The sequence below is a fragment of the Lagenorhynchus albirostris genome, chromosome 4 (genome assembly GCF_949774975.1).
Source record: "Lagenorhynchus albirostris chromosome 4, mLagAlb1.1, whole genome shotgun sequence".
In the NCBI taxonomy this organism is placed as follows: domain Eukaryota; kingdom Metazoa; phylum Chordata; class Mammalia; order Artiodactyla; family Delphinidae; genus Lagenorhynchus; species Lagenorhynchus albirostris.
In genome coordinates, this window is record NC_083098.1 from 58268127 (window position 1) to 58412305 (window position 144179).

Genomic DNA, 144179 nt, shown 5'->3' on the forward strand with positions numbered 1-144179 from the left:
TATTTCCCCTTATAGGTTATTGCAAAATATTGAGTGTAGTTCCCTGTGCTATACAGTAGTTCCTTGTTGATGATCTACTTTATACACAGCAGTGTGTATGTGTTAATTCCAAACTGTTAATTTATCCCTCCTCCCACCTTTCCCCTTTGATAATAATAAATTATAAGATTTTATACTTCTCAGAAATGGGGGAGCTGAAAGAGAGGTATCATTTTCAATGGAAAAGCATTTAAAACAAGATTGAAGCTTTAACCAAGATTATTAGATGTACATCCTTGGAAAGAAATCACTTCATTTCTCTAATATTGACCTGACAAATAAGACAAACCTTTTCACTGAACTTGCTTATGATAAAGTGATGGAAATATCAAATGGAAGTGTTAGAAACATCTTATTTTACCCGAGCCTTATAAACGGTTCTATGTTAACTACAGTTTGGCTCACACATCTGTTCATTGAAGTTACAATAGTCTCAATTTCTGTTACTGATCCTCCAGAGTGGACCCCAACAAGTGTCCCCCTGCCCAGTGTCATTGGGGCCAACAGATCGAGACTGAGTTTGGTTCCCAAGCAAAGGAAACTTTATATTTTGATCAGAGAATGGAGAGGTGAGAGCATGCACTACCCCGTGGGCTGTGGGCTGGGCTGCTGTGTAGAGATCCTGTCAGAGTCAGTGGGAGGGAGGGGGCGGTGCTCTCGAGGGCTGGGTTGGCTGCAGCTCAGGCTCTATATCTCGGAGTCTGCACTGGGCCCCAGGAGCTGAGGTGTCGACCCAGCCATTCTGCACTAGGAAATCTGGTCTGAAGTGCCGGGTGTGGAACCTCTGCATGCGGGACCCTAGGAGCACGTGAAATTAGACAAAGCACAAAGGATAAAAAAGGTCAGACTTGACTTTATTGCCCAGATTCTATTTTTATCTCCCAGGGATTTTTAATGGGCTTTGCTGGGGACAAACCCCTCCTCTGCCTTTTGTCCCGTTCCTCATTCTTGGAGTGCTGAGGGTGCAGACCCTTCTTCTGTAACTGCTGAGTGCTGAGTTGGGAGCCCTCATACCAGGGGACGAGGGTCAGAACTTCTCCCCAGCAGCCTCCAGGTGACGTTGATTGGCCCCAGGACCCCTGCCTCCCTGCTCGTCCGCCTGAGCACCAGCATTGGAAGTGTTATAGATTCTAATGACCTTTGAGGGTCCAGGAAAGAGATGTGCAGAGACGCTGTGGGGGCCGATTTCACCCCGCCCCACATTTGTTCGGCCACCTTAGGCTGACCGTTTCTGCCAGCCTAGATGCTCTGACCAGTAGTCTGCTCTTTCTTCAATTAGGCCCCTGAATTAACGTAAAAACAGCACCAGGTGTCAGAGCCTTGCCCGCTCAACTCCCAGACAGTCCAGGGTCAGTGGTGATCAAGGACCATGATGGCCACTGAGTCAACAGCCTTTTGAAGTAAACAGGAGTCCAGCCGGTCTTATTGGCCACCATCATCACGGTGTCTGTAGGCTTTTCTATGGTGACAGTGTGATATACGGTTCCCCCGCCAAGATTATTAGCTCCCCTCCGGGTGCAGTAAGTCCTGCAAGCAGTAGTCTACTCCTTCGGGACACACTATTGTTGTTTTTTGAGAGAAACTCCAGGTCAAGTGATGTTCACACGAGTCGTCATGGTGCCCTGTTGCCCCCGGTTATCTCTCTGGATGTTGGAGTTGGAGGGCCTCCTCACCCGAGGTCGGTGTGCCCACGGAGCGAACCCTGCAACTTCAGGGCATGGTTGGTGATTAGGATCACCACGTGGGGTCCTTTTCCCTTAGGAGGGAGGTGGCCTTTTGGGCTGCTGATTTCCAGGTTTTTAGATACCGCCAGTATCTTGGCCAGATGTGGCAGTGGGCCAAGCCCCTTGGTGACTGTAGTTTATCCTACCTGGATGGCATTCTTGCGTTGTTCCATTTCAAGTGGTCCCAGTTTTTGCACTAATTCTCCAATGGCGATTCACCTTTCACCGGGAATGGAAAGGTCAAAGGGTTTAGCTCAATTAGGGAGTTCCAGGGCAAGGGTCTGAATTGACTGCTCTTTCCATTCTTGAAAGGCCACTTCTGGATTCTGTTCAAAAGGATCATCATCTTTTCCTTTCAGTGTTTCATATAGAGGCCCAGCTAGTAGACTGTAGTTAGGGATCCAGAAGCAGCAAACCCCAAATCCAGAAGCAGCCTCCCCAGGAACCCCTAAGCTGTCTTCTAGTTTTAGAAAGGGGTAAGGCTGCAAATGGTTTCTTCCCTTTCCTGGGATGGGCTTCTCCGACCTTGTGTGAGAATGAAGCCCAGGCAGGTCACCGCAGTCTGTGATATTTGAGCTTTTTCTTGGACAACTTCTATCCTTTATTGGCTTGGTAGCTCAGAGGCCTCCTTAGTAGGGCTGGCGATCAGAATGTCATCTGCATATTGAAGGAGGGTTTCCTTTTCCAGAGGTAGAACTTTTCGGTCTTTAGCTAAGCTTTCCCCAAAGATGGTGTGGGAATTTTTGAACCCTTGGGGCAAGACGGCCCGGAAGTATTGTTTTAGTTGTATGTTGAGTCCTGCCACTCACAAGCCAAAATTTCTTGTGACTCTGGGACTAATGGAATACAAAAGAAGGCATCATTGAAGACTAATACAGAATACCATGTCCTGGTGGTTGGTAGAATGACCAGCATGGTGTAGGAATCAGGAGCAACTGGCGGTATATCCTCGGTGGCTTCACTGACTGTCCTGACATCCTTTACAAGGTCCCCAGCAGCCCATGGGGCTCTCGTGGTCAGGCCAATCCCAGGATATGGAGCTCTCCTGGGCAGGTACCCCACCCCCAACCCAGCCCACGGGGCTCTCATGGTCAGGCCCCTCCCAGGATACAGAGCTACCCTTGCAGGTACCGTGGCAGGGCTGGGCACACAGGAACCGTGCACATAGCCCTCATTGAAGAGCACCCCCAGCTCACCTGTCGCTCAGAGCTGACACAGAGCACCTCAGAGCAGGACTTGAACTAACAAACAGCAGCTCCGACAGGTCTGTGACCCTGGGCATCACTCTGTGTGGCCTCCCTCCACCTGGTCTTCCAGACACTTCCACTGCACCCAGGGCACCAGGCCTCTGTCTCCAACCACCACCCACCCCTCCTCTCCCTGACTCCTGGGTTCCTCTCATTAGGAGAGGGTTTTCTTGAAGTTGTCTCCTACTCATGGGCCAGATAAAATGATTAGAAAACAAGCCAAAGCTGCAGCCCCTTGTCTATCCTGACTCTCAGGAGCCCACACCTGTTCCTTGGACCTGGCCGGTTCAGCAAGTTCCATTTTCTTCAACTGTGAGCCCCTGAGGGGTGATGATTGGCTGACCTGGGCAGCCTTACCGTGCCGGCCCGCCCTCCCCAGGTGTGCCTGGGTTGAGATCAACATAAATACCACTCCAGGCAGCAAGAGCCCCTGCAGCTGTGCCTGACGCCATTTTCTCTGCCCTGTCAGCAGTCTCGGGGCTGGGCTGGTGGGAGAGAGTGAGAGGCCACGGCTTTGTGGGTGGCCCAGTGTGAGTGGGGCTCTGCTGGACTTTCTGCAGCAGTTGCCAGGCTGCCACCTGCTAAAGAAGAGGATGTGTCACCCATACCTGCTGCTGGAATTTCTCCCTGGGCAGAGGTGAGGAAGGAAAAAAGCAGTGGGGGCAGGGACAGGACGGGTATCTCAGGCAGGGAAATGGAAATCTTCCAGAAGAGCACCCAGGGCCAGGACCATCCTGGCTGGCCTGCAGGCACCAAGTCAGCTGGCATGCTGTCACTCGTGTGGCTCCATGGCCCTTCCTCTAGGCTTTCAAGTCCTTGTATATATTCAGGTGTTTTACCTGGGAAGGGTGGGAACAGTTCAGCAGCAACTGGCCTGGGGCTCAGCTCACGTTTACTCACAGATGCCTCGGCACGGTGCCCCAGCTTTGCAATGAGGACGCTTGTTGTGTGGGGGCTGCTGGCTGAATGGGAGACGATTCCCCACCACTGACCAACTTCAGAATTGTTTACAACTGGAGCAAGTGCCCTGATACAGTTTTCCTCTGTGTAACTGGTGGGTTCTGTTTTTTTTTTCTCTTTTTCATTTTTGGTTCAAGGTAGATTTTATTCCTCTTTTTTGTATTTACAGATATAAGCATGGAAATAATTTATTCATATAAATACATGTATGTGAAGGGAATAATTGTCTTTTCTGTTTTATTTTTTAAATTTTATTTCTTTTTAATTTTGAATTTTATTTTATATTTTTATACAGCAGGTTCTTATTGGTTATCTATTTTATACATATAAATGTTTACATGCCAATCCCAATCTCTCAACTCCTCCCACCACCACACCCTCAAGAGCTTTCCCCCCTTGTGTCCATACGATTGTTGTCTACATCTGTTGCTCTATTTATTCCTTGCAAAATGGTTAATCTGTACAGTTTTTCTAGGTTCCACATATATGCATGAATATACAAGATTTGTTTTTCTCTTTCTGACTTACTTCACTCTGTATGACAGTCTCTAGATCCATCGACGTCTCTACAAATGACCCAATTTCATTCCTTTCATGGCTTAGTAATATTCCACTTTATATATGTACCACATCTTTATGCATTCGTCTGTCTGAGGGCATTTAGGTTGCTTCCATTACCTCGATATTGTAAATAGAGATGTAATGAACATTGCGGTGAATGTCTCTTTTCGATTTACGGTTTTGTCTGGGTATATGTCCAGTACTGGGATTGCTGTATCATAGGGTAATTCTATTATTAGTTTCTTAAGAAACTCCATATTGTTCTCCATAGTGACTGTATCAATTTATATTCCCAACAACAGTGAAACAGGCTTCCTTTTCTCCACACCCTTTCCAGCATTTGTTGTTTGTAGATTTTCAGATGATGCCCATTCTAACAGGTGTGAGATGATACCTCATTGTTGAGTCCATTTCGTTGAGCAAGGGGTAGGTCTTGTCTATTACATATTTGGCTTATGGAACGGTATCTGTGCTAATTTCAAACTCTGGTTTTATGCAGCACCTCAACTCACCTTTCCCCTTAAGCAAGCATAAGTTGGTTTTCTAAACTTGAGACCATGTTCTGTTTTGTAATTCAGTTCATGTGTAGCCAAGTTTACATTCCGTGCATTAGTGATAGCTTATGATGTTTCTTTTTCTGTGTGACTTATTTCACTTAGAATCATCGTGCCTCAATCCACTCATTATGCTGGTACAGGCCTGGTGGCACAGATTTCATTGCTGAGTGGTATTCCGTTGTACGTAAGTACCGCAACTTCTTTATCAATTATTTGTTCTCTGGGATATTTAACTTGAACTGTAGAAGAGGTTCCTGTAAACACAGCCGTCCCGAATTTTGGGGTGGCTGTGTCTTTTTGATTTTAATTTCCCTAAGCTATAGGCCCATAAGTGGAAATGCCCTAGACTCTGTTGCTTTGTTTTCCAGATGTATCAGGAAACACCATACACTTCTCCAGAGTGGCTGTTGGCAATTTACATCCCGCCCATCAGCATAACAAGGCTCCCAGTTCTCCATGGCCTGTCCTGCCTTTCTGGATTTTACACTTTTTTCAGATGGCCCTTTTGACCAGGGGGCAGTGAGACTTCATTGTAGTGCAGATTTCCTTTGCAAGCTTGCTTGGTTGGCCAAAGAGGGCGTATGCGTTTTTTCCTGAATATATTCAGGAAAAAATGCATACGCCCTTTTTGTCCAAGTGCATCATTGTGGACGTTCTGCCTCTTTTCCTATGCTTTACATGCAATTCCAGTCTACCTCCTGAAATCGGTTTCCTGCAATTCTGCCCCGCTTTCAAGTCCTCTTGGCAGCCTTACTTCAATATATTTTTGGACGATAGCTGTCATTTATAACTCTGCAGGTTTGTGAATGACAGTGCCCCTGAGCTCCTTTCTTCAACTCGCTTTCTTGTGAGCTGGCCGCAACACCGCAGGATTGCTTCAGGCCCTAGTGTGGTTCTGGCATGGCACACTGAGCCTTTGGTTAATTCCTCTGCCTGGTGGGAAATGAGAGTTAAATTTGCCTGTCCAGACACCTCCAGCTAGTCTCTCGTAGGTTCTCCCAATTCCTGTTCATTTTCTGCAGAAATTGCAAACTGGGCCAAACAGGAGGTTAAAGGCACTGACTCTCCAAGTGGGGAGAGTGTTAGTAAAGCGTCTGGAATGTTGCACCCGAGTACCAGGGGACAAAAACTGAGACACATTTGAACACGTTTCCTGATCACACGGTGGATCATACTCTGGGTTCCACATGCATGTTTTAGCTGAAGGATGAATCCCTTCAACCTGGAGAGTTGAGACCCGTGGAATGGGTACCATGCAATATGACTTCAAAGGGTCTTCATTTGCTCACCGAACCTCTCCAATCCTATCACTGCTGCGTTTATGCCCCTGTACACACTCTTCATTCTCTTTTGGAGACATAGCAATCCATAGGTTTTAAGATACTTACTAGTCAGGTACATTATAGGCGTTTAATATGGGGTGTTGAGCCCATTTCGTTGAGCAAGGAGTAGCTCTTGTGTATTACATATTTGGCTTATGGAACTTTATCTGTGCTCATTTCAATCTCTGGTTTTATGCAGCACCCCAATTCACCTTTCCCCTTAAGCAAGTATAAGTTGGTTTTCTAAATTTGAGACCCTCTTCTGTTTTGTAATTCAGTTCCTGTGTAGCCAAGTTTACATTCCGTGTATTAGTGATAACTTATGATGTTTCTTTTTCTGTGTGACTTATTTCAGTTAGAATCATCATACCTGAATCCACTCATTATGCTGTTACGGGCCTGATGACATAGATTTCATTGCTGAGTGATATTGCATTGTACGTAAGTACCACAACTTCTTTATCCATTTTTCGCTTTCTGCGATATTGAACTTGCACCGTAAACGAGGTTCTTGTAAACAGAGCCGTCCCAAACTTTAGGGTGGCTGTGTCTTTTTGATTTTAATTTCCCTAAGCTATAGGACCATAAGTGGAAGTGCCCTAGGCTCTGTTGCTTTGTTTTTTAAATGTTTCAGGAAACACCATACACTTCTCCCGAGTGGCTGTTGGCAATTTACATCCCGCCCATCAGCATAACAAGGCTCCCAGTTCTCCATGGCCTGTCCTGCCTTTCTGGATTTTACACTTTTTTCAGATGGCCCTTTTGACCAGGGGGAAGTGAGACTTCATTGTAGTGCAGATTTCCTTTGCAAGCTTGCTTGGTTGGCCACAAAGGGCGTATGCGTTTTTTCCTGAATATATTCAGGAAAAAACGCATACGCACTTTTTGGCCAAGTGCATCATTGTCCACGTTCTGCCTCTTTTCCTATGCTTTAAATGCAATTCCAGTCTACCTCCTGAAATCGGTTTCCTGCAATTCTGCCCCGCTTTCAAGTCCTCTTGGCAGCCTTACTTCAGAATATTTTTGGACGATAGCTGTCATTTATAACTCTGCAGGTTTGTGAATTACAGTGCCCGTGAGCTCCATTCTTCAACTCGCTTTCTTGAGAGCTGGCCACAACACCGCAGGATTGCTTCAGGCCCTAATCTGTTTCCGGCACGGCACACTGAGCCTTTGGTTAATTCCTGTTCCTGGTGGGAAATGAGAGTTAAATTTGCCCGTCCAGACACCTCCAGCTAGTCTCTCATTGGTTCTCCCTATTCCTGTTCATCTTCCGCAGAAATTGCAAACTGGGCCAAACAGGAGGTTAAAGGCACTGACTCTCCAAGTCGGGAGAGTGTTAGTAAAGCATCTGGAATGTTGCACCCGAGTACCAGGGGTCGAAAACTGAAACATATTTGAACACGTGTCCTGATCACACGGTTGATCATACTCTGGGTTCCACATGCATGTTTTAGCTGAAGGAAGAATCCCTTCAACCTGGAGAGTTGAGACCCGTGGAATGGGTACCATGCAATATGACTTCAAAGGGTCTTCATATGCTCACCGAAGCTCTCCAATCCTATCACTGCTGCGTTTATGCCCCTGGACACACGCTTGATTCTCTTTCGGAGACATAGCAATCCATAGGTTTTAAGATACTTACTAGTCAGGTACATTCTTAGGCGTTTAATATGGGGTGTTGAGCCCATTTCGTTGAGCAAGGAGTAGCTCTTGTCTATTACATATTTGGCTTAAGGAACTTTATCTGTGCTCATTTCAATCTCTGGTTTTATGCAGCACCCCAACTCACCTTTCCCCTTAAGCAAGCATAAGTTGGTTTTCTACATTTGAGACCCTGTTCTGTTTTGTAATTCAGTTCCTGTGTAGCCAAGTTTTCATTCCATGTATTAGTGATATCTTATGATGTTTCTTTTTCTGTGTGACTTATTTCAGTTAGAATCATCGTACCTGAATCCACTCATTATGCTGCTACGGGTCTGATGACATAGATTTCGTTGCTGAGTGATATTGTATTGTACGTAAGTACCACAACTTCTTTATCCATTTTTCGCTTCGTGTGATATTGAACTTGTACCGTAAACCAGGTTCTTCTAAACAGAGCCGTCCCAAACTTTGGGGTGGCTGTGTCTTTTTGATTTTAATTTCCCTAAGCTATAGGACCATAAGTGGCAGTGCCCTAGGCTCTGTTGCTTTGTTTTTTAGATGTTTCAGGAAACACCATACACTTCTCCTGAGTGGCTGTTGGCAATTTACATCCCGCCCATCAGCATAACAAGGCTCCCAGTTCTCCATGGCCTGTCCTGCCTTTCTGGATTTTACACTTTTTTCAGATGGCCCTTTTGACCGGGGGGAAGTGAGACTTCATTGTAGTGCAGATTTCCTTTGCAAGCTTGCTTGGTTGGCCAAAAAGGGCGTATGCGTTTTTTCCTGAATATATTCAGGAAAAAACGCATACGCCCTTTTTGGCCAAGTGCATCATTGTGGACGTTCTGCCTCTTTTCCTATGCTTTAAATGCAATTCCAGTCTACCTCCTGAAATCGGTTTCCTGCAATTCTGCCCCGCTTTCAAGTCCTCTTGGCAGCCTTACTTCAGTATATTTTTGGACGATAGCTGTCATTTATAACTCTGCAGGTTTGTGAATTACAGTGCCCCTGAGCTCCATTCTTCAACTCGCTTTCTTGTGAGCTGGCCGCAACACCGCAGGATTGCTTCAGGCCCTAATCTGGTTCCGGCACGGCACGCTGAGCCTTTGGTTAATTCCTGTTCCTGGTGGGAAATGAGAGTAAAATTTGCCCGTCCAGACACCTCCAGCTAGTCTCTCATTGGTTCTCCCTATTCCTGTTCATCTTCCGCAGAAATTGCAAACTGGGCCAAACAGGAAGTTAAAGGCACTGACTCTCGAAGTCGGGAGAGTGTTAGTAAGCATCTGGAATGTTGCACCCGAGTACCAGGGGACTAAAACTGAGACATATTTGAACACGTGTCCCGATCACACGGTTGATCATACTCTGGGTTCCACATGCATGTTTTAGCTGAAGGAAGAATCCCTTAAACCTGGAGAGTTGAGACCCGTGGAATGGGTACCATGCAATATGACTTCAAAGGGTCTTCATTTGCTCACCGAACCTCTCCAATCCTATCACTGCTGCGTTTATGCCCCTGTACACATGCTTGATTCTCTTTCGGAGACATAGCAATCCATAGGTTTTAAGATACTTACTAGTCAGGTACATTCTTAGGCGTTTAATATGGGGTGTTGAGCCCATTTCGTTGAGCAAGGAGTAGCTCTTGTGTATTACATATTTGGCTTAAGGAACTTTATCTGTGCTCATTTCAATCTCTGGTTTTATGCAGCACCCCAACTCACCTTTCCCGTTAAGCAAGCATAAGTTGGCTTCCTAAATTTGAGACCCTGTTCTGTTTTGTAATCCAGTTCCTGTGTAGCCAAGTTTTCATTCCGTGTATTAGTGATATCTTATGATGTTTCTTTTACTGTGTGACTTATTTCAGTTAGAATCATCATACCTGAATCCACTCATTATGCTGCTACGGGCCTGATGACATAGATTTCATTGCTAAGTGATATTGTATTGTACGTAAGTACCACAACTTCTTTATCCATTTTTCGCTTTCTGCGATATTGAACTTGTACCGTAAACGAGGTTCTTGTAACCAGAGCCGTCCCAAACTTTGGGGTGGCTGTGTCTTTTTGATTTTAATTTCCCTAAGCTATAGGACCATAAGTGGCAGTGCCCTAGGCTCTGTTGCTTTGTTTTTTAGATGTTTCAGGAAACACCATACACTTCTCCCGAGTGGCTGTTGGCAATTTACATCCCGCCCATCAGCATAACAAGGCTCCCAGTTCTCCATGGCCTGTCCTGCCTTTCTGGATTTTACACTTTTTTCAGATGGCCCTTTTGACCGGGGGGAAGTGAGACTTCATTGTAGTGCAGATTTCCTTTGCAAGCTTGCTTGGTTGGCCAAAAAGGGCGTATGCGTTTTTTCCTGAATATATTCAAGAAAAAATGCATACGCCGTTTTTGGCCAAGTGCATCATTGTCCACGTTCTGCCTCTTTTCCTATGCTTTAAATGCAATTCCAGTCTACCTCCTGAAATTGGTTTCCTGCAATTCTGCCCCGCTTTCAAGTCCTCTTGGCAGCCTTACTTCAGTATATTTTTGGACGATAGCTGTCATTTATAACTCTGCAGGTTTGTGAATTACAGTGCCCCTGAGCTCCATTCTTCAATTCGCTTTCTTGTTAGCTGGCCACAACACCGCAGGATTGCTTCAGGCCCTAATCTGTTTCCGGCACGGCACGCTGAGCCTTTGGTGAATTCCTGTTCCTGGTGGGAAATGAGAGTAAAATTTGCCCGTCCAGACACCTCCAGCTAGTCTCTCATTGGTTCTCCCTATTCCTGTTCATCTTCTGCAGAAATTGCAAACTGGGCCAAACAGGAGGTTAAAGGCACTGACTCTCCAAGTCGGGAGAGTGTTAGTAAAGCGTCTGGAATGTTGCACCCGAGTACCAGGGGTCGAAAACTGAGACATATTTGAACACGTTTCCCGATCACATGGTTGATCATACTCTGGGTTCCACATGCATGTTTTAGCTGAAGGAAGAATCCCTTCAACCTGGAGAGTTGAGACCCGTGGAATGGGTACCATGCAATATGACTTCAAAGGGTCTTCATTTGCTCACCGAACCTCTCCAATCCTATCACTGCTGCGTTTATGCCCCTGTACACACGCTTGATTCTCTTTCGGAGACATAGCAATCAATAGGTTTTAAGATACTTACTAGTCAGGTACATTCTTAGGCGTTTAATATGGGGTGTTGAGCCCATTTCGTTGAGCAAGGAGTAGCTCTTGTCTATTACATATTTGGCTTAAGGAACTTTATCTGTGCTCATTTCAATCTCTGGTTTTATGCAGCACCCCAACTCACCTTTCCCGTTAAGCAAGCATAAGTTGGCTTTCTAAATTTGAGACCCTGTTCTGTTTTGTAATCCAGTTCCTGTGTAGCCAAGTTTTCATTCCGTGTATTAGTGATATCTTATGATGTTTCTTTTACTGTGTGACTTATTTCAGTTAGAATCATCATACCTGAATCCACTCATTATGCTGCTACGGGCCTGATGACATAGATTTCATTGCTGAGTGATATTGTATTGTACGTAAGTACCACAACTTCTTTATCCATTTTTCGCTTTCTGCGATATTGAACTTGTACCGTAAACGAGGTTCTTGTAAACAGAGCCGTCCCAAACGTTGGGGTGGCTGTGTCTTTTTGATTTTAATTTCCCTAAGCTATAGGACCATAAGTGGCAGTGCCCTAGGCTCTGTTGCTTTGTTTTTTAGATGTTTCAGGAAACACCATACACTTCTCCCGAGTGGCTGTTGGCAATTTACATCCCGCCCATCAGCATAACAAGGCTCCCAGTTCTCCATGGCCTGTCCTGCATTTCTGGATTTTACACTTTTTTCAGATGGCCCTTTTGACCGGGGGGAGGTGAGACTTCATTGTAGTGCAGATTTCCTTTGCAAGCTTGCTTGGTTGGCCAAAAAGGGCGTGTGCGTTTTTTCCTGAATATATTCAGGAAAAAACGCATACGCCCTTTTTGGCCAAGTGCATCATTGTGGACGTTCTGCCTCTTTTCCTATGCTTTAAATGCAATTCCAGTCTACCTCCTGAAATCGGTTTCCTGCAATTCTGCCCCGCTTTCAAGTCCTCTTGGCAGCCTTACTTCAGTATATTTTTGGACGATAGCTGTCATTTATAACTCTGCAGGTTTGTGAATTACAGTGCCCCTGAGCTCCTTTCTTCAACTCGCTTTCTTTTGAGCTGGCTGCAACACCGCAGGATTGCTTCAGGCCCTAATCTGGTTCCGGCACGGCACGCTGAGCCTTTGGTTAATTCCTGTTCCTGGTGGGAAATGAGAGTAAAATTTGCCCGTCCAGACACCTCCAGCTAGTCTCTCATTGGTTCTCCTATTCCTGTTCATCTTTCGCAGAAATTGCAAACTGGGCCAAACAGGAGGTTAAAGGCACTGACTCTCCATGTCGGGAGAGTGTTAGTTAAGCGTCTGGAATGTTGCACCCGAGTACCAGGGGTCGAAAAGTGAGACATATTTGAACGCGTCCCCCGATCACAAAGTTGATCATACTCTGGGTTCCACATGCATGTTTTAGCTGAAGGAAGAATCCCTTCAACCTGGAGAGTTGAGACCCGTGGAATGGGTACCATGCAATATGACTTCAAAGGGTCTTCATTTGCTCACCGAACCTCTCCAATCCTATCACTGCTGCGTTTATGCCCCTGGACACACGCTTGATTCTCTTTCGGAGACATAGCAATCCATAGGTTTTAAGATACTTACTAGTCAGGTACATTCTTAGGCGTTTAATATGGGGTGTTGAGCCCATTTCGTTGAGCAAGGAGTAGCTCTTGTCTATTACATATTTGGCTTAAGGAACTTTATCTGTGCTCATTTCAATCTCTGGTTTTATGCAGCACCCCAACTCACCTTTCCCGTTAAGCAAGCATAAGTTGGCTTTCTAAATTTGAGACCCTGTTCTGTTTTGTAATCCAGTTCCTGTGTAGCCAAGTTTTCATTCCGTGTATTAGTGATATCTTATGATGTTTCTTTTACTGTGTGACTTATTTCAGTTAGAATCATCATACCTGAATCCACTCATTATGCTGCTACGGGCCTGATGACATAGATTTCATTGCTGAGTGATATTGTATTGTACGTAAGTACCACAACTTCTTTATCCATTTTTCGCTTTCTGCGATATTGAACTTGTACCGTAAACGAGGTTCTTGTAACCAGATCCGTCCGAAACGTTGGGGTGGCTGTGTCTTTTTGATTTTAATTTCCCTAAGCTATAGGACCATAAGTGGCAGTGCCCTAGGCTCTGTTGCTTTGTTTTTTAGATGTTTCAGGAAACACCATACACTTCTCCCGAGTGGCTGTTGGCAATTTACATCCCGCCCATCAGCATAACAAGGCTCCCAGTTCTCCATGGCCTGTCCTGCATTTCTGGATTTTACACTTTTTTCAGATGGCCCTTTTGACCGGGGGGAGGTGAGACTTCATTGTAGTGCAGATTTCCTTTGCAAGCTTGCTTGGTTGGCCAAAAAGGGCGTGTGCGTTTTTTCCTGAATATATTCAGGAAAAAACGCATACGCCCTTTTTGGTCAAGTGCATCATTGTGGACGTTCTGCCTCTTTTCCTATGCTTTAAATGCAATTCCAGTCTACCTCCTGAAATCGGTTTCCTGCAATTCTGCCCCGCTTTCAAGTCCTCTTGGCAGCCTTACTTCAGTATATTTTTGGACGATAGCTGTCATTTATAACTCTGCAGGTTTGTGAATTACAGTGCCCCTGAGCTCCTTTCTTCAACTCGCTTTCTTGTGAGCTGGCTGCAACACCGCAGGATTGCTTCAGGCCCTAATCTGGTTCCGGCACGGCACGCTGAGCCTTTGGTTAATTCCTGTTCCTGGTGGGAAATGAGAGTAAAATTTGCCCGTCCAGACACCTCCAGCTAGTCTCTCATTGGTTCTCCTATTCCTGTTCATCTTTCGCAGAAATTGCAAACTGGGCCAAACAGGAGGTTAAAGGCACTGACTCTCCATGTCGGGAGAGTGTTAGTTAAGCGTCTGGAATGTTGCACCCGAGTACCAGGGGTCGAAAAGTGAGACATATTTGAACGCGTCTCCCGATCACACGGTTGATCATACTCTGGGTTCCACATGCATGTTTTAGCTGAAGGAAGAATCCCTTCAACCTGGAGAGTTGAGACCCGTGGAATGGGTACCATGCAATATGACTTCAAAGGGTCTTCATTTGCTCACCGAACCTCTCCAATCCTATCACTGCTGCGTTTATGCCCCTGTACACAAGCTTGATTCTCTTTCGGAGACATAGCAATCCATAGGTTTTAAGATACTTACTAGTCAGGTACATTCTTAGGCGTTTAATATGGGGTGTTGAGCCCATTTCGTTGAGCAAGGAGTAGCTCTTGTCTATTACATATTTGGCTTAAGGAACTTTATCTGTGCTCATTTCAATCTCTGGTTTTATGCAGCACCCCAACTCACCTTTCCCGTTAAGCAAGCATAAGTTGGCTTTCTAAATTTGAGACCCTGTTCTGTTTTGTAATCCAGTTCCTGTGTAGCCAAGTTTTCATTCCGTGTATTAGTGATATCTTATGATGTTTCTTTTTCTGTGTGACTTATTTCAGTTAGAATCATCATACCTGAATCCACTCATTAGGCTGCTACGGGCCTGATGACATAGATTTCATTGCTGAGTGATATTGTATTGTACGTAAGTACCACAACTTCTTTATCCATTTTTCGCTTTCTGCGATATTGAACTTGTACCATGAACGAGGTTCTTGTAAATAGAGCCGTCCCAAACTTTGGGGTGGCTGTGTCTTTTTGATCTTAATTTCCCTAAGCTATAGGACCATAAGTGGCAGTGCCCTAGGCTCTGTTGCTTTGTTTTTTAGATGTTTCAGGAAACACCATACACTTCTACCGAGTGGCTGTTGGCAATTTACATCCCGCCCATCAGCATAACAAGGCTCCCAGTTCTCCATGGCCTGTCCTGCATTTCTGGATTTTACACTTTTCTCAGATGGCCCTTTTGACAGGGGGGAGGTGAGACTTCATTGTAGTGCAGATTTCCTTTGCAAGCTTGCTTGGTTGGCCAAAAAGGGCGTGTGCGTTTTTTCCTGAATATATTCAGGAAAAAACGCATACGCCCTTTTTGGTCAAGTGCATCATTGTGGACGTTCTGCCTCTTTTCCTATGCTTTAAATGCAATTCCAGTCTACCTCCTGAAATCGGTTTCCTGCAATTCTGCCCCGCTTTCAAGTCCTCTTGGCAGCCTTACTTCAGTATATTTTTGGACGATAGCTGTCATTTATAACTCTGCAGGTTTGTGAATTACAGTGCCCCTGAGCTCCTTTCTTCAACTCGCTTTCTTGTGAGCTGGCTGCAACACCGCAGGATTGCTTCAGGCCCTAATCTGGTTCCGGCACGGCACGCTGAGCCTTTGGTTAATTCCTGTTCCTGGTGGGAAATGAGAGTAAAATTTGCCCGTCCAGACACCTCCAGCTAGTCTCTCATTGGTTCTCCTATTCCTGTTCATCTTTCGCAGAAATTGAAAACTGGGCCAAACAGGAGGTTAAAGGCACTGACTCTCCATGTTGGGAGAGTGTTAGTTAAGCGTCTGGAATGTTGCACCCGAGTACCAGGGGTCGAAAAGTGAGACATATTTGAACGCGTCTCCCGATCACACGGTTGATCATACTCTGGGTTCCACATGCATGTTTTAGCTGAAGGAAGAATCCCTTCAACCTGGAGAGTTGAGACCCGTGGAATGGGTACCATGCAATATGACTTCAAAGGGTCTTCATTTGCTCACCGAACCTCTCCAATCCTATCACTGCTGCGTTTATGCCCCTGGACACACGCTTGATTCTCTTTCGGAGACATAGCAATCCATAGGTTTTAAGATACTTACTAGTCAGGTACATTCTTAGGCGTTTAATATGGGGTGTTGAGCCCATTTCGTTGAGCAAGGAGTAGCTCTTGTCTATTACATATTTGGCTTAAGGAACTTTATCTGTGCTCATTTCAATCTCTGGTTTTATGCAGCACCCCAACTCACCTTTCCCGTTAAGCAAGCATAAGTTGGCTTTCTAAATTTGAGACCCTGTTCTGTTTTGTAATCCAGTTCCTGAGTAGCCAAGTTTTCATTCCGTGTATTAGTGATATCTTATGATGTTTCTTTTACTGTGTGACTTATTTCAGTTAGAATCATCATACCTGAATCCACTCATTATGCTGCTACGGGCCTGATGACATAGATTTCATTGCTGAGTGATATTGTATTGTACGTAAGTACCACAACTTCTTTATCCATTTTTCGCTTTCTGCAATATTGAACTTGTACTGTAAACGAGGTTCTTGTAACCAGAGCCGTTCCAAACGTTGGGGTGGCTGTGTCTTTTTTATTTTAATTTCCCTAAGCTATAGGACCATAAGTGGCAGTGCCCTAGGCTCTGTTGCTTTGTTTTTTAGATGTTTCAGGAAACACCATACACTTCTCCAGAGTGGCTGTTGGCAATTTACATCCCGCCCATCAGCATAACAAGGCTCCCAGTTCTCCATGGCCTGTCCTGCATTTCTGGATTTTACACTTTTTTTAGATCGCCCTTTTGACCGGGGGGAGGTGAGACTTCATTGTAGTGCAGATTTCCTTTGCAAGCTTGCTTGGTTGGCCAAAAAGGGCGTGTGCGTTTTTTCCTGAATATATTCAGGAAAAAACGCATACGCCCTTTTTGGTCAAGTGCATCATTGTGGACGTTCTGCCTCTTTTCCTATGCTTTAAATGCAATTCCAGTCTACCTCCTGAAATCGGTTTCCTTCAATTCTGCCCCACTTTCAAGTCCTCTTGGCAGCCTTACTTCAGTATATTTTTGGACGATAGCTGTCATTTATAACTCTGCAGGTTTGTGAATTACAGTGCCCCTGAGCTCCATTCTTCAACTCGCTTTCTTGTGAGCTGGCTGCAACACCGCAGGATTGCTTCAGGCCCTAATCTGGTTCCGGCACGGCACGCTGAGCCTTTGGTTAATTCCTGTTCCTGGTGGGAAATGAGAGTAAAATTTGCCCGTCCAGACACCTCCAGCTAGTCTCTCATTGGTTCTCCTATTCCTGTTCATCTTTCGCAGAAATTGCAAACTGGGCCAAACAGGAGGTTAAAGGCACTGACTCTCCATGTCGGGAGAGTGTTAGTTAAGCGTCTGGAATGTTGCACCCGAGTACCAGGGGTCGAAAAGTGAGACATATTTGAACGCGTCTCCCGATCACACGGTTGATCATACTCTGGGTTCCACATGCATGTTTTAGCTGAAGGAAGAATCCCTTCAACCTGGAGAGTTGAGACCCGTGGAATGGGTACCATGCAATATGACTTCAAAGGGTCTTCATTTGCTCACCGAACCTCTCCAATCCTATCACTGCTGCGTTTATGCCCCTGTACACAAGCTTGATTCTCTTTCGGAGACATAGCAATCCATAGGTTTTAAGATACTTACTAGTCAGGTACATTCTTAGGCGTTTAATATGGGGTGTTGAGCCCATTTCGTTGAGCAAGGAGTAGCTCTTGTCTATTACATATTTGGCTTAAGGAACTTTATCTGTGCTCATTTCAATCTCTGGTTTTATGCAGCACCCCAACTCACCTTTCCCGTTAAGCAAGCATAAGTTGGCTTTCTAAATTTGAGACCCTGTTCTGTTTTGTAATCCAGTTCCTGTGTAGCCAAGTTTTCATTCCGTGTATTAGTGATATCTTATGATGTTTCTTTTTCTGTGTGACTTATTTCAGTTAGAATCATCATACCTGAATCCACTCATTAGGCTGCTACGGGCCTGATGACATAGATTTCATTGCTGAGTGATATTGTATTGTACGTAAGTACCACAACTTCTTTATCCATTTTTCGCTTTCTGCGATATTGAACTTGTACCATGAACGAGGTTCTTGTAAATAGAGCCGTCCCAAACTTTGGGGTGGCTGTGTCTTTTTGATCTTAATTTCCCTAAGCTATAGGACCATAAGTGGCAGTGACCTAGGCTCTGTTGCTTTGTTTTTTAGATGTTTCAGGAAACACCATACACTTCTCCCGAGTGGCTGTTGGCAATTTACATCCCGCCCATCAGCATAACAAGGCTCCCAGTTCTCCATGGCCTGTCCTGCCTTTCTGGATTTTACACTTTTTTCAGATGGCCCTTTTGACCGGGGGGAAGTGAGACTTCATTGTAGTGCAGATTTCCTTTGCAAGGTTGCTTGGTTGGCCAAAAAGTGCGTATGCGTTTTTTCCTGAATATATTCAAGAAAAAATGCATACGCCCTTTTTGGCCAAGTGCATCATTGTCCACGTTCTGCCTCTTTTCCTATGCTTTAAATGCAATTCCAGTCTACCTCCTGAAATCGGTTTCCTGCAATTCTGCCCCGCTTTCAAGTCCTCTTGGCAGCCTTACTTCAGTATATTTTTGGACGATAGCTGTCATTTATAACTCTGCAGGTTTGTGAATTACAGTGCCCCTGAGCTCCATTCTTCAATTCGCTTTCTTGTGAGCTGGCCACAACACCGCAGGATTGCTTCAGGCCCTAATCTGTTTCCGGCACGGCACGCTGAGCCTTTGGTGAATTCCTGTTCCTGGTGGGAAATGAGAGTAAAATTTGCCCGTCCAGACACCTCCAGCTAGTCTCTCATTGGTTCTCCCTATTCCTGTTCATCTTCTGCAGAAATTGCAAACTGGGCCAAACAGGAGGTTAAAGGCACTGACTCTCCAAGTCGGGAGAGTGATAGTAAAGCGTCTGGAATGTTGCACCCGAGTACCAGGGGTCGAAAACTGAGACATATTTGAACACGTGTCCCGATCACATGGTTGATCATACTCTGGGTTCCACATGCATGTTTTAGCTGAAGGAAGAATCCCTTAAACCTGGAGAGTTGAGACCCGTGGAATGGGTACCATGCAATATGACTTCAAAGGGTCTTCATTTGCTCACCGAACCTCTCCAATCCTATCACTGCTGCGTTTATGCCCCTGGACACACGCTTGATTCTCTTTCGGAGACATAGCAATCCATAGGTTTTAAGATACTTACAAGTCAGGTACATTCTTAGGCGTTTAATATGGGGTGTTGAGCCCATTACGTTGAGCAAGGAGTAGCTCTTGTCTATTACATATTTGGCTTAAGGAAATTTATCTGTGCTCATTTCAATCTCTGGTTTTATGCAGCACCCCAACTCACCTTTCCCGTTAAGCAAGCATAAGTTGGCTTTCTAAATTTGAGACCCTGTTCTGTTTTGTAATCCAGTTCCTGTGTAGCCAAGTTTTCATTCCGTGTATTAGTGATATCTTATGATGTCTCTTTTACTGTGTGACTTATTTCAGTTAGAATCATCATACCTGAATCCACTCATTATGCTGCTACGGGCCTGATGACATAGATTTCATTGCTGAGTGATATTGTATTGTACGTAAGTACCACAACATCTTTCTCCATTTTTTGCTTTCTGCGATATTGAACTTGTACCGTAAACGAGGTTCTTGTAAACAGAGCCGTCCCAAACTTTGGGGTGGCTGTGTCTTTTTGATTTTAATTTCCCTAAGCTACAGGACCATAAGTGGCAGTGCCCTAGGCTCTGTTGCTTTGTTTTTTAGATGTTTCAGGAAACACCATACACTTCTCCCGAGTGGCTGTTGGCAATTTACATCCCGCCCATCAGCATAACAAGGCTCCCAGTTCTCCATGGCCTGTCCTGCCTTTCTGGATTTTACACTTTTTTCAGATGGCGTTTTGACCGCTGGGAAGTGAGACTTCATTGTAGTGCAGATTTCCTTTGCAAGCTTGCTTGGTTGGCCAGAAAGGGCGTATGCGTTTTTTCCTGAATATATTCAGGAAAAAACGCATACGCCCTTTTTGGCCAAGTGCATCATTGTCCACGTTCTGCCTCTTTTCCTATGCTTTACATGCAATTCCAGTCTACCTCCTGAAATCGGTTTCCTGCAATTCTGCCCCGCTATCAAGTCCTCTTGGCAGCATTACTTCCGTATATTTTTGGACGATAGCTGTCATTTATAACTCTGCAGGTTTGTGAATTACAGTGCCCCTGAGCTCCATTCTTCAACTCGCTTTCTTGTGAGCTGGCCACAACACCGCATGATTGCTTCAGGCCCTAATCTGGTTCGGGCACGGCACACTGAGCCTTTGGTTAATTCCTCTTCCTGGTGGGAAATGAGAGTAAAATTTGCCCGTCCAGACACCTCCAGCTAGTCTGTCATTGGTTCTCCCTATTCCTGTTCATCTTCCGCAGAAATTGCAAACTGGGCCAAACAGGAGGTTAAAGGCACTGACTCTCCAAGTCGGGAGAGTGTTAGTAAACCATCTGGAATGTTGCACCCGAGTACCAGGGGTCGAAAACTGAGACATATTTGAACACGTGTCCCGATCACACGGTTGATCATACTCTGCGTTCCACATGCATGTTTTAGCTGAAGAAAGAATCCCTTCAACCTGGAGAGTTGAGACCCGTGGAATGGGTACCATGCAATATGACTTCAAAGGGTCTTCATTTGCTCACCGAACCTCTCCAATCCTGTCACTGCCTAGTTTATGCCCCTGTACACACGCTTGATTCTCTTTCGGAGACATAGCAATCCATAGGTTTTAAGATACTTACTAGTCAGGTACATTCTTAGGCGTTTAATATGGGGTGTTGAGCCCACTTCGTTGAGCAAGGAGTAGCTCTTGTCTATTACATATTTGGCTTATGGAACGGTATCTGTGCTAAATTCCATCTCTGGTTTTATGCAGCACCCCAACTCACCTTTCCCCTTAAGCAAGCATAAGTTAGTTTTCTACATTTGAGACCCTGTTCTGTTTTGTAATTCAGTTCCTGTGTAGCGAAGTTTACATTCCGTGTATTAGTGATATCTGATGATGTTTCTTTTTCTGTGTGACTTATTTCACTTAGAATCATCGTACCTGAATCCACTCATTATGCTGCTATGGGCCTGATGACATAGATTTCATTGCTGAGTGATATTGTATTGTACGTAAGTACCACACTTCTTTATCCATTTTTCGCTTTCTGCGATATTGAACTTGTACCGTAAATGAGGTTCTTGTAAACAGAGCCGTCCCAAACTTTGGGGTGGCTGTGTCTTTTTGATTTTAATTTCCCTAAGCTATAGGACCATAAGTGGAAGTGCCCTAGGCTCTGTTGCTTTGTTTTTTAGATGTTTCAGGAAACACCATACACTTCTCCAGAGTGGTTGTTGGCAATTTACATCCCGCCCATCAGCATATCAAGGCTTCCAGTTGTTTATGGCATGTCCTGCCTTTCTGGATTTTACACTTTTTTCAGATGGCCCTTTTGACTCGGGGGCAGTGAGACATCATTGTAGTGCAGATTTCCTTTGCAAGCTTGCTTGGTTGGCCAAAATGGGCGTATGCGTTTTTTCCTGAATATATTCAGGAAAAAACGCATATGCACTTCTTGGCCAAGTGCATCATTGTGGACGTTCTGCCTCTTTTCCTATGCTTTACATGCAATTCCAGTCTACCTCCTGAACTCGGTTTCCTGCAATTCTGCCCCGCTTTCAAGTCCTCTTGGCAGCCTTACTTCAGTATATTTTTGGACGGTAGCTGTCATTTATAACTCTGCAGGTTTGTGAATTACAGTGCCCCTGAGCTCCATTCTTCAACTCGCTTTCTTGTGAGCTGGCCACAACACCACAGGATTGCTTCAGGCCCTAATCTGGTTCGGGTACGGCACGCTGAGCCTTTGGTTAATTCCTGTTCCTGGTGGGAAATGAGAGTAAAATTTGCCCGTCCAGACACCTCCAGCTAGTCTCTCATTGGTTCTCCCTTTTCCTGTTCATCTTCCGCAGAAATTGCAAACTGGGCCAAACAGGAGGTTAAAGGCACTGACTCTCCAAGTCGGGAGAGTGTTAGTAAAGCGTCTGGAATGTTGCACCCGAGTACCAGGGGTCGAAAACTGAGACATATTTGAACACGTGTCCCGATCACACGGTTGATCATACTCTGGGTTCCACATGCATGTTTTAGCTGAAGGAAGAATCCCTTCAACCTGGAGAGTGGAGACCCGTGGAATGGGTACCATGCAATATGACTTCAAAGGGTCTTCATTTGCTCACCGAACCTCTCCAATCCTATCACTGCTGCGTTTATGCCCCTGTACACACGCTTGATTCTCTTTCGGAGACATAGCAATCCATAGGTTTTAAGATACTTACTAGTCAGGTACATTCTTAGGCGTTTAATATGGGGTGTTGAGCCCATTTCGTTGAGCAAGGAGTAGCTCTTGTCTATTACATATTTGGCTTAAGGAACTTTATCTGTGCTCATTTCAATCTCTGGTTTTATGCAGCACCCCAACTCACCTTTCCCGTTAAGCAAGCATAAGTTGGCTTTCTAAATTTGAGACCCTGTTCTGTTTTGTAATCCAGTTCCTGTGTAGCCAAGTTTTCATTCCGTGTATTAGTGATATCTTATGATGTCTCTTTTACTGTGTGACTTATTTCAGTTAGAATCATCATACCTGAATCCACTCATTATGCTGCTACGGGCCTGATGACATAGATTTCATTGCTGAGTGATATTGTATTGTACGTAAGTACCACAACATCTTTCTCCATTTTTTGCTTTCTGCGATATTGAACTTGTACCGTAAACGAGGTTCTTGTAAACAGAGCCGTCCCAAACTTTGGGGTGGCTGTGTCTTTTTGATTTTAATTTCCCTAAGCTATAGGACCATAAGTGGCAGTGCCCTAGGCTCTGTTGCTTTGTTTTTTAGATGTTTCAGGAAACACCATACACTTCTCCCGAGTGGCTGTTGGCAATTTACATCCCGCCCATCAGCATAACAAGGCTCCCAGTTCTCCATGGCCTGTCCTGCCTTTCTGGATTTTACACTTTTTTCAGATGGCGTTTTGACCGCTGGGAAGTGAGACTTCATTGTAGTGCAGATTTCCTTTGCAAGCTTGCTTGGTTGGCCAGAAAGGGCGTATGCGTTTTTTCCTGAATATATTCAGGAAAAAACGCATACGCCCTTTTTGGCCAAGTGCATCATTGTCCACGTTCTGCCTCTTTTCCTATGCTTTACATGCAATTCCAGTCTACCTCCTGAAATCGGTTTCCTGCAATTCTGCCCCGCTATCAAGTCCTCTTGGCAGCATTACTTCCGTATATTTTTGGACGATAGCTGTCATTTATAACTCTGCAGGTTTGTGAATTACAGTGCCCCTGAGCTCCATTCTTCAACTCGCTTTCTTGTGAGCTGGCCACAACACCGCATGATTGCTTCAGGCCTTAATCTGGTTCGGGCACGGCACACTGAGCCTTTGGTTAATTCCTCTTCCTGGTGGGAAATGAGAGTAAAATTTGCCCGTCCAGACACCTCCAGCTAGTCTCTCATTGGTTCTCCCTATTCCTGTTCATCTTCCGCAGAAATTGCAAACTGGGCCAAACAGGAGGTTAAAGGCACTGACTCTCCAAGTCGGGAGAGTGTTAGTAAACCATCTGGAATGTTGCACCCGAGTACCAGGGGTCGAAAACTGAGACATATTTGAACACGTGTCCCGATCACACGGTTGATCATACTCTGCGTTCCACATGCATGTTTTAGCTGAAGAAAGAATCCCTTCAACCTGGAGAGTTGAGACCCGTGGAATGGGTACCATGCAATATGACTTCAAAGGGTCTTCATTTGCTCACCGAACCTCTCCAATCCTGTCACTGCCTAGTTTATGCCCCTGTACACACGCTTGATTCTCTTTCGGAGACATAGCAATCCATAGGTTTTAAGATACTTACTAGTCAGGTACATTCTTAGGCGTTTAATATGGGGTGTTGAGCCCACTTCGTTGAGCAAGGAGTAGCTCTTGTCTATTACATATTTGGCTTATGGAACGGTATCTGTGCTAAATTCCATCTCTGGTTTTATGCAGCACCCCAACTCACCTTTCCCCTTAAGCAAGCATAAGTTAGTTTTCTACATTTGAGACCCTGTTCTGTTTTGTAATTCAGTTCCTGTGTAGCGAAGTTTACATTCCGTGTATTAGTGATATCTGATGATGTTTCTTTTTCTGTGTGACTTATTTCACTTAGAATCATCGTACCTGAATCCACTCATTATGCTGCTACGGGCCTGATGACATAGATTTCATTGCTGAGTGATATTGTATTGTACGTAAGTACCACACTTCTTTATCCATTTTTCGCTTTCTGCGATATTGAACTTGTACCGTAAATGAGGTTCTTGTAAACAGAGCCGTCCCAAACTTTGGGGTGGCTGTGTCTTTTTGATTTTAATTTCCCTAAGCTATAGGACCATAAGTGGAAGTGCCCTAGGCTCTGTTGCTTTGTTTTTTAGATGTTTCAGGAAACACCATACACTTCTCCAGAGTGGTTGTTGGCAATTTACATCCCGCCCATCAGCATATCAAGGCTTCCAGTTGTTTATGGCATGTCCTGCCTTTCTGGATTTTACACTTTTTTCAGATGGCCCTTTTGACTCGGGGGCAGTGAGACATCATTGTAGTGCAGATTTCCTTTGCAAGCTTGCTTTGTTGGCCAAAATGGGCGTATGCGTTTTTTCCTGAATATATTCAGGAAAAAACGCATATGCACTTCTTGGCCAAGTGCATCATTGTGGACGTTCTGCCTCTTTTCCTATGCTTTACATGCAATTCCAGTCTACCTCCTGAACTCGGTTTCCTGCAATTCTGCCCCGCTTTCAAGTCCTCTTGGCAGCCTTACTTCAGTATATTTTTGGACGGTAGCTGTCATTTATAACTCTGCAGGTTTGTGAATTACAGTGCCCCTGAGCTCCATTCTTCAAACTCGCTTTCTTGTGAGCTGGCCACAACACCACAGGATTGCTTCAGGCCCTAATCTGGTTCGGGTACGGCACGCTGAGCCTTTGGTTAATTCCTGTTCCTGGTGGGAAATGAGAGTAAAATTTGCCCGTCCAGACACCTCCAGCTAGTCTCTCATTGGTTCTCCCTTTTCCTGTTCATCTTCCGCAGAAATTGCAAACTGGGCCAAACAGGAGGTTAAAGGCACTGACTCTCCAAGTCGGGAGAGTGTTAGTAAAGCGTCTGGAATGTTGCACCCGAGTACCAGGGGTCGAAAACTGAGACATATTTGAACACGTGTCCCGATCACACGGTTGATCATACTCTGGGTTCCACATGCATGTTTTAGCTGAAGGAAGAATCCCTTCAACCTGGAGAGTGGAGACCCGTGGAATGGGTACCATGCAATATGACTTCAAAGGGTCTTCATTTGCTCACCGAACCTCTCCAATCCTATCACTGCTGCGTTTATGCCCCTGTACACACGCTTGATTCTCTTTCGGAGACATAGCAATCCATAGGTTTTAAGATACTTACTAGTCAGGTACATTCTTAGGCGTTTAATATGGGGTGTTGAGCCCATTTCGTTGAGCAAGGAGTAGCTCTTGTCTATTACATATTTGGCTTAAGGAACTTTATCTGTGCTCATTTCAATCTCTGGTTTTATGCAGCACCCCAACTCACCTTTCCCGTTAAGCAAGCGTAAGTTGGCTTTCTAAATTTGAGACCCTGTTCTGTTTTGTAATCCAGTTCCTGTGTAGCCAAGTTTTCATTCCGTGTATTAGTGATATCTTATGATGTTTCTTTTTCTGTGTGACTTATTTCAGTTAGAATCATCATACCTGAATCCACTCATTAGGCTGCTACGGGCCTGATGACATAGATTTCATTGCTGAGTGATATTGTATTGTACGTAAGTACCACAACTTCTTTATCCATTTTTCGCTTTCTGCGATATTGAACTTGTACCGTAAACGAGGTTCTTGTAAACAGAGCCGTCCCAAACGTTGGGGTGGCTGTGTCTTTTTGATTTTAATTTCCCTAAGCTATAGGACCATAAGTGGCAGTGCCCTAGGCTCTGTTGCTTTGTTTTTTAGATGTTTCAGGAAACACCATACACTTCTCCCGAGTGGCTGTTGGCAATTTACATCCCGGCCATCAGCATAACAAGGCTCCCAGTTCTCCATGGCCTGTCCTGCCTTTCTGGATTTTACACTTTTTTTAGATGGCCCTTTTGACCGGGGGGAAGTGAGACTTCATTGTAGTGCAGATTTCCTTTGCAAGCTTGCTTGGTTGGCCAAAAAGGGCGTATGCGTTTTTTCCTGAATATATTCAGGAAAAAACGCATACGCTCTTTTTGGCCAAGTGCATCATTGTCCACGTTCTGCCTCTTTTCCTATGCTTTAAATGCAATTCCAGTCTACCTCCTGAAATCGGTTTCCTGCAATTCTGCCCCGCTATCAAGTCCTCTTGGCAGCATTACTTCCGTATATTTTTGGACGATAGCTGTCATTTATAACTCTGCAGATTTGTGAATTACAGTGCCCCTGAGCTCCATTCTTCAACTCGCTTTCTTGTGAGCTGGCCACAACACCGCATGATTGCTTCAGGCCCTAATCTGGTTCGGGCACGGCACACTGAGCCTTTGGTTAATTCCTCTTCCTGGTGGGAAATGAGAGTAAAATTTGCCCGTCCAGACACCTCCAGCTAGTCTCTCATTGGTTCTCCCTATTCCTGTTCATCTTCCGCAGAAATTGCAAACTGGGCCAAACAGGAGGTTAAAGGCACTGACTCTCCAAGTCGGGAGAGTGTTAGTAAACCATCTGGAATGTTGCACCCGAGTACCAGGGGTCGAAAACTGAGACATATTTGAACACGTGTCCCGATCACACGGTTGATCATACTCTGCGTTCCACATGCATGTTTTAGCTGAAGAAAGAATCCCTTCAACCTGGAGAGTTGAGACCCGTGGAATGGGTACCATGCAATATGACTTCAAAGGGTCTTCATTTGCTCACCGAACCTCTCCAATCCTGTCACTGCCTAGTTTATGCCCCTGTACACACGCTTGATTCTCTTTCGGAGACATAGCAATCCATAGGTTTTAAGATACTTACTAGTCAGGTACATTCTTAGGCGTTTAATATGGGGTGTTGAGCCCACTTCGTTGAGCAAGGAGTAGCTCTTGTCTATTACATATTTGGCTTATGGAACGGTATCTGTGCTAAATTCCATCTCTGGTTTTATGCAGCACCCCAACTCACCTTTCCCCTTAAGCAAGCATAAGTTAGTTTTCTACATTTGAGACCCTGTTCTGTTTTGTAATTCAGTTCCTGTGTAGCCAAGTTTACATTCCGTGTATTAGTGATATCTGATGATGTTTCTTTTTCTGTGTGACTTATTTCACTTAGAATCATCGTACCTGAATCCACTCATTATGCTGCTATGGGCCTGATGACATAGATTTCATTGCTGAGTGATATTGCATTGTATGTAAGTACCACAACTTCTTTATCCATTTTCGCTTTCTGTGATATTGAATTGTACATAAACGAGGTTCTTGTAAACAGAGCCGTCCCAACCATTGGGGTGGCTATGTCTTTTTGATTTTAATTTCCCTAAGCTATAGGACCATAAGTGGAAGTGCCCTAGGCTCTGTTGCTTTGTTTTTTAGATGTTTCAGGAAACACCATACACTTCTCCAGAGTGGCTGTTGGCAATTGACATCCCGCCCATCAGCATATCAAGGCTTCCAGTTGTTTATGGCATGTCCTGCCTTTCTGGATTTTACACTTTTTTCAGATGGCCCTTTTGACTCGGGGGCAGTGAGACATCATTGTAGTGCAGATTTCCTTTGCAAGCTTGCTTGGTTGGCCAAAATGGGCGTATGCGTTTTTTCCTGAATATATTCAGGAAAAAACGCATATGCACTTCTTGGCCAAGTGCATCATTGTGGACGTTCTGCCTCGTTTCCTATGCTTTACATGCAATTCCAGTCTACCTCCTGAAATCGGTTTCCTGCAATTCTGCCCCGCTTTCAAGTCCTCTTGGCAGCCTTACTTCAGTATATTTTTGGACGGTAGCTGTCATTTATAACTCTGCAGGTTTGTGAATTACAGTGCCCCTGAGCTCCATTCTTCAACTCGCTTTCTTGTGAGCTGGCCACAACACCACAGGATTGCTTCAGGCCCTAATCTGGTTCGGGTACGGCACGCTGAGCCTTTGGTTAATTCCTGTTCCTGGTGGGAAATGAGAGTAAAATTTGCCCGTCCAGACACCTCCAGCTAGTCTCTCATTGGTTCTCCCTTTTCCTGTTCATCTTCTGCAGAAATTGCAAACTGGGCCAAACAGGAGGTTAAAGGCACTGACTCTGCAAGTCGGGAGAGTGTTAGTAAAGCGTCTGGAATGTTGCACCCGAGTACCAGGGGTCGAAAACTGAGACATATTTGAACACGTGTCCCGATCACACGGTTGATCATACTCTGGGTTCCACATGCATGTTTTAGCTGAAGGAAGAATCCCTTCAACCTGGAGAGTGGAGACCCGTGGAATGGGTACCATGCAATATGACTTCAAAGGGTCTTCATTTGCTCACCGAACCTCTCCAATCCTATCACTGCTGCGTTTATGCCCCTGTACACACGCTTGATTCTCTTTCGGAGACATAGCAATCCATAGGTTTTAAGATACTTACTAGTCAGGTACATTCTTAGGCGTTTAATATGGGGTGTTGAGCCCATTTCGTTGAGCAAGGAGTAGCTCTTGTCTATTACATATTTGGCTTAAGGAACTTTATCTGTGCTCATTTCAATCTCTGGTTTTATGCAGCACCCCAACTCACCTTTCCCGTTAAGCAAGCATAAGTTGGCTTTCTAAATTTGAGACCCTGTTCTGTTTTGTAATCCAGTTCCTGTGTAGCCAAGTTTTCATTCCGTGTATTAGTGATATCTTATGATGTTTCTTTTTCTGTGTGACTTATTTCAGTTAGAATCATCATACCTGAATCCACTCATTAGGCTGCTACGGGCCTGATGACATAGATTTCATTGCTGAGTGATATTGTATTGTACGTAAGTACCACAACTTCTTTATCCATTTTTCGCTTTCTGCGATATTGAACTTGTACCGTAAACGAGGTTCTTGTAAACAGAGCCGTCCCAAACTTTGGGGTGGCTGTGTCTTTTTGATTTTAATTTCCCTAAGCTATAGGACCATAAGTGGCAGTGCCCTAGGCTCTGTTGCTTTGTTTTTTAGATGTTTCAGGAAACACCATACATTTCTCCCGAGTGGCTGTTGGCAATTTACATCCCGCCCATCAGCATAACAAGGCTCCCAGTTCTCCATGGCCTGTCCTGCCTTTCTGGATTTTACACTTTTTTTAGATGGCCCTTTTGACCGGGGGGAAGTGAGACTTCATTGTAGTGCAGATTTCCTTTGCAAGCTTGCTTGGTTGGCCAAAAAGGGCGTATGCGTTTTTTCCTGAATATATTCAGGAAAAAACGCATACGCTCTTTTTGGCCAAGTGCATCATTGTCCACGTTCTGCCTCTTTTCCTATGCTTTAAATGCAATTCCAGTCTACCTCCTGAAATCGGTTTCCTGCAATTCTGCCCCGCTATCAAGTCCTCTTGGCAGCATTACTTCCGTATATTTTTGGACGATAGCTGTCATTTATAACTCTGCAGGTTTGTGAATTACAGTGCCCCTGAGCTCCATTCTTCAACTCGCATTCTTGTGAGCTGGCCGCAACACCGCAGGATTGCTTCAGGCCCTAATCTGGTTCCGGCACGGCACGCTGAGCCTTTCGTTAATTCCTGTTCCTGGTGGGAAATGAGAGTAAAATTTGCCCGTCCAGACACCTCCAGCTAGTCTCTCATTGGTTCTCCCTATTCCTGTTCATCTTCCGCAGAAATTGCAAACTGGGCCAAACAGGAGGTTAAAGGCACTGACTCTCCAAATCGGGAGAGTGTTAGTAAAGCATCTGGAATGTTGCACCCGAGTACCAGGGGTCGAAAACTGAGACATATTTGAACACGTGTCCCGATCACACGGTTGATCATACTCTGGGTTTCACATGCATGTTTTAGCTGAAGGAAGAATCCCTTCAACCTGCAGAGTTGAGACCCGTGGAATGGGTACCATGCAATATGACTTCAAAGGGTCTGCATTTGCTCACCGAACCTCTCCAATCCTATCACTGCTGCGTTTATGCCCCTGTACACACGCTTGATTCTCTTTCGGAGACATAGCAATCCATAGGTTTTAAGATACTTACTAGTCAGGTACATTCTTAGGAGTTTAATATGGGGTGTTGAGCCCATTTCGTTGAGCAAGGAGTAGCTCTTGTCTATTAAATATTTGGCTTAAGGAACTTTATCTGTGCTCATTTCAAAATCTGGTTTTATGCAGCACCCCAACTCACCTTTCCCGTTAAGCAAGCATAAATTGGCTTTCTAAATTTGAGACCCTGTTCTGTTTTGTAATCCAGTTCCTGTCTAGCCAAGGTTACATACCGTGTATTAGTGATATCTTATGATGTTTCTTTTTCTGTGTGACTTATTTCAGTTAGAATCATCATACCTGAATCCACTCATTAGGCTGCTACGGGCCTGATGACATAGATTTCATTGCTGAGTGATATTGTATTGTACGTAAGTACCACAACTTCTTTATCCATTTTCCGCTTTCTGCGATATTGAACTTGTACCGTAAATGAGGTTCTTGTAAACAGAGCCGTCCCAAACTTTGGGGTGGCTGTGTCTTTTTGATTTTAATTTCCCTAAGCTATAGGACCATAAGTGGCAGTGCCCTAGGCTCTGTTGCTTTGTTTTTTAGATGTTTCAGAAAACACCATACACTTCTCCCCAGTGGCTGTTGGCAATTTACATCCCGCCCATCAGCATAACAAGGCTCCCAGTTCTCCATGGCCTGTCCTGCCTTTCTGGATTTTACACTTTTTTCAGATGGCGTTTTGACCGGGGGGAAGTGAGACTTCATTGTAGTGCAGATTTCCTTTGAAAGCTTGCTTGCTTGGCCAAAAAGGGCGTATGCGATTTTTCCTGAATATATTCAGGAAAAAACGCATACGCCCTTTTTGGCCAAGTGCATCATTGTGGACGTTCTGCCTCTTTTCCTATGCTTTAAATGCAATTCCAGTCTACCTCCTGAAATCGGTTTCCTCCAATTCTGCCCCGCTTTCAAGTCCTGTTGGCAGCGTTACTTCAGTATATTTTTGGACGATAGCTGTCATTTCTAACTCTGCATGTTTGTGAATTACAGTGCCCCTGAGCTCCATTCTTCAACTCGCTTTCTTGCGAGCTGGCCACAACACCGCAGGATTGCTTCAGGCCCTAATCTGGTTCGGGCACGGCACACTGAGCCTTTGGTTAATTCCTCTTCCTGGTGGGAAATGAGAGTAAAATTTGCCCGTCCAGACACCTCCAGCTAGTCTCTCATTGGTTCTCCCTATTCCTGTTCATCTTCCGCAGAAATTGCAAACTGGGCCAAACAGGAGGTTAAAGGCACTGACTCTCCAAGTCGGGAGAGTGTTAGTAAACCATCTGGAATGTTGCACCCGAGTACCAGGGGTCGAAAACTGAGACATATTTGAACACGTGTCCCGATCACACGGTTGATCATACTCTGCGTTCCACATGCATGTTTTAGCTGAAGAAAGAATCCCTTCAACCTGGAGAGTTGAGACCCGTGGAATGGGTACCATGCAATATGACTTCAAAGGGTCTTCATTTGCTCACCGAACCTCTCCAATCCTGTCACTGCCTAGTTTATGCCCCTGTACACACGCTTGATTCTCTTTCGGAGACATAGCAATCCATAGGTTTTAAGATACTTACTAGTCAGGTACATTCTTAGGCGTTTAATATGGGGTGTTGAGCCCACTTCGTTGAGCAAGGAGTAGCTCTTGTCTATTACATATTTGGCTTATGGAACGGTATCTGTGCTAAATTCCATCTCTGGTTTTATGCAGCACCCCAACTCACCTTTCCCCTTAAGCAAGCATAAGTTAGTTTTCTACATTTGAGACCCTGTTCTGTTTTGTAATTCAGTTCCTGTGTAGCCAAGTTTACATTCCGTGTATTAGTGATATCTGATGATGTTTCTTTTTCTGTGTGACTTATTTCACTTAGAATCATCGTACCTGAATCCACTCATTATGCTGCTATGGGCCTGATGACATAGATTTCATTGCTGAGTGATATTGCATTGTATGTAAGTACCACAACTTCTTTATCCATTTTCGCTTTCTGTGATATTGAATTGTACATAAACGAGGTTCTTGTAAACAGAGCCGTCCCAACCATTGGGGTGGCTATGTCTTTTTGATTTTAATTTCCCTAAGCTATAGGACCATAAGTGGAAGTGCCCTAGGCTCTGTTGCTTTGTTTTTTAGATGTTTCAGGAAACACCATACACTTCTCCAGAGTGGCTGTTGGCAATTGACATCCCGCCCATCAGCATATCAAGGCTTCCAGTTGTTTATGGCATGTCCTGCCTTTCTGGATTTTACACTTTTTTCAGATGGCCCTTTTGACTCGGGGGCAGTGAGACATCATTGTAGTGCAGATTTCCTTTGCAAGCTTGCTTGGTTGGCCAAAATGGGCGTATGCGTTTTTTCCTGAATATATTCAGGAAAAAACGCATATGCACTTCTTGGCCAAGTGCATCATTGTGGACGTTCTGCCTCGTTTCCTATGCTTTACATGCAATTCCAGTCTACCTCCTGAAATCGGTTTCCTGCAATTCTGCCCCGCTTTCAAGTCCTCTTGGCAGCCTTACTTCAGTATATTTTTGGACGGTAGCTGTCATTTATAACTCTGCAGGTTTGTGAATTACAGTGCCCCTGAGCTCCATTCTTCAACTCGCTTTCTTGTGAGCTGGCCACAACACCACAGGATTGCTTCAGGCCCTAATCTGGTTCGGGTACGGCACGCTGAGCCTTTGGTTAATTCCTGTTCCTGGTGGGAAATGAGAGTAAAATTTGCCCGTCCAGACACCTCCAGCTAGTCTCTCATTGGTTCTCCCTTTTCCTGTTCATCTTCTGCAGAAATTGCAAACTGGGCCAAACAGGAGGTTAAAGGCACTGACTCTGCAAGTCGGGAGAGTGTTAGTAAAGCGTCTGGAATGTTGCACCCGAGTACCAGGGGTCGAAAACTGAGACATATTTGAACACGTGTCCCGATCACACGGTTGATCATACTCTGGGTTCCACATGCATGTTTTAGCTGAAGGAAGAATCCCTTCAACCTGGAGAGTGGAGACCCGTGGAATGGGTACCATGCAATATGACTTCAAAGGGTCTTCATTTGCTCACCGAACCTCTCCAATCCTATCACTGCTGCGTTTATGCCCCTGTACACACGCTTGATTCTCTTTCGGAGACATAGCAATCCATAGGTTTTAAGATACTTACTAGTCAGGTACATTCTTAGGCGTTTAATATGGGGTGTTGAGCCCATTTCGTTGAGCAAGGAGTAGCTCTTGTCTATTACATATTTGGCTTAAGGAACTTTATCTGTGCTCATTTCAATCTCTGGTTTCATGCAGCACCCCAACTCACCTTTCCCGTTAAGCAAGCATAAGTTGGCTTTCTAAATTTGAGACCCTGTTCTGTTTTGTAATCCAGTTCCTGTGTAGCCAAGTTTTCATTCCGTGTATTAGTGATATCTTATGATGTTTCTTTTTCTGTGTGACTTATTTCAGTTAGAATCATCATACCTGAATCCACTCATTAGGCTGCTACGGGCCTGATGACATAGATTTCATTGCTGAGTGATATTGTATTGTACGTAAGTACCACAACTTCTTTATCCATTTTTCGCTTTCTGCGATATTGAACTTGTACCGTAAACGAGGTTCTTGTAAACAGAGCCGTCCCAAACTTTGGGGTGGCTGTGTCTTTTTGATTTTAATTTCCCTAAGCTATAGGACCATAAGTGGCAGTGCCCTAGGCTCTGTTGCTTTGTTTTTTAGATGTTTCAGGAAACACCATACACTTCTCCCGAGTGGCTGTTGGCAATTTACATCCCGCCCATCAGCATAACAAGGCTCCCAGTTCTCCATGGCCTGTCCTGCCTTTCTGGATTTTACACTTTTTTTAGATGGCCCTTTTGACCGGGGGGAAGTGAGACTTCATTGTAGTGCAGATTTCCTTTGCAAGCTTGCTTGGTTGGCCAAAAAGGGCGTATGCGTTTTTTCCTGAATATATTCAGGAAAAAACGCATACGCTCTTTTTGGCCAAGTGCATCATTGTCCACGTTCTGCCTCTTTTCCTATGCTTTAAATGCAATTCCAGTCTACCTCCTGAAATCGGTTTCCTGCAATTCTGCCCCGCTATCAAGTCCTCTTGGCAGCATTACTTCCGTATATTTTTGGACGATAGCTGTCATTTATAACTCTGCAGGTTTGTGAATTACAGTGCCCCTGAGCTCCATTCTTCAACTCGCTTTCTTGTGAGCTGGCCGCAACACCGCAGGATTGCTTCAGGCCCTAATCTGGTTCCGGCACGGCACGCTGAGCCTTTCGTTAATTCCTGTTCCTGGTGGGAAATGAGAGTAAAATTTGCCCGTCCAGACACCTCCAGCTAGTCTCTCATTGGTTCTCCCTATTCCTGTTCATCTTCCGCAGAAATTGCAAACTGGGCCAAACAGGAGGTTAAAGGCACTGACTCTCCAAATTGGGAGAGTGTTAGTAAAGCATCTGGAATGTTGCACCCGAGTACCAGGGGTCGAAAACTGAGACATATTTGAACACGTTTCCCGATCACACGGTTGATCATACTCTGGGTTCCACATGCATGTTTTAGCTGAAGGAAGAATCCCTTCAACCTGGAGAGTGGAGACCCGTGGAATGGGTACCATGCAATATGACTTCAAAGGGTCTTCATTTGCTCACCGAACCTCTCCAATCCTATCACAGCTGCGTTTATGCCCCTGTACACATGCTTGATTCTCTTTCGGAGACATAGCAATCCATAGGTTTTAAGATACTTACTAGTCAGGTACATTCTTAGGAGTTTAATATGGGGTGTTGAGCCCATTTCGTTGAGCAAGGAGTAGCTCTTGTCTATTACATATTTGGCTTAAGGAACTTTATCTGTGCTCTTTTCAATCTCTGGTTTTATGCAGCACCCCAACTCACCTTTCCCGTTAAGCAAGCATAAGTTGGCTTTCTAAATTTGAGACCCTGTTCTGTTTTGTAATCCAGTTCCTGTGTAGCCAAGTTTTCATTCCGTGTATTAGTGATATCTTATGATGTTTCTTTTACTGTGTTACTTATTTCAGTTAGAATCATCATACCTGAATCCACTCATTAGGCTGCTACGGGCCTGATGACATAGATTTCCTTGCTGAGTGATATTGCATTGTACGTAAGTACCACAACTTCTTTATCCATTTTTCGCTTTCTGTGATATTGAACTTGTACCGTAAACGAGGTTCTTCTAAACAGAGCCGTCCCAACTTTTGGGGTGGCTGTGTCTTTTTGATTTTAATTTCCCTAAGCTATAGGACCATAAGTGGAAGTGCCCTAGGCTCTGTTGCTTTGTTTTTTAGATGTTTCAGGAAACACCATACACTTCTCCCGAGTGGCTGTTGGCAATTTACATCCCGCCCATCAGCATAACAAGGCTCCCAGTTCTCCATGGCCTGTCCTGCCTTTCTGGATTTTACACTTTTTTTAGATGGCCCTTTTGACAGGGGGGAAGTGAGACTTCATTGTAGTGCAGATTTCCTTTGCAAGCTTGCTTGGTTGGCCAAAAAGGGCGTGTGCGTTTTTTCCTGAATATATTCAGGAAAAAACGCATACGCCCTTTTTGGCCAAGTGCATCATTGTCCACGTTCTGCCTCTTTTCCTATGCTTTAAATGCAATTCCAGTCTACCTCCTGAAATCGGTTTCCTGCAATTCTGCCCCGCTTTCAAGTCCTCTTGGCAGCCTTACTTCAGTATATTTTTGGACGGTAGCTGTCATTTATAACTCTGTAGGTTTGTGAATTACAGTGCCCCTGAGCTCCATTCTTCAACTCGCTTTCTTGTGAGCTGGCCACAACACCGCAGGATTGCTTCAGGCCCTATCTGGTTCGGGCAGGGCACACTGAGCCTTTGGTTAATTCCTGTTCCTGGTGGGAAATGAGAGTAAAATTTGCCCGTCCAGACACCTCCAGCTAGTCTCTCATTGGTTCTCCCTATTCCTGTTCATCTTCCGCAGAAATTGCAAACTGGGCCAAACAGGAGGTTAAAGGCACTGACTCTCCAAATCGGGAGAGTGTTAGTAAAGCATCTGGAATGTTGCACCCGAGTACCAGGGGTCGAAAACTGAGACATATTTGAACACGTGTCCCGATCACACGGTTGATCATACTCTGGGTTTCACATGCATGTTTTAGCTGAAGGAAGAATCCCTTCAACCTGCAGAGTTGAGACCCGTGGAATGGGTACCATGCAATATGACTTCAAAGGGTCTGCATTTGCTCACCGAACCTCTCCAATCCTATCACTGCTGCGTTTATGCCCCTGTACACACGCTTGATTCTCTTTCGGAGACAGAGCAATCCATAGGTTTTAAGATACTTACTAGTCAGGTACATTCTTAGGAGTTTAATATGGGGTGTTGAGCCCATTTCGTTGAGCAAGGAGTAGCTCTTGTCTATTAAATATTTGGCTTAAGGAACTTTATCTGTGCTCATTTCAAAATCTGGTTTTATGCAGCACCCCAACTCACCTTTCCCGTTAAGCAAGCATAAATTGGCTTTCTAAATTTGAGACCCTGTTCTGTTTTGTAATCCAGTTCCTGTCTAGCCAAGGTTACATACCGTGTATTAGTGATATCTTATGATGTTTCTTTTTCTGTGTGACTTATTTCAGTTAGAATCATCATACCTGAATCCACTCATTAGGCTGCTACGGGCCTGATGACATAGATTTCATTGCTGAGTGATATTGTATTGTACGTAAGTACCACAACTTCTTTATCCATTTTCCGCTTTCTGCGATATTGAACTTGTACCGTAAATGAGGTTCTTGTAAACAGAGCCGTCCCAAACTTTGGGGTGGCTGTGTCTTTTTGATTTTAATTTCCCTAAGCTATAGGACCATAAGTGGCAGTGCCCTAGGCTCTGTTGCTTTGTTTTTTAGATGTTTCAGAAAACACCATACACTTCTCCCCAGTGGCTGTTGGCAATTTACATCCCGCCCATCAGCATAACAAGGCTCCCAGTTCTCCATGGCCTGTCCTGCCTTTCTGGATTTTACACTTTTTTCAGATGGCGTTTTGACCGGGGGGAAGTGAGACTTCATTGTAGTGCAGATTTCCTTTGAAAGCTTGCTTGCTTGGCCAAAAAGGGCGTATGCGATTTTTCCTGAATATATTCAGGAAAAAACGCATACGCCCTTTTTGGCCAAGTGCATCATTGTGGACGTTCTGCCTCTTTTCCTATGCTTTAAATGCAATTCCAGTCTACCTCCTGAAATCGGTTTCCTCCAATTCTGCCCCGCTTTCAAGTCCTGTTGGCAGCGTTACTTCAGTATATTTTTGGACGATAGCTGTCATTTCTAACTCTGCATGTTTGTGAATTACAGTGCCCCTGAGCTCCATTCTTCAACTCGCTTTCTTGCGAGCTGGCCACAACACCGCAGGATTGCTTCAGGCCCTAATCTGGTTCGGGCACGGCACACTGAGCCTTTGGTTAATTCCTCTTCCTGGTGGGAAATGAGAGTAAAATTTGCCCGTCCAGACACCTCCAGCTAGTCTCTCATTGGTTCTCCCTATTCCTGTTCATTTTCCGCAGAAATTGCAAACTGGGCCAAACAGGAGGTTAAAGGCACTGACTCTCCAAGTCGGGAGAGTGTTAGTAAAGCGTCTGGAATGTTGCACCCGAGTACCAGGGGTCGAAAACTGAGACATATTTGAACACGTGTCCCGATCACACGGTTGATCATACTCTGGGTTCCACATGCATGTTTTAGCTGAAGGAAGAATCCCTTCAACCTGGAGAGTTGAGACCCGTGGAATGGGTACCATGCAATATGACTTCAAAGGGTCTTCATTTGCTCACCGAACCTCTCCAATCCTGTCACTGCTGCGTTTATGCCCCTGTACACACGCTTGATTCTCTTTCGGAGACATAGCAATCCATAGGTTTTAAGATACTTACTAGTCAGGTACATTCTTAGGCGTTTAATATGGGGTGTTGAGCCCACTTCGTTGAGCAAGGAGTAGCTCTTGTCTATTACATATTTGGCTTATGGTAGGGTATCTGTGCTAAATTCCATCTCTGGTTTTATGCAGCACCCCAACTCACCTTTCCCCTTAAGCAAGCATAAGTTGGTTTTCTACATTTGAGACCCTGTTCTGTTTTGTAATTCAGTTCCTGTGTAGCCAAGTTTACATTCCGTGTATTAGTGATATCTGATGATGTTTCTTTTTCTGTGTGACTTATTTCACTTAGAATCATCGTACCTGAATCCACTCATTATGCTGCTATGGGCCTGATGACATAGATTTCATTGCTGAGTGATATTGCATTGTATGTAAGTACCACAACTTCTTTATCCATTTTCGCTTTCTGTGATATTGAATTGTACATAAATGAGGTTCTTGTAAACAGAGCCATCCCAACCATTGGGGTGGCTATGTCTTTTTGATTTTAATTTCCCTAAGCTATAGGACCATAAGTGGAAGTGCCCTAGGCTCTGTTGCTTTGTTTTTTAGATGTTTCAGGAAACACCATACACTTCTCCAGAGTGGCTGTTGGCAATTTACATCCCGCCCATAAGCATATCAAGGCTTCCAGTTGTTTATGGCATGTCCTGCCTTTCTGGATATTACACTTTTTTCAGATGGCCCTTTTGACTGGGGGGCAGTGAGACTTCATTGTAGTGCAGTTTTCCTTTGCAGGCTTGCTTGGTTGGCCAAAAAGGGCGTATGCGTTTTTTACTGAATATATTCAGGAAAAAACGCATATGCACTTCTTGGCCAAGTGCATCATTGTGGACGTTCTGCCTCTTTTCCTATGCTTTAAATGCAATTCCAGTCTACCTCCTGAAATCGGTTTCCTGCAATTCTGCCCCGCTTTCAAGTCCTCTTGGCAGCCTTACTTCAATATATTTTTGGACGATAGCTGTCATTTATAACTCTGCAGGTTTGTGAATGACAGTGCCCCTGAGCTCCTTTCTTCAACTCGCTTTCTTGTGAGCTGGCCGCAACACCGCAGGATTGCTTCAGGCCCTAGTGTGGTTCCGGCATGGCACCCTGAGCCTTTGGTTAATTCCTCTTCCTAGTGGGAAATGAGAGTGAAATTTGCCCGCCCTGACACCTCCAGCTAGGCTCTCATTGTTTTTCCCTATTCCTGTTCATTTTCCACAGAAATGGCAAACTGGGCCAAACAGTAGCTTAAAGGCACTGACTCTCCAAGTGGGGAGAGTGTTAGTAAAGCGTCTGGAATGTTGCACCCGAGTACCAGGGGACGAAAACTGAGACACATTTGAACACGTTTCCCGATCACACGGTGGATCATACTCTGGGTTCCACATGCATGTTTTAGCTGAAGGATGAATCCCTTAAACCTGGAGAGTTGATACCCATGGATGGGTACCATGCAATATGACTTCAAAGGGTCTGCATTTGCTCACCGAACCTCACCAATCCTATCACTGCTGCGTTTATGCCGCTGTACATATGCTTGATTCTCTTTCGGAGACATATAAATCCATAGGTTTTAAGATTCTTACTAGTCAGATATATTCTTAGGCGTTTAATATGGGGTGTTGAGTCCACTTGGTTGAGCAACGAGTAGCTCTTGTCTATTACAAATTTGGCTTATGGAACGGTATCTGTGCTAATTTCAATCTCTGGTTTTATGCAGCACCCCAACTCACCTTTCCCCTTAAGCAAGCATAAGTTGGTTTTCTACATTTGAGACCCTGTTCTGTTTTGTAATTCAGTTCCTGTGTAGCCAAGTTTACATTCCGTGTATTAGTGATATCTTAAGATATTTCTTTTTCTGTGTGACTTATTTCACTTAGAATCATCGTACCTGAATCCACTCATTATACTGCTACGGGCCTGATGACATAGATTACATTGCTGAGTGATATTGCATTGTACGTAAGTACCACAACTTCTATATCCATTTTTCGCTTTCTGTGATATTGAACTTGTACCGTAAACGAGGTTGTTGTAAACAGAGCCGTCCCAAAGTTTGGGGTGGCTGTGTCTTTTTGATTTTAATTTCCCTAAGCTATAAGACCATAAGTGGCAGTGCCCTAGGCTCTGTTGCTTTGTTTTTTAGATGTTTCAGGAAACACCATACACTTCTCCCGAGTGGCAGTTGGCAATTTACATCCCTCTCATCAGCATAACAAGGCTCCCAGTTCACCATGGCCTGTTCTGCCTTTCTGGATTTCACACTTTTTTCAGATGGCCTTTTTGACTAGGGTGCATTGAGACTTCATTGTAGTGCAGATTTCCTTTGCAAGCTTGCTTGGTTGGCCAAAAAGGGCGTATGCGTTTTTTCCTGAATATATTCAGGAAAAAACGCATACGCACTTCTTGGCCAAGTGCATCATTGTGGACGTTCTGCCTCTTTTCCTATGCTTTACATGCAATTCCAGTCTACCTCCTGAAATCGGTTTCCTGCAATTCTGCCCCGCATTCAAGTCCTCTTGGCAGCCTTACTTCAATTTATTTTTGGAAGATAGCTGTCATTTATAACTCTGCAAGTTTGTGAATGACAGTGTCCCTGAACTCCTTTCTTCAACTCGCTTTCTTGTGAGATGGCCGCAACACCCCAGGATTGCTTCAGGCCCTAGTGTGGTTCCGGCATGGCACCCTGAGCCTTTGGTTAATTCCTCTTCCTGGTGGGAAATGAGAGTGAAATTTGCCGGTCCAGACACCTCCAGCTAGTCTCTCATTGGTTCTCCCTATTCCTGTTCATTTTCCGCAGAAATTGCAAACTGGGCCAAACAGGAGGTTAAAGGCACTGACTCTCCAAGTGGGGAGAGTGTTAGTAAAGCTTCTGGAATGTTGCACCTGAGTACCATTGGACGAAAACTGAGACACAATTGAACACGTTTCCCGAACACACGGTGGATCATACTCTGGGTTCCACATGCATGTTTTAGCTGAAGGAAGAATCCCTTAAACCTGGAGAGTTGAGACCCATGGAATGGGTACCATGCAATATGACTTCAAAGGGTCTGCATTTGCTCACCGAACCTCACCAATCCTATCACTGCTGTGTTTATGTCGCTGTACACACGCTTGATTCTCTTTCGGAGACATATAAATCCATAGGTTTTTAGATGATTACTAGTCAGGTATATTCTTAGGCGTTTAATATGGGGTGTTGAGTGCACTTCGTTGAGCAAGGAGTAGCTCTTGTCTATTACATATTTGGCTTAGGAATGGTATCTGTGCTAATTTCCATCTCTGGTTTTATTCAGCACCCCAACTCACCTTTCCCCTTAAGCAAGCATAAGTTGGTTTTCTACATTTGAGACCCTGTTCTGTTTTGTAATTCAGTTCCTGTGTAGCCAAGTTTACATTCCGTGTATTAGTGATATTTAATGATGTTTCTTTTTCTGTGTGACTTATTTCAGTTAGAATCATCGTACCTGAATCCACTCATTATGCTGCTACGGGCCTGATGACATAGATTTCATTGCTGAGTGATATTGCATTGTACGTGAGTACCACAACTTCTATATCCATTTTTCGCTTTCTGTGATATAGAACTTGTACCGTAAATGAGGTTCTTGTAAACAGAGCCATCCCAACCATTGGGGTGGCTGTGTCTTTTTGATTTTAATTTCCCTAAGCTATAGGACCATAAGTGGAAGTGCCCTAGGCTCTGTTGCTTGTTTTTTAGATGTTTCAGGAAACACCATACACTACTCCAGAGTGGCTGTTGGCAATTTACATCCCGCCCATCATCATAACAAGGCTCCCAGTTCTCCATGGCCTGTCCTGCCTTTCTGGATTTTACACATTTTTCAGATGGCCCTTTTGTCCCAGGGGCAGTGAGACTTCATTCTGGTGCAGATTTCCTTTGCAAGCTTGCTTGGTTGGCCAAAAAGGGCGTTTGCGTTTTTCCCTGAATATATTCAGGAAAAAACGCATACGCCCTTTTTGGCCAAGTGCATCATTGTGGACGTTCTGCCTCTTTTTCTGTGCTTTACATGCAATTCCAGTCTACCTCCTGAAATCGGTTTCCTGCAATTCTGCCCCGCTTTCAAGTCCTCTTGGCAGCCTTACTTCAATATATTTTTGGACGATAGCTGTCATTTATAACTCTGCAGGTTTGTGAATGACAGTGCCCCTGAGCTCCTTTCTTCAACTCGCTTTCTTGTGAGCTGGCCGCAACACCGCAGGATTGCTTCAGGCTCTAGTGTGGTTTTGGCATGGCACACTGAGCCTTTGGTCAATTCCTCTTCCTGGTGGGAAATGAGAGTTAATTTTCCCCGCCCAGACACCTCCAGCTAGTCTCTCATTGGTTCTCCCTATTCCTGTTCATTTTCCGCAGAATTTGCAAACTGAGCCAAACAGGAGGTTTAAGGCACTGACTCTCCAAGTGGGGAGAGTGTTAGTAAAGCGTCTGGAATGTTGCACCTGAGTACCAGGGGACGAAAACTCAGACACATTTGAACACGTTTCCCGATCACACGGTGGATCATACTCTGGGTTCTACATGCATGTTTTAGCTGAAGGAAGAATCCCTTAAACCTGGAGAGTTGAGACCCATGGAATGGGTACCATGAAATATGACTTCAAAGGGTCTGCATTTGCTCACCGAACCTCAACAATCCTATCACTGCTGCATCTATGCTGCTGTACACATGCTTGATCCTCTTTCAGAGACATATAAATCCAAAGGTTTTAAGATTCTTATTAGTCAGGTATATTATTAGGCGTTTAATATGGGGTGTTGAGTGCACTTCGTTAAGCAAGGAGTAGCCCTTGTCTATTACATATTTGGCTTATGGAACGGTATCTGTGCTAATTTCAATCTCTGGTTTTATGCAGCACCCCAACTCACCTTTCCCCTTAAGCAAGCATAAGTTGGTTTTCTACATTTGAGACCCTGTTCTGTTTTGTAATTCAGTTCCTGTGTAGCCAATTTTACATTCCGTGTATTAGTGATATCTTATGATATTTCTTTTTCTGTGTGCCTTATTTCACTTAGAATCATCATACCTGAATCCACTCATTATGCTGCTATGGGCCTGATGACATAGATTTCATTGCTGAGTGATATTGCATTGTACGTAAGTACCACAAATTCTTTATCCATTTTTCGCTTCTGTGATATTGAACTTGTACCATAAAGAAGGTTCTTGTAAACAGAGCCATCCCAAATTTTGGGGTGGCTGTGTCTTTTTGATTTTAATTTCCCTAAGCTATAGGACCATAAGTGGAAGTGCCCTAGGCTCTGTTGCTTTGTTTTTTAGATGTTTCAGGAAACACCATACACTACTCCAGAGTGGCTGTTGGCAATTTACATCACGCCCATTAGCATAACAAGGCTCCCAGTTATCTATGGCCTGTCCTGCCTTTCCTGATTTTACAGTTTTTTCAGCTGGCCCTTTTGTCCCAGGGGCAGTGAGACTTCATTGTAGTGCAGATTTCCTTTGCAAGCTTGCTTGGTTGGCCAAAAAGGGCGTATGCGTTTTATCCTGAATATATTCAGGAAAAAACGCATACGCCCTTTTTGGCCAAGTGCATCATTGTGGACGTTCTGCCTCTTTTCCTATGCTTTACATGCAATTTCAGTCTACCTCCTGAAATCGGTTATCTGCAATTCTGCCCCGCATTCAAGTCCTCTTGGCAGCCTTACTTCAATATATTTTTGGATGATAGCTGTCATTTACAACTCTGCAGGTTTATGAATGACAGTGCCCCTGAGATCCTTTCTTCAGCTCGCTTTCTTGTGAGCTGGCCGCAACACCGCAGGATTGCTTCAGACACTAGTACGGTTCCGGCACGGCACGCTGAGCCTTTGGTTAATTCCAATTCCTGGTGGGAAATGAGAGTTAAATTTGCCCGTCCAGACACCTCCAGCTAGTCTCTCATTGGTTCTCCCTATTCCTGTTCATTTTCCGCAGAAATTGCAAACTGGGCCAAACAGGAGGTTAAAGGCACTGACTCTCAAAGTGGGGAGAGTGTTAGTAAAGCTTCTGGAATGTTGCACCCGAGTACCATTGGACAAAAACTGAGACACAATTGAACACGTTTCCCGAACACACGGTGGATCATACTCTGGGTTCCACATGCATGTTTTAGCTGAAGGAAGAATCCCTTAAACCTGGAGAGTTGAGACCCATGGAATGGGTACCATGCAATATGACTTCAAAGGGTCTGCATTTGCTCACCGAACCTCACCAATCCTATCACTGCTGTGTTTATGTCGCTGTACACACGCTTGATTCTCTTTCAGAGACATATAAATCCATAGGTTTTTAGATGATTACTAGTCAGGTATATTCTTAGGCGTTATATATGGGGTGTTGAGTGCACTTCGTTGAGCAAGGACTAGCTCTTGTCTATTACATATTTGGCTTATGGAATGGTATCTGTGCTAATTTCCATCTCTGGTTTTATTCAGCACCCCAACTCACCTTTCCCCTTAAGCAAGCATAAGTTGGTTTTCTACATTTGAGACCCTGTTCTGTTTTGTAATTCAGTTCCTGTGTAGCCAAGTTTACATTCCGTGTATTAGTGATATCTTATGATGTTTCTTTTTCTGTGTGACTTATTTCACTTAGAATCATCGTACCTGAATCCACTCATTATGCTGCTACGGGCCTGATGACATAGATTTCATTGCTGAGTGATATTGCATTGTACGTGAGTACCACAACTTCTATATCCATTTTTCGCTTTCTGTGATATTGAACTTGTACCGTAAATGAGGTTCTTGTAAACAGAGCCATCCCAACCATTGAGGTGGCTGTGTCTATTTGATTTTAATTTCCCTAAGCTATAGGACCATAAGTGGAAGTGCCCTAGGCTCTGTTGCTTGTTTCTTAGATGTTTCAGGAAACACCATACACTACTCCAGAGTGGCTGTTGGCAATTTACATCCCGCCCATAAGCATAACAAGGCTCCCAGTTCTCCATGGCCTGTCCTGCCTTTCTGGATTGTACACTTTTTTCAGATGGCCCTTTTGACCGGGGGGAAGTGAGACTTCATTGTAGTGCAGATTTCCTTTGCAAGCTTGCTTGGTTGGCCAAAAAGGGCGTTTGCGTTTTTCCCTGAATATATTCAGGAAAAAACGCATACGCCCTTTTTGGCCAAGTGCATCATTGTGGACGTTCTGCCTCTTTTCCTGTGCTTTACATGCAATTCCAGTCTACCTCCTGAAATCGGTTTCCTGCAATTCTGCCCCGCTTTCAAGTCCTCTTGGCAGCCTTACTTCAATATATTTTTGGATGATAGCTGTCATTTATACCTCTGCAGGTTTATGAATTAGAGTGTCCCTGAGCTCCTTTCTTCAACTCACTTTCTTGTGAGCTGGCCACAACACCGCAGGATTGCTTCAGGCCCTTGTGTGTTTCTGGCACGGCACGCTGAGCCTTTGGATAATTCCTCTTCCTGGTGGGAAATGAGAGTTAAATTTGGCCGTCCAGGCACCTCCAGCTAGTCTCTCTTGTGTTCTCCCTATTCCTGTTCATTTTCCACAGAAATTGAAAACTGGGCCAAACAGGTGGTTAGAGGCACTAACTCTCCAAGATGGGAGAGTATTAGTAAAGCGTCTGGAATGTTGCACCCGAGTACCAGTGGACGAAAACTGAGACACAATTGAACACGTTTCCCGAACACACGGTGGATCATACTCTGGATTCCACATGCATGTTTTAGCTGAAGGAAGAATCCCTTAAACCTGGAGAGTTTAGACCCATGGAATGGGTACCATGCAATATGACTTCAAAGGGTCTGCATTTGCTCACCGAACCTCACCATCCTATCACTGCTGCGTTTATGCCGCTGTACACATGCTTGACTCTTTCGGAGACTTATAAATCCATAGGTTTTAAGATTCTTACTAGTCAGGTATATTCTTAGGCGTTTAATATGGGGTGTTGAGTCCACTTCGTTGAGCAAGGAGTACCTCTTGTCTATTACATATTTGGCTTATTGAACGGTATCTGTGCTAATTTCAATCTCTGGTTTTATTCAGCACCCCAACTCACCTTTCCCCTTAAGCAAGCATAAGTTGGTTTTCTACATTTGAGACCCTGTTCTGTTTTGTAATTCAGTTCCTGTGTAGCCAAGTTTACATTCCGTGTATTAGTGATACCTTATGATATTTCTATTTCTGTGTGCCTTATTTCACTTAGAATCATCATACCTGAATCCACTCATTATGCTGCTACGGGCCTGATGACATAGATTTCATTGCTGAGTGATATTGCATTGTACATAAGTACCACAAATTCTTTATCCATTTTTCGCTTTCTGTGATATTGAACTTGTACCATAAATGAGGTTCTTGTAAACAGAGCCGTCCCAAAGTTTGGGGTGGCTGTGTTTTTTTGATTTTAATTTCCCTAAGCTATAGGACCATAAGTGGAAGTGCCCTAGGCTCTGTTGCTTTGCTTTTTGGTTGTTTCAGGAAACACCATACACTTTTCCAGAGTGGCTGTTGGCAAATTACATCCCGCCCATCAGCATAACAAGGCTCCCAGTTCTCCATGGCCTGTCCTGCCCTTCTGGATTTTAAACATTTTTCAGATGTCCCTTTTGACTGGAGGGCAGTGAGACTTCATTGTAGTGCAGATTTCCTTTGCAAGCTTGCTTGGTTGGCCAAAAAGGGCGTATGCGTTTTTTCCTGAATATATTCAGGAAAAAACGCATACGCCCTTTTTGGGCAAGTGCATCATTGTGGACGTTCTGCCTCTTTTCCTATGCTTTACATGCAATTCCAGTCTTCCTCCTGAAATCGGTTTCCTGCAATTCTGCCCCGCTTTCAAGTCCACTTGGCAGCCTTACTTCAATATATTTTTGGACATAGCTGTCATTTATAACTCTGCAGGTTTGTGAGTTACAGTGTCCCTGAGCTCCTTTCTTCAACTCGCTTTCTTGTGAGCTGGCCGCAACACCGCAGGATTGTTTCAGGGCCTAGTGTGGTTTGGCACGGCACGCTGAGCCTTTGGTTAATTCCTCTTCCTGGTGGGAAATGAGAGTTAAATTTGCCCGTCCAGACACCTCCAGCTAGTCTCTCATTGGTTCTCCCTATTTCTGTTCATTTTCCGCAGAAATTGCAAACTAGGCCAAACAGGAGGTTAAAGGCACTGACTCTCCAAGTGGGGAGAGTGTTAGTAAAGCGTCTGGAATGTTGCACCCGAGTACCAGGGCACGAAAACTGAGACACATTTGAACACGTTTCCCGAACACACGGTGGATCATACTCTGGGTTCCACATGCATGTTTTAGCTGAAGGAAGAATCCCTTCAACCTGGAGAGTTGAGACCCATGGAATGGGTACCATGCAATATGACTTCAAAGGGTCTGCATTTGCTCACCGAACCTCACCAATCCTATCACTGCTGCGTTTATGCCGCTGTACACATGCTTGATCTTCTTTCAGAGACATATAAATCCAAAGGTTATAAGATTATTACTAGTCAGGTATATTCTTAGGCGTTTAATATGGGGTGTTGAGAGCACTTTGTTAAGCAAGGAGTAGCTCTTGTCTATTACATATTTGGCTTATGGAACGGTATCTGTGCTAATTTCAATCTCTGGTTTTATGCAGCACCCCAACTCACCTTTCCCATTAAGCAAGCATAAGATGGTTTTCTACATTTGAGACCCTGTTCTGTTTTGTAATACAGCTCCTGAGTAGCTTAGTTTACATTCCGTGTAGTAGTGATATCTTATGATGTTTCTTTTTCTGTGTGACTTATTTCACTTAGAATCATCGTACCTGAATCCACTCATTATGCTGCTACGGGCCTGATGACATAGATTTCATTGCTGAGTGATATTGCATTGTATGTAAGTACCACAAATTCTTTATCTATTTTTCACTTTCTGTGATATTGAACTTGTACCGTAAACGAGGTTCTTGTAAACAGAGCCGTCCCAAACTTTGGGGTGGCTGTGTCTTTTTGATTTTAATTTCCCTAACCTATAGGACCATAAGTGGAAGTGCCCTAGGCTCTGTTGCTTTGTGTTTTAGGTGTTTCAGGAAACACCATACACTTCTCCAGAGTGGCTGTTGGCAAATTACATCCCGCCCATCAGCATAACAAGGCTCCCAGTTCTCCATGGCCTGTCCTGCCTTTCTGGATTTTACACTTTTTTCAGATGGCCCTTTTGAGCGTGGGGCAGTGAGTCTTCATTGTAGTGCAGATTTCCTTTGCAAGCTTACTTGGTTGGCCAAAAAGGGCGTATGCGTGCTTTCCTGAATATATTCAGGAAAAAACGCATACGCCCTTTTTGGCCAAGTGCATCATTGTGGACGTTCTGCCTCTTTTCCTATGCTTTACATGCAATTCCAGTCTACCTCCTGAAATCAGTTTCCTTCAATTCTGCCCCGCTTTCAAGTGCTCTTGGCAGCCTTACTTCAATATATTTTTGGACGATAGCTGTCATTTATAACTCTGCACGTTTGTGAATTAGAGTGCCCCTGAGCTCCTTTTTTCAACTCGCTTTCTTGTGAGCTGGCCGCAACACCGCAGGATTGCTTCAGGCCCTAGTGTGGTTCCGGCATGGCACGCTGAGCCTTTGGTTAATTCCTCTTCCTGGTGGGAAATGAGAGTTAAATTTGCCCGTCCAGACACCTCCAGCTAGTCTGTCATTGTTTTTCCCTATTCCTGTTCATTTTCCGCAGAAATTGCAAACTGGGCCAAACAGGAGGTTAAAGGCACTGACTCTCCAAGTGGGGAGAGTGTTAGTAAAGTGTCTGGAATGTTGCACCCGAGTACCAGGGGACGAAAACTGAGACACATTTGAACATGTTTGCCGATCACATGGTGGATCATACTCTGGGTTCCACATGCATGTTTTAGCTGAAGGATGAATCCCTTAAACCCGAAGAGTTGAGACCCATGGAATGGGTACCATGCAATATGACTTCAAAGGGTCTGCATTTGCTCACCGAACCTCACCAATCCTATCACTGCTGAGTTTATGCTGCTGTACACATGCTTGATTCTCTTTCGGAGACTTATAAATCCATAGGTTTTAAGATTCTTACTAGTCAGATATATTCTTAGGCGTTTAATATGGGGTGTTGAGTCCACTTCGTTGAGAAACGAGTAGCTCTTGTCTATTACAATTTTGGCTTATGGAACAGTATCTGTGCTAATTTCAATCTCTGGTTTTATGCAGCACCCCAACTCACCTTTCCCCTTAAGCAAGCATAAGTTGGTTTTCTACATTTGAGACCCTGTTCTGTTTTGTAATTCAGTTCCTGTGTAGCCAAGTTTACATTCCGTGTATTAGTGATATCTTATGATGTTTCTTTTTCTGTGTGACTTATTTCACTTAGAATCAACGTACCTGAATCCACTCATTATGCTGCTAAGGGCCTGATGACATAGATTTCATTGCTGAGTGATATTGCATTGTATGTAAGTACCACAACTTCTTTATCCATTTTTCGCTCTCTGTGATATTGAACTTGTACCGTAACCGAGGTTCTTGTAAACAGAGCCGTCCCAAAGTTTGGGGTGGCTGTGTCTTTTTGATTTTAATTTCCCTAAGCTATAGGACCATAAGTGGAAGTGCCCTAGGCTCTGTTGCTTTGTTTTGTAGATGATTCAGGAAACACCATACACTTCTCCAGAGTGGCTGTTGGCAATTTACATTCCGTCCATCAGCATAACAAGGCTCCCAGTTCTCCATGGCCTGTCCTGCCTTTCTGGATTTTACACTTTTTTCAGATGGCCCTTTTGACCGGGGGGCTGTGAGACTTCATTTTAGTGCAGATTTCCTTTGCAAGCTTGCTTGCTTGGCCAAAAATGGCGTATGCGTTTTTTCCTGTATATATTCAGGAAAAAACACAAACGCCCTTTTTGGCCAAGTGCATCATTGTGGACGTTCTGCCCCTTTTCCTATGCTTTACATGCAATTCCTGTCTACCTCCTGAAATCGGTTTCCTGCAATTCTGCCCCGCTTTCAAGTCCTCTTGGCAGCCTTACTTCAATATATTTTTGGACGATAGCTGTCATTTATAACTCTGCAGTTTTGTGAATGACAGTGCCCCTGAGCTCCTTTCTTCAACTCGCTTACTTGTGAGCTGGCCGCAACACCGCAGGATTGCTTCAGGCTCTAGTGTGGTTCCGGCATGGCACACTGAGCCTTTGGTTAATTCCTCTGCCTGGTGGGAAATGAGAGTTAAATATGCCCGTGCAGACACCTCCAGCTAGTCTCTCATTGGTTCTCCCTATTCCTGTTCATTTTCCACAGAAATTGCAAACTGGGCCAAACAGGAGGTTAAAGGCACTGACACTCCAAGTGGGGAGAGTGTTAGTAAAGCGTCTGGAATGTTGCACCCGAGTACCAGGGCACGAAAACTGAGACACATTTGAACACGTTTCCCGATCACACGGTGGATCATACTCTGGGTTTCGCATGCATGTTTTAGCTGAAGGAAGAATCCCTTAAACTTGGAGAGTTGAGACCCATGGAATGGGTACCATGCAATATGACTTCAAAGGGTCTGCATTTGCTCACCGAACCTCAGTAATCCTATCACTGCTGCGTTTATGCCACTGTACACATGCTTGATTCTCTTTTGGAGACATATAAATCCATAGGTTTTAAGATTCTTACTAGTCAGGTATATTCTTAGGCATTTAATATGCGGTGTTGAGTCCACTACGTTGAGCAAGGAGTAGCTCTTGTCTATTACATATTTGGCTTATGGAAGGGTATCTGTGCTAATTTCCATCTCTGGTTTTATGCAGCACCCCAACTCACCTTTCCCCTTAAGCAAGCATAAGTTGGTTTTCTACATTTGAGACCCTGTTCTGTTTTGTAATTCAGTTCCTGTGTAGCCAAGTTTACATTCCTTGTATTAGTGATATCTTATGATGTTTCTTTTTCTGTGTGACTTATTTCACTTAGAATCATCGTACCTGAATCCACTCATTATGCTGCTACGGGCCTGATGACATGGATTTCATTGCTGAGTGATATTGCATTGTACGTAAGTACCACAACTTCTTTATCCATTTTTCGCTTTCTACTATATTGAACTTGTACCATAAATGAGGTCCTTTTAAACAGAGCCGTCCCAAAATTTCGGGTGGCTGTGTCTTTTTGAGTTTAATTTCCCTAAGCTATTGTACCATAAGTGGAAGTGCCCTAGGCTCTGTTGCTTTGTTTTGTAGATGATTCAGGAAATACCATACACTTCTCCAGAGTGTCTGTTGGCAATTTACATTCCGCCCATCAGCATAACAAGGCTCCCAGTTCTCCATGGCCTGTCCTGCCTTTCTGGATTTTACACTTTTTTCAGATGGCCCTTTTGACCAGGGGGCAGTGAGACTTCATTGTAGTGCAGATTTCCTTTGCAAGCTTGCTTGGTTGGCCAAAAAGGGCGTATGCGTTTTTTCCTGAATATATTCAGGAAAAAACGCATACGCCCTTTTTGGCCAAGTGCATCATTGTGGACGTTCTGCCTCTTTTCCTATGCTTTACATGCAATTCCAGTCTACCTCCTGAACTCGGTTTCCTGCAATTCTGCCCCGCTTTCAACTCCTCTTGGCAGCCTTACTTCAATATATTTTTGGACGATAGCTGTCATTTATAACTCTGCAGGTTTGTGAATTACAGTGCCCCTGAGTTACCTTCTTCAACTCGCTTTCTTGTGAGCTGGCCGTAACACCGCAGGATTGCTTCAGGGCCTAGTGTTGTTCCGGCTCGGCACGCTGAGCCTTTGGTTAATTCCTGTTCCTGGTGGGACATGAGAGTTAAATTTGCCCGTCCAGACACCTCCAGCTAGTCTCTCATTGTTTCTCCCTATTCCTGTTCATTTTCCGCAGAAATTGCAAACTGGGCCAAACAGGAGGTTAAAGACACTGACTCTCCAAGTGGGGAGAGTGTTAGTAAAGTTTCTGGAATGTTGCACCCGAGTACCATTGGACGAAAACTGAGACACAATTGAACACGTTTCCCGAACACACGGTGGATCATACTCTGGGTTCCACATGCATGTTTTAGCTGAAGGAAGAATCCCTTAAACCTGGAGAGTTGAGACCCATGGAATGGGAACCATGCAATATGACTTCAAAGGGTCTGCATTTGCTCACCGAACCTCACCAATCCTATCACTGCTGCGTTTATGCCGCTGTACACACGCTTGAATCTCTTTCAGAGACATGTAAATCCATAGGTTTTAAGATTCTTACTAGTCAGGTATATTCTTAGGCGTTTAGTATGGGGTGTCGAGTCCACTTCTTTGAGCAAGGAATAGCTCTTGTCTACTATATATATTTGGCTTATGGAACGGTATCTGTGCTAATTTCAATCTCTGGTTTTATGCAGCACCCCAACTCACCTTTCCCCTTAAGCAAGCATAAGTTAGTTTTCTACATTTGAGACCCTGTTCTGTTTTGTAATTCAGTTCCTGTGTAGACAAGTTTACATTCCGTGTATTAGTGTTACCTTATGATGTTTCTTTTTCTGTGTGAGTTATTTCACTTAGAATCATCGTACCTGAATCCAGTCATTATGCTGCTATGGGCCTGATGACATAGATTTCATTGCTGAGTGATATTGCATTGTACGTAAGTACCACAACTTCTTTATCCATTCTTCGCTTTCTGTGATATTGAACTTGTACCGTAAACGAGGTTCTTGTAAACAGAGCCGTCGCAAACTTTGGGGTGGCTGTGTCTTTTTGATTTTAATTTCCCTAAGCTATAGGACCATAAGTGGAAGTGCCCTAGGTTCTGTTGCTTTGTTTTTTGGATGTTTTAGGAAACACCATACACTTCTCCAGAGTGGCTGTTGGCAATTTACATTCCGCCCATCAGCATAACAAAGCTCCCAGTTCTCCATGGCCTGTCCTGCCTTTCTGGATTTTACACTTTTTTCAGATGGCCCTTTTGACTGGGGGCAGTGAGACTTCATTGTAGTGCAGATTTCCTTTGCAAGCTTGCTTGGTTGGCCAAAAAGGGCGTATGCGTTTTTTCCTGAATATATTCAGGAAAAAACGCATACGCCCTTTTTGGCCAAGTGCATCATTGTGGACGTTCTGCCTCTTTTCCTATGCTTTACATGCAATTCCAGTCTACCTCCTGAACTCGGTTTCCTGCAATTCTGCCCCGCTTTCAACTCCTCTTGGCAGCCTTACTTCAATATATTTTTGGACGATAGCTGTCATTTATAACTCTGCAGGTTTGTGAATTACAGTGCCCCTGAGTTACCTTCTTCAACTCGCTTTCTTGTGAGCTGGCCGCAACACCGCAGGATTGCTTCAGGGCCTAGTGTGGTTCCGGCTCGGCACGCTGAGCCTTTGGTTAATTCCTGTTCCTGGTGGGACATGAGAGTTAAATTTGCCCGTCCAGACACCTCCAGCTAGTCTCTCATTGGTTCTCCCTATTCCTGTTCATTTTCCGCAGAAATTGCAAACTGGGCCAAACAGGAGGTTAAAGGCACTGACTCTCCAAGTGGGGAGAGTGTTAGTAAAGCTTCTGGAATGTTGCACCCGAGTACCATTGGAAGAAAACTGAGACACAATTGAACACGTTTCCCGAACACACGGTGGATCATACTCTGGGTTCCACATGCATGTTTTAGCTGAAGGAAGAATCCCTTAAACCTGGAGAGTTGAGACCCATGGAATGGGAACCATGCAATATGACTTCAAAGGGTCTGCATTTGCTCACCGAACCTCACCAATCCTATCACTGCTGCGTTTATGCCGCTGTACACACGCTTGAATCTCTTTCAGAGACATGTAAATGCATAGGTTTTAAGATTCTTACTAGTCAGGTATATTCTTAGGCGTTTAGTATGGGGTGTCGAGTCCACTTCTTTGAGCAAGGAATAGCTCTTGTCTACTATATATATTTGGCTTATGGAACGGTATCTGTGCTAATTTCAATCTCTGGTTTTAGGCAGCACCCCAACTCACCTTTCCCCTTAAGCAAGCATAAGTTGGTTTTCTACATTTGACACCCTATTCTGTTTTGTAATTCAGTTCCTTTGTAGCCAAGTTTACATTCCGTGTAGTAGTGATATCTTATGAAGTTTCTTTTTCTGTGTGACTTATTTCACTTAGAATCATCGTACCTGAATCCACTCATTATGCTGCTACGGGCCTGATGACAAAGATTTCATTGCTGAGTGATATTGCATTGTACGTAAGTACCACAACTTCTTTATCCATTTTTCGCTTTCTGTGATATTGAACTTGTACTGTAAATGAGATTCTTGTAAACAGAGCCATCCCAAACTTTGGGGTGGCTGTGTCTTTTTGATTTTAATTTCCCTAAGCTTTAGGAACATAAGTGGATGTGCCCTACGCTCTGTTGCTTTGTTTTGTAGATGATTCAGGAAACACCATACACTTCTCCAGAGTGGCTGTTGGCAATTTACAACCCTCCCATCAGCATAACAAGGCTCCCAGTTCTCCATGGCCTGTCCTGCCTTTCTGGATTTTACACTTTTTTCAGCTGGCCCTTTTGACCGGGGGGCAGTAGACTTCATTGTAGTGCAGATTTCTTTTGCAAGCTTGCTTGGTTGGCCAAAAAGGTCGTATGCGTTTTTTCCTGAATATATTCAGGAAAAAACGCATACGCCCTTTTTGGCCAAGTGCATCATTGTGGACGTTCTGCCTCTTTTCCTATGCTTTACATGCAATTCCAGTCTACCTCCTGAAATCGGTTTCCTGCAATTCTGCCCCGCTTTCAAGTCCTCTTGGCAGCCTTACTTCAATATATTTTTGGACGATACCTGTCATTTATAACTCTGCAGGTTTGTGAGTTACAGTGTCCCTGAGCTCCTTTCTTCAACTCGCTTTCTTGTGAGCTGGCCGCAACACCGCAGGATTGCTTCAGGCCCTAGTATGGTTCTGGCATGGCACACTGAGCCTTTGGTTAATTCCTGTTCCTGGTGGGAAATGAGAGTTAAATTTGCCCGTCCAGACACCTCCAGCTAGTCTCTCATAGGTTCTCCTAATTCCTGTTCATTTTCCGCAGAAATTGCAAACTGGGCCAAACAGGAGGTTAAAGACATTGACTCTCCATGTGGGGAGAGTGTTAGTAAAGCTTCTGGAATGTTGCACCCGAGTACCACGGGACAAAACTGAGACACATTTGGACACGTTTCCCGAACACACGGTGGATCATACTCTGGGTTCCACATGCATGTTTTAGCTGAAGGATGAATCCCTTAAACCTGGAGAGTTGAGACCCATGGAATGGGTACCATGCAATATGACTTCAAAGGGTCTGCATTTGCTCACCGAACCTCACCAATCCTATCACTGCTGCGTTTATGCTGCTGTACACATGCTTGATTCTCTTTCGGAGAGATATAAATCCATAGGTTTTAAGATTCTTACTAGTCAGATATATTCTTAGGCGTTTAATATGGGGTGTTGAGTCCACTTCGTTGAGCAAGGAGTAGCTCTTGTCTATTACAAATTTGGCTAATGGAACGGTATCTGTGTTAATTTCAATCTCTGGTTTTATGCCGCACCCCAACTCACCTTTCCCCTTAAGCAAGCATAAGTCGGTTTTCTACATTTGAGACCCTGTTCTGTTTTGTAATTCAGTTCCTTTGTAGCCAAGTTTACATTCCGTGTAGTAGTGATATCTTATGAAGTTTCTTTTTCTGTGTGACTTATTTCACTTAGAATCATCATACCTGAATCCACTCATTATGCTGCTACGGGCCTGATGACATAGATTTCATTGCTGAGTGATATTGCATTGTACGTAAGTACCACAACTTCTTTATCCATTTTTCTCTTTCTGTGATATTGAACTTGTACCGAAAACGAGGTTCTTGTAAACAGAGCCGTCCCAAACTTTGGGGTGGCTGTGTCTTTTTGATTTTAATTTCCCTAAGCTTTAGGACCATAAGTGGAAGTGCCCTACGCTCTGTTGCTTTGTTTTGTAGATGATTCAGGAAACACCATACACTTCTCCAGAGTGGCTGTTGGCAATTTACATCCCGCCCATAAGCATAACAAGGCTCCCAGTTCTCAATGGCCTGTCCTGCCTTTCTGGATTTTACAATTTTTTCAGCTGGCCCTTTTGACCGGGGGGCAGTGAGACTTCATTGTAGTGCAGATTTCCTTTGCAAGCTTGCTTGGTTGGCCAAAAAGGGCGTATGCGTTTTTTCCTGAATATATTCAGGAAAAAACGCATACGCCCTTTTTGGCCAAGTGCATCATTGTGGACGTTCTGACTCTTTTTCTATACTTTACATGCAATTCCAGTCTACCTCCTGAAATCGGTTTCCTGCAATTCTGCCCCGCTTTCAAGTCCTCTTGGCAGCCTTACTTCAATATATTTTTGGACGATAGCTGTCATTTATAACTCTGCAGGTTTGTGAATGACAGTGCCCCTGAGCTCCTTTCTTCAACTCGCTTTCTTGTGAGCTGGCCGCAACACGGCAGGATTGCTTCAGGCCCTAGTGTGGTTCTGGCATGGCACACTGAGCCTTTGGTTAATTCCTCTGCCTGGTGGGAAATGAGAGTTAAATTTGCCCGTCCAGACACCTCCAGCTAGTCTCTCATAGGTTCTCCCAATTCCTGTTCATTTTCCGCAGAAATTGCAAACTGGGCCAAACAGGAGGTTAAAGACATTGACTCTCCAAGTGGGGAGAGTGTTAATAAAGCTTCTGGAATGTTGCACCCGAGTACCAGGGGACAAAACTGAGACACATTTGAACACATTTCCCGATCACACGGTGGATCATACTCTGGGTTCCACATGCATGTTTTAGCTGAAGGATGAATCCCTTAAACCTGGAGAGTTGAGACCCATGGAATGGGTACCATGCAATATGACTTCAAAGGGTCTGCATTTGCTCACCGAACCTCACCAATCCTATCACTGCTGCATTTATGCCGCTGTACACATGCTTGATTCTCTTTCGGAGACATGTAAATCCATAGGTTTTAAGATTCTTACTAGTCAGATATATTCTTAGGCGTTTAATATGGGGTGTTGAGTCCACTTCGTTGAGCAAGGAGTAGCTCTTGTCTATTACAAATTTGGCTTATGGAACGGTATCTGTGCTAATTTCAATCTCTGGTTTTAGGCAGCACCCCAACTCACCTTTCCCCTTAAGCAAGCATAAGTTGGTTTTCTACATTTGACACCCTATTCTGTTTTGTAATTCAGTTCCTGTGTAGCCAAGTTTACATTCCGTGTAGTAGTGATATCTTATGAAGTTTCTTTTTCTGTGTGACTTATTTCACTTAGAATCATCGTACCTGAATCCACTCATTATGCTGCTACGGGCCTGATGACATAGATTTCATTGCTAAGTGATATTGCATTGTACGTAAGTACCACAACTTCTTTATCCATTTTTCACTTTCTGTGATATTGAACTTGTACCGTAAATGAGGTTCTTGTAAACAGAGCCATCCCAAACTTTGGGGTGGCTGTGTCTTTTTGATTTTAATTTCCCTAAGCTTTAGGACCATAAGTGGAAGTGCCCTACGCTCTGTTGCTTTGTTTTGTAGATGATTCAGGAAACACCCTACACTTCTCCAGAGTGGCTGTTGGCAATTTACATCCCGCACATCAGCATAACAAGGCTCCCAGTTCTCCATGGCCTGTCCTGCCTTTGTGGATATTACACTTTTTTCAGATGTCCCTTCTGACCAGGGGGCAGTGAGACTTCATTGTAGTGCAGATTTCCTTTGCAAGCTTGCTTGGTTGGCCAAAAAGTGCATATGCGTTTTTTCCTGAATATATTCAGGAAAAAAATTCATATGCCCTTTTTGGCAAAGTGCATCATTGTGGACGTTCTGCCTCTTTTCCTATGCTTTACATGCAATTCCAGTCTACCTCCTGAAATCGGTTTCCTGCAATTCTGCCCCACTTTCAAGTCCTCTTGGCAGCCTTACTTCAATATATTTTTGGACGATAGCTGTCATTTATAACTCTGCAGGTTTGTGAATGACAGTGCCCCTGAGCTCCTTTCTTCAACTCGCTTTCTTGTGAGCTGGCCGCAACACCGCAGGATTGCTTCAGGCCCTAGTGTGGTTCTGGCACGGCACACTGATCCTTTGGTTAATTCCTCTGCCTGGTGGGAAATGAGAGTTAAATTTGCCCGTCCAGACACCTCCAGCTAGTCTCTCATTGGTTCTCCCTATTCCTGTTCATTTTCCACAGAAATTGCAAACTGGGCCAAACAGGAGGTTAAAGGCATTGACTCTCCAAGTGGGTAGAGTGTTAGTAAAGCTTCTGGAATGTTGCACCCGAGTACCAGGGGACGAAAACTGAGACACATTTGAACACGTTTCCCGATCACACGGTGGATCATACTCTGGGTTCCACATGCATGTTTTAGCTGAAGGATGAATCCCTTAAACCTGGAGATTTGAGACCCATGGAATGGGTACCATGCAATATGACTTCAAAGGGTCTGCATTTGCTCACCGAACCTCACCAATCCTATCACTGCTGCGTTTATGCCACTGTACACATGCTTGATTCTCTTTCAGAGACATATAAATCCATAGGTTTTAAGATTCTTACTAGTCAGATATATTCTTAGGCGTTTAATATGGGGTGTTGAGTCCACTTCGTTGAGCAAGGAGTAGCACTTGTCTATTACAAATTTGGCTGATGGAACGGTATCTGTGCTAATTTCAATCTCTGGTTTTATGCAGCACCCCAACTCACCTTTCCCCTTAAGCAAGCATAACTTGGTTTTCTATATTTGAGACCCTGTTCTGTTTTGTAATTCAGTTCCTGTGTAGCCAAGTTTACATTCTGTGTATTAGTGATATCTTATAATGTTTCTTATTCTGTGTGACTTATTTCACTTAGAATCATCGTACCTGAATCCACTCATTATGCTGCTATGGGCCTCATGACATAGATTTCATTGCTGAGTGATATTGCATTGTACGTAAGTACCACAACATCTTTATCCATTTTTCGCTTTCTGTGATATTGAACTTGTACCATAAACGAGGTTCTTGTAAACAGAGCCGTCCCAAACTTTGGGGTGGCTGTGTCTTTTTGATTTTAATTTCCCTAAGCTATAGGACCAAAAGTTGAAGTGCCCTAGGCTCTGTTGCTTTATTTATTAGATGTTTCAGGAAACACAATACACTTCTCCAGAGTGGATGTTGGCAGTTTACATCCCAGTCATCAGCATAACAAGGCTCCCAGTTCTCCATGGCCTGTTCTGCCTTTCTGTATTTTACACTTTTTTCAGATGGCCTTTTTGACCGGGGGGCAGTGAGACTTCATTGTAGTGCAGATTTCCTTTGCAAGCTTGCTTGGTTGGCCAAAAAGGGCGTATGCGTTTTTTCCTGAATATATTCAGGAAAAAACGCATACGCACTTCTTGGCCAAGTGCATCATTGTGGACGTTCTGCCTCTTTTCCTATGCTTTACATGCAATTCCAGTCTACCTCCTGAAATCGGTTTCCTGCAATTCTGCCCCGCTTTCAAGTCCTCTTGGCAGCCTTACTTCAATATATTTTTGGACGATAGCTGTCATTTATAACTCTGCAGGTTTGTGAGTTACAGTGTCCCTGAACTCCTTTCTTCAACTCGCTTTCTTGTGAGCTGGCCACAACACCGCAGGATTGCTTCAGGCCCTAGTGTGGTTCCGGCACGACACGCTGAGCCTTTGGTTAATTCCTCTTCCTGGTGGGGAATGAGAGTTAAATTTGCCCGTCCAGACACCTCCAGCTAGTCTCTCATTGGTTCTCCCTATTCCTGTTCATTTTCCGCAGAAATTGCAAACTGGGCCAAACAGGAGGTTAAAGGCAGTAACTCTCCAAGTGGGGAGAGTGTTAGTAAAGCGTCTGGAATGTTGCACCTGAGTACCAGGGGACGAAAACTGAGACACATTTGAACACGTTTCCTGATCACACGGTGGATCATACTCTGGGTTCCACATGCATGTTTTAGCTGAAGGAAGAATCCCTTAAACCTGGAGAGTTGAGACCCATGGAATGGGTACCATGCAATATGACTTCAAAGGGTCTGCATTTGCTCACCGAACCTCACCAATCCTATCACTGCTGTGTTTATGCCACTGTACACACGCTTGTTTCTCTTTTGGAGACATATAAATCCATAGGTTTTAAGATTCTTACTAGTCAGGTTTATTCTTAGGCGTTTAATATGGGGTGTTGAGTCCACTTCGTTGAGCAAGGAGTAGCTCTTGTCTATTACATATTTGGCTGATGGAACGGTATCTGTGCAAATTTCACTATCTGGTTTTATCCAGCACCCCAACTCAGCTTTCCCCTTAAGCAAGCATCAGTTGGCTTTCTACATTTGAGACCCTGTTCTGTTTTGGAATTCAGTTCCTGTGTAGCCAAGTTTACACTCCGTATATTAGTGATATCTTATGATGTTTCTTTTTCTGTGTGACTTATTCCACTTAGAATCATCGTACCTTAATCCACTCATGATGCTGCTATGGGCCTGATGACACAGATTTCGTTTCTGAATGATATTTCACTGTACGTAAGTACCACAACTTCTTTATCTATTTTTCGCTTTCTGCGATATTGAACTTGTACCTTAAACGAGGTTTTGTAAACAGAGCCGGCCCAAACTTTGGGGTGGCTGTGTCTTTTTTATTTTAATTTCCCTAAACTATAGGACCATAAGTGGAAGTGCCCTAGGCTCTGTTGCTTTGCTTTTTGGATGTTTCAGGAAACACCACACACTTCTCCAGAGTGGCTGTTGGCAATTTACATCCCGGCCATCAGCATAACAAGGCTCCCAGTTCTCCATGGCCTGTCCTGCCCTTCTGGATTTTACACTTTTTTCAGATGACCCTTTTGACCGGGGGGCAGTGAGACTTCATTGTAGTGCAGATTTCCTTTGCAAGCTTGCTTGGTTGGCCAAAAAGGGCGTATGCGTTTTTTTCCTGAATATATTCAGGAAAAAACGCATACGCCCTTTTTGGCCAAGTGCGTCATTGTGGACGTTCTGCCTCTTTTCCTATGCTTTACATGCAATTCCAGTCTACCTCCTGAACTCGGTTTCCTGCAATTCTGCCCCGCTTTCAAGTCCTCTTGGCAGCCTTACTTCAATATATTTTTGGATGATAGCTGTCATTTATAACTCTGCAGGTTTATGAATGACAGTGCCCCTGAGCTCCTTTCTTCAACTCGCTTTCTTGTGAGCTGGCCGCAACACCGCAGGATTGCTTCAGACACTAGTACGGTTCCGGCACAGCACACTGAGCCTTTGGTTAATTCCAATTCCTGGTGGGAAATGAGAGTTAAATTTGCCCGTCCAGACACCTCCAGCTAGTCTCTCATTGGTTCTCCCTATTCCTGTTCATTTTCCGCAGAAATTGGAAACTGGGCCAAACAGGAGGTTAAAGGCACTGACTCTCCAAGTGGGGAGAGTGTTAGTAAAGCTTCTGGAATGTTTCACCCGAGTACCATTGGACGAAAACTGAGACACAATTGAACACGTGTCCCGAACACACGGTGGATCATACTCTGGGTTCCACATGCATGTTTTAGCTGAAGGAAGAATCCCTTAAACCTGGAGAGTTGAGACCCATGGAATGGGTACCATGCAATATGACTTCAAAGGGTCTGCATTTGCTCACCGAACCTCACCAATCCTATCACTGCTGCGTTTATGCCGCTGTACACATGCTTGACTCTTTCGGAGACTTATAAATCCATAGGTTTTAAGATTCTTACTAGTCAGGTATATTCTTAGGCGTTTAATATGGGGTGTTGAGTCCACTTCGTTGAGCAAGGAGTAGCTATTGACTATTATATATTACGCTTATGGAACGGTATCTGTGCTAATTTCAATCTCTGGTTTTATGCAGCACCCCAACTCACCTTTCCCCTTAAGCAAGCATAAGTTGTTTTTCTACATTTGAGACCCTGTTCTGTTTTGTAATTCAGTTCCTGTGTAGCCAAGTTTACATTCCGTGTATTAGTGTTACCTTATGATGTTTCTTTTTCTGTGTGAGTTATTTCACTTAGAATCATCGTACCTGAATCCACTCATTATGCTGCTACGGGCCTGATGACATAGATTTCATTGCTGAGTGATATTGCATTGTACGTGAGTACCACAACTTCTTTATCCATTCTTCGCTTTCTGTGATATTGAACTTGTACCATAAAGGAGGTTCTTGTAAACAGAGCCGTCCCAAACTTTGGGGTGGCTGTGTCTTTTTGATTTTAATTTCCCTAAGCTATAGGACCATAAGTGGAATTGCCCTAGGCTCTGTTGCTTTGTTTTTTGGATGTTTCAGGAAACACCATACACTTCTCCAGAGTGGCTGTTGGCAATTTACATTCCACCCATCAGCATAACAAGGCTCCCAGTTCTCCATGGGCTGTCCTGCCTTTCTGGATTTTACACATTTTTCAGATGGCCTTTTTGACCGTGGGGCAATGAGACTACATTGTAGTGCAGATTTCCTTTGCAAGCTTGCTTGGTTGGCCAAAAATGGCGTATGCGTTTTTTCCTGTATATATTCAGGAAAAAACACAAACGCCCTTTTTGGCCAAGTGCATCATTTTGGACGTTCTGCCTCTTTTCCTATGCTTTACATGCAATTCCAGTCTACCTCCTGAAATCGGTTTCCTGCAATTCTGCCCCGCTTTCAAGTCCTCTTGGCAGCCTTACTTCAATATATTTTTGGACGATAGCTGTCATTTATAACTCTGCAGGTTTGTGAATGACAGTGCCCCTGAGCTCCTTTCTTCAACTCGCTTTCTTGTGAGCTGGCCGCAACACCGCAGGATTGCTTCAGGCTCTAGTGTGGTTCCGGCATGGCACACTGAGCCTTTGGTTAATTCCTCTGCCTGGTGGGAAATGAGAGTTAAATATGCCCGTGCAGACACCTCCAGCTAGTCTCTCATTGGTTCTCCCTATTCCTGTTCATTTTCCGCAGGAATTGCAAACTGGGCCAAACAGGAGTTTAAAGGCACTGACTCTCCAAGTGGGGAGAGGGTTAGTAAAGCGTCTGGAATGTTGCACCCGAGTACCAGGGGACTAAAACTGAGACACATTTGAACACGTTTCCCGAACACATGGTGGATCATACTCTGGGTTCCACATGCATGTTTTAGCTGAAGGAAGAATCCCTTAAACCTGGAGAGTTGAGACCCATGGAATGGGTACCATGCAATATGACTTCAAAGGGTCTGCATTTGCTCACCGATCCTCATCAATTCTTTGACTGCTGCGTTTATGCCGCTGTACACACGCTTGATTCTCTTTCGGAGACATATAAATCCATAGGTTTTAAGATTCTTACTAGTCAGGTATATTCTTAGGCGTTTAATATGGGGTGTTGAGTCCACTTCGTTGAACAAGGAGTAGCTCTTGTTTATTACATATTTGGCTTATGGAATGGTATCTGTGCTAATTTCCATCTCTGGTTTTATCTAGCACCCCAACTCACCTTTCCCCTTAAGCAAGCATAAGTTGGTTTTCTACATTTGAGACCCTGTGCTGTTTTGTAATTCCATTCCCGTGCAGCCAAGTTTACATTCAGTTTAGTAGTGATATCTTATGATGTTTCTTTTTCTGTTTGACTTATTTCACTTAGAATCATCGTACCTGAATCCACTCATTATGCTGCTACGGGCCTGATGACATAGATTTCCTTGCTGAGTGATATTGCCTTGTACGTAAGTACCACAAGTTCTTTATCCATTTTTCGCTTTCTGTGATATTGAACTTGTACCGTAAACGAGGTTCTTGTAAACAGAGCCGTCCCAAACTTTGGGGTGGCTGTGTCTTTTTGATTTTAATTTCCCTAAGCTATAGGACCATAAGTGGAAGTGCCCTAGGCTCTGTTGCTTTGTTTTGTAGATGATTCAGGAAACACCATACACTTCTCCAGAGTGGCTGTTGGCAATTTACATCCGCCCATCAGCATAACGAGGCTCCCAGTTCTCCATGGCCTGACCTGCCTTTCTGGATTTTACAATTTTTTCAGATGGCCCTTTTGACCGGGGGGCAGTGAGACTTCATTGTAGTGCAGATTTCATTTGCAAGCTTGCTTGGTTGGCCAAAACGTGCGTATGCATTTTTTCCTGAATATATTCAGGAAAAAACGCATACGCCCTTTTTGGCCAAGTGCATCATTGTGGACGTTCTGCCTCTTTTCCTATGCTTTACATGCAATTCCAGTCTACCTCCTGAAATCGGTTTCCTGCAATTCTGCCTTGCTGTCAGTGCCTCTTCATAGCCTTACCTCAATATAGTTTTGGAAAATAGTTGGCCTTTATAACTCTGCAGGTTTTTGAATTGCAGTTGCCCTTAGTTCCATTTTTCAGCTCTTATTTTTGTGATCTTGCCTCATATCCACAGGATTTCTTCAGGCCCTATTTTTCTTCTGGGGCACCTTGTTGTGCCTTTGGTTAATTCTTCTTCCTGTGTGAAATTAGAGTGACATGTGGGCATTGAAACCGCTGCAGCTATTTTCTCACTGGTTCCCCCTATTCCCATTCATCCTCCGCACTAACTGCAGACTGTGCGATACCGGAACTTAAAGTCATTGACTCTCCATGTGGGGATGTTGTTAGTAAAGTGGCTGGAATGTTGATCCGGAGCCCCAGGAGAGGAAAATGAGGTGCGTTTTAGAAACCTTTCCTGATCATATGGTATACCATCTGCTGGATTTCCCATGCATGTTTTAGCTGTAGGAAGATTCCCTTCAACCTGCAGTGTTGGGACCCTTGGAATGAGTAGCATGAAGTATTGCATTAAACTTTCGGCAGTTGCTCAGCAAAGCTCACCAATCCTCTCAGCCCCAAGTGTCCAGCCTTATGTCTTATCCAGCTGTGGGTTTATATGTGGTCATTCCAGGTTGCATCACAGCCCCTGAGCGAATTTTGTAAGAAGTTTTCTCTCTTTCATTGTTTCTGCGTTTTGGTTTTAAAATTTATTTCTATAATGGGGTTTAGCTCATTTTCACTGCTGTGTTTGTGCCGCTCTACACACACTTGATTCCCTTATGGAGATATATCAATACATGGGTTTTAAGATTCTTATTACTCAGATATATTTCTCTGCGGTGTATAGGGTGTATTGAGGCCAGTTCATTGAGCAAGGTGTAGATCTTGTCTAATACCTATTTGGTTTATTGAACGGTATCTGTGCTTATTTCAAACTCTGGTTTTATGCATCACCCCACCTCTCCTTTCCCCTTAAGCTGACATAAGTGTGTTTTCTAAATGTGAGACACTGTTCTGTTTTGTAATTCATTTTTTGTGCAGCCATATTTATCCTCCCTCTATAAGTGATATCTTATGATATGTTTCTTTTTCTGTTTGACTTATTTCAAGTAGTATTATCGGACCTAAATCCACTCTTTATCCTTCTACTAGCCTTATTACATTGATTTCATGGTGAAGAGATATTCCATTGTACATAAGTACCACATTTTCTTTATCCATTTTTCTCTTTCCTGGGATATTTAAGGTGTACTGAAGTTGAGGTTCTTGTAAACAGAGTAGCCCTAAAATGTGGTGTGCTTGTGTCTTGTTGATTTTTAGACTTCCCTAGATATACTCCCGTGATTGGAAGTGCCCTATACTCTGTAGCTCTGTTTTTTAGATGATTTAGGAACCACCATACACTTCTCCAGAGTGGCTCTCGGCAGTTCACACACTGTCCATCAGTGTATAAAGGCTCCCTGTTCTCCATGGCCTGTCCTGCATTTCTGGTTTTTACAATTTTTTCGGATGGCCCTTTTGACCGGTGGGAAATGAGACTTCTTTGTTGTGCACATTTGCATTGCTTGCTTGCTTGGTTGCCCATAAAGGGCGTATGCGTTTTTTCCTGGATATATTCGGGAAAAAACGCATACTCCCTTTTGGGCCAACTGCATCATTGTCGAAATTCTGCCGCTTTTCATGTGCTTTAAAGATGAGTCCAATCTATCTCTTGAAATCTGTTTCTTGCAATTCTGTCTTGCATTCAGATCCTCTTCTTTGCCTTACCTCAACATATTTTTGGACGTTAGTTTTCATTTATAACTCTGCAGGTTTGTGAATTGCAGTGACCCTGAGCTCCATTTTTTAAGTTGCTCTTTTGTGAGCTGGCCTCAAAGCCGCAGGATTGCTTCAGGCCCTATTTTGGCTCCGGCGAGGCGGGCTGAGCCTTTTTTTAATTCTTATTCTTAATGGGAAATTAGAGTGACATGTGCCCGTCCAAACCCCTACAACTATTCTCTCATTGGTTCCCCCTCTTCCCGTTCATCCTCCTCACAATTTGCAAAATGTGTGAAACAGACGTTTAAATGTGCTGATTCTCTAACTGGGGAGATTCTAAGTAACATGGCTGGAATGATGAACAGGAGCACCAGGAGAGGATAAATGAGGTGCATTTTAGACACATCTCCCGATCACATGGTGTACAGTCCTCTGGGTTTTCCATGCATGTTTTAGCTGTAGGAAGATTCCTTGAACCTGCAGATTTGGGACCCATTGAATGGGTACCAGGTAGTATTACTTTAAAGGGTGTGCATTTCCTCACCCAACCTCACATTTCTCTTAGCGCGAACAGTTTCCAGCCTTATGTCTCATCCTGCTGTGGGTCTAGATGTGTTCAATCCATGTTGCATCACCGTCCCTGAGGAAAAGTTGTAAGAGGTTTTCTCTGTCTCTCTGTCGTTTATTTTTTGCAATTTATCACTATATTGGTTACAGCTGATTTTCAAAGCTCTGTTTCTTGCTGCTGTACATCCACTTGATTCACGTACAGAGAGACATCAATAAATTCTTTTTCAGATTCTTACCAGTCATAGATATTCTTTTCCGGTGACTTGAGTGTGCTGAGTGCAGTTCTTTTAGCTACCGTGTAGGCCTTGTTGATTATCAGTTTGGTATTTGGAATGGTATCTTTGCTAATTTCAACCTCCTGGATGATGCCTCACCCCCCCCACCTTTCCCGTTCAGCAGCCTTACGCGTGCTTTCTACATATTTGACTATGTTTTTGTTTTGTAATTTATTTCATGTGTAGCCATTTTGGATTCCACCTTTAAGTGATATCTTATGATATGTGTCTTTTTCTTTTTGAATTCTGTCACTTAGAATGATCATACGTAACTCCTCCGGAGTTGTTACAACTGGCCATATCTCATTGATTTCCAGGCTGAGTAATATTCCACTCTACATAAGTACCACATCTCTATCCATTTTTTCCCTCCAGAGACATTTAAGTTCTATCCTAGTCGAGGATCTTTTAAACAGAGAGGCAGTAAACATTGGGGTGCCTGTGTCCTCTCGATTTTTGTTTTTCCCAAGATATACGCCCATGAGTGCAAGTGCCTTATGCTCTGTAGCTCATTTTTTAGATGCTTTAGTAAACACAATACACTTCTCCAGAATGGCCGTTGGCAATATACATTTCCACTATAAGCCTCACAGGGCTCCCTCTTCTCCTTGCCCTGTCCTGCATTTCTGGTGTTTACACTTTATGAGGATGGCTCTTCTGACTGATGCGAAGTGATATCTTTTGTAGTATTGATTTCCAGTGCCCACCTGTTTGGTTGGCTAGAAAAGTGTATGCCCTTTTCTTGAATATATACAGAAAAAAACGCATACAGCCTTTTTGGCCAACTGCAATGTTGGCAATGTTCAGCCCCTTTTCTTGTGCTTAATGGCGAGTCCTTTCTACCTCCTCAAATCCCTTTCCTGCCATTCTCCCTTGCTTACCAATCCTTTTCTCTGACTTTCCTCAAGACATTTTTCAGTGATAGATATTTTCAACTCTGCAGTTTCGTGAATTTTACTGCCCCTGAGTTCCATTGTTCAACTTGTGTTTATGGGAACTGGCCACAAAGCAGTGGGATTTCCTCAAGCCCTATACTGTTTCCATGGGCAACCCTAGCCTTTGGTCAATTCGTCTTCCTGATTGGAAATTAGAGTGACATGTGCCTGTCTGAACACTTGTCTCTCATTGTTCCTCATCCTTCCGCTTCATCCTCTGGACAAATTCCAAACTGTACGCAACAGGATGTTGACAGTGCTGACATCTCCAAGTGGGGAGACTGTTAGTAAAGACGCTGGAGGGGTAAACCCGAGCACCAGGAGATGAGGAGATGAGATGCCTTTTCCAAACTCTTCCCGATCAGACGGTATACCATCCTCTGGATGTGACAGACATGTTTTAGCAGTAGGAAGAGTCCCATTCATGTAAGGAGAACGCCAGGGCTTTTTCAAAATCAGTGTCTCCCCGAAACCCAAACTGGGGAGTTTTTTAAGCTACGGCTACACATATGTTCATTAAGGGCCTTGGGAAGTAGGCAGAGTCCAAACTTTAGATGATTGAAGTCTTCAGGGTCAGAAGCACTCACCACCGGCTTCCCTTAGGTTACACTTTAACTGTCATTGATAGATGATATCAATAAAAATATCTATTCTTTTTCCGATTATTTCCCCTTATAGGTTATTGCAAAATATTGAGTGTAGTTCCCTGTGCTATACAGTAGTTCCTTGTTGATGATCTACTTTATACATAGCAGTGTGTATGTGTTAATTCCAAACTGTTAATTTATCCCTCCTCCCACCTTTCCCCTTTGATAATAATAAATTATAAGATTTTATACTTCTCAGAAATGGGGGAGCTGAAAGAGAGGTATCATTTTCAATGGAAAAGCATTTAAAACAAGATTGAAGCTTTAACCAAGATTATTAGATGTACATCCTTGGAAAGAAATCACTTCATTTCTCTAATATTGACCTGACAAATAAGACAAACCTTTTCACTGAACTTGCTTATGATAAAGTGATGGAAATATCAAATGGAAGTGTTAGAAACATCTTATTTTACCCGAGCCTTCTAAACTGTTCTATGTTAACTACAGTGTGGCTCACACCTCTGTTCATTGAAGTTACAATAGTCTCAATTTCTGTTACTGATCCTCCAGAGTGGACCCCAACAAGTGTCCCCCTGCCCAGTGTCATTGGGGCCAACAGATCGAGACTGAGTTTGGGTCCCAAGCAAAGGAAACTTTATATTTTGATCAGAGAATGGAGAGGTGAGAGCATGCACTACCCCGTGGGCTGTGGGCTGGGCTGCTGTGTAGAGATCCTGTCAGAGTCAGTGGGAGGGAGGGGGCGGAGCTCTCGAGGGCCGGGTTGGCTGCAGCTCAGGCTCTATATCTCGGAGTCTGCACTGGGCCCCAGGAGCTGAGGTGTCGACCCAGCCATTCTGCACTAGGAAATCTGGTCTGAAGTGCCGGGTGTGGAACCTCTGCATGCGGGACCCTAGGAGCACGTGAAATTAGACAAAGCACAAAGGATAAAAAAGGTCAGACTTGACTTTATTGCCCAGATTCTATTTTTATCTCCCAGGGATTTTTAATGGGCTTTGCTGGGGACAAACCCCTCCTCTGCCTTTTGTCCCGTTCCTCATTCTTGGAGTGCTGAGGGTGCAGACCCTTCTTCTGTAACTGCTGAGTGCTGAGTTGGGAGCCCTCATACCAGGGGACGAGGGTCAGAACTTCTCCCCAGCAGCCTCCAGGTGACGTTGATTGGCCCCAGGACCCCTGCCTCCCTGCTCGTCCGCCTGAGCACCAGCATTGGAAGTGTTATAGATTCTAATGACCTTTGAGGGTCCAGGAAAGAGATGTGCAGAGACGCTGTGGGGGCCGATTTCACCCCGCCCCACATTTGTTCGGCCACCTTAGGCTGACCGTTTCTGCCAGCCTAGATGCTCTGACCAGTAGTCTGCTCTTTCTTCAATTAGGCCCCTGAATTAACATAAAAACAGCACCAGGTGTCAGAGCCTTGCCCGCTCAACTCCCAGACAGTCCAGGGTCAGTGGTGATCAAGGACCATGATGGCCACTGAGTCAACAGCCTTTTGAAGTAAACAGGAGCCCAGCCGGTCTTATTGGCCACCATCATCATGGTGTCTGTAGGCTTTTCTATGGTGACAGTGTGATATACGGTTCCCCCGCCAAGATTATTAGCTCCCCTCCGGGTGCAGTAAGTCCTGCAAGCAGTAGTCTACTCCTTCGGGACACACTATTGTTGTTTTATGAGAGAAACTCCAGGTCAAGTGATGTTCACACGAGTCGTCATGGTGCCCTGTTGCCCCCGGTTATCTCTCTGGATGTTGGAGTTGGAGGGCCTCCTCACCCGAGGTCGGTGTGCCCACGGAGCGAACCCTGCAACTTCAGGGCATGGTTGGTGATTAGGATCACCACGTGGGGTCCTTTTCCCTTAGGAGGGAGGTGGCCTTTTGGGCTGCTGATTTCCAGGTTTTTAGATACCGCCAGTATCTTGGCCAGATGTGGCAGTGGGCCAAGCCCCTTGGTGACTGTAGTTTATCCTACCTGGATGGCATTCTTGCGTTGTTCCATTTCAAGTGGTCCCAGTTTTTGCACTAATTCTCCAATGGCGATTCACCTTTCACCGGGAATGGAAAGGTCAAAGGGTTTAGCTCAATTAGGGAGTTCCAGGGCAAGGGTCTGAATTGACTGCTCTTTCCATTCTTGAAAGGCCACTTCTGGATTCTGTTCAAAAGGATCATCATCTTTTCCTTTCAGTGTTTCATATAGAGGCCCAGCTAGTAGACTGTAGTTAGGGATCCAGAAGCAGCAAACCCTGGCCTCCCCAGGAACCCCTAAGCTGTCTTCTAGTTTTAGAAAGGGGTAAGGCTGCTAATGGTTTCTTCCCTTTCCTGGGATGGGCTTCTCCGACCTTGTGTGAGAATGAAGCCCAGGCAGGTCACCGCAGTCTGTGATATTTGAGCTTTTTCTTGGACAACTTCTATCCTTTATTGGCTTGGTAGTTCAGAGGCCTCCTTAGTAGGGCTGGCGATCAGAATGTCATCTGCATATTGAAGGAGGGTTTCCTTTTCCAGAGGTAGAACTTTTCGGTCTTTAGCTAAGCTTTCCCCAAAGATGGTGTGGGAATTTTTGAACCCTTGGGGCAAGACGGCCCGGAAGTATTGTTTTAGTTGTATGTTGAGTCCTGCCACTCACAAGCCAAAATTTCTTGTGACTCTGGGACTAATGGAATACAAAAGAAGGCATCATTGAAGACTAATACAGAATACCATGTCCTGGTGGTTGGTAGAATGACCAGCAGGGTGTAGGAATCAGGAGCAACTGGAGGTATATCCTCGGTGGCTTCACTGACTGTCCTGACATCCTTTACAAGGTCCCCAGCAGCCCATGGGGCTCTCGTGGTCAGGCCAATCCCAGGCTATGGAGCTCTCCTGGGCAGGTACCCCACCCCCAACCCAGCCCACGGGGCTCTCGTGGTCAGGCCCCTCCCAGGATACAGAGCTACCCTTGCAGGTACCGTGGCAGGGCTGGGCACACAGGAACCGTGCACATAGCCCTCATTGAAGAGCACCCCCAGCTCACCTGTCGCTCAGAGCTGACACAGAGCACCTCAGAGCAGGACTTGAACTAACAAACAGCAGCTCCGACAGGTCTGTGACCCTGGGCATCACTCTGTGTGGCCTCCCTCCACCTGGTCTTCCAGACACTTCCACTGCACCCAGGGCACCAGGCCTCTATCTCCAACCACCACCCACCCCTCGTCTCCCTGACTCCTGGGTTCCTCTCATTAGGAGAGGGTTTTCTTGAAGTTGTCTCCCACTCATGGGCCAGATAAAATGATTAGAAAACAAGCCAAAGCTGCAGCCCCTTGTCTATCCTGACTCTCAGGAGCCCACACCTGTTCCTTGGACCTGGCCGGTTCAGCAAGTTCCATTTTCTTCAACTGTGAGCCCCTGAGGGGTGATGATTGGCTGACCTGGGCAGCCTTACCGTGCCGGCCTGTCCTCCCCAGGTGTGCCTGGGTTGAGATCAACATAAATACCACTCCAGGCAGCAAGAGCCCCTGCAGCTGTGCCTGACGCCATTTTCTCTGCCCTGTCAGCAGTCTCGGGGCTGGGCTGGTGGGAGGGAGTGAGAGGCCACGGCTTTGTGGGTGGCCCAGTGTGAGTGGGGCTCTGCTGGACTTTCTGCAGCAGTTGCCAGGCTGCCACCTGCTAAAGAAGAGGATGTGTCACCCATACCTGCTGCTGGAATTTCTCCCTGGGCAGAGGTGAGGAAGGAAAAAAGCAGTGGGGGCAGGGACAGGACGGGTATCTCAGGCAGGGAAATGGAAATCTTCCAGAAGAGCACCCAGGGCCAGGACCATCCTGGCTGGCCTGCAGGCACCAAGTCAGCTGGCATGCTGTCACTCGTGTGGCTCCATGGCCCTTCCTCTAGGCTTTCAAGTCCTTGTATATATTCAGGTGTTTTACCTGGGAAGGGTGGGAACAGTTCAGCAGCAACTGGCCTGGGGCTCAGCTCACGTTTACTCACAGATGCCTCGGCACGGTGCCCCAGCTTTGCAATGAGGACGCTTGTTGTGTGGGGGCTGCTGGCTGAATGGGAGACGATTCCCCACCACTGACCAACTTCAGAATTGTTTACAACTGGAGCAAGTGCCCTGATACAGTTTTCCTCTGTGTAACTGGTGGGTTCTGTTTTTTTTTTCTCTTTTTCATTTTTGGTTCAAGGTAGATTTTATTCCTCTTTTTTGTATTTACAGATATAAGCATGGAAATAATTTGTTCATATAAATACATGTATGTGAAGGGAATAATTGTTTTTTCTGTTTTATTTTTTAAATTTTATTTCTTTTTAATTTTGAATTTTATTTTATATTTTTATACAGCAGGTTCTTATTGGTTATCTATTTTATACATATAAATGTTTACATGCCAATCCCAATCTCTCAACTCCTCCCACCACCACACCCTCAAGAGCTTTCCCCCCTTGTGTCCATACGATTGTTGTCTACATCTGTTGCTCTATTTATTCCTTGCAAAATGGTTAATCTGTACAGTTTTTCTAGGTTCCACATATATGCATGAATATACAAGATTTGTTTTTCTCTTTCTGACTTACTTCACTCTGTATGACAGTCTCTAGATCCATCGACGTCTCTACAAATGACCCAATTTCATTCCTTTCATGGCTTAGTAATATTCCACTTTATATATGTACCACATCTTTATGCATTCGTCTGTCTGTGGGCATTTAGGTTGCTTCCATTACCTCGATATTGTAAATAGAGATGCAATGAACATTGCGGTGAATGTCTCTTTTTGATTTATGGTTTTGTCTGGGTATATGTCCAGTACTGGGATTGCTGTATCATAGGGTAATTCTATTATTAGTTTCTTAAGAAACTCCATATTGTTCTCCATAGTGACTGTATCAATTTATATTCCCAACAATAGTGAAAGAGGCTTCCTTTTCTCCACACACTTTCAGCATTTGTTGTTTGTAGATTTTCAGATGATGCCCATTCTAACAGGTGTGAGGTGATACCTCATTGTTGAGTCCATTTCGTTGAACAAGGGGTAGGTCTTGTCTATTACATATTTGGCTTATGGAAGGGTATCTGTGCTAATTTCCATCTCTGGTTTTATGCAGCACCCCAACTCACCTTTCCCCTTAAGCAAGCATAAGTTGGTTTTCTAAACTTGAGACCCTGTTCTGTTTTGTAATTCAGTTCATGTGTAGCCAAGTTTACATTCCGTGCATTAGTGATACCTTATGATGTTTCTTTTTCTGTGTGACTTATTTCACTTAGAATCATCGTGCCTCAATCCACTCATTATGCTGGTACAGGCCTGGTGACACAGATTTCATTGCTGAGTGGTATTCTGTTGTACGTAAGTACCGCAACTTCTTTATCAATTATTTGTTCTCTGGGATATTTAACTTGAACTGTAGAAGAGGTTCCTGTAAACACAGCCGTCCCGAATTTTGGGGTGGCTGTGTCTTTTTGATTTTAATTTCCCTAAGCTATAGGCCCATAAGTGGAAATGCCCTAGACTCTGTTGCTTTGTTTTCCAGATGTATCAGGAAACACCATACACTTCTCCAGAGTGGCTGTTGGCAATTTACATCCAGCCCATCAGCATAACAAGGCTCCTTTTTCCTCATGGCCTGTCTTGCCTTTCTGGATTTTACACTTTTTTCAGATGGCCCTTTAGACCGGGGGGAAGTGACACTTCATAGTAGTTCGGATTTCCATTGCAAGCTTGCTTGGTTTGCCAAAAAGGGCGTATGTGTTTTTTCCTGAATATATTCAGGAACAAACTCATACGCCCTTTTTTGCCAAGTGCATCATTGTCGATGTTCTGCCTCTTTTCCTATGCTTTAAATGCAAATCCAGTCTACCTCCTGAAATCGGTTTCCTGAAATTCTGCCCTGCTTTCAAGTCCTCTTCGCAGCCTTACTTCAATATATTTTTGGACGTTATCTGTCATTTATAACTCTGCAGGTTTGTGAATGACAGTGCCCCTGAGCTCCTTTCTTCAACTCGCTTTCTTGTGAGCTGGCCGCAAACCTGCAAGACTGCTTCAGGCCCTAATCTGCTTCTGGCAGGGCACGCTGAGCCTTTGGTTAATTCCTCTTCCTGGTGGGAAATGAGTGTTAAATATGCCCGTCCAGACACCTACCTCACTCTCAACCTCTTGGTGATGTGGGTCCTCTGGTTTGTGGCCACCTTTGCTGGGTTCCTCACCTTTCGATGATGTGGCCCCACTAGTGTGAGGACACTCCTGCCTGGTTCTCATCCACGTGGTTATGTGGACCCCCTGGTGAGAGTCTGTTCCTGGCTGTGTTCCTCACCCTTCTGTGAGGGAGACCTTCTGCTGATAGGTCACTCCTGCATGGCTGGCACACATTGCCTTGGTGAAGTCAGCCGTGTGGTGGCAGTTGGAGCGTGCTGGGAATCTCCTCCCCCCAGTGTTGAGGGCCCTCTTGCGTCAGGCCCTAACTGCTGGGCTCACCAACTTTTCTTAGTGAGCCCAGTGATGCTTTGGCACTCCTCTTAGGATCCCATCTCCATGGGGATGTGGGCCTTCTGCTCTGAGGTCCCAACGGCTGGGTTGTTCACATTTTCATGATGTGGGCTCTCTGGTGTTAGTTCACAGAGGCCTGGATCCCATAGCCTCTGTGCACTTGGCCGCCTGCTGGGAGGTTCCAACTGCTGGATTCCTCACTTTTTTAATTTTTTGGGCCCTCTGTTGTGAGGATCCTCCTGCCTGCCTCACTCCCAGCCCCTTCGTGATGTGTGTCGTCTGGTTTGAGGCCACATGTGCTGGGTTCCTCACCTTTCGATGATGTGGGACCAATGGTCTTAGGAGACTCCTGCCTGGTTCACATCCCCTTGGTGATGTGGGCCCTCTGTTGAGAGTCTGATCCTGGCTGGGTTCCTCACCCATCTGTGAGGTGGGCCATCCGCTGTGAGGTCACTCCTGCCTGGCTTGCTCACCTCGCCTTGTGGACATGAGCCCTCTGGTGGCACTTGGAGCCTGCTGGGGGCCTCCTCCCCTTGGTGATGAGGGCCCTCTAGCGTCAGGCCCTAACTGCTGGGCTCCCACATTTTGTGATGTGCGCCCAGTGGTGCGAGGACACTCCAGCCAGGTTCACATCCCCATTGGGATGTGGGCCTTCTGCTCTGAGATCCCAACGCCTGGGTTGCTCACAGTTTCATGATGTGGGCTCTCTGCTGTTAGTTCACTCCTGCCTGCATCCCATAGCTTCTGTGCTCTCGGCCGCCTGCTGGGAGGTTCCAACTGCTGGATTCCTCACCTTTTTTATTCTTTGGGCCCTCTGTTTTTAGGCTACTCCTGCCTGCCTCACTCCCATTCCCTTTGTGATATGTGTCCTCTGATTTGAGGCCACATGTGCTGGGTTCCGCACCTTTTGATGATGTGGCCCCACTGGAGGGAAGACTGTCCTGACTGGTTCCCATCCCCTTGCTGATGTGGTCCCTCAGGTGAGAATCTGATCCTGGCTGGGTTCCTCACCCTTCTGTGAGGTGGGCCGTCTGCTGTGATGTCAATCATGCCTGACTTGCACACGTCACCTTGGTGACATGGGCCCTCTGGTGGCAGTTGGAGTGTGCTGGGATCCTCCTCCCCTCGGTGATGAGGGCCCTCTTGCCTTAGGCCATAACTGCTGGGCTCCCCACATTTTCTGATGTGCGCCAAGTGAGTGAGGACACTCTTGCCATGTTCCCTTCCCCATGGGGATATGGGCCTTCTGCTCTGAGGTCAAAACGGCTGGCTTGCTCACAGTACCATGATGTGGGCCCTCTGCTGTGAGTTCACTCCGGCAAGGATCCCTTATCATCGGTGCTCTGAGCCGCCTGCTGGGAGGTTCCAACTGCTGGATTCCTCAACTTTTTTATTCTATGTGCCCTCTGTTGTGAGGCTCCTCCTGCCTGCCTCACTGCCAGCCCCTTGGTGATGACTGCCCTATGGCTTGAGGCCACATGTGCTGCGTTCCTCACCTTACGATGATGTGGCCCCACTCGTGTGAGGACACTCCTGCCGGGTTCCCATCCCCTTGGTGAGGTGGGCCATCTGGCGAGAGTCTAATCCTGGCTGGGTTCCTCAACGTTCTGTGAGGTAGGCCCTCTGCTGTGAGGTCACTCCTGCCTGGCTGGCACACGTCACCTTGGAGACGTGAGCCCTCTGGTGGCAGTTGGAGCATGCAGGGTGCCTCCTCCTCTCGGTGATGACGGCCCTCTGGCATCAGGCCCTAAATGGTGGGCTCCTAACATTTTCTGATGTGCGCCCAGTGGTGCGAGGACACTCCAGCCAGGTTCCCATTCCCATGGGGATGTGGGCCTTCTGTTCTGAGGTCCCAACGGCTGGGCTGCTCACAGGTTCATGATGTGGGCCCTCTGCTGTGAGTTCACTGCGGCCTGGATCCCATAGCCTCGGTGCTCTGGGCCGCTTGCTGGGAGGTTCCAACTGCTGGATTCCTCAACTTTTATATTCTATGGACCCTGTGTTGTGAGGCCGGTCCTGCCAGCCTCATTCCGAACCCCTTGGTGATGTGGTTCCTCTGGTTTGAGGACACATGTGCTGGGATCCTCACCTTTCGATGATGATGTCCCACTGGTGTGGGGACACTCCTGCCTGGTTCCCATCCCCTTGGTGATGTGGGCCCTCTGGTGAGAGTCTGATCCTGGCTGTGTTCCTCACCCTTCTGTGAGGTGGGCCCTCTGCTGTGAGGTCACTCCTGCCGGGCTGGCACACATCGCCTTGGCGACGTTGGCCCTCTGGTGGCAGCTGGAGCCTGCTGGGAGCCTCCTCCTCTTGGTGATGAGTGCCCTCTAGCGTCAGGCCCAAACTTCTGAGCACCCCACGTTTTCTGATGTGAGCCCAGTGATGCCAGGACACTCCTGTCATGTTCCCATCACTATGGGGATGTGGGCCTTCTGCTCTGAGGTCCCAATGTCTGGGTTGCTCACAGTTTCATGATGTGGGCTGTCTGGTGTTAGTTCACTCCGGCCTGGATCCCCTAGCCTCTGTGCTCTGGGCCGCCTGCTGGGAGGTTCCAAATGCTGGATTCCTCACCTTTCTTATTTTTGGGTGCTCTGTTATGAGGCTCCTCCTGCCTGCCTCACTCCCAGCCCCTTGGTGATGGGTGTCCTATGGTTTGAAGCCAGATGTTCTGGGTTCCTCACCTTTAGATGATGTGGCCCTACTCATGTGAGGACACTCCTGCCTGGTTCCAATCCATTTGGTGATGTGGGCCCACTGGTGCGAGTCTGATCCTGACTGGGTTCGTCACACTTCTCTGAGGTGGGCCCTCTGCTGTGAGGTCATTCGTGCCTGGTTGGCACACATCGCCTTGGTGACGTCAGCCCTCTGGTGGCAGTTGGAGCCTGCTGGGAAACTCCTTCCCTTGGTGATGAGGGTCCTCTGGCGTCAGGCCCTAACTGCTGGTCGCCCAAAATTTTCTGATATGTTCTCAGTGGTGCGAGGACACTCCTACCAGATTTCCATCCCCATGGGGATGTGGGCCTCCTGCTCTGAGGTCCCAATGGCTGGGTTGCTCAGTTTCATGACATGGGCCCTCTTCTGTGAGTTCAGAGTGGCCTGGATCCCATAGCCTCGGTGCTCTGGGCCGCCTACTGGGAGGTTCCAACTGCTGGATTCCTCACTTTTTTATTCTATGGGCCCAGTGTTGTGAGGCTACTCCTGCCTGCCTCACTCCGAGGCCCTTGGAGATGTGGGTCCTCTGGTTTGAGGACACATGTGCTGAGTATCTCACCTTTCGATGATGTGGCCCCACTGGTGTGAAGACACTCCTGCCTGGTTCCCATCCCCTTGGTGATGTAGGGCCTCTGGTGAGAGTCTGATGTTGGCTGGGTTTCTCACACTTCTGTGAGGTGGGACCTCTGCTGTGAGGTAACTCCTGCCTGGTTTGCTCATGTTGCCTTGGCAATGTGAGCCCTCAGGTGGCAGTTGGAGGCTGCTGGGAATCTCCTCCCCTCAGTTATGAGAGCTCTGGATAAAACACATATACACTTTTTTGCCAAGTGCATTATTTTCCAAGTTCTGTCTCTTTTCCTATGCTTTAAGAGTGACTCCCGACACCTCCTGAAATCGGTTTCCTGCAAATCTGCCCCACTTTCTAGTCCTCTTGGCAGCCTTACTTCAATATATTTTTGGACGATAGCTGTCATTTATAACTCTGCAAGTTTGTGAATTACAGTGCCCCTGAGCTCCTTTCTTCAACTCGCTTTCTTGTGAGCTGGCCACAACACCGCAGGATTGCTTCAGGTCATAGTGTGGTTCTGGCATGGCACACTGAGCCTTTGGTTAATTCCTCTTCCTGGTGGGAAATGAGAGTTAAATTTGCCCGTCCAGACACCTCCAGCTAGTCTCGCATGTGCTCTCCCTATTCCTGTTCATTTTCCAAAGAAATTGCAAACTGGGCCAAACAGGAGGTTAAAGGCACTGACTCTCCAAGTGGGGAGAGTGTTAGTAAAGCATCTGGCATGTTGCACCCGAGTACCAGGGGACGAAAACTGAGACACATTTGAACACGTTTCCCGATCACACGGTGGATCATACTCTGGATTCCACATGCATGTTTTAGCTGAAGGAAGAATCCCTTAAACATGGAGAGTTGAGACCCATGGAATGGGTACCATGCAATATGACTTCAAAGGGTCTGCATTTGCTCACCGAACCTCACCAATCCTATCACTGCTGCGTTTATGCCACTGTACACACGCTTGATTCTCTTTCGGAGACATATAAATCCATAGGTTTTAAGATTCTTACTAGTCAGGTATATTCTTAGGCGTTTAATAAGGGGTGTTGAGTCCACTTCGTTGAACAAGGAGTAGCTATTGTCTATTATATATTTGGCTTATGGAACGGTATCTGTGCCAAGTTCAATCTCTGGTTTTATGCAGCACCCCAACTCACCTTTCCCCTTAAGCAAGCATAAGTTGGTTTTCTACATTTGAGACCCTGTTCTGTTTTGTAATTCAGTTCCTGTGTAGCCAAGTTTACATTCCGTGTAGTACTGATATCTTATGAAGTTTCTTTTTCTGTGTGACTTATTTCACTTAGAATCATCGTACCTGAATCCACTCATTATGCTGCTACGGGCCTGATGACATAGATTTCATTGCTGAGTGATATTGCATTGTACGTAAGTACCACAACTTCTTTATGCATTTTTCACTTTCTGTGATATTGAACTTGTACCATAAACGAGGTTCTTGTAAACAGAGCCGTCCCAAACTTTGGGGTGGCTGTGTCTTTTTGATTTTAATTTCCCGAAGCTATAGGACCATAAGTGGAAGTGCCCTAGGCTCTGTTGCTTTGTTTCTTAGATGTTTCAGGAAACACCATACACTTCTCCAGAGTGGCTGTTGGCAATTTACCTCCCGCCCATCAGCATAACAAGGCTCCCAGTTCTCCATGGCCTGTCCTGCCGTTCTGGATTTTACACTTTTTTCAGCTGGCCCTTTTGACAGGGGGGAAGTGAGACTTCATTGTAGTGCAGATTTCCTTTGCAAGCTTGCTTGGTTGGCCAAAAAGGGCGTATGCGTTTTTTCCTGAATATATTCAGGAAAAAACGCATACGCCCTTTTTGGCCAAATGCATCATTGTGGACGTTCTGCCTCTTTTCCTATGCTTTACATGCAATTCCAGTCTACCTCCTGAAATCGGTTTTCTGCAATTCTGCCCCGCTTTCAAGTCCTCTTGGCAGCCTTACTTCAATATATTTTTGGACGATAGCTGTCATTTATAACTCTGCATGTTTGTGAATGACAGTGCCCCTGAGCTCCTTTCTTCAACTCGCTTTCTCGTGAGCTGGCCGCAACACCGCAGGATTGCTTCAGGCCCTAGTATTGTTCTGGCATGGCACACTGAGCCTTTGGTTAATTCCTCTGCCTGGTGGGAAATGAGAGTTAAATTTGCCCGTCCAGACACCTCCAGCTAGTTTCTCATAGGTTCTCCTAATTCCTGTTCATTTTCCGCAGAAATTGCAAACTGGGCCAAACAGGAGGTTAAAGACATTGACTCTCCAAGTGGGGAGAGTGTTAGTAAAGCTTCTGGAATGTTGCACCCGAGTACCACGGGACAAAACTGAGACACATTTGAACACGTTTCCCGATCACACGGTGGATCATACTCTGGGTTCCACATGCATGTTTTAGCTGAAGGATGAATCCCTTAAACCTGGAGAGTTGAGACCCATGGAATGGGTACCATGCAATATGACTTCAAAGGGTCTGCATTTGCTCACCGAACCTCACCAATCCTATCACTGCTGCGTTTATGCCGCTGTACACATGCTTGATTCTCTTTCGGAGACATATAAATCCATAGGTTTTAAGATTCTTACTAGTCAGATATATTCTTAGGCGTTTAATATGGGGTGTTGAGTCCACTTCGTTGAGCAAGGAGTAGCTCTTGTCTATTACAAATTTGGCTTATGGAACGGTATCTGTGCTAATTTCAATCTCTGGTTTTAGGCAGCACCCCAACTCACCTTTCCCCTTAAGCAAGCATAAGTTGGTTTTCTACATTTGACACCCTATTCTGTTTTGTAATTCAGTTCCTTTGTAGCCAAGTTTACATTCCGTGTAGTAGTGATATCTTATGAAGTTTCTTTTTCTGTGTGACTTATTTCACTTAGAATCATCGTACCTGAATCCACTCATTATGCTGCTACGGGCCTGATGACAAAGATTTCATTGCTGAGTGATATTGCATTGTACGTAAGTACCACAACTTCTTTATCCATTTTTCACTTTCTGTGATATTGAACTTGTACCGTAAACGAGATTTTTGTAAACAGAGCCATCCCAAACTTTGGGGTTGCTGTGTCTTTTTGATTTTAATTTCCCTAAGCTTTAGGAACATAAGTGGATGTGCCCTACGCTCTGTTGCTTTGTTTTGTAGATGATTCAGGAAACACCATACACTTCTCCAGAGTGGCTGTTGGTAATTTACAACACTCCCATCAGCATAACAAGGCTCCACGTTCTCCATGGCCTGTCCTGCCTTTCTGGATTTTACACTTTTTTCAGATGGCCCTTTTGACCGGGGGGCAGTAGACTTCATTGTAGTGCAGATTTCTTTTGCAAGCTTGCTTGGTTGGCCAAAAAGGTCGTATGCGTTTTTTCCTGAATATATTCAGGAAAAAACGCATACGCCCTTTTTGGCCAAGTGCATCATTTTGGACGTTCTACCTCTTTTCCTATGCTTTACATGCAATTCCAATCTACCTCCTGAAATCGGTTTCCTGCAATTCTACCCCGCTTTCAAGTCCTCTTGGCAGCCTTACTTCAATATATTTTTGGACGATAGCTGTCATTTATAACTCTGCAGGTTTGTGAATGACAGTGCCCCTGAGCTCCTTTCTTCAAATCGCTTTCTTGTGAGCTGGCCGCAACACCGCAGGATTGCTTCAGGCCCTAGTGTGGTTCTGGCATGGCACACTGAGCCTTTGGTTAATTCCTCTGCCTGGTGGTAAATGAGAGTTAAATTTGCCCGTCCAGACACCTCCAGCTAGTCTCTCGTAGGTTCTCCCTATTCCTGTTCATTTTCCGCAGAAATTGCCAACTGGGCCAAACAGGAGGTTAAAGGCATTGACTCTCCAAGTGGGGAGAGTGTTAGTAAAGCGTCTGGAATGTTGCACCCGAGTACCAGGGGACGAAAACTGAGACACATTTGAACACGTTTCCCGAACACACGGTGGATCATACTCTGGGTTCCACATGCATGTTTTAGCTGAAGGATGAATCCCTTAAACCTGGAGAGTTGAGACCCATGGAATGGGTACCATGCAATATGACTTCAAAGGGTCTGCATTTGCTCACCGAACCTCACCAATCCTATCACTGCTGCGTTTATGCTGCTGTACACATGCTTGATTCTCTTTCGGAGAGATATAAATCCATAGGTTTTAAGATTCTTACTAGTCAGGTATATTCTTAGGCGTTTAATATGGGGTGTTGAGTCCACTTCGTTGAGCAAGGAGTAGCTCTTGTCTATTACAAATTTGGCTAATGGAACGGTATCTGTGTTAATTTCAATCTCTGGTTTTATGCAGCACCCCAACTCACCTTTCCCCTTAAGCAAGCATAAGTCGGTTTTCTACATTTGAGACCCTGTTCTGTTTTGTAATTCAGTTCCTGTGTAGCCAAGTTTACATTCCGTGTAGTAGTGATATCTTATAATGTTTCTTTTTCTGTGTGACTTATTTCACTTAGAATCATCGTACCTGAATCCACTCATTATGCTGCTACGGGCCTGATGACATAGATTTCATTGCTGAGTGATATTGCATTGTACGTAAGTACCACAACTTCTTTATCCATTTTTCTCTTTCTGTGATATTGAACTTGTACCGTAAACGAGGTTCTTGTAAACAGAGCCGTCCCAAACTTTGGGGTGGCTGTGTCTTTTTGATTTTAATTTCCCTAAGCTTTAGGACCATAAGAGGAAGTGCCCTATGCTCTGTTGCTTTGTTTTGTAGATGATTCAGGAAACACCATACACTTCTCCAGAGTGGCTGTTGGCAATTTACATCCCGCCCATAAGCATAACAAGGCTCCCAGTTCTCCATGGCCTGTCCTGCCTTTCTGGATTTTACAATTTTTTCAGCTGGCCCTTTTGACCGGGGGGCAGTGAGACTTCATTGTAGTGCAGATTTCCTTTGCAAGCTTGCTTGGTTGGCCAAAAAGGGCGTATGCGTTTTTTCCTGAATATATTCAGGAAAAAACGCATATGCACTTTTTGGCCAAGTGCATCATTTTGGACGTTCTGCCTCTTTTCCTATGCTTTACATGCAATTCCAGTCTACCTCCTGAAATCGGTTTCCTGCAATTCTGCCCCGCTTTCAAGTCCTCTTGGCAGCCTTACTTCAATATATTTTTGGACGATAGCTGTCATTTATAACTCTGCAGGATTGTGAATGACAGTGCCCCTGAGCTCCTTTCTTCAACTCGCTTTCTTGTGAGCTGGCCGCAACACGGCAGGATTGCTTCAGGCCCTAGTGTGGTTCTGGCATGGCACACTGAGCCTTTGGTTAATTCCTCTGCCTGGTGGGAAATGAGAGTTAAATTTGCCCGTCCAGAGACCTCCAGCTAGTCTCCCGTAGGTTCTCCCTATTCCTGTTCATTTTCCGCAGAAATTGCAAACTGGGCCAAACAGGAGGTTAAAGGCATTGACTCTCCAAGTGGGGAGAGTGTTAGTAAAGCTTCTGGAATGTTGCACCCGAGTACCAGGTGACGAAAACTGAGACACATTTGAACACGTTTCCCGATCACACAGTGGATCATACTATTGGTTCCACATGCATGTTTTAGCTGAAGGATGAATCCCTTAAACCTGGAGAGTTGAGACCCATGGAATGGGTACCATGCAACATGACTTCAAAGGGTCTGCATTTGCTCACCGAACCTCACCAATCCTATCACTGCTGCGTTTATGCCGCTGTACACATGCTTGATTCTCTTTCGGAGACATATAAATCCATAGGTTTTAAGATTCTTACTAGTCAGATATATTCTTAGGCGTTTAATATGGGGTGTTGAGTCCACTTCGTTGAGCAAGGAGTAGCTCTTGTCTATTACAAATTTGGCTTATGGAAGGGTATCTGTGCTAATTTCCATCTCTGGTTTTAGGCAGCACCCCAACTCACCTTTCCCCTTAAGCAAGCATAAGTTGGTTTTCTACATTTGAGACCCTGTTCTGTTTTGTAATTTAGTTCCTGTGTAGCCAAGTTTACATTCCGTGTATTAGTGATATCTTATGATGTTTCTTTTTCTGTGTGACTTATTTCACTTAGAATCATCATACCTGAATCCACTCATGATGCTGCTACGGGCCTGATGACATAGATTTCATTGCTGAGTGATATTGCATTGTACGTAAGTACTACAACTTCTTTATCCATTTTTCGCTTTCTGTGATATTGAACTTGTACCGTAAACGAGGTTCTTGTAAACAGAGCCATCCCAAACTTTGGGGTGGCTGTGTCTTTTTTATTTTAATTTCCCTAAACTATAGGACCATAAGTGGAAGTGCCCTAGGCTCTGTTGCTTTGCTTTTTGGATGTTTCAGGAAACACCACACACTTCTCCAGAGTGGCTGTTGGCAATTTACATCCCGGCCATCAGCATAACAAGGCTCCCAGTTCTCCATGGCCTGTCCTGCCCTTCTGGATTTTACACTTTTTTCAGATGACCCTTTTGACCAGGGGGCAGTGAGACTTCATTGTAGTGCAGATTTCCTTTGCAAGCTTGCTTGGTTGGCCAAAAAGGGCATATGCGTTTTTTCCTGAATATATTCAGGAAAAAAAGCATATGCCCTTTTTGGCCAAGTGCATCATTGTGGACGTTCTGCCTCTTTTCCTATGCTTTACATGCAATTCCAGTCTACCTCCTGAAATCGGTTTCCTGCTATTCTGCCCCACTTTCAAATCCTCTTCGCAGCCTTACTTCAATATATTTTTGGACGATAGCTGTCATTTATAACTCTGCAGGTTTGTGAATGACAGTGTCCCTGAGCTCCATTCTTCAACTCGCTTTCCTGTGAGCTGGCCGCAACACCGCAGGATTGCTTCAGGCCCTAGTGCTGTTCCGGCACGGCACGCTGAGCCTTTGATTAATTCCTCTTCCTGGTGGGAAATGACAGTTAAATTTGCCCGTCCAGACACCTCCAGCTAGTCTCTCATTGGTTCTCCCTATTCCTGTTCATCTTCCGCAGAAATTGCAAACTGGGCCAAACAGGAGGTTAAAGGCACTGACTGTCCAAGTCGGGAGAGTGTTAGTAAAGCGTCTGGAATGTTGCACCCGAGTACCAGGGGACGAAAACTGAGACACATTTGAACACATTTCCCGATCACACGGTGGATCATACTCTGGGTTCCACATGCATGTTTTAGCTGAAGGAAGAATCCCTTAAACCTGGAGATTTGAGACCCATGGAATGGGTACCGTGCAATATGACTTCAAAGGGTCTGCATTTGCTCACCGATCCTCACCAATCCTATCACTGCTGCGTTTATGCCACTGTACACATGCTTGATTCTCTTTTGGAGACATATAAATCCATAGGTTTTAAGATTCTTACTAGTCAGGTATATTCTTAGACGTTTAATATGGGGTGTTGAGTCCACTTCGTTGAGCAAGGAGTAGCTCTTGTCTATTACATATTTGGCTTATTGAAGGGTATCTGTGCTAATATCCATCTCTGGTTTTATGCAGCACCCCAACTCACCTTTCCCCTTAAGCAAGCATAAGTTGGTTTTCTACATTTGAGACCCTGTTCTGTTTTGTAATTCAGTTCCTGTGTAGCCAAGTTTACATTCCGTGTATTAGTGATATCTTATGATGTTTCTTTTTCTGTGTGACTTATTTCACTTAGAATCATCGTACCTGAATCCACTCATTATGCTGCTATGGGCCTGATGACATAGATTTCATTGCTGAGTGATATTGCATTGTACGTGAGTACCACAACTTCTATATCCATTTTTCGCTTTCTGTGATATTGAACTTGTACCTTAAACGAGGTTCTTGTAAACAGAGCCATCCCAAACTTTGGGGTGGCTGTGTCTTTTTGATTTTAATTTCCCTAAGCTATAGGACCATAAGTGGAAGTGCCCTAGGCTCTGAGGCTTTGTTTATTAGATGTTTCAGGAAACACCATACACTTCTCCAGAGTGGCTGTTGGCCATTTACATCCCGCCCATCAGCATAACAAGGCTCCCAGTTCTTTATGGCCTGTCCTGCCTTTCTGGATTTTACACTTTTTTCAGCTGGCCCTTTTGACCGGGGGGCAGTGAGACTTCATTGTAGTGCAGATTTCCTTTGCAAGCTTGCTTGCTTGGCCAAAAAGGGCGTATGCGTTTTTTCCTGAATATATTCAGGAAAAAACGCATACGCCCTTTTTGGCCAAGTGCATCATTGTGGACGTTCTGCCTCTTTTCCTATGCTTTACATGCAATTCCAGTCTACCTCCTGAAATCGGTTTCCTGCAATTCTGCCCCGCTTTCAAGTCCTCTTGGCAGCCTTACTTCAATATATTTCTGGACGATAGCTGTCATTTATAACTCTGCAGGTTTGTGAATTACAGTGTCCCTGAACTCCTTTCTTCAACTCGCTTTCTTGTGAGCTGGCCACAACACCACAGGATTGCTTCAGGCACTAGTGTGGTTCCGGCATGGCACGCTGAGCCTTTGGTAATTCCTCTTCCTGGTGGGAAATGAGAGTAAAATTTGCCCGTCCAGACACCTCCAGCTAGTCTCTCATGTGTTCTCCCTATTCCTGTTCATTTTCCGCAGAAATTGGAAACTGGGCCAAACAGGAGGTTAAAGGCACTGACTCTCCAAGTGGGGAAAGTGTTAGTAAAGCGTCTGGAATGTTGCACCCGAGTACCAGTGGACGAAAACTGAGACACAATTGAACACGTTTCCCGAACACACGGTGGATCATACTCTGGGTTCCACATGCATGTTTTAGCTGAAGGAAGAATCCCTTAAACCTGGAGAGTTGAGACCCATGGAATGGGTACCATGCAATACGACTTCAAAGGGTCTGCATTTGCTCACCGATCCTCACCAATCCTATCACTGCTGCGTTTATGCCGCTGTACACATGCTTGATTCTCTTTCGGAGACATATAAATCCATAGGTTTTAAGATTCTTACTAGTCAGGTATATTCTTAGGCGTTTAATATGGGGTGTTGAGTCCACTTCGTTGAACAAGGAGTAGCTCTTGTCTATTACATATTTGGCTTATGGAACGGTATCTGTGCTAATTTCCATCTCTGGTTTTATGCAGCACCCCAACTCACCTTTCCCCTTAAGCAAGCATAAGTTGGTTTTCTACATTTGAGACCCTGTTCTGTTTTGTAATTCAGTTCCTGTGTAGCCAAGTTTACATTCCGTGTATTAGTGATATCTTATGATGTTTCTTTTTCTGTGTGCCTTATTTCACTTAGAATCATCATACCTGAATCCACTCATTATGCTGCTACGGGCCTGATGACATAGATTTCATTGCTGAGTGATATTGCATTGTACATAAGTACCACAAATTCTTTATCCATTTTTCGCTTCTGTGATATTGAACTTGTACCATAAAGGAGGTTCTTGTAAACAGAGCCATCCCAAATTTTGTGGTGGCTGTGTCTTTTTTATTTTAATTTCCCTAAGCTATAGGACCATAAGTGGAAGTGCCCTAGGCTCTGTTGCTTTTTTTTTTAGATGTTTCAGGAAACACCATACACTACTCCAGAGTGGCTGTTGGCAATTTACATCCCGCCCATCAGCATAACAAGGCTCCCAGTTCTCCATGGCCTGTCCTGCCTTTCTGGATTTTACACATTTTTCAGATGGCCCTTTTGACCGGGGGGGGGGGGGCAGTGAGACTTCATTGTAGTGCAGATTTCATTTGCAAGCTTGCTTGGTTGGCCAAAAAGGGCGTATGCGTTTTTTCCTGAATATATTCAGGAAAAAACGCATACGCCCTTTTTGGCCAAGTGCGTCATTGTGGACGTTCTGCCTCTTCCTATGCTTTACATGCAATTCCAGTCTACCTCCTGAAATCGGATTCCTGCAATTCTGCCCCGCTTTCAAGTCCTCTTCGCAGCCTTACTTCAATATATTTTTGGACGATAGCTGTCATTTATAACTCTGCAGGTTTGTGAATTACAGTGCCCCTGAGCTCCATTCTTCAACTCGCTTTCTTGTGAGCTGGCCGCAACACCGCAGGATTGCTTCAGGCCCTAGTGTGGTTCCGGCACGGCACACTGAGCCTTTGGTTAATTCCTCTTCCTGGTGGGGAATGAGAGTTAAATTTGCCCGTCCAGACACCTCCAGCTAGTCTCTCATTGGTTCTCCTTATTCCTGTTCATTTTCCGCAGAAATTGCAAGCTGGGCCAAACAGGAGGTTAAAGGCACTGACTCTCCAAGTGGGGAGAGTGTTAGTAAAGCTTCTGGAATGTTGCACCCGAGTACCAGTGGACGAAAACTGAGACACAATTGAACACGTTTCCCGAACCCAAGTTGGATCATACTCTGGGTTCCACATGCATGTTTTAGCTGAAGGAAGAATCCCTTAAACCTGGAGAGTTGAGACCCATGGAATGGGTACCATGCAATACGACTTCAAAGGGTCTGCATTTGTTCACCGATCCTCACCAGTGCTAACACTGCTGCGTTTATGCCGCTGTACACACGCTTGATTCTCTTTCGGAGACATATAAATCCATAGGTTTAAGATTCTTACTAGTCAGGTATATTCTTAGGCGTTTAATATGGGGTGTTGAGTCCACTTCGTTGAACAAGGAGTAGCTCTTGTCTATTACATATTTGGCTTATGGAACGGTATCTGTGCCAAGTTCAATCTCTGGTTTTATGCAGCACCCCAACTCACCTTTCCCCTTAAGCAAGCATAAGTTGGTTTTCTACATTTGAGACCCTGTTCTGTTTTGTAATTCAGTTCCTGTGTAGCCAAGTTTACATTCCGTGTATTAGTGATATCTTATGAAGTTTCTTTTTCTGTGTGCCTTATTTCTCTTAGAATCATCATACCTGAATCCACTCATTATGCTGCTACGGGCCTGATGACATAGATTTCATTGCTGAGTGATATTGCATTGTACATAAGTACCACAAATTCTTTATCCATTTTTCGCTTCTGTGATATTGAACTTGTACCATAAAGGAGGTTCTTGTAAACAGAGCCATCCCAAATTTTGGGGTGGCTGTGTCTTTTTGATTTTAATTTCCCTAAGCTATAGGACCATAAGTGGAAGTGCCCTAGGCTCTGTTGCTTTGTGTTTTAGATGTTTCAGGAAACACCATACACTACTCCAGAGTGGCTGTTGGCAATTTACATCCCGCCCATCAGCATAACAAGGCTCCCAGTTATCTATGGCCTGTCCTGCCTTTCCTGATTTTACACATTTTTCAGCTGGCCCTTTTGTCCCAGGGGCAGTGAGACTTCATTGTAGTGCAGATTTCATTTGCAAGCTTGCTAGGTTGGCCAAAAGGGGCGTATGCGTTTTTTCCTGAATATATTCAGGAAAAAACGCATACGCCATTTTTGGCCAAGTGCATCATTGTGGACGTTCTGCCTCTTTTCCTATGCTTTACATGCAATTCCAGTCTACCTCCTGAAATCGGTTTCCTGCAATTCTGCCCCGCTTTCAAGTCCTCTTGGCAGCCTTACTTCAATATATTTTTGGATGATAGCTGTCATTTATAACTCTGCAGGTTTATGAATGACAGTGCCCCTGAGCTCCTTTCTTCAACTCGCTTTCTTGTGAGCTGGCCGCAACACCGCAGGATTGCTTCAGACACTAGTACGGTTCCGGCACAGCACGCTGAGCCTTTGGTTAATTCTAATTCCTGGTGGGAAATGAGAGTTAAACTTGCCCGTCCAGACACCTCCAGCTAGTCTCTCATTGGTTCTCCCTATTCCTGTTCATTTTCCGCAGAAATTGCAAACTGGGCCAAACAGGAGGTTAAAGGCACTGACTCTCCAAGTGGGGAGAGTGTTAGTAAAGCTTCTGGAATGTTTCACCCGAGTACCATTGGACGAAAACTGAGACACAATTGAACACGTTTCCCGAACACACGGTGGATCATACTCTGGGTTCCACATGCATGTTTTAGCTGAAGGAAGAATCCCTTAAACCTGGAGAGTTGAGACCCATGGAATGGGTACCATGCAATATGACTTCAAAGGGTCTGCATTTGCTCACCGAACCTCACCAATCCTATCACTGCTGCGTTTATGCCGCTGTACACATGCTTGACTCTTTCGGAGACTTATAAATCCATAGGTTTTAAGATTCTTACTAGTCAGGTATATTCTTAGGCGTTTAATATGGGGTGTTGAGTCCACTTCGTTGAGCAAGGAGTAGCTATTGACTATTATATATTACGCTTATGGAAAGGTATCTGTGCTAATTTCCATCTCTGGTTTTATGCAGCACCCCAACTCACCTTTCCCCTTAAGCAAGCATAAGTTGGTTTTCTACATTTGAGACCCTGTTCTGTTTTGTATATCAGTTCCTGTGTAGCCAAGTTTACATTCCGTGTATTAGTGTTACCTTATGATGTTTCTTTTTCTGTGTGAGTTATTTCACTTAGAATCATCGTACCTGAATCCACTCATTATGCTGCTACGGGCCTGATGACATAGATTTCATTGCTGAGTGATATTGCATTGTACGTGAGTACCACAACTTCTATATCCATTTTTCGCTTTCTGTGATATTGAACTTGTACCTTAAATGAGGTTCTTGTAAACAGAGCCGTCCCAAACTTTGGGGTGGCTGTGTCTTTTTGATTTTAATTTCCCTAAGCTATAGGACCATAAGTGGAAGTGCCCTAGGCTCTGAGACTTTGTTTATTAGATGTTTCAGGAAACACCATACACTTCTCCAGAGTGGCTGTTGGCCATTTACATCCCGCCCATCAGCATAACAAGGCTCCCAGTTCTTTATGGCCTGTCCTGCCTTTCTGGATTTTACACTTTTTTCAGCTGGCCCTTTTGACCGGGGGGCAGTGAGACTTCATTGTAGTGCAGATTTCCTTTGCAAGCTTGCTTGCTTGGCCAAAAAGGGCGTATGCGTTTTTTCCTGAATATATTCAGGAAAAAACGCATACGCCCTTTTTGGCCAAGAGCATCATTGTGGACGTTCTGTCTCTTTTCCTATGCTTTACATGCAATTCCAGTCTACCTCCTGAAATCGGTTTCCTGCAATTCTGCCCCGCTTTCAAGTCCTCTTGGCAGCCTTACTTCAATATATTTCTGTACGATAGCTGTCATTTATAACTCTGCAGGTTTGTGAATTACAGTGTCCCTGAACTCCTTTCTTCAACTCGCTTTCTTGTGAGCTGGCCACAACACCACAGGATTGCTTCAGGCACTAGTGTGGTTCCGGCATGGCACACTGAGCCTCTGGTAATTCCTCTTCCTGGTGGGAAATGAGAGTAAAATTTGCCCGTCCAGACACCTCCAGCTAGTCTCTCATGTGTTCTCCCTATTCCTGTTCATTTTCCGCAGAAATTGGAAACTGGGCCAAACAGGAGGTTAAAGGCACTGACTCTCCAAGTGGGGAAAGTGTTAGTAAAGCGTCTGGAATGTTGCACCCGAGTACCAGTGGACGAAAACTGAGACACAATTGAACACGTTTCCCGAACACACGGTGGATCATACTCTGGGTTCCACATGCATGTTTTAGCTGAAGGAAGAATCCCTTAAACCTGGAGAGTTGAGACCCATGGAATGGGTACCATGCAATACGACTTCAAAGGGTCTGCATTTGCTCACCGATCCTCACCAATCCTATCACTGCTGCGTTTATGCCGCTGTACACATGCTTGATTCTCTTTCGGAGACATATAAATCCATAGGTTTTAAGATTCTTACTAGTCAGGTATATTCTTAGGCGTTTAATATGGGGTGTTGAGTCCACTTCGTTGAACAAGGAGTAGCTCTTGTCTATTATATATTTGGCTTATGGAACGGTATCTGTGCTAATTTCAATCTCTGGTTTTATGCAGCACCCCAACTCACCTTTCCCCTTAAGCAAGCATAAGTTGGTTTTCTACATTTGAGACCCTGTTCTGTTTTGTAATTCAGTTCCTGTGTAGCCAAGTTTACATTCCGTGTATTAGTGATATCTTATGATGTTTCTTTTTCTGTGTGCCTTATTTCACTTAGAATCATCATACCTGAATCCACTCATTATGCTGCTACGGGCCTGATGACATAGATTTCATTGCTGAGTGATATTGCATTGTACATAAGTACCACAAATTCTTTATCCATTTTTCGCTTCTGTGATATTGAACTTGTACCATAAAGGAGGTTCTTGTAAACAGAGCCATCCCAAATATTGTGGTGGCTGTGTCTTTTTTATTTTAATTTCCCTAAGCTATAGGACCATAAGTGGAAGTGCCCTAGGCTCTGTTGCTTTGTTTTTTAGATGTTTCAGGAAACACCATACACTTCTCCAGAGTGGCTGTTGGCAATTTACATCCCGCCCATCAGCATAACAAGGCTCCCAGTTCTCCATGGCCTGTCCTGCCTTTCTGGATTTTACACTTTTTTCAGATGGCCCTTTTGACTGGGGGCAGTGAGACTTCATTGTAGTGCAGATTTCCTTTGCAAGCTTGCTTGGTTGGCCAAAAAGGGCGTATGCGTTTTTTCCTGAATATATTCAGGAAAAAACGCATACGCCCTTTTTGGCCAAGTGCATCATTGTGGACGTTCTGCCTCTTTTCCTATGCTTTACATGCAATTCCAGTCTACCTCCTGAAATCGGTTTCCTGCAATTCTGCCCCGCTTTCAAATCCTCTTGGCAGCCTTACTTCAATATATTTTTGGACGATAGCTGTCATTTATAACTCTGCAGGTTTTTGAATTGCAGTTGCCCTTAGTTCCATTTTTCAGCTCTTATTTTTGTGATCTTGCCTCATATCCACAGGATTTCTTCAGGCCCTATTTTTCTTCTGGGGCGCCTTGTTGTGCCTTTTGTTAATTCTTCTTCCTATGTGAAATTAGAGTGACATTTGGGCATTGAAACCGCTACAGCTATTTTCTCACTGGTTCCCCCTATTCCCATTCATCCTCCGCACTAACTGCAGACTGTGCGATACCGGAACTTAAAGTCATTGACTCTCCATGTGGGGATGTTTTTAGTAAAGTGGCTGGAATGTTGATCCGGAGCCCCAGGAGAGGAAAATGAGGTGCGTTTTAGAAACCTTTCCTGATCATATGGTATACCATCTGCTGGATTTCCCATGCATGTTTTAGCTGTAGGAAGATTCCCTTCAACCTGCAGTGTTGGGACCCTTGGAATGAGTAGCATGAAGTATTGCATTAAACTTTCGGCAGTTGCTCAGCAAAGCTCACCAATCCTCTCAGCCCCAAGTGTCCAGCCTTATGTCTTATCCAGCTGTGGGTTTATATGTGGTCATTCCAGCTTGCATCACAGCCCCTGAGCGAATTTTGTAAGAAGTTTTCTCTCTTTCATTGTTTCTGCGTTTTGGTTTTAAAATTTATTTCTATAATGGGGTTTAGCTCATTTTTACTGCTGTGTTTGTGCCGCTCTGCACACACTTGATTCCCTTATGGAGATATATCAATACATGGGTTTTAAGATTCTTATTACTCAGATATATTTCTCTGCGGTGTATAGGGTGTGTTGAGGCCAGTTCATTGAGCAAGGTGTAGATCTTGTCTAATACCTATTTGGTTTATTGAACGGTATCTGTGCTTATTTCAAACTCTGGTTTTATGCATCACCCCACCTCTCCTTTCCCCTTAAGCTGACATAAGTGTGTTTTCTAAATGTGAGACACTGTTCTGTTTTGTAATTCATTTTTTGTGCAGCCATATTTATCCTCCCTCTATAAGTGATATCTTATGATATGTTTCTTTTTCTGTTTGACTTATTTCAAGTAGTATTATCGGACCTAAATCCACTCTTTATCCTTCTACTAGCCTTATTACATTGATTTCATGGTGAAGAGATATTCCATTGTACATAAGTACCACATTTTCTTTATCCATTTTTCTCTTTCCTGGGATATTTAAGGTGTACTGAAGTTGAGGTTCTTGTAAACAGAGTAGCCCTAAAATGTGGTGTGCTTGTGTCTTTTTGATTTTTAGACTTCCCTAGATATACTCCCATGATTGGAAGTGCCCTATGCTCTGTAGCTCTGTTTTTTAGATGATTTAGGAACCACCATACACTTCTCCAGAGTGGCTCTCGGCAGTTCACACACTGTCCAGCAGCGTATAAAGGCTCCCTGTTCTCCATGGCCTGTCCTGCATTACTGGTTTTTACAATTTTTTCAGATGGCCCTTTTGACCGGTGGGAAATGAGACTTCTTTGTTGTGCACATTTGCATTGCTTGCTTGCTTGGTTGCCCATAAAGGGCGTATGCGTTTTTTCCTGGATATATTCAGGAAAAAACGCATACTCCCTTTTGGGCCAACTGCATCATTGTCGAAATTCTGCCGCTTTTCATGTGCTTTAAAGACGAGTCCAATCTATCTCTTGAAATCTGTTTCTTGCAATTCTGTCTTGCATTCAGATCCTCTTCTTTGCCTTACCTCAACATATTTTTGGACGTTAGCTTTCATTTATAACTCTGCAGGTTTGTGAATTGCAGTGACCCTGAGCTCCATTTTTTAAGTTGCTCTTTTGTGAGCTGGCCTCAAAGCCGCAGGATTGCTTCAGGCCCTATTTTGGCTCCGGCGAGGCGGGCTGAGCCTTTTTTTAATTCTTATTCTTAATGGGAAATTAGAGTGACATGTGCCCGTCCAAACCCCTACAACTATTCTCTCATTGGTTCCCCCTCTTCCCGTTCATCCTCCTCACAATTTGCAAAATGTGTGAAACAGAAGTTTAAATGTGCTGATTCTCTAAGTGGGGAGATTCTAAGTAACATGGCTGGAATGATGAACAGGAGCACCAGGAGAGGATAAATGAGGTGCATTTTAGACACATCTCCCGATCACATGGTGTACAGTCCTCTGGGTTTTCCATGCATGTTTTAGCTGTAGGAAGATTCCTTGAACCTGCAGATTTGGGACCCATTGAATGGGTACCAGGTAGTATTACTTTAAAGGGTGTGCATTTCCTCACCCAACCTCACATTTCTCTTAGCGCGAACAGTTTCCAGTCTTATGTCTCATCCTGCTGTGGGTCTAGATGTGTTCAATCCATGTTGCATCACCGTCCCTGAGGAAAAGTTGTAAGAGGTTTTCTCTGTCTCTCTGTCGTTTATTTTTTGCAATTTATCACTATATTGGTTACAGCTGATTTTCAAAGCTCTGTTTCTTGCTGCTGTACATCCACTTGATTCACGTACAGAGAGACATCAATAAATTCTTTTTCAGATTCTTACCAGTCATAGATATTCTTTTCCAGTGACTTGAGTGTGCTGAGTGCAGTTCTTTTAGCTACCGTGTAGGCCTTGTTGATTATCAGTTTGGTATTTGGAATGGTATCTTTGCTAATTTCAACCTCCTGGATGATGCCTCACCCCTCCCCACCTTTCCTGTTCAGCAGCCTTACGTGTGCTTTCTACATATTTGACTATGTGTTTGTTTTGTAATTTATTTCATGTGTAGCCATGTTGGATTCCACCTTTAAGTGATATCTTATGATATGTGTCTTTTTCTTTTTGAATTCTGTCACTTAGAATGATCATACGTAACTCCTCCGGAGTTGTTACAACTGGCCATATCTCATTGATTTCCAGGCTGAGTAATATTCCACTCTACATAAGTACCACATCTCTATCCATTTTTTCCCTCCAGAGACATTTAAGTTCTATCCTAGTCGAGGATCTTTTAAACAGAGAGGCAGTAAACATTGGGGTGCCTGTGTCCTCTCGATTTTTGTTTTTCCCAAGATATACGCCCATGAGTGCAAGTGCCCTATGCTCTGTAGCTCATTTTTTAGATGCTTTAGTAAACACAATACACTTCTCCAGAATGGCCGTTGGCAATATACATTTCCACTATAAGCCTCACAGGGCTCCCTCTTCTCCTTGCCCTGTCCTGCATTTCTGGTGTTTACACTTTATGAGGATGGCTCTTCTGACTGATGCGAAGTGATATCTTTTGTAGTATTGATTTCCAGTGCCCACCTGTTTGGTTGGCTAAAAAAGTGTATGCCCTTTTCTTGAATATATACAGAAAAAAACGCATACAGCCTTTTTGGCCAACTGCAATGTTGGCAATGTTCAGCCCCTTTTCTTGTGCTTAATGGCGAGTCCTTTCTACCTCCTCAAATCCCTTTCCTGCCATTCTCCCTTGCTTACCAATCCTTTTCTCTGACTTTCCTCAAGACATTTTTCAGTGATAGATATTTTCAACTCTGCAGTTTCGTGAATTTTACTGCCCCTGAGTTCCATTGTTCAACTTGTGTTTATGGGAACTGGCCACAAAGCAGTGGGATTTCCTCAAGCCCTATACTGTTTCTATGGGCAACCCTAGCCTTTGGTCAATTCGTCTTCCTGATTGGAAATTAGAGTGACATGTGCCTGTCTGAACACCTAGGACTTGTCTCTCATTGTTCCTCATCCTTCCGCTTCATCCTCTGGACAAATTCCAAACTGTACGCAACAGGATGTTGACAGTGCTGACATCTCCAAGTGGGGAGACTGTTAGTAAAGACGCTGGAGGGGTAAACCCGAACACCAGGAGATGAGGAGATGAGATGCCTTTTCCAAACTCTTCCCGATCAGACGGTATACCATCCTCTGGATGTGACAGACATGTTTTAGCAGTAGGAAGAGTCCCATTCATGTAAGGAGAACGCCAGGGCTTTTTCAAAATCAGTGTCTCCCCGAAACCCAAACTGGGGAGTTTTTTAAGCTACGGCTACACATATGTTCATTAAGGGCCTTGGGAAGTAGGCAGAGTCCAAACTTTAGATGATTGAAGTCTTCAGGGTCAGAAGCACTCACCACCGGCTTCCCTTAGGTTACACTTTAACTGTCATTGATAGATGATGTCAATAAAAATATCTATTCTTTTTCCGATTATTTCCCCTTATAGGTTATTGCAAAATATTGAGTGTAGTTCCCTGTGCTATACAGTAGTTCCTTGTTGATGATCTACTTTATACACAGCAGTGTGTATGTGTTAATTCCAAACTGTTAATTTATCCCTCCTCCCACCTTTCCCCTTTGATAATAATAAATTATAAGATTTTATACTTCTCAGAAATGGGGGAGCTGAAAGAGAGGTATCATTTTCAATGGAAAAGCATTTAAAACAAGATTGAAGCTTTAACCAAGATTATTAGATGTACATCCTTGGAAAGAAATCACTTCATTTCTCTAATATTGACCTGACAAATAAGACAAACCTTTTCACTGAACTTGCTTATGATAAAGTGATGGAAATATCAAATGGAAGTGTTAGAAACATCTTATTTTACCCGAGCCTTATAAACGGTTCTATGTTAACTACAGTTTGGCTCACACATCTGTTCATTGAAGTTACAATAGTCTCAATTTCTGTTACTGATCCTCCAGAGTGGACCCCAACAAGTGTCCCCCTGCCCAGTGTCATTGGGGCCAACAGATCGAGACTGAGTTTGGTTCCCAAGCAAAGGAAACTTTATATTTTGATCAGAGAATGGAGAGGTGAGAGCATGCACTACCCCGTGGGCTGTGGGCTGGGCTGCTGTGTAGAGATCCTGTCAGAGTCAGTGGGAGGGAGGGGGCGGAGCTCTCGAGGGCCGGGTTGGCTGCAGCTCAGGCTCTATATCTCGGAGTCTGCACTGGGCCCCAGGAGCTGAGGTGTCGACCCAGCCATTCTGCACTAGGAAATCTGGTCTGAAGTGCCGGGTGTGGAACCTCTGCATGCGGGACCCTAGGAGCACGTGAAATTAGACAAAGCACAAAGGATAAAAAAGGTCAGACTTGACTTTATTGCCCAGATTCTATTTTTATCTCCCAGGGATTTTTAATGGGCTTTGCTGGGGACAAACCCCTCCTCTGCCTTTTGTCCCGTTCCTCATTCTTGGAATGCTGAGGGTGCAGACCCTTCTTCTGTAACTGCTGAGTGCTGAGTTGGGAGCCCTCATACCAGGGGACGAGGGTCAGAACTTCTCCCCAGCAGCCTCCAGGTGACGTTGATTGGCCCCAGGACCCCTGCCTCCCTGCTCGTCCGCCTGAGCACCAGCATTGGAAGTGTTATAGATTCTAATGACCTTTGAGGGTCCAGGAAAGAGATGTGCAGAGACGCTGTGGGGGCCGATTTCACCCCGCCCCACATTTGTTCGGCCACCTTAGGCTGACCGTTTCTGCCAGCCTAGATGCTCTGACCAGTAGTCTGCTCTTTCTTCAATTAGGCCCCTGAATTAACGTAAAAACAGCACCAGGTGTCAGAGCCTTGCCCGCTCAACTCCCAGACAGTCCAGGGTCAGTGGTGATCAAGGACCATGATGGCCACTGAGTCAACAGCCTTTTGAAGTAAACAGGAGTCCAGCCGGTCTTATTGACCACCATCATCACGGTGTCTGTAGGCTTTTCTATGGTGACAGTGTGATATACGGTTCCCCCGCCAAGATTATTAGCTCCCCTCCGGGTGCAGTAAGTCCTGCAAGCAGTAGTCTACTCCTTCGGGACACACTATTGTTGTTTTATGAGAGAAACTCCAGGTCAAGTGATGTTCACACGAGTCGTCATGGTGCCCTGTTGCCCCCGGTTATCTCTCTGGATGTTGGAGTTGGAGGGCCTCCTCACCCGAGGTCGGTGTGCCCACGGAGCGAACCCTGCAACTTCAGGGCATGGTTGGTGATTAGGATCACCACGTGGGGTCCTTTTCCCTTAGGAGGGAGGTGGCCTTTTGGGCTGCTGATTTCCAGGTTTTTAGATACCGCCAGTATCTTGGCCAGATGTGGCAGTGGGCCAAGCCCCTTGGTGACTGTAGTTTATCCTACCTGGATGGCATTCTTGCGTTGTTCCATTTCAAGTGGTCCCAGTTTTTGCACTAATTCTCCAATGGCGATTCACCTTTCACCGGGAATGGAAAGGTCAAAGGGTTTAGCTCAATTAGGGAGTTCCAGGGCAAGGGTCTGAATTGACTGCTCTTTCCATTCTTGAAAGGCCACTTCTGGATTCTGTTCAAAAGGATCATCATCTTTTCCTTTCAGTGTTTCATATAGAGGCCCAGCTAGTAGACTGTAGTTAGGGATCCAGAAGCAGCAAACCCCAAATCCAGAAGCAGCCTCCCCAGGAACCCCTAAGCTGTCTTCTAGTTTTAGAAAGGGGTAAGGCTGCAAATGGTTTCTTCCCTTTCCTGGGATGGGCTTCTCCGACCTTGTGTGAGAATGAAGCCCAGGCAGGTCACCGCAGTCTGTGATATTTGAGCTTTTTCTTGGACAACTTCTATCCTTTATTGGCTTGGTAGCTCAGAGGCCTCCTTAGTAGGGCTGGCGATCAGAATGTCATCTGCATATTGAAGGAGGGTTTCCTTTTCCAGAGGTAGAACTTTTCGGTCTTTAGCTAAGCTTTCCCCAAAGATGGTGTGGGAATTTTTGAACCCTTGGGGCAAGACGGCCCGGAAGTATTGTTTTAGTTGTATGTTGAGTCCTGCCACTCACAAGCCAAAATTTCTTGTGACTCTGGGACTAATGGAATACAAAAGAAGGCATCATTGAAGACTAATACAGAATACCATGTCCTGGTGGTTGGTAGAATGACCAGCATGGTGTAGGAATCAGGAGCAACTGGCGGTATATCCTCGGTGGCTTCACTGACTGTCCTGACATCCTTTACAAGGTCCCCAGCAGCCCATGGGGCTCTCGTGGTCAGGCCAATCCCAGGATATGGAGCTCTCCTGGGCAGGTACCCCACCCCCAACCCAGCCCACGGGGCTCTCGTGGTCAGGCCCCTCCCAGGATACAGAGCTACCCTTGCAGGTACCGTGGCAGGGCTGGGCACACAGGAACCGTGCACATAGCCCTCATTGAAGAGCACCCCCAGCTCACCTGTCGCTCAGAGCTGACACAGAGCACCTCAGAGCAGGACTTGAACTAACAAACAGCAGCTCCGACAGGTCTGTGACCCTGGGCATCACTCTGTGTGGCCTCCCTCCACCTGGTCTTCCAGACACTTCCACTGCACCCAGGGCACCAGGCCTCTGTCTCCAACCACCACCCACCCCTCCTCTCCCTGACTCCTGGGTTCCTCTCATTAGGAGAGGGTTTTCTTGAAGTTGTCTCCTACTCATGGGCCAGATAAAATGATTAGAAAACAAGCCAAAGCTGCAGCCCCTTGTCTATCCTGACTCTCAGGAGCCCACACCTGTTCCTTGGACCTGGCCGGTTCAGCAAGTTCCATTTTCTTCGACTGTGAGCCCCTGAGGGGTGATGATTGGCTGACCTGGGCAGCCTTACCGTGCCGGCCCGCCCTCCCCAGGTGTGCCTGGGTTGAGATCAACATAAATACCACTCCAGGCAGCAAGAGCCCCTGCAGCTGTGCCTGACGCCATTTTCTCTGCCCTGTCAGCAGTCTCGGGGCTGGGCTGGTGGGAGAGAGTGAGAGGCCACGGCTTTGTGGGTGGCCCAGTGTGAGTGGGGCTCTGCTGGACTTTCTGCAGCAGTTGCCAGGCTGCCACCTGCTAAAGAAGAGGATGTGTCACCCATACCTGCTGCTGGAATTTCTCCCTGGGCAGAGGTGAGGAAGGAAAAAAGCAGTGGGGGCAGGGACAGGACGGGTATCTCAGGCAGGGAAATGGGGAAATGGAAATCTTCCAGAAGAGCACCCAGGGCCAGGACCATCCTGGCTGGCCTGCAGGCACCAAGTCAGCTGGCATGCTGTCACTCGTGTGGCTCCATGGCCCTTCCTCTAGGCTTTCAAGTCCTTGTATATATTCAGGTGTTTTACCTGGGAAGGGTGGGAACAGTTCAGCAGCAACTGGCCTGGGGCTCAGCTCACGTTTACTCACAGATGCCTCGGCACGGTGCCCCAGCTTTGCAATGAGGACGCTTGTTGTGTGGGGGCTGCTGGCTGAATGGGAGACGATTCCCCACCACTGACCAACTTCAGAATTGTTTACAACTGGAGCAAGTGCCCTGATACAGTTTTCCTCTGTGTAACTGGTGGGTTCTGTTTTTTTTTTCTCTTTTTCATTTTTGGTTCAAGGTAGATTTTATTCCTCTTTTTTGTATTTACAGATATAAGCATGGAAATAATTTGTTCATATAAATACATGTATGTGAAGGGAATAATTGTCTTTTCTGTTTTATTTTTTAAATTTTATTTCTTTTTAATTTTGAATTTTATTTTATATTTTTATACAGCAGGTTCTTATTGGTTATCTATTTTATACATATAAATGTTTACATGCCAATCCCAATCTCTCAACTCCTCCCACCACCACACCCTCAAGAGCTTTCCCCCCTTGTGTCCATACGTTTGTTGTCTACATCTGTTGCTCTATTTATTCCTTGCAAAATGGTTAATCTGTACAGTTTTTCTAGGTTCCACATATATGCATGAATATACAAGATTTGTTTTTCTCTTTCTGACTTACTTCACTCTGTATGACAGTCTCTAGATCCATCGACGTCTCTACAAATGACCCAATTTCATTCCTTTCATGGCTTAGTAATATTCCACTTTATATATGTACCACATCTTTATGCATTCGTCTGTCTGTGGGCATTTAGGTTGCTTCCATTACCTCGATATTGTAAATAGAGATGCAATGAACATTGCGGTGAATGTCTCTTTTCGATTTATGGTTTTGTCTGGGTATATGTCCAGTACTGGGATTGCTGTATCATAGGGTAATTCTATTATTAGTTTCTTAAGAAACTCCATATTGTTGTCCATAGTGACTGTATCAATTTATATTCCCAACAGTAGTGAAAGAGGCTTCCTTTTCTCCACACCCTTTCCAGCATTTGTTGTTTGTAGATTTTCAGATGATGCCCATTCTAACAGGTGTGAGGTGATACCTCATTGTTGAGTCCATTTCGTTGAGCAAGGGGTAGGTCTTGTCTATTACATATTTGGCTTATGGAACGGTATCTGTGCTAATTTCAAACTCTGGTTTTATGCAGCACCCCAACTCACCTTTCCCCTTAAGCAAGCATAAGTTGGTTTTCTAAACTTGAGACCCTGTTCTGTTTTGTAATTCAGTTCCTGTGTAGCCAAGTTTACATTCCGTGCATTAGTGATACCTTATGATGTTTCTTTTTCTGTGTGACTTATTTCACTTAGAATCATCGTGCCTCAATCCACTCATTATGCTGGTACAGGCCTGGTGACACAGATTTCATTGCTGAGTGGTATTCTGTTGTACGTAAGTACCGCAACTTCTTTATCAATTATTTGTTCTCTGGGATATTTAACTTGAACTGTAGAAGAGGTTCCTGTAAACACAGCCGTCCCGAATTTTGGGGTGGCTGTGTCTTTTTGATTTTAATTTCCCTAAGCTATAGGCCCATAAGTGGAAATGCCCTAGACTCTGTTGCTTTGTTTTCCAGATGTATCAGGAAACACCATACACTTCTCCAGAGTGGCTGTTGGCAATTTACATCCCGCCCATCAGCATAACAAGGCTCCTTTTTCCCCATGGCCTGTCTTGCCTTTCTGGATTTTACACTTTTTTCAGATGGCCCTTTAGACCGGGGGGAAGTGACACTTCATAGTAGTTCGGATTTCCATTGCAAGCTTGCTTGGTTTGCCAAAAAGGGCGTATGTGTTTTTTCCTGAATATATTCAGGAACAAACTCATACGCCCTTTTTTGCCAAGTGCATCATTGTCGATGTTCTGCCTCTTTTCCTATGCTTTAAATGCAAATCCAGTCTACCTCCTGAAATCGGTTTCCTGAAATTCTGCCCTGCTTTCAAGTCCTCTTCGCAGCCTTACTTCAATATATTTTTGGACGTTATCTGTCATTTATAACTCTGCAGGTTTGTGAATTACAGTGCCCCTGAGCTCCTTTCTTCAACTCGCTTTCTTGTGAGCTGGCCGCAAACCTGCAAGACTGCTTCAGGCCCTAATCTGCTTCTGGCAGGGCACGCTGAGCCTTTGGTTAATTCCTCTTCCTGGTGGGAAATGAGTGTTAAATATGCCCGTCCAGACACCTACCTCACTCTCAACCCCTTGGTGATGTGGGTCCTCTGGTTTGTGGCCACCTTTGCTGGGTTCCTCACCTTTCGATGATGTGGCCCCACTAGTGTGAGGAGACTCCTGCCTGGTTCTCATCCACGTGGTTATGTGGACCCCCTGGTGAGAGTCTGTTCCTGGCTGTGTTCCTCACCCTTCTGTGAGGGAGACCCTCTGCTGATAGGTCACTCCTGCATGGCTGGCACACATTGCCTTGGTGAAGTCAGCCGTGTGGTGGCAGTTGGAGCGTGCTGGGAATCTCCTCCCCCCGGTGTTGAGGGCCCTCTTGCGTCAGGCCCTAACTGCTGGGCTCACCAACTTTTCTTAGTGAGCCCAGTGATGCTTTGGCACTCCTCTTAGGATCCCATCTCCATGGGGATGTGGGCCTTCTGCTCTGAGGTCCCAACGGCTGGGTTGTTCACATTTTCATGATGTGGGCTCTCTGGTGTTAGTTCACAGAGGCCTGGATCCCATAGCCTCTGTGCTCTTGGCCGCCTGCTGGGAGGTTCCAACTGCTGGATTCCTCACTTTTTTAATTTTTTGGGCCCTCTGTTGTGAGGATCCTCCTGCCTGCCTCACTCCCAGCCCCTTCGTGATGTGTGTCGTCTGGTTTGAGGCCACATGTGCTGGGTTCCTCACCTTTCGATGATGTGGGACCAATGGTCTTAGGAGACTCCTGCCTGGTTCACATCCCCTTGGTGATGTGGGCCCTCTGTTGAGAGTCTGATCCTGGCTGGGTTCCTCACCCATCTGTGAGGTGGGCCATCCGCTGTGAGGTCACTCCTGCCTGGCTTGCTCACCTCGCCTTGTGGACATGAGCCCTCTGGTGGCACTTGGAGCCTGCTGGGGGCCTCCTCCCCTTGGTGATGAGGGCCCTCTGGCGTCAGGCCCTAACTGCTGGGCTCCCCACATTTTGTGATGTGCGCCCAGTGGTGCGAGGACACTCCAGCCAGGTTCACATCCCCATTGGGATGTGGGCCTTCTGCTCTGAGGTCCCAACGCCTGGGTTGCTCACAGTTTCATGATGTGGGCTCTCTGCTGTTAGTTCACTCCTGCCTGCATCCCATAGCTTCTGTGCTCTCGGCCACCTGCTGGGAGGTTCCAACTGCTGGATTCCTCACCTTTCTTATTCTTTGGGCCCTCTGTTTTTAGGCTACTCCTGCCTGTCTCACTCCCATTCCCTTTGTGATATGTGTCCTCTGATTTGAGGCCACATGTGCTGGGTTCCGCACCTTTTGATGATGTGGCCCCACTGGAGGGAAGACTGTCCTGACTGGTTCCCATCCCCTTGCTGATGTGGGCCCTCAGGTGAGAATCTGATCCTGGCTGGGTTCCTCACCCTTCTGTGAGGTGGGCCCTCTGCTGTGAGGTCAATCATGCCTGTCTTGCACACGTCACCTTGGTGACATGGACCCTCTGGTGGCAGTTGGAGTGTGCTGGGATCCTCCTCCCCTCGGTGATGAGGGCCCTCTTGCCTTAGGCCATAACTGATGGGCTCCCCACATTTTCTGATGTGCGCCAAGTGAGTGAGGACACTCTTGCCATGTTCCCTTCCCCATTGGGATGTGGGCCTTCTGCTCTGAGGTCCCAACGCCTGGGTTGCTCACAGTTTCATGATGTGGGCCCTCTGCTGTGAGTTCACTCCGGCAAGGATCCCTTATCATCGGTGCTCTGAGCCACCTGCTGGGAGGTTCCAACTGCTGGATTCCTCAACTTTTTTATTCTATGTGCCCTCTGTTGTGAGGCTCCTCCTGCCTGCCTCACTGCCAGCCCCTTGGTGATGACTGCCCTATGGCTTGAGGCCACATGTGCTGCGTTCCTCACCTTACGATGATGTGGCCCCACTCGTGTGAGGACACTCCTGCCGGGTTCCCATCCCCTTGGTGAGGTGGGCCCTCTGGCGAGAGTCTAATCCTGGCTGGGTTCCTCAACGTTCTGTGAGGTAGGCCCTCTGCTGTGAGGTCACTCCTGCCTGGCTGGCACACGTCACCTTGGAGACGTGAGCCCTCTGGTGGCAGTTGGAGCATGCAGGGTGCCTCCTCCTCTCGGTGATGACGGCCCTCTGGCATCAGGCCCTAAATGGTGGGCTCCCCACATTTTCTGATGTGCGCCCAGTGGTGCGAGGACACTCCAGCCAGGTTCCCATTCCCATGGGGATGTGGGCCTTCTGTTCTGAGGTCCCAACGGCTGGGCTGCTCACAGGTTCATGATGTGGGCCCTCTGCTGTGAGTTCACTGCGGCCTGGATCCCATAGCCTCGGTGCTCTGGGCCGCTTGCTGGGAGGTTCCAACTGCTGGATTCCTCAACTTTTATATTCTATGGACCCTGTGTTGTGAGGCCGGTCCTGCCAGCCTCATTCTGAACCCCTTGGTGATGTGGTTCCTCTGGTTTGAGGACACATGTGCTGGGATCCTCACCTTTCGATGATGATGTCCCACTGGTGTGGGGACACTCCTGCCTGGTTCCCATCCCCTTGGTGATGTGGGCCCTCTGGTGAGAGTCTGATCCTGGCTGTGTTCCTCACCCTTCTGTGAGGTGGGCCCTCTGCTGTGAGGTCACTCCTGCCTGGCTGGCACACATCGCCTTGGCGACGTTGGCCCTCTGGTGGCAGCTGGAGCCTGCTGGGAGCCTCCTCCTCTCGGTGATGAGTGCCCTCTAGCGTCAGGCCCTAACTTCTGAGCACCCCACGTTGTCTGATGTGAGCCCAGTGATGCCAGGACACTCCTGTCATGTTCCCATCACCATGGGGATGTGGGCCTTCTGCTCTGAGGTCCCAATGTCTGGGTTGCTCACAGTTTCATGATGTGGGCTGTCTGGTGTTAGTTCACTCCGGCCTGGATCCCCTAGCCTCTGTGCTCTGGGCCGCCTGCTGGGAGGTTCCAAATGCTGGATTCCTCACCTTTCTTATTTTTGGGCGCTCTGTTATGAGGCTCCTCCTGCCTGCCTCACTCCCAGCCCCTTGGTGATGGGTGTCCTATGGTTTGAAGCCACATGTTCTGGGTTCCTCACCTTTAGATGATGTGGCCCTACTCATGTGAGGACACTCCTGCCTGGTTCCAATCCATTTGGTGATGTGGGCCCTCTGGTGTGAGTCTGATCCTGACTGGGTTCGTCACACTTCTCTGAGGTGGGCCCTCTGCTGTGAGGTCATTCGTGCCTGGTTGGCACACATCGCCTTGGCGACGTCAGCCCTCTGGTGGCAGTTGGAGCCTGCTGGGGGCCTCCTTCCCTTGGTGATGAGGGTCCTCTGGCGTCAGGCCCTAACTGCTGGTCGCCCAAAATTTTCTGATATGTTCTCAGTGGTGCGAGGACACTCCTACCAGATTTCCATCCCCATGGGGATGTGGGCCTCCTGCTCTGAGGTCCCAATGGCTGGGTTGCTCAGTTTCATGACATGGGCCCTCTCCTGTGAGTTCAGAGTGGCCTGGATCCCATAGCCTCGGTGCTCTGGGCCGCCTACTGGGAGGTTCCAACTGCTGGATTCCTCACTTTTTTATTCTATGGGCCCAGTGTTGTGAGGCTACTCCTGCCTGCCTCACTCCAAGGCCCTTGGAGATGTGGGTCCTCTGGTTTGAGGACACATGTGCTGAGTACCTCACCTTTCGATGATGTGGCCCCACTGGTGTGAAGACACTCCTGCCTGGTTCCCATCCCCTTGGTGATGTAGGCCCTCTGGTGAGAGTCTGATGTTGGCTGGGTTTCTCACCCTTCTGTGAGGTGGGACCTCTGCTGTGAGGTAACTCCTGCCTGGCTTGCTCATGTTGCCTTGGCAATGTGAGCCCTCAGGTGGCAGTTGGAGGCTGCTGGGAATCTCCTCCCCTCAGTAATGAGAGCTCTGGATAAAACACATATGCCCGTTTTTGCCAAGTGCATTATTTTCCAAGTTCTGTCTCTATTCCTATGCTTTAAGAGCGACTCCCGATACCTCCTGAAATCCGTTTCCTGCAATTCTGCCCTGCTTTCTAGTCCTCTTCGCAGCCTTCCTTCAATATATTTTTGGATGATAGCTGTCATTTAGAACTCTGCACGTTTGTGAATGACAGTGCCCCTGAGCTCCTTTCTTCAACTCACTTTCTTGTGAGCTGGCCGCAACACCGCAGGATTGCTTCAGGCCCTAGTGTGGTTCCGGCATGGCACACTGAGCCTTTGGTTAATTCCTTTGCCTGGTGGGAAATGAGAGGTAAATTTGCCCGTCCAGACACCTCCAGCTAGTCTCTCATGTGCTCTCCCTATTCCTGTTCATTTTCCACAGAAATTGCAAACCGGGCCAAACAGGAGGTTAAAGGCACTGACTCTCCAAGTCGGGAGAGTGTTAGTAAAGCATCTGGAATGTTGCACCCGAGTACCAGGGACGAAAACTGAGACACATTTGGACACGTTTCCCGATCACACGGTGGATCATACTCTGGGTTCCACATGCATGTTTTAGCTGAAGGATGAATCCCTTAAACCTGGAGAGTTGAGACCCATGGAATGGGTACCATGCAATATGACTTCAAAGGGTCTGCATTTGCTCACCGAACCTCACCAATCCTATCACTGCTGCGTTTATGCCACTGTACACATGCTTGATTCTCTTTCGGAGACACATAAATCCATAGGTTTTAAGATTCTTACTAGTCAGGTATATTCTTAGGCGTTTAATATGGGGTGTTGAGTCCACTTCGTTGAGCAAGGAGTAGCTCTTGTCATTACATATTTGGCTTATGGAACGGTATCTGTGCTAATTTCAATCTCTGGTTTTATGCAGCACCCCAACTCACCTTTCCCCTTAAGCAAGCATAAGTTGGTTTTCTACATTTGAGACCCTGTTCTGTTTTGTAATTCAGTTCCTGTGTAGCCAAGTTTACATTCCGTGTATTAGTGATATCTTATGACGTTTCTTTTTCTGTGTGACTTATTTCACTTAGAATCATCGTACCTGAATCCACTCCTTGTGATGCTACGGGCCTGATGACATAGATTTCATTGCTGAGTGATACTGCATTGTATGTAAGTACCACAAGTTCTTTATCCGTTTTTCGCTTTCTGCGATATTGAACTTGTACCATAAATGAGGTTCTTCTAAACAGAGCCGTCCCAAAATTTGGGGTGGCTGTGTCTTTTTGAGTTTAATTTCCCTAAGCTATAGTACCATAAGTGGAAGTGCCCTAGGCTCTGTTGCTTTGTTTCTTAGATGTTTCACGAAACACCATACACTTCTCCAGAGTGGCTGTTGGCAATTTACATCCCGCCCATCAGCATAACAAGGCTCCCAGTTCTCCATGGCCTGTCCTGCCTTTCTGGATTTTACACTTTTTTCAGATGGCCCTTTTGACTGGGGGCAGTGAGACTTCATTGTAGTGCAGATTTCCTTTGCAAGCTTGCTTGGTTGGCCAAAAAGGGCGTATGCGTTTTTTCCTGAATATATTCAGGAAAAAACGCATACGCCCTTTTTGGCCAAGTGCATCATTGTGGACGTTCTGCCTCTTTTCCTATGCTTTACATGCAATTCCAGTCTACCTCCTGAAATCGGTTTCCTGCAATTCTGCCCCGCTTTCAAATCCTCTTGGCAGCCTTACTTCAATATATTTTTGGACGATAGCTGTCATTTATAACTCTGCAGGTTTTTGAATTGCAGTTGCCCTTAGTTCCATTTTTCAGCTCTTATTTTTGTGATCTTGCCTCATATCCACAGGATTTCTTCAGGCCCTATTTTTCTTCTGGGGCGCCTTGTTGTGCCTTTTGTTAATTCTTCTTCCTATGTGAAATTAGAGTGACATTTGGGCATTGAAACCGCTACAGCTATTTTCTCACTGGTTCCCCCTATTCCCATTCATCCTCCGCACTAACTGCAGACTGTGCGATACCGGAACTTAAAGTCATTGACTCTCCATGTGGGGATGTTTTTAGTAAAGTGGCTGGAATGTTGATCCGGAGCCCCAGGAGAGGAAAATGAGGTGCGTTTTAGAAACCTTTCCTGATCATATGGTATACCATCTGCTGGATTTCCCATGCATGTTTTAGCTGTAGGAAGATTCCCTTCAACCTGCAGTGTTGGGACCCTTGGAATGAGTAGCATGAAGTATTGCATTAAACTTTCGGCAGTTGCTCAGCAAAGCTCACCAATCCTCTCAGCCCCAAGTGTCCAGCCTTATGTCTTATCCAGCTGTGGGTTTATATGTGGTCATTCCAGCTTGCATCACAGCCCCTGAGCGAATTTTGTAAGAAGTTTTCTCTCTTTCATTGTTTCTGCGTTTTGGTTTTAAAATTTATTTCTATAATGGGGTTTAGCTCATTTTTACTGCTGTGTTTGTGCCGCTCTGCACACACTTGATTCCCTTATGGAGATATATCAATACATGGGTTTTAAGATTCTTATTACTCAGATATATTTCTCTGCGGTGTATAGGGTGTGTTGAGGCCAGTTCATTGAGCAAGGTGTAGATCTTGTCTAATACCTATTTGGTTTATTGAACGGTATCTGTGCTTATTTCAAACTCTGGTTTTATGCATCACCCCACCTCTCCTTTCCCCTTAAGCTGACATAAGTGTGTTTTCTAAATGTGAGACACTGTTCTGTTTTGTAATTCATTTTTTGTGCAGCCATATTTATCCTCCCTCTATAAGTGATATCTTATGATATGTTTCTTTTTCTGTTTGACTTATTTCAAGTAGTATTATCGGACCTAAATCCACTCTTTATCCTTCTACTAGCCTTATTACATTGATTTCATGGTGAAGAGATATTCCATTGTACATAAGTACCACATTTTCTTTATCCATTTTTCTCTTTCCTGGGATATTTAAGGTGTACTGAAGTTGAGGTTCTTGTAAACAGAGTAGCCCTAAAATGTGGTGTGCTTGTGTCTTTTTGATTTTTAGACTTCCCTAGATATACTCCCATGATTGGAAGTGCCCTATGCTCTGTAGCTCTGTTTTTTAGATGATTTAGGAACCACCATACACTTCTCCAGAGTGGCTCTCGGCAGTTCACACACTGTCCAGCAGCGTATAAAGGCTCCCTGTTCTCCATGGCCTGTCCTGCATTACTGGTTTTTACAATTTTTTCAGATGGCCCTTTTGACCGGTGGGAAATGAGACTTCTTTGTTGTGCACATTTGCATTGCTTGCTTGCTTGGTTGCCCATAAAGGGCGTATGCGTTTTTTCCTGGATATATTCAGGAAAAAACGCATACTCCCTTTTGGGCCAACTGCATCATTGTCGAAATTCTGCCGCTTTTCATGTGCTTTAAAGACGAGTCCAATCTATCTCTTGAAATCTGTTTCTTGCAATTCTGTCTTGCATTCAGATCCTCTTCTTTGCCTTACCTCAACATATTTTTGGACGTTAGCTTTCATTTATAACTCTGCAGGTTTGTGAATTGCAGTGACCCTGAGCTCCATTTTTTAAGTTGCTCTTTTGTGAGCTGGCCTCAAAGCCGCAGGATTGCTTCAGGCCCTATTTTGGCTCCGGCGAGGCGGGCTGAGCCTTTTTTTAATTCTTATTCTTAATGGGAAATTAGAGTGACATGTGCCCGTCCAAACCCCTACAACTATTCTCTCATTGGTTCCCCCTCTTCCCGTTCATCCTCCTCACAATTTGCAAAATGTGTGAAACAGAAGTTTAAATGTGCTGATTCTCTAAGTGGGGAGATTCTAAGTAACATGGCTGGAATGATGAACAGGAGCACCAGGAGAGGATAAATGAGGTGCATTTTAGACACATCTCCCGATCACATGGTGTACAGTCCTCTGGGTTTTCCATGCATGTTTTAGCTGTAGGAAGATTCCTTGAACCTGCAGATTTGGGACCCATTGAATGGGTACCAGGTAGTATTACTTTAAAGGGTGTGCATTTCCTCACCCAACCTCACATTTCTCTTAGCGCGAACAGTTTCCAGCCTTATGTCTCATCCTGCTGTGGGTCTAGATGTGTTCAATCCATGTTGCATCACCGTCCCTGAGGAAAAGTTGTAAGAGGTTTTCTCTGTCTCTCTGTCGTTTATTTTTTGCAATTTATCACTATATTGGTTACAGCTGATTTTCAAAGCTCTGTTTCTTGCTGCTGTACATCCACTTGATTCACGTACAGAGAGACATCAATAAATTCTTTTTCAGATTCTTACCAGTCATAGATATTCTTTTCCAGTGACTTGAGTGTGCTGAGTGCAGTTCTTTTAGCTACCGTGTAGGCCTTGTTGATTATCAGTTTGGTATTTGGAATGGTATCTTTGCTAATTTCAACCTCCTGGATGATGCCTCACCCCTCCCCACCTTTCCTGTTCAGCAGCCTTACGTGTGCTTTCTACATATTTGACTATGTGTTTGTTTTGTAATTTATTTCATGTGTAGCCATGTTGGATTCCACCTTTAAGTGATATCTTATGATATGTGTCTTTTTCTTTTTGAATTCTGTCACTTAGAATGATCATACGTAACTCCTCCGGAGTTGTTACAACTGGCCATATCTCATTGATTTCCAGGCTGAGTAATATTCCACTCTACATAAGTACCACATCTCTATCCATTTTTTCCCTCCAGAGACATTTAAGTTCTATCCTAGTCGAGGATCTTTTAAACAGAGAGGCAGTAAACATTGGGGTGCCTGTGTCCTCTCGATTTTTGTTTTTCCCAAGATATACGCCCATGAGTGCAAGTGCCCTATGCTCTGTAGCTCATTTTTTAGATGCTTTAGTAAACACAATACACTTCTCCAGAATGGCCGTTGGCAATATACATTTCCACTATAAGCCTCACAGGGCTCCCTCTTCTCCTTGCCCTGTCCTGCATTTCTGGTGTTTACACTTTATGAGGATGGCTCTTCTGACTGATGCGAAGTGATATCTTTTGTAGTATTGATTTCCAGTGCCCACCTGTTTGGTTGGCTAAAAAAGTGTATGCCCTTTTCTTGAATATATACAGAAAAAAACGCATACAGCCTTTTTGGCCAACTGCAATGTTGGCAATGTTCAGCCCCTTTTCTTGTGCTTAATGGCGAGTCCTTTCTACCTCCTCAAATCCCTTTCCTGCCATTCTCCCTTGCTTACCAATCCTTTTCTCTGACTTTCCTCAAGACATTTTTCAGTGATAGATATTTTCAACTCTGCAGTTTCGTGAATTTTACTGCCCCTGAGTTCCATTGTTCAACTTGTGTTTATGGGAACTGGCCACAAAGCAGTGGGATTTCCTCAAGCCCTATACTGTTTCTATGGGCAACCCTAGCCGTTGGTCAATTCGTCTTCCTGATTGGAAATTAGAGTGACATGTGCCTGTCTGAACACCTAGGCACTCATTGTTCCTCATCCTTCCGCTTCATCCTCTGGACAAATTCCAAACTGTACGCAACAGGATGTTGACAGTGCTGACATCTCCAAGTGGGGAGACTGTTAGTAAAGACGCTGGAGGGGTAAACCCGAGCACCAGGAGATGAGGAGATGAGATGCCTTTTCCAAACTCTTCCCGATCAGACGGTATACCATCCTCTGGATGTGACAGACATGTTTTAGCAGTAGGAAGAGTCCCATTCATGTAAGGAGAACGCCAGGGCTTTTTCAAAATCAGTGTCTCCCCGAAACCCAAACTGGGGAGTTTTTTAAGCTACGGCTACACATATGTTCATTAAGGGCCTTGGGAAGTAGGCAGAGTCCAAACTTTAGATGATTGAAGTCTTCAGGGTCAGAAGCACTCACCACCGGCTTCCCTTAGGTTACACTTTAACTGTCATTGATAGATGATGTCAATAAAAATATCTATTCTTTTTCCGATTATTTCCCCTTATAGGTTATTGCAAAATATTGAGTGTAGTTCCCTGTGCTATACAGTAGTTCCTTGTTGATGATCTACTTTATACACAGCAGTGTGTATGTGTTAATTCCAAACTGTTAATTTATCCCTCCTCCCACCTTTCCCCTTTGATAATAATAAATTATAAGATTTTATACTTCTCAGAAATGGGGGAGCTGAAAGAGAGGTATCATTTTCAATGGAAAAGCATTTAAAACAAGATTGAAGCTTTAACCAAGATTATTAGATGTACATCCTTGGAAAGAAATCACTTCATTTCTCTAATATTGACCTGACAAATAAGACAAACCTTTTCACTGAACTTGCTTATGATAAAGTGATGGAAATATCAAATGGAAGTGTTAGAAACATCTTATTTTACCCGAGCCTTATAAACGGTTCTATGTTAACTACAGTTTGGCTCACACATCTGTTCATTGAAGTTACAATAGTCTCAATTTCTGTTACTGATCCTCCAGAGTGGACCCCAACAAGTGTCCCCCTGCCCAGTGTCATTGGGGCCAACAGATCGAGACTGAGTTTGGTTCCCAAGCAAAGGAAACTTTATATTTTGATCAGAGAATGGAGAGGTGAGAGCATGCACTACCCCGTGGGCTGTGGGCTGGGCTGCTGTGTAGAGATCCTGTCAGAGTCAGTGGGAGGGAGGGGGCGGAGCTCTCGAGGGCCGGGTTGGCTGCAGCTCAGGCTCTATATCTCGGAGTCTGCACTGGGCCCCAGGAGCTGAGGTGTCGACCCAGCCATTCTGCACTAGGAAATCTGGTCTGAAGTGCCGGGTGTGGAACCTCTGCATGCGGGACCCTAGGAGCACGTGAAATTAGACAAAGCACAAAGGATAAAAAAGGTCAGACTTGACTTTATTGCCCAGATTCTATTTTTATCTCCCAGGGATTTTTAATGGGCTTTGCTGGGGACAAACCCCTCCTCTGCCTTTTGTCCCGTTCCTCATTCTTGGAATGCTAAGGGTGCAGACCCTTCTTCTGTAACTGCTGAGTGCTGAGTTGGGAGCCCTCATACCAGGGGACGAGGGTCAGAACTTCTCCCCAGCAGCCTCCAGGTGACGTTGATTGGCCCCAGGACCCCTGCCTCCCTGCTCGTCCGCCTGAGCACCAGCATTGGAAGTGTTATAGATTCTAATGACCTTTGAGGGTCCAGGAAAGAGATGTGCAGAGACGCTGTGGGGGCCGATTTCACCCCGCCCCACATTTGTTCGGCCACCTTAGGCTGACCGTTTCTGCCAGCCTAGATGCTCTGACCAGTAGTCTGCTCTTTCTTCAATTAGGCCCCTGAATTAACGTAAAAACAGCACCAGGTGTCAGAGCCTTGCCCGCTCAACTCCCAGACAGTCCAGGGTCAGTGGTGATCAAGGACCATGATGGCCACTGAGTCAACAGCCTTTTGAAGTAAACAGGAGTCCAGCCGGTCTTATTGACCACCATCATCACGGTGTCTGTAGGCTTTTCTATGGTGACAGTGTGATATACGGTTCCCCCGCCAAGATTATTAGCTCCCCTCCGGGTGCAGTAAGTCCTGCAAGCAGTAGTCTACTCCTTCGGGACACACTATTGTTGTTTTATGAGAGAAACTCCAGGTCAAGTGATGTTCACACGAGTCGTCATGGTGCCCTGTTGCCCCCGGTTATCTCTCTGGATGTTGGAGTTGGAGGGCCTCCTCACCCGAGGTCGGTGTGCCCACGGAGCGAACCCTGCAACTTCAGGGCATGGTTGGTGATTAGGATCACCACGTGGGGTCCTTTTCCCTTAGGAGGGAGGTGGCCTTTTGGGCTGCTGATTTCCAGGTTTTTAGATACCGCCAGTATCTTGGCCAGATGTGGCAGTGGGCCAAGCCCCTTGGTGACTGTAGTTTATCCTACCTGGATGGCATTCTTGCGTTGTTCCATTTCAAGTGGTCCCAGTTTTTGCACTAATTCTCCAATGGCGATTCACCTTTCACCGGGAATGGAAAGGTCAAAGGGTTTAGCTCAATTAGGGAGTTCCAGGGCAAGGGTCTGAATTGACTGCTCTTTCCATTCTTGAAAGGCCACTTCTGGATTCTGTTCAAAAGGATCATCATCTTTTCCTTTCAGTGTTTCATATAGAGGCCCAGCTAGTAGACTGTAGTTAGGGATCCAGAAGCAGCAAACCCCAAATCCAGAAGCAGCCTCCCCAGGAACCCCTAAGCTGTCTTCTAGTTTTAGAAAGGGGTAAGGCTGCAAATGGTTTCTTCCCTTTCCTGGGATGGGCTTCTCCGACCTTGTGTGAGAATGAAGCCCAGGCAGGTCACCGCAGTCTGTGATATTTGAGCTTTTTCTTGGACAACTTCTATCCTTTATTGGCTTGGTAGCTCAGAGGCCTCCTTAGTAGGGCTGGCGATCAGAATGTCATCTGCATATTGAAGGAGGGTTTCCTTTTCCAGAGGTAGAACTTTTCGGTCTTTAGCTAAGCTTTCCCCAAAGATGGTGTGGGAATTTTTGAACCCTTGGGGCAAGACGGCCCGGAAGTATTGTTTTAGTTGTATGTTGAGTCCTGCCACTCACAAGCCAAAATTTCTTGTGACTCTGGGACTAATGGAATACAAAAGAAGGCATCATTGAAGACTAATACAGAATACCATGTCCTGGTGGTTGGTAGAATGACCAGCATGGTGTAGGAATCAGGAGCAACTGGCGGTATATCCTCGGTGGCTTCACTGACTGTCCTGACATCCTTTACAAGGTCCCCAGCAGCCCATGGGGCTCTCGTGGTCAGGCCAATCCCAGGATATGGAGCTCTCCTGGGCAGGTACCCCACCCCCAACCCAGCCCACGGGGCTCTCGTGGTCAGGCCCCTCCCAGGATACAGAGCTACCCTTGCAGGTACCGTGGCAGGGCTGGGCACACAGGAACCGTGCACATAGCCCTCATTGAAGAGCACCCCCAGCTCACCTGTCGCTCAGAGCTGACACAGAGCACCTCAGAGCAGGACTTGAACTAACAAACAGCAGCTCCGACAGGTCTGTGACCCTGGGCATCACTCTGTGTGGCCTCCCTCCACCTGGTCTTCCAGACACTTCCACTGCACCCAGGGCACCAGGCCTCTGTCTCCAACCACCACCCACCCCTCCTCTCCCTGACTCCTGGGTTCCTCTCATTAGGAGAGGGTTTTCTTGAAGTTGTCTCCTACTCATGGGCCAGATAAAATGATTAGAAAACAAGCCAAAGCTGCAGCCCCTTGTCTATCCTGACTCTCAGGAGCCCACACCTGTTCCTTGGACCTGGCCGGTTCAGCAAGTTCCATTTTCTTCGACTGTGAGCCCCTGAGGGGTGATGATTGGCTGACCTGGGCAGCCTTACCGTGCCGGCCCGCCCTCCCCAGGTGTGCCTGGGTTGAGATCAACATAAATACCACTCCAGGCAGCAAGAGCCCCTGCAGCTGTGCCTGACGCCATTTTCTCTGCCCTGTCAGCAGTCTCGGGGCTGGGCTGGTGGGAGAGAGTGAGAGGCCACGGCTTTGTGGGTGGCCCAGTGTGAGTGGGGCTCTGCTGGACTTTCTGCAGCAGTTGCCAGGCTGCCACCTGCTAAAGAAGAGGATGTGTCACCCATACCTGCTGCTGGAATTTCTCCCTGGGCAGAGGTGAGGAAGGAAAAAAGCAGTGGGGGCAGGGACAGGACGGGTATCTCAGGCAGGGAAATGGGGAAATGGAAATCTTCCAGAAGAGCACCCAGGGCCAGGACCATCCTGGCTGGCCTGCAGGCACCAAGTCAGCTGGCATGCTGTCACTCGTGTGGCTCCATGGCCCTTCCTCTAGGCTTTCAAGTCCTTGTATATATTCAGGTGTTTTACCTGGGAAGGGTGGGAACAGTTCAGCAGCAACTGGCCTGGGGCTCAGCTCACGTTTACTCACAGATGCCTCGGCACGGTGCCCCAGCTTTGCAATGAGGACGCTTGTTGTGTGGGGGCTGCTGGCTGAATGGGAGACGATTCCCCACCACTGACCAACTTCAGAATTGTTTACAACTGGAGCAAGTGCCCTGATACAGTTTTCCTCTGTGTAACTGGTGGGTTCTGTTTTTTTTTCTCTTTTTCATTTTTGGTTCAAGGTAGATTTTATTCCTCTTTTTTGTATTTACAGATATAAGCATGGAAATAATTTGTTCATATAAATACATGTATGTGAAGGGAATAATTGTCTTTTCTGTTTTATTTTTTAAATTTTATTTCTTTTTAATTTTGAATTTTATTTTATATTTTTATACAGCAGGTTCTTATTGGTTATCTATTTTATACATATAAATGTTTACATGCCAATCCCAATCTCTCAACTCCTCCCACCACCACACCCTCAAGAGCTTTCCCCCCTTGTGTCCATACGTTTGTTGTCTACATCTGTTGCTCTATTTATTCCTTGCAAAATGGTTAATCTGTACAGTTTTTCTAGGTTCCACATATATGCATGAATATACAAGATTTGTTTTTCTCTTTCTGACTTACTTCACTCTGTATGACAGTCTCTAGATCCATCGACGTCTCTACAAATGACCCAATTTCATTCCTTTCATGGCTTAGTAATATTCCACTTTATATATGTACCACATCTTTATGCATTCGTCTGTCTGTGGGCATTTAGGTTGCTTCCATTACCTCGATATTGTAAATAGAGATGCAATGAACATTGCGGTGAATGTCTCTTTTTGATTTATGGTTTTGTCTGGGTATATGTCCAGTACTGGGATTGCTGTATCATAGGGTAATTCTATTATTAGTTTCTTAAGAAACTCCATATTGTTGTCCATAGTGACTGTATCAATTTATATTCCCAACAGTAGTGAAAGAGGCTTCCTTTTCTCCACACCCTTTCCAGCATTTGTTGTTTGTAGATTTTCAGATGATGCCCATTCTAACAGGTGTGAGGTGATACCTCATTGTTGAGTCCATTTCGTTGAGCAAGGGGTAGGTCTTGTCTATTACATATTTGGCTTATGGAACGGTATCTGTGCTAATTTCAAACTCTGGTTTTATGCAGCACCCCAACTCACCTTTCCCCTTAAGCAAGCATAAGTTGGTTTTCTAAACTTGAGACCCTGTTCTGTTTTGTAATTCAGTTCCTGTGTAGCCAAGTTTACATTCCGTGCATTAGTGATACCTTATGATGTTTCTTTTTCTGTGTGACTTATTTCACTTAGAATCATCGTGCCTCAATCCACTCATTATGCTGGTACAGGCCTGGTGACACAGATTTCATTGCTGAGTGGTATTCTGTTGTACGTAAGTACCGCAACTTCTTTATCAATTATTTGTTCTCTGGGATATTTAACTTGAACTGTAGAAGAGGTTCCTGTAAACACAGCCGTCCCGAATTTTGGGGTGGCTGTGTCTTTTTGATTTTAATTTCCCTAAGCTATAGGCCCATAAGTGGAAATGCCCTAGACTCTGTTGCTTTGTTTTCCAGATGTATCAGGAAACACCATACACTTCTCCAGAGTGGCTGTTGGCAATTTACATCCAGCCCATCAGCATAACAAGGCTCCTTTTTCCCCATGGCCTGTCTTGCCTTTCTGGATTTTACACTTTTTTCAGATGGCCCTTTAGACCGGGGGGAAGTGACACTTCATAGTAGTTCGGATTTCCATTGCAAGCTTGCTTGGTTTGCCAAAAAGGGCGTATGTGTTTTTTCCTGAATATATTCAGGAACAAACTCATACGCCCTTTTTTGCCAAGTGCATCATTGTCGATGTTCTGCCTCTTTTCCTATGCTTTAAATGCAAATCCAGTCTACCTCCTGAAATCGGTTTCCTGAAATTCTGCCCTGCTTTCAAGTCCTCTTCGCAGCCTTACTTCAATATATTTTTGGACGTTATCTGTCATTTATAACTCTGCAGGTTTGTGAATTACAGTGCCCCTGAGCTCCTTTCTTCAACTCGCTTTCTTGTGAGCTGGCCGCAAACCTGCAAGACTGCTTCAGGCCCTAATCTGCTTCTGGCAGGGCACGCTGAGCCTTTGGTTAATTCCTCTTCCTGGTGGGAAATGAGTGTTAAATATGCCCGTCCAGACACCTACCTCACTCTCAACCCCTTGGTGATGTGGGTCCTCTGGTTTGTGGCCACCTTTGCTGGGTTCCTCACCTTTCGATGATGTGGCCCCACTAGTGTGAGGAGACTCCTGCCTGGTTCTCATCCACGTGGTTATGTGGACCCCCTGGTGAGAGTCTGTTCCTGGCTGTGTTCCTCACCCTTCTGTGAGGGAGACCCTCTGCTGATAGGTCACTCCTGCATGGCTGGCACACATTGCCTTGGTGAAGTCAGCCGTGTGGTGGCAGTTGGAGCGTGCTGGGAATCTCCTCCCCCCGGTGTTGAGGGCCCTCTTGCGTCAGGCCCTAACTGCTGGGCTCACCAACTTTTCTTAGTGAGCCCAGTGATGCTTTGGCACTCCTCTTAGGATCCCATCTCCATGGGGATGTGGGCCTTCTGCTCTGAGGTCCCAACGGCTGGGTTGTTCACATTTTCATGATGTGGGCTCTCTGGTGTTAGTTCACAGAGGCCTGGATCCCATAGCCTCTGTGCTCTTGGCCGCCTGCTGGGAGGTTCCAACTGCTGGATTCCTCACTTTTTTAATTTTTTGGGCCCTCTGTTGTGAGGATCCTCCTGCCTGCCTCACTCCCAGCCCCTTCGTGATGTGTGTCGTCTGGTTTGAGGCCACATGTGCTGGGTTCCTCACCTTTCGATGATGTGGGACCAATGGTCTTAGGAGACTCCTGCCTGGTTCACATCCCCTTGGTGATGTGGGCCCTCTGTTGAGAGTCTGATCCTGGCTGGGTTCCTCACCCATCTGTGAGGTGGGCCATCCGCTGTGAGGTCACTCCTGCCTGGCTTGCTCACCTCGCCTTGTGGACATGAGCCCTCTGGTGGCACTTGGAGCCTGCTGGGGGCCTCCTCCCCTTGGTGATGAGGGCCCTCTGGCGTCAGGCCCTAACTGCTGGGCTCCCCACATTTTGTGATGTGCGCCCAGTGGTGCGAGGACACTCCAGCCAGGTTCACATCCCCATTGGGATGTGGGCCTTCTGCTCTGAGGTCCCAACGCCTGGGTTGCTCACAGTTTCATGATGTGGGCTCTCTGCTGTTAGTTCACTCCTGCCTGCATCCCATAGCTTCTGTGCTCTCGGCCACCTGCTGGGAGGTTCCAACTGCTGGATTCCTCACCTTTCTTATTCTTTGGGCCCTCTGTTTTTAGGCTACTCCTGCCTGTCTCACTCCCATTCCCTTTGTGATATGTGTCCTCTGATTTGAGGCCACATGTGCTGGGTTCCGCACCTTTTGATGATGTGGCCCCACTGGAGGGAAGACTGTCCTGACTGGTTCCCATCCCCTTGCTGATGTGGGCCCTCAGGTGAGAATCTGATCCTGGCTGGGTTCCTCACCCTTCTGTGAGGTGGGCCCTCTGCTGTGAGGTCAATCATGCCTGTCTTGCACACGTCACCTTGGTGACATGGACCCTCTGGTGGCAGTTGGAGTGTGCTGGGATCCTCCTCCCCTCGGTGATGAGGGCCCTCTTGCCTTAGGCCATAACTGATGGGCTCCCCACATTTTCTGATGTGCGCCAAGTGAGTGAGGACACTCTTGCCATGTTCCCTTCCCCATTGGGATGTGGGCCTTCTGCTCTGAGGTCCCAACGCCTGGGTTGCTCACAGTTTCATGATGTGGGCCCTCTGCTGTGAGTTCACTCCGGCAAGGATCCCTTATCATCGGTGCTCTGAGCCACCTGCTGGGAGGTTCCAACTGCTGGATTCCTCAACTTTTTTATTCTATGTGCCCTCTGTTGTGAGGCTCCTCCTGCCTGCCTCACTGCCAGCCCCTTGGTGATGACTGCTCTATGGCTTGAGGCCACATGTGCTGCGTTCCTCACCTTTTGATGATGTGGCCCCACTCGTGTGAGGACACTCCTGCCGGGTTCCCATCCTCTTGGTGAGGTGGGCCCTCTGGCGAGAGTCTAATCCTGGCTGGGTTCCTCAACGTTCTGTGAGGTAGGCCCTCTGCTGTGAGGTCACTCCTGCCTGGCTGGCACACGTCACCTTGGAGACGTGAGCCCTCTGGTGGCAGTTGGAACATGCAGGGTGCCTCCTCCTCTCGGTGATGACGGCCCTCTGGCATCAGGCCCTAAATGGTGGGCTCCCCACATTTTCTGATGTGCGCCCAGTGGTGCGAGGACACTCCAGCCAGGTTCCCATTCCCATGGGGATGTGGGCCTTCTGTTCTGAGGTCCCAACGGCTGGGCTGCTCACAGGTTCATGATGTGGGCCCTCTGCTGTGAGTTCACTGCGGCCTGGATCCCATAGCCTCGGTGCTCTGGGCCGCTTGCTGGGAGGTTCCAACTGCTGGATTCCTCAACTTTTATATTCTGTGGACCCTGTGTTGTGAGGCCGGTCCTGCCAGCCTCATTCTGAACCCCTTGGTGATGTGGTTCCTCTGGTTTGAGGACACATGTGCTGGGATCCTCACCTTTCGATGATGATGTCCCACTGGTGTGGGGACACTCCTGCCTGGTTCCCATCCCCTTGGTGATGTGGGCCCTCTGGTGAGAGTCTGATCCTGGCTGTGTTCCTCACCCTTCTGTGAGGTGGGCCCTCTGCTGTGAGGTCACTCCTGCCTGGCTGGCACACATCGCCTTGGCGACGTTGGCCCTCTGGTGGCAGCTGGAGCCTGCTGGGAGCCTCCTCCTCTCGGTGATGAGTGCCCTCTAGCGTCAGGCCCTAACTTCTGAGCACCCCACGTTGTCTGATGTGAGCCCAGTGATGCCAGGACACTCCTGTCATGTTCCCATCACCATGGGGATGTGGGCCTTCTGCTCTGAGGTCCCAATGTCTGGGTTGCTCACAGTTTCATGATGTGGGCTGTCTGGTGTTAGTTCACTCCGGCCTGGATCCCCTAGCCTCTGTGCTCTGGGCCGCCTGCTGGGAGGTTCCAAATGCTGGATTCCTCACCTTTCTTATTTTTGGGCGCTCTGTTATGAGGCTCCTCCTGCCTGCCTCACTCCCAGCCCCTTGGTGATGGGTGTCCTATGGTTTGAAGCCACATGTTCTGGGTTCCTCACCTTTAGATGATGTGGCCCTACTCATGTGAGGACACTCCTGCCTGGTTCCAATCCATTTGGTGATGTGGGCCCTCTGGTGTGAGTCTGATCCTGACTGGGTTCGTCACACTTCTCTGAGGTGGGCCCTCTGCTGTGAGGTCATTCGTGCCTGGTTGGCACACATCGCCTTGGCGACGTCAGCCCTCTGGTGGCAGTTGGAGCCTGCTGGGGGCCTCCTTCCCTTGGTGATGAGGGTCCTCTGGCGTCAGGCCCTAACTGCTGGTCGCCCAAAATTTTCTGATATGTTCTCAGTGGTGCGAGGACACTCCTACCAGATTTCCATCCCCATGGGGATGTGGGCCTCCTGCTCTGAGGTCCCAATGGCTGGGTTGCTCAGTTTCATGACATGGGCCCTCTCCTGTGAGTTCAGAGTGGCCTGGATCCCATAGCCTCGGTGCTCTGGGCCGCCTACTGGGAGGTTCCAACTGCTGGATTCCTCACTTTTTTATTCTATGGGCCCAGTGTTGTGAGGCTACTCCTGCCTGCCTCACTCCAAGGCCCTTGGAGATGTGGGTCCTCTGGTTTGAGGACACATGTGCTGAGTACCTCACCTTTCGATGATGTGGCCCCACTGGTGTGAAGACACTCCTGCCTGGTTCCCATCCCCTTGGTGATGTAGGCCCTCTGGTGAGAGTCTGATGTTGGCTGGGTTTCTCACCCTTCTGTGAGGTGGGACCTCTGCTGTGAGGTAACTCCTGCCTGGCTTGCTCATGTTGCCTTGGCAATGTGAGCCCTCAGGTGGCAGTTGGAGGCTGCTGGGAATCTCCTCCCCTCAGTAATGAGAGCTCTGGATAAAACACATATGCCCGTTTTTGCCAAGTGCATTATTTTCCAAGTTCTGTCTCTATTCCTATGCTTTAAGAGCGACTCCCGATACCTCCTGAAATCCGTTTCCTGCAATTCTGCCCTGCTTTCTAGTCCTCTTCGCAGCCTTCCTTCAATATATTTTTGGATGATAGCTGTCATTTAGAACTCTGCACGTTTGTGAATGACAGTGCCCCTGAGCTCCTTTCTTCAACTCACTTTCTTGTGAGCTGGCCGCAACACCGCAGGATTGCTTCAGGCCCTAGTGTGGTTCCGGCATGGCACACTGAGCCTTTGGTTAATTCCTTTGCCTGGTGGGAAATGAGAGGTAAATTTGCCCGTCCAGACACCTCCAGCTAGTCTCTCATGTGCTCTCCCTATTCCTGTTCATTTTCCACAGAAATTGCAAACCGGGCCAAACAGGAGGTTAAAGGCACTGACTCTCCAAGTCGGGAGAGTGTTAGTAAAGCATCTGGAATGTTGCACCCGAGTACCAGGGACGAAAACTGAGACACATTTGGACACGTTTCCCGATCACACGGTGGATCATACTCTGGGTTCCACATGCATGTTTTAGCTGAAGGATGAATCCCTTAAACCTGGAGAGTTGAGACCCATGGAATGGGTACCATGCAATATGACTTCAAAGGGTCTGCATTTGCTCACCGAACCTCACCAATCCTATCACTGCTGCGTTTATGCCACTGTACACATGCTTGATTCTCTTTCGGAGACACATAAATCCATAGGTTTTAAGATTCTTACTAGTCAGGTATATTCTTAGGCGTTTAATATGGGGTGTTGAGTCCACTTCGTTGAGCAAGGAGTAGCTCTTGTCATTACATATTTGGCTTATGGAACGGTATCTGTGCTAATTTCAATCTCTGGTTTTATGCAGCACCCCAACTCACCTTTCCCCTTAAGCAAGCATAAGTTGGTTTTCTACATTTGAGACCCTGTTCTGTTTTGTAATTCAGTTCCTGTGTAGCCAAGTTTACATTCCGTGTATTAGTGATATCTTATGACGTTTCTTTTTCTGTGTGACTTATTTCACTTAGAATCATCGTACCTGAATCCACTCCTTGTGATGCTACGGGCCTGATGACATAGATTTCATTGCTGAGTGATACTGCATTGTATGTAAGTACCACAAGTTCTTTATCCGTTTTTCGCTTTCTGCGATATTGAACTTGTACCATAAATGAGGTTCTTCTAAACAGAGCCGTCCCAAAATTTGGGGTGGCTGTGTCTTTTTGAGTTTAATTTCCCTAAGCTATAGTACCATAAGTGGAAGTGCCCTAGGCTCTGTTGCTTTGTTTCTTAGATGTTTCAGGAAACACCATACACTTCTCCAGAGTGGCTGTTGGCAATTTACATCCCGCCCATCAGCATAACAAGGCTCCCAGTTCTCCATGGCCTGTCCTGCCTTTCTGGATTTTACACTTTTTTCAGATGGCCCTTTTGACTGGGGGCAGTGAGACTTCATTGTAGTGCAGATTTCCTTTGCAAGCTTGCTTGGTTGGCCAAAAAGGGCGTATGCGTTTTTTCCTGAATATATTCAGGAAAAAACGCATACGCCCTTTTTGGCCAAGTGCATCATTGTGGACGTTCTGCCTCTTTTCCTATGCTTTACATGCAATTCCAGTCTACCTCCTGAAATCGGTTTCCTGCAATTCTGCCCCGCTTTCAAATCCTCTTGGCAGCCTTACTTCAATATATTTTTGGACGATAGCTGTCATTTATAACTCTGCAGGTTTTTGAATTGCAGTTGCCCTTAGTTCCATTTTTCAGCTCTTATTTTTGTGATCTTGCCTCATATCCACAGGATTTCTTCAGGCCCTATTTTTCTTCTGGGGCGCCTTGTTGTGCCTTTTGTTAATTCTTCTTCCTATGTGAAATTAGAGTGACATTTGGGCATTGAAACCGCTACAGCTATTTTCTCACTGGTTCCCCCTATTCCCATTCATCCTCCGCACTAACTGCAGACTGTGCGATACCGGAACTTAAAGTCATTGACTCTCCATGTGGGGATGTTTTTAGTAAAGTGGCTGGAATGTTGATCCGGAGCCCCAGGAGAGGAAAATGAGGTGCGTTTTAGAAACCTTTCCTGATCATATGGTATACCATCTGCTGGATTTCCCATGCATGTTTTAGCTGTAGGAAGATTCCCTTCAACCTGCAGTGTTGGGACCCTTGGAATGAGTAGCATGAAGTATTGCATTAAACTTTCGGCAGTTGCTCAGCAAAGCTCACCAATCCTCTCAGCCCCAAGTGTCCAGCCTTATGTCTTATCCAGCTGTGGGTTTATATGTGGTCATTCCAGCTTGCATCACAGCCCCTGAGCGAATTTTGTAAGAAGTTTTCTCTCTTTCATTGTTTCTGCGTTTTGGTTTTAAAATTTATTTCTATAATGGGGTTTAGCTCATTTTTACTGCTGTGTTTGTGCCGCTCTGCACACACTTGATTCCCTTATGGAGATATATCAATACATGGGTTTTAAGATTCTTATTACTCAGATATATTTCTCTGCGGTGTATAGGGTGTGTTGAGGCCAGTTCATTGAGCAAGGTGTAGATCTTGTCTAATACCTATTTGGTTTATTGAACGGTATCTGTGCTTATTTCAAACTCTGGTTTTATGCATCACCCCACCTCTCCTTTCCCCTTAAGCTGACATAAGTGTGTTTTCTAAATGTGAGACACTGTTCTGTTTTGTAATTCATTTTTTGTGCAGCCATATTTATCCTCCCTCTATAAGTGATATCTTATGATATGTTTCTTTTTCTGTTTGACTTATTTCAAGTAGTATTATCGGACCTAAATCCACTCTTTATCCTTCTACTAGCCTTATTACATTGATTTCATGGTGAAGAGATATTCCATTGTACATAAGTACCACATTTTCTTTATCCATTGTTCTCTTTCCTGGGATATTTAAGGTGTACTGAAGTTGAGGTTCTTGTAAACAGAGTAGCCCTAAAATGTGGTGTGCTTGTGTCTTTTTGATTTTTAGACTTCCCTAGATATACTCCCATGATTGGAAGTGCCCTATGCTCTGTAGCTCTGTTTTTTAGATGATTTAGGAACCACCATACACTTCTCCAGAGTGGCTCTCGGCAGTTCACACACTGTCCAGCAGCGTATAAAGGCTCCCTGTTCTCCATGGCCTGTCCTGCATTACTGGTTTTTACAATTTTTTCAGATGGCCCTTTTGACCGGTGGGAAATGAGACTTCTTTGTTGTGCACATTTGCATTGCTTGCTTGCTTGGTTGCCCATAAAGGGCGTATGCGTTTTTTCCTGGATATATTCAGGAAAAAACGCATACTCCCTTTTGGGCCAACTGCATCATTGTCGAAATTCTGCCGCTTTTCATGTGCTTTAAAGACGAGTCCAATCTATCTCTTGAAATCTGTTTCTTGCAATTCTGTCTTGCATTCAGATCCTCTTCTTTGCCTTACCTCAACATATTTTTGGACGTTAGCTTTCATTTATAACTCTGCAGGTTTGTGAATTGCAGTGACCCTGAGCTCCATTTTTTAAGTTGCTCTTTTGTGAGCTGGCCTCAAAGCCGCAGGATTGCTTCAGGCCCTATTTTGGCTCCGGCGAGGCGGGCTGAGCCTTTTTTTAATTCTTATTCTTAATGGGAAATTAGAGTGACATGTGCCCGTCCAAACCCCTACAACTATTCTCTCATTGGTTCCCCCTCTTCCCGTTCATCCTCCTCACAATTTGCAAAATGTGTGAAACAGAAGTTTAAATGTGCTGATTCTCTAAGTGGGGAGATTCTAAGTAACATGGCTGGAATGATGAACAGGAGCACCAGGAGAGGATAAATGAGGTGCATTTTAGACACATCTCCCGATCACATGGTGTACAGTCCTCTGGGTTTTCCATGCATGTTTTAGCTGTAGGAAGATTCCTTGAACCTGCAGATTTGGGACCCATTGAATGGGTACCAGGTAGTATTACTTTAAAGGGTGTGCATTTCCTCACCCAACCTCACATTTCTCTTAGCGCGAACAGTTTCCAGCCTTATGTCTCATCCTGCTGTGGGTCTAGATGTGTTCAATCCATGTTGCATCACCATCCCTGAGGAAAAGTTGTAAGAGGTTTTCTCTGTCTCTCTGTCGTTTATTTTTTGCAATTTATCACTATATTGGTTACAGCTGATTTTCAAAGCTCTGTTTCTTGCTGCTGTACATCCACTTGATTCACGTACAGAGAGACATCAATAAATTCTTTTTCAGATTCTTACCAGTCATAGATATTCTTTTCCAGTGACTTGAGTGTGCTGAGTGCAGTTCTTTTAGCTACCGTGTAGGCCTTGTTGATTATCAGTTTGGTATTTGGAATGGTATCTTTGCTAATTTCAACCTCCTGGATGATGCCTCACCCCTCCCCACCTTTCCTGTTCAGCAGCCTTACGTGTGCTTTCTACATATTTGACTATGTGTTTGTTTTGTAATTTATTTCATGTGTAGCCATGTTGGATTCCACCTTTAAGTGATATCTTATGATATGTGTCTTTTTCTTTTTGAATTCTGTCACTTAGAATGATCATACGTAACTCCTCCGGAGTTGTTACAACTGGCCATATCTCATTGATTTCCAGGCTGAGTAATATTCCACTCTACATAAGTACCACATCTCTATCCATTTTTTCCCTCCAGAGACATTTAAGTTCTATCCTAGTCGAGGATCTTTTAAACAGAGAGGCAGTAAACATTGGGGTGCCTGTGTCCTCTCGATTTTTGTTTTTCCCAAGATATACGCCCATGAGTGCAAGTGCCCTATGCTCTGTAGCTCATTTTTTAGATGCTTTAGTAAACACAATACACTTCTCCAGAATGGCCGTTGGCAATATACATTTCCACTATAAGCCTCACAGGGCTCCCTCTTCTCCTTGCCCTGTCCTGCATTTCTGGTGTTTACACTTTATGAGGATGGCTCTTCTGACTGATGCGAAGTGATATCTTTTGTAGTATTGATTTCCAGTGCCCACCTGTTTGGTTGGCTAAAAAAGTGTATGCCCTTTTCTTGAATATATACAGAAAAAAACGCATACAGCCTTTTTGGCCAACTGCAATGTTGGCAATGTTCAGCCCCTTTTCTTGTGCTTAATGGCGAGTCCTTTCTACCTCCTCAAATCCCTTTCCTGCCATTCTCCCTTGCTTACCAATCCTTTTCTCTGACTTTCCTCAAGACATTTTTCAGTGATAGATATTTTCAACTCTGCAGTTTCGTGAATTTTACTGCCCCTGAGTTCCATTGTTCAACTTGTGTTTATGGGAACTGGCCACAAAGCAGTGGGATTTCCTCAAGCCCTATACTGTTTCTATGGGCAACCCTAGCCGTTGGTCAATTCGTCTTCCTGATTGGAAATTAGAGTGACATGTGCCTGTCTGAACACCTAGGCACTCATTGTTCCTCATCCTTCCGCTTCATCCTCTGGACAAATTCCAAACTGTACGCAACAGGATGTTGACAGTGCTGACATCTCCAAGTGGGGAGACTGTTAGTAAAGACGCTGGAGGGGTAAACCCGAGCACCAGGAGATGAGGAGATGAGATGCCTTTTCCAAACTCTTCCCGATCAGACGGTATACCATCCTCTGGATGTGACAGACATGTTTTAGCAGTAGGAAGAGTCCCATTCATGTAAGGAGAACGCCAGGGCTTTTTCAAAATCAGTGTCTCCCCGAAACCCAAACTGGGGAGTTTTTTAAGCTACGGCTACACATATGTTCATTAAGGGCCTTGGGAAGTAGGCAGAGTCCAAACTTTAGATGATTGAAGTCTTCAGGGTCAGAAGCACTCACCACCGGCTTCCCTTAGGTTACACTTTAACTGTCATTGATAGATGATGTCAATAAAAATATCTATTCTTTTTCCGATTATTTCCCCTTATAGGTTATTGCAAAATATTGAGTGTAGTTCCCTGTGCTATACAGTAGTTCCTTGTTGATGATCTACTTTATACACAGCAGTGTGTATGTGTTAATTCCAAACTGTTAATTTATCCCTCCTCCCACCTTTCCCCTTTGATAATAATAAATTATAAGATTTTATACTTCTCAGAAATGGGGGAGCTGAAAGAGAGGTATCATTTTCAATGGAAAAGCATTTAAAACAAGATTGAAGCTTTAACCAAGATTATTAGATGTACATCCTTGGAAAGAAATCACTTCATTTCTCTAATATTGACCTGACAAATAAGACAAACCTTTTCACTGAACTTGCTTATGATAAAGTGATGGAAATATCAAATGGAAGTGTTAGAAACATCTTATTTTACCCGAGCCTTATAAACGGTTCTATGTTAACTACAGTTTGGCTCACACATCTGTTCATTGAAGTTACAATAGTCTCAATTTCTGTTACTGATCCTCCAGAGTGGACCCCAACAAGTGTCCCCCTGCCCAGTGTCATTGGGGCCAACAGATCGAGACTGAGTTTGGTTCCCAAGCAAAGGAAACTTTATATTTTGATCAGAGAATGGAGAGGTGAGAGCATGCACTACCCCGTGGGCTGTGGGCTGGGCTGCTGTGTAGAGATCCTGTCAGAGTCAGTGGGAGGGAGGGGGCGGAGCTCTCGAGGGCCGGGTTGGCTGCAGCTCAGGCTCTATATCTCGGAGTCTGCACTGGGCCCCAGGAGCTGAGGTGTCGACCCAGCCATTCTGCACTAGGAAATCTGGTCTGAAGTGCCGGGTGTGGAACCTCTGCATGCGGGACCCTAGGAGCACGTGAAATTAGACAAAGCACAAAGGATAAAAAAGGTCAGACTTGACTTTATTGCCCAGATTCTATTTTTATCTCCCAGGGATTTTTAATGGGCTTTGCTGGGGACAAACCCCTCCTCTGCCTTTTGTCCCGTTCCTCATTCTTGGAGTGCTGAGGGTGCAGACCCTTCTTCTGTAACTGCTGAGTGCTGAGTTGGGAGCCCTCATACCAGGGGACGAGGGTCAGAACTTCTCCCCAGCAGCCTCCAGGTGACGTTGATTGGCCCCAGGACCCCTGCCTCCCTGCTCGTCCGCCTGAGCACCAGCATTGGAAGTGTTATAGATTCTAATGACCTTTGAGGGTCCAGGAAAGAGATGTGCAGAGACGCTGTGGGGGCCGATTTCACCCCGCCCCACATTTGTTCGGCCACCTTAGGCTGACCGTTTCTGCCAGCCTAGATGCTCTGACCAGTAGTCTGCTCTTTCTTCAATTAGGCCCCTGAATTAACGTAAAAACAGCACCAGGTGTCAGAGCCTTGCCCGCTCAACTCCCAGACAGTCCAGGGTCAGTGGTGATCAAGGACCATGATGGCCACTGAGTCAACAGCCTTTTGAAGTAAACAGGAGTCCAGCCGGTCTTATTGACCACCATCATCACGGTGTCTGTAGGCTTTTCTATGGTGACAGTGTGATATACGGTTCCCCCGCCAAGATTATTAGCTCCCCTCCGGGTGCAGTAAGTCCTGCAAGCAGTAGTCTACTCCTTCGGGACACACTATTGTTGTTTTATGAGAGAAACTCCAGGTCAAGTGATGTTCACACGAGTCGTCATGGTGCCCTGTTGCCCCCGGTTATCTCTCTGGATGTTGGAGTTGGAGGGCCTCCTCACCCGAGGTCGGTGTGCCCACGGAGCGAACCCTGCAACTTCAGGGCATGGTTGGTGATTAGGATCACCACGTGGGGTCCTTTTCCCTTAGGAGGGAGGTGGCCTTTTGGGCTGCTGATTTCCAGGTTTTTAGATACCGCCAGTATCTTGGCCAGATGTGGCAGTGGGCCAAGCCCCTTGGTGACTGTAGTTTATCCTACCTGGATGGCATTCTTGCGTTGTTCCATTTCAAGTGGTCCCAGTTTTTGCACTAATTCTCCAATGGCGATTCACCTTTCACCGGGAATGGAAAGGTCAAAGGGTTTAGCTCAATTAGGGAGTTCCAGGGCAAGGGTCTGAATTGACTGCTCTTTCCATTCTTGAAAGGCCACTTCTGGATTCTGTTCAAAAGGATCATCATCTTTTCCTTTCAGTGTTTCATATAGAGGCCCAGCTAGTAGACTGTAGTTAGGGATCCAGAAGCAGCAAACCCCAAATCCAGAAGCAGCCTCCCCAGGAACCCCTAAGCTGTCTTCTAGTTTTAGAAAGGGGTAAGGCTGCAAATGGTTTCTTCCCTTTCCTGGGATGGGCTTCTCCGACCTTGTGTGAGAATGAAGCCCAGGCAGGTCACCGCAGTCTGTGATATTTGAGCTTTTTCTTGGACAACTTCTATCCTTTATTGGCTTGGTAGCTCAGAGGCCTCCTTAGTAGGGCTGGCGATCAGAATGTCATCTGCATATTGAAGGAGGGTTTCCTTTTCCAGAGGTAGAACTTTTCGGTCTTTAGCTAAGCTTTCCCCAAAGATGGTGTGGGAATTTTTGAACCCTTGGGGCAAGACGGCCCGGAAGTATTGTTTTAGTTGTATGTTGAGTCCTGCCACTCACAAGCCAAAATTTCTTGTGACTCTGGGACTAATGGAATACAAAAGAAGGCATCATTGAAGACTAATACAGAATACCATGTCCTGGTGGTTGGTAGAATGACCAGCATGGTGTAGGAATCAGGAGCAACTGGCGGTATATCCTCGGTGGCTTCACTGACTGTCCTGACATCCTTTACAAGGTCCCCAGCAGCCCATGGGGCTCTCGTGTTCAGGCCAATCCCAGGATATGGAGCTCTCCTGGGCAGGTACCCCACCCCCAACCCAGCCCACGGGGCTCTCATGGTCAGGCCCCTCCCAGGATACAGAGCTACCCTTGCAGGTACCGTGGCAGGGCTGGGCACACAGGAACCGTGCACATAGCCCTCATTGAAGAGCACCCCCAGCTCACCTGTCGCTCAGAGCTGACACAGAGCACCTCAGAGCAGGACTTGAACTAACAAACAGCAGCTCCGACAGGTCTGTGACCCTGGGCATCACTCTGTGTGGCCTCCCTCCACCTGGTCTTCCAGACACTTCCACTGCACCCAGGGCACCAGGCCTCTGTCTCCAACCACCACCCACCCCTCCTCTCCCTGACTCCTGGGTTCCTCTCATTAGGAGAGGGTTTTCTTGAAGTTGTCTCCTACTCATGGGCCAGATAAAATGATTAGAAAACAAGCCAAAGCTGCAGCCCCTTGTCTATCCTGACTCTCAGGAGCCCACACCTGTTCCTTGGACCTGGCCGGTTCAGCAAGTTCCATTTTCTTCAACTGTGAGCCCCTGAGGGGTGATGATTGGCTGACCTGGGCAGCCTTACCGTGCCGGCCCGCCCTCCCCAGGTGTGCCTGGGTTGAGATCAACATAAATACCACTCCAGGCAGCAAGAGCCCCTGCAGCTGTGCCTGACGCCATTTTCTCTGCCCTGTCAGCAGTCTCGGGGCTGGGCTGGTGGGAGAGAGTGAGAGGCCACGGCTTTGTGGGTGGCCCAGTGTGAGTGGGGCTCTGCTGGACTTTCTGCAGCAGTTGCCAGGCTGCCACCTGCTAAAGAAGAGGATGTGTCACCCATACCTGCTGCTGGAATTTCTCCCTGGGCAGAGGTGAGGAAGGAAAAAAGCAGTGGGGGCAGGGACAGGACGGGTATCTCAGGCAGGGAAATGGGGAAATGGAAATCTTCCAGAAGAGCACCCAGGGCCAGGACCATCCTGGCTGGCCTGCAGGCACCAAGTCAGCTGGCATGCTGTCACTCGTGTGGCTCCATGGCCCTTCCTCTAGGCTTTCAAGTCCTTGTATATATTCAGGTGTTTTACCTGGGAAGGGTGGGAACAGTTCAGCAGCAACTGGCCTGGGGCTCAGCTCACGTTTACTCACAGATGCCTCGGCACGGTGCCCCAGCTTTGCAATGAGGACGCTTGTTGTGTGGGGGCTGCTGGCTGAATGGGAGACGATTCCCCACCACTGACCAACTTCAGAATTGTTTACAACTGGAGCAAGTGCCCTGATACAGTTTTCCTCTGTGTAACTGGTGGGTTCTGTTTTTTTTTTCTCTTTTTCATTTTTGGTTCAAGGTAGATTTTATTCCTCTTTTTTGTATTTACAGATATAAGCATGGAAATAATTTGTTCATATAAATACATGTATGTGAAGGGAATAATTGTCTTTTCTGTTTTATTTTTTAAATTTTATTTCTTTTTAATTTTGAATTTTATTTTATATTTTTATACAGCAGGTTCTTATTGGTTATCTATTTTATACATATAAATGTTTACATGCCAATCCCAATCTCTCAACTCCTCCCACCACCACACCCTCAAGAGCTTTCCCCCCTTGTGTCCATACGTTTGTTGTCTACATCTGTTGCTCTATTTATTCCTTGCAAAATGGTTAATCTGTACAGTTTTTCTAGGTTCCACATATATGCATGAATATACAAGATTTGTTTTTCTCTTTCTGACTTACTTCACTCTGTATGACAGTCTCTAGATCCATCGACGTCTCTACAAATGACCCAATTTCATTCCTTTCATGGCTTAGTAATATTCCACTTTATATATGTACCACATCTTTATGCATTCGTCTGTCTGTGGGCATTTAGGTTGCTTCCATTACCTCGATATTGTAAATAGAGATGCAATGAACATTGCGGTGAATGTCTCTTTTCGATTTATGGTTTTGTCTGGGTATATGTCCAGTACTGGGATTGCTGTATCATAGGGTAATTCTATTATTAGTTTCTTAAGAAACTCCATATTGTTGTCCATAGTGACTGTATCAATTTATATTCCCAACAGTAGTGAAAGAGGCTTCCTTTTCTCCACACCCTTTCCAGCATTTGTTGTTTGTAGATTTTCAGATGATGCCCATTCTAACAGGTGTGAGGTGATACCTCATTGTTGAGTCCATTTCGTTGAGCAAGGGGTAGGTCTTGTCTATTACATATTTGGCTTATGGAACGGTATCTGTGCTAATTTCAAACTCTGGTTTTATGCAGCACCCCAACTCACCTTTCCCCTTAAGCAAGCATAAGTTGGTTTTCTAAACTTGAGACCCTGTTCTGTTTTGTAATTCAGTTCCTGTGTAGCCAAGTTTACATTCCGTGCATTAGTGATACCTTATGATGTTTCTTTTTCTGTGTGACTTATTTCACTTAGAATCATCGTGCCTCAATCCACTCATTATGCTGGTACAGGCCTGGTGACACAGATTTCATTGCTGAGTGGTATTCTGTTGTACGTAAGTACCGCAACTTCTTTATCAATTATTTGTTCTCTGGGATATTTAACTTGAACTGTAGAAGAGGTTCCTGTAAACACAGCCGTCCCGAATTTTGGGGTGGCTGTGTCTTTTTGATTTTAATTTCCCTAAGCTATAGGCCCATAAGTGGAAATGCCCTAGACTCTGTTGCTTTGTTTTCCAGATGTATCAGGAAACACCATACACTTCTCCAGAGTGGCTGTTGGCAATTTACATCCCGCCCATCAGCATAACAAGGCTCCTTTTTCCCCATGGCCTGTCTTGCCTTTCTGGATTTTACACTTTTTTCAGATGGCCCTTTAGACCGGGGGGAAGTGACACTTCATAGTAGTTCGGATTTCCATTGCAAGCTTGCTTGGTTTGCCAAAAAGGGCGTATGTGTTTTTTCCTGAATATATTCAGGAACAAACTCATACGCCCTTTTTTGCCAAGTGCATCATTGTCGATGTTCTGCCTCTTTTCCTATGCTTTAAATGCAAATCCAGTCTACCTCCTGAAATCGGTTTCCTGAAATTCTGCCCTGCTTTCAAGTCCTCTTCGCAGCCTTACTTCAATATATTTTTGGACGTTATCTGTCATTTATAACTCTGCAGGTTTGTGAATTACAGTGCCCCTGAGCTCCTTTCTTCAACTCGCTTTCTTGTGAGCTGGCCGCAAACCTGCAAGACTGCTTCAGGCCCTAATCTGCTTCTGGCAGGGCACGCTGAGCCTTTGGTTAATTCCTCTTCCTGGTGGGAAATGAGTGTTAAATATGCCCGTCCAGACACCTACCTCACTCTCAACCCCTTGGTGATGTGGGTCCTCTGGTTTGTGGCCACCTTTGCTGGGTTCCTCACCTTTCGATGATGTGGCCCCACTAGTGTGAGGAGACTCCTGCCTGGTTCTCATCCACGTGGTTATGTGGACCCCCTGGTGAGAGTCTGTTCCTGGCTGTGTTCCTCACCCTTCTGTGAGGGAGACCCTCTGCTGATAGGTCACTCCTGCATGGCTGGCACACATTGCCTTGGTGAAGTCAGCCGTGTGGTGGCAGTTGGAGCGTGCTGGGAATCTCCTCCCCCCGGTGTTGAGGGCCCTCTTGCGTCAGGCCCTAACTGCTGGGCTCACCAACTTTTCTTAGTGAGCCCAGTGATGCTTTGGCACTCCTCTTAGGATCCCATCTCCATGGGGATGTGGGCCTTCTGCTCTGAGGTCCCAACGGCTGGGTTGTTCACATTTTCATGATGTGGGCTCTCTGGTGTTAGTTCACAGAGGCCTGGATCCCATAGCCTCTGTGCTCTTGGCCGCCTGCTGGGAGGTTCCAACTGCTGGATTCCTCACTTTTTTAATTTTTTGGGCCCTCTGTTGTGAGGATCCTCCTGCCTGCCTCACTCCCAGCCCCTTCGTGATGTGTGTCGTCTGGTTTGAGGCCACATGTGCTGGGTTCCTCACCTTTCGATGATGTGGGACCAATGGTCTTAGGAGACTCCTGCCTGGTTCACATCCCCTTGGTGATGTGGGCCCTCTGTTGAGAGTCTGATCCTGGCTGGGTTCCTCACCCATCTGTGAGGTGGGCCATCCGCTGTGAGGTCACTCCTGCCTGGCTTGCTCACCTCGCCTTGTGGACATGAGCCCTCTGGTGGCACTTGGAGCCTGCTGGGGGCCTCCTCCCCTTGGTGATGAGGGCCCTCTGGCGTCAGGCCCTAACTGCTGGGCTCCCCACATTTTGTGATGTGCGCCCAGTGGTGCGAGGACACTCCAGCCAGGTTCACATCCCCATTGGGATGTGGGCCTTCTGCCTTGAGGTCCCAACGCCTGGGTTGCTCACAGTTTCATGATGTGGGCTCTCTGCTGTTAGTTCACTCCTGCCTGCATCCCATAGCTTCTGTGCTCTCGGCCACCTGCTGGGAGGTTCCAACTGCTGGATTCCTCACCTTTCTTATTCTTTGGGCCCTCTGTTTTTAGGCTACTCCTGCCTGTCTCACTCCCATTCCCTTTGTGATATGTGTCCTCTGATTTGAGGCCACATGTGCTGGGTTCCGCACCTTTTGATGATGTGGCCCCACTGGAGGGAAGACTGTCCTGACTGGTTCCCATCCCCTTGCTGATGTGGGCCCTCAGGTGAGAATCTGATCCTGGCTGGGTTCCTCACCCTTCTGTGAGGTGGGCCCTCTGCTGTGAGGTCAATCATGCCTGTCTTGCACACGTCACCTTGGTGACATGGACCCTCTGGTGGCAGTTGGAGTGTGCTGGGATCCTCCTCCCCTCGGTGATGAGGGCCCTCTTGCCTTAGGCCATAACTGATGGGCTCCCCACATTTTCTGATGTGCGCCAAGTGAGTGAGGACACTCTTGCCATGTTCCCTTCCCCATTGGGATGTGGGCCTTCTGCTCTGAGGTCCCAACGCCTGGGTTGCTCACAGTTTCATGATGTGGGCCCTCTGCTGTGAGTTCACTCCGGCAAGGATCCCTTATCATCGGTGCTCTGAGCCACCTGCTGGGAGGTTCCAACTGCTGGATTCCTCAACTTTTTTATTCTATGTGCCCTCTGTTGTGAGGCTCCTCCTGCCTGCCTCACTGCCAGCCCCTTGGTGATGACTGCCCTATGGCTTGAGGCCACATGTGCTGCGTTCCTCACCTTACGATGATGTGGCCCCACTCGTGTGAGGACACTCCTGCCGGGTTCCCATCCCCTTGGTGAGGTGGGCCCTCTGGCGAGAGTCTAATCCTGGCTGGGTTCCTCAACGTTCTGTGAGGTAGGCCCTCTGCTGTGAGGTCACTCCTGCCTGGCTGGCACACGTCACCTTGGAGACGTGAGCCCTCTGGTGGCAGTTGGAGCATGCAGGGTGCCTCCTCCTCTCGGTGATGACGGCCCTCTGGCATCAGGCCCTAAATGGTGGGCTCCCCACATTTTCTGATGTGCGCCCAGTGGTGCGAGGACACTCCAGCCAGGTTCCCATTCCCATGGGGATGTGGGCCTTCTGTTCTGAGGTCCCAACGGCTGGGCTGCTCACAGGTTCATGATGTGGGCCCTCTGCTGTGAGTTCACTGCGGCCTGGATCCCATAGCCTCGGTGCTCTGGGCCGCTTGCTGGGAGGTTCCAACTGCTGGATTCCTCAACTTTTATATTTTGTGGACCCTGTGTTGTGAGGCCGGTCCTGCCAGCCTCATTCTGAACCCCTTGGTGATGTGGTTCCTCTGGTTTGAGGACACATGTGCTGGGATCCTCACCTTTCGATGATGATGTCCCACTGGTGTGGGGACACTCCTGCCTGGTTCCCATCCCCTTGGTGATGTGGGCCCTCTGGTGAGAGTCTGATCCTGGCTGTGTTCCTCACCCTTCTGTGAGGTGGGCCCTCTGCTGTGAGGTCACTCCTGCCTGGCTGGCACACATCGCCTTGGCGACGTTGGCCCTCTGGTGGCAGCTGGAGCCTGCTGGGAGCCTCCTCCTCTCGGTGATGAGTGCCCTCTAGCGTCAGGCCCTAACTTCTGAGCACCCCACGTTGTCTGATGTGAGCCCAGTGATGCCAGGACACTCCTGTCATGTTCCCATCACCATGGGGATGTGGGCCTTCTGCTCTGAGGTCCCAATGTCTGGGTTGCTCACAGTTTCATGATGTGGGCTGTCTGGTGTTAGTTCACTCCGGCCTGGATCCCCTAGCCTCTGTGCTCTGGGCCGCCTGCTGGGAGGTTCCAAATGCTGGATTCCTCACCTTTCTTATTTTTGGGCGCTCTGTTATGAGGCTCCTCCTGCCTGCCTCACTCCCAGCCCCTTGGTGATGGGTGTCCTATGGTTTGAAGCCACATGTTCTGGGTTCCTCACCTTTAGATGATGTGGCCCTACTCATGTGAGGACACTCCTGCCTGGTTCCAATCCATTTGGTGATGTGGGCCCTCTGGTGTGAGTCTGATCCTGACTGGGTTCGTCACACTTCTCTGAGGTGGGCCCTCTGCTGTGAGGTCATTCGTGCCTGGTTGGCACACATCGCCTTGGCGACGTCAGCCCTCTGGTGGCAGTTGGAGCCTGCTGGGGGCCTCCTTCCCTTGGTGATGAGGGTCCTCTGGCGTCAGGCCCTAACTGCTGGTCGCCCAAAATTTTCTGATATGTTCTCAGTGGTGCGAGGACACTCCTACCAGATTTCCATCCCCATGGGGATGTGGGCCTCCTGCTCTGAGGTCCCAATGGCTGGGTTGCTCAGTTTCATGACATGGGCCCTCTCCTGTGAGTTCAGAGTGGCCTGGATCCCATAGCCTCGGTGCTCTGGGCCGCCTACTGGGAGGTTCCAACTGCTGGATTCCTCACTTTTTTATTCTATGGGCCCAGTGTTGTGAGGCTACTCCTGCCTGCCTCACTCCAAGGCCCTTGGAGATGTGGGTCCTCTGGTTTGAGGACACATGTGCTGAGTACCTCACCTTTCGATGATGTGGCCCCACTGGTGTGAAGACACTCCTGCCTGGTTCCCATCCCCTTGGTGATGTAGGCCCTCTGGTGAGAGTCTGATGTTGGCTGGGTTTCTCACCCTTCTGTGAGGTGGGACCTCTGCTGTGAGGTAACTCCTGCCTGGCTTGCTCATGTTGCCTTGGCAATGTGAGCCCTCAGGTGGCAGTTGGAGGCTGCTGGGAATCTCCTCCCCTCAGTAATGAGAGCTCTGGATAAAACACATATGCCCGTTTTTGCCAAGTGCATTATTTTCCAAGTTCTGTCTCTATTCCTATGCTTTAAGAGCGACTCCCGATACCTCCTGAAATCCGTTTCCTGCAATTCTGCCCTGCTTTCTAGTCCTCTTCGCAGCCTTCCTTCAATATATTTTTGGATGATAGCTGTCATTTAGAACTCTGCACGTTTGTGAATGACAGTGCCCCTGAGCTCCTTTCTTCAACTCACTTTCTTGTGAGCTGGCCGCAACACCGCAGGATTGCTTCAGGCCCTAGTGTGGTTCCGGCATGGCACACTGAGCCTTTGGTTAATTCCTTTGCCTGGTGGGAAATGAGAGGTAAATTTGCCCGTCCAGACACCTCCAGCTAGTCTCTCATGTGCTCTCCCTATTCCTGTTCATTTTCCACAGAAATTGCAAACCGGGCCAAACAGGAGGTTAAAGGCACTGACTCTCCAAGTCGGGAGAGTGTTAGTAAAGCATCTGGAATGTTGCACCCGAGTACCAGGGACGAAAACTGAGACACATTTGGACACGTTTCCCGATCACACGGTGGATCATACTCTGGGTTCCACATGCATGTTTTAGCTGAAGGATGAATCCCTTAAACCTGGAGAGTTGAGACCCATGGAATGGGTACCATGCAATATGACTTCAAAGGGTCTGCATTTGCTCACCGAACCTCACCAATCCTATCACTGCTGCGTTTATGCCACTGTACACATGCTTGATTCTCTTTCGGAGACACATAAATCCATAGGTTTTAAGATTCTTACTAGTCAGGTATATTCTTAGGCGTTTAATATGGGGTGTTGAGTCCACTTCGTTGAGCAAGGAGTAGCTCTTGTCATTACATATTTGGCTTATGGAACGGTATCTGTGCTAATTTCAATCTCTGGTTTTATGCAGCACCCCAACTCACCTTTCCCCTTAAGCAAGCATAAGTTGGTTTTCTACATTTGAGACCCTGTTCTGTTTTGTAATTCAGTTCCTGTGTAGCCAAGTTTACATTCCGTGTATTAGTGATATCTTATGACGTTTCTTTTTCTGTGTGACTTATTTCACTTAGAATCATCGTACCTGAATCCACTCCTTGTGATGCTACGGGCCTGATGACATAGATTTCATTGCTGAGTGATACTGCATTGTATGTAAGTACCACAAGTTCTTTATCCGTTTTTCGCTTTCTGCGATATTGAACTTGTACCATAAATGAGGTTCTTCTAAACAGAGCCGTCCCAAAATTTGGGGTGGCTGTGTCTTTTTGAGTTTAATTTCCCTAAGCTATAGTACCATAAGTGGAAGTGCCCTAGGCTCTGTTGCTTTGTTTCTTAGATGTTTCACGAAACACCATACACTTCTCCAGAGTGGCTGTTGGCAATTTACATCCCGCCCATCAGCATAACAAGGCTCCCAGTTCTCCATGGCCTGTCCTGCCTTTCTGGATTTTACACTTTTTTCAGATGGCCCTTTTGACTGGGGGCAGTGAGACTTCATTGTAGTGCAGATTTCCTTTGCAAGCTTGCTTGGTTGGCCAAAAAGGGCGTATGCGTTTTTTCCTGAATATATTCAGGAAAAAACGCATATGCCCTTTTTGGCCAAGTGCATCATTGTGGACGTTCTGCCTCTTTTCCTATGCTTTACATGCAATTCCAGTCTACCTCCTGAAATCGGTTTCCTGCAATTCTGCCCCGCTTTCAAATCCTCTTGGCAGCCTTACTTCAATATATTTTTGGACGATAGCTGTCATTTATAACTCTGCAGGTTTTTGAATGGCAGTTGCCCTTAGTTCCATTTTTCAGCTCTTATTTTTGTGATCTTGCCTCATATCCACAGGATTTCTTCAGGCCCTATTTTTCTTCTGGGGCGCCTTGTTGTGCCTTTTGTTAATTCTTCTTCCTATGTGAAATTAGAGTGACATTTGGGCATTGAAACCGCTACAGCTATTTTCTCACTGGTTCCCCCTATTCCCATTCATCCTCCGCACTAACTGCAGACTGTGCGATACCGGAACTTAAAGTCATTGACTCTCCATGTGGGGATGTTTTTAGTAAAGTGGCTGGAATGTTGATCCGGAGCCCCAGGAGAGGAAAATGAGGTGCGTTTTAGAAACCTTTCCTGATCATATGGTATACCATCTGCTGGATTTCCCATGCATGTTTTAGCTGTAGGAAGATTCCCTTCAACCTGCAGTGTTGGGACCCTTGGAATGAGTAGCATGAAGTATTGCATTAAACTTTCGGCAGTTGCTCAGCAAAGCTCACCAATCCTCTCAGCCCCAAGTGTCCAGCCTTATGTCTTATCCAGCTGTGGGTTTATATGTGGTCATTCCAGCTTGCATCACAGCCCCTGAGCGAATTTTGTAAGAAGTTTTCTCTCTTTCATTGTTTCTGCGTTTTGGTTTTAAAATTTATTTCTATAATGGGGTTTAGCTCATTTTTACTGCTGTGTTTGTGCCGCTCTGCACACACTTGATTCCCTTATGGAGATATATCAATACATGGGTTTTAAGATTCTTATTACTCAGATATATTTCTCTGCGGTGTATAGGGTGTGTTGAGGCCAGTTCATTGAGCAAGGTGTAGATCTTGTCTAATACCTATTTGGTTTATTGAACGGTATCTGTGCTTATTTCAAACTCTGGTTTTATGCATCACCCCACCTCTCCTTTCCCCTTAAGCTGACATAAGTGTGTTTTCTAAATGTGAGACACTGTTCTGTTTTGTAATTCATTTTTTGTGCAGCCATATTTATCCTCCCTCTATAAGTGATATCTTATGATATGTTTCTTTTTCTGTTTGACTTATTTCAAGTAGTATTATCGGACCTAAATCCACTCTTTATCCTTCTACTAGCCTTATTACATTGATTTCATGGTGAAGAGATATTCCATTGTACATAAGTACCACATTTTCTTTATCCATTTTTCTCTTTCCTGGGATATTTAAGGTGTACTGAAGTTGAGGTTCTTGTAAACAGAGTAGCCCTAAAATGTGGTGTGCTTGTGTCTTTTTGATTTTTAGACTTCCCTAGATATACTCCCATGATTGGAAGTGCCCTATGCTCTGTAGCTCTGTTTTTTAGATGATTTAGGAACCACCATACACTTCTCCAGAGTGGCTCTCGGCAGTTCACACACTGTCCAGCAGCGTATAAAGGCTCCCTGTTCTCCATGGCCTGTCCTGCATTACTGGTTTTTACAATTTTTTCAGATGGCCCTTTTGACCGGTGGGAAATGAGACTTCTTTGTTGTGCACATTTGCATTGCTTGCTTGCTTGGTTGCCCATAAAGGGCGTATGCGTTTTTTCCTGGATATATTCAGGAAAAAACGCATACTCCCTTTTGGGCCAACTGCATCATTGTCGAAATTCTGCCGCTTTTCATGTGCTTTAAAGACGAGTCCAATCTATCTCTTGAAATCTGTTTCTTGCAATTCTGTCTTGCATTCAGATCCTCTTCTTTGCCTTACCTCAACATATTTTTGGACGTTAGCTTTCATTTATAACTCTGCAGGTTTGTGAATTGCAGTGACCCTGAGCTCCATTTTTTAAGTTGCTATTTTGTGAGCTGGCCTCAAAGCCGCAGGATTGCTTCAGGCCCTATTTTGGCTCCGGCGAGGCGGGCTGAGCCTTTTTTTAATTCTTATTCTTAATGGGAAATTAGAGTGACATGTGCCCGTCCAAACCCCTACAACTATTCTCTCATTGGTTCCCCCTCTTCCCGTTCATCCTCCTCACAATTTGCAAAATGTGTGAAACAGAAGTTTAAATGTGCTGATTCTCTAAGTGGGGAGATTCTAAGTAACATGGCTGGAATGATGAACAGGAGCACCAGGAGAGGATAAATGAGGTGCATTTTAGACACATCTCCCGATCACATGGTGTACAGTCCTCTGGGTTTTCCATGCATGTTTTAGCTGTAGGAAGATTCCTTGAACCTGCAGATTTGGGACCCATTGAATGGGTACCAGGTAGTATTACTTTAAAGGGTGTGCATTTCCTCACCCAACCTCACATTTCTCTTAGCGCGAACAGTTTCCAGCCTTATGTCTCATCCTGCTGTGGGTCTAGATGTGTTCAATCCATGTTGCATCACCGTCCCTGAGGAAAAGTTGTAAGAGGTTTTCTCTGTCTCTCTGTCGTTTATTTTTTGCAATTTATCACTATATTGGTTACAGCTGATTTTCAAAGCTCTGTTTCTTGCTGCTGTACATCCACTTGATTCACGTACAGAGAGACATCAATAAATTCTTTTTCAGATTCTTACCAGTCATAGATATTCTTTTCCAGTGACTTGAGTGTGCTGAGTGCAGTTCTTTTAGCTACCGTGTAGGCCTTGTTGATTATCAGTTTGGTATTTGGAATGGTATCTTTGCTAATTTCAACCTCCTGGATGATGCCTCACCCCTCCCCACCTTTCCTGTTCAGCAGCCTTACGTGTGCTTTCTACATATTTGACTATGTGTTTGTTTTGTAATTTATTTCATGTGTAGCCATGTTGGATTCCACCTTTAAGTGATATCTTATGATATGTGTCTTTTTCTTTTTGAATTCTGTCACTTAGAATGATCATACGTAACTCCTCCGGAGTTGTTACAACTGGCCATATCTCATTGATTTCCAGGCTGAGTAATATTCCACTCTACATAAGTACCACATCTCTATCCATTTTTTCCCTCCAGAGACATTTAAGTTCTATCCTAGTCGAGGATCTTTTAAACAGAGAGGCAGTAAACATTGGGGTGCCTGTGTCCTCTCGATTTTTGTTTTTCCCAAGATATACGCCCATGAGTGCAAGTGCCCTATGCTCTGTAGCTCATTTTTTAGATGCTTTAGTAAACACAATACACTTCTCCAGAATGGCCGTTGGCAATATACATTTCCACTATAAGCCTCACAGGGCTCCCTCTTCTCCTTGCCCTGTCCTGCATTTCTGGTGTTTACACTTTATGAGGATGGCTCTTCTGACTGATGCGAAGTGATATCTTTTGTAGTATTGATTTCCAGTGCCCACCTGTTTGGTTGGCTAAAAAAGTGTATGCCCTTTTCTTGAATATATACAGAAAAAAACGCATACAGCCTTTTTGGCCAACTGCAATGTTGGCAATGTTCAGCCCCTTTTCTTGTGCTTAATGGCGAGTCCTTTCTACCTCCTCAAATCCCTTTCCTGCCATTCTCCCTTGCTTACCAATCCTTTTCTCTGACTTTCCTCAAGACATTTTTCAGTGATAGATATTTTCAACTCTGCAGTTTCGTGAATTTTACTGCCCCTGAGTTCCATTGTTCAACTTGTGTTTATGGGAACTGGCCACAAAGCAGTGGGATTTCCTCAAGCCCTATACTGTTTCTATGGGCAACCCTAGCCGTTGGTCAATTCGTCTTCCTGATTGGAAATTAGAGTGACATGTGCCTGTCTGAACACCTAGGCACTCATTGTTCCTCATCCTTCCGCTTCATCCTCTGGACAAATTCCAAACTGTACGCAACAGGATGTTGACAGTGCTGACATCTCCAAGTGGGGAGACTGTTAGTAAAGACGCTGGAGGGGTAAACCCGAGCACCAGGAGATGAGGAGATGAGATGCCTTTTCCAAACTCTTCCCGATCAGATGGTATACCATCCTCTGGATGTGACAGACATGTTTTAGCAGTAGGAAGAGTCCCA